This window comes from Microcebus murinus, chromosome 7 (assembly GCF_040939455.1).
Source record: "Microcebus murinus isolate Inina chromosome 7, M.murinus_Inina_mat1.0, whole genome shotgun sequence".
NCBI classification, from domain to species: Eukaryota; Metazoa; Chordata; class Mammalia; order Primates; family Cheirogaleidae; genus Microcebus; species Microcebus murinus.
In genome coordinates, this window is record NC_134110.1 from 66,715,531 (window position 1) to 66,859,709 (window position 144,179).

General features: G+C 38.6%; 2 protein-coding genes across 5 annotated transcripts in view; both read right to left on the minus strand.

Moving 5' to 3' along the window:
* Window positions 1–26,522: 26,522 nt before the first annotated feature.
* DPY19L4 (dpy-19 like 4) lies at window positions 26,523–90,472 on the minus strand. 2 transcript variants are annotated; one of them, XM_012772838.3, is made up of 19 exons: window positions 90,108–90,472; window positions 84,423–84,533; window positions 76,515–76,639; window positions 70,180–70,270; window positions 69,803–69,924; window positions 69,553–69,698; window positions 64,072–64,195; window positions 62,540–62,674; window positions 60,966–61,097; window positions 60,766–60,864; window positions 60,070–60,143; window positions 56,435–56,593; window positions 55,526–55,645; window positions 46,065–46,185; window positions 42,847–42,903; window positions 41,691–41,773; window positions 39,473–39,605; window positions 31,661–31,819; window positions 26,523–30,019 (listed from the first exon to the last, which is right to left on the minus strand). In XM_012772838.3, the coding sequence occupies exons 1-19, from the start codon at window positions 90,121–90,123 to the stop codon at window positions 29,855–29,857; spliced, it is 2,172 nt and encodes a 723-aa protein (XP_012628292.1). In that variant the 5' UTR covers window positions 90,124–90,472; the 3' UTR covers window positions 26,523–29,854. The 2 variants fall into 2 exon arrangements, with proteins under 2 accessions (XP_012628292.1, XP_012628293.1); XM_012772839.3 differs by lacking the exon at window positions 76,515–76,639.
* A 10,690-nt stretch (window positions 90,473–101,162) lies between these two features.
* The window catches only part of ESRP1 (epithelial splicing regulatory protein 1), a 64,063-nt gene continuing 21,046 nt past the window's right edge, over window positions 101,163–144,179 (minus strand). For 2 of the 3 annotated variants that reach the window (XM_012772849.3, XM_076005154.1), the window contains 10 exons: window positions 141,345–141,455; window positions 141,094–141,226; window positions 140,951–140,993; window positions 137,965–138,266; window positions 134,765–134,983; window positions 132,005–132,203; window positions 127,723–127,891; window positions 113,994–114,144; window positions 109,742–109,851; window positions 101,163–102,692 (listed from right to left, as the gene is read on the minus strand). In XM_012772849.3, coding sequence (XP_012628303.1) covers window positions 109,777–109,851; window positions 113,994–114,144; window positions 127,723–127,891; window positions 132,005–132,203; window positions 134,765–134,983; window positions 137,965–138,266; window positions 140,951–140,993; window positions 141,094–141,226; window positions 141,345–141,455 — 1,402 coding nt within the window. In that variant the 3' untranslated portion in view covers window positions 101,163–102,692; window positions 109,742–109,776. The remainder of the gene's footprint in view (window positions 102,693–109,741; window positions 109,852–113,993; window positions 114,145–127,722; window positions 127,892–132,004; window positions 132,204–134,764; window positions 134,984–137,964; window positions 138,267–140,950; window positions 140,994–141,093; window positions 141,227–141,344; window positions 141,456–144,179) is intronic. The other variant, XM_012772847.2, reaches the window with a different exon arrangement.

Here is a 144,179-nt window from a genome sequence, read left to right on the forward strand (position 1 = left end):
GGCTGGTTTTGAACTCCTGACCTTGAGCAATCCGCCCGCCTCGGCCTCCCAAGAGCTAGGATTACAGGCGTGAGCCACAGCGCCCGGCCTGCCCGTTTGTTTTTTTACTTCAAAATAAGATATGTGCAGTGTGCATAGGAATTTGTTCATATTTTTTTAAAACTATAGTCTGGTCCTCTGAGGGACAGTGAACTGGCCCCCTGTTTTAAAAGTTTGAGGACCCCTGGTTTAAGGCAACAGAAATTTATTCTCTCACGGTCCTGAAGGCCAGAAGTCTGAAATCAAGGTATCAGCAGAGACACACTCCCTCCAGAGTCTCTACAGAAGAATCCCATCCTTGTCTCTTATAAATTCTAATGAGATTCCTTGGCTTACAGCCACATAATTCTCAATCTCTGCCTCTATTTTTATATTGCCTTCCCATCTCCTGTCTGTCAAATCTCCCGTGTGTCTCTTATTAGGACCCTTGTCATTAATCTAGGCACCTCCCTACCCCAGATAATCCAGAATGATCTGTTTATCTCAAGACCCTTATCATCTAATAGTCACAGAATATACATTCTTAAGTGCACATGGAACATTCTCCAGGATAGATCATATGTTAGGCCACAAAACAAGTCTTAACAAATTTAAGAAGACTGAAATCATATCAAACATCTCTTCCAACCACACCAGTATGAAACTAGAAATCAATAATAGGAGGAATTTTGGAAAATTCACAAATATGTAGAAATTAAACAACATGCTTCTGTCAAAAATAACATATAGAGACAGATCTCTAAGCAAAAGATTTTATTTAGAAATATATATAAAAACAGGGCCGGGCATGGTGGCTCACGCCTGTAATCCTAGCTCTCTGGGAGGCCGATACGGGCGGATTGCTCAAGGTCAGGAGTTCAAAACCAGCCTGAGCAAGAGCGAGACCTCGTCTCTACTATAAATAGAAATAAATTAATTGGCCAACTAATATATATAGAAAAAAATTAGCCGGGCATGGTGGCACATGCCTGTAGTCCCAGCTACTCGGGAGGCTGAGGCAGGAGGATCGCTTGAGCCCAGGAGTTTGAGGTTGCTGTGAGCTAGGCTGACGCCACGGCACTCACTCTAGCCTGGGCAACAAGTGAGACTCTGTCTCAAAAAAAAAAAAAAAAAAGAAATATATATAAAAACAGAATTTCAGGCCGGGCGCGGTGGCTCACGCCTGTAATCCTAGCTCTCTGGGAGGCCGAGACGGGCGGATTGCTCAAGGTCAGGAGTTCAAAACCAGCCTGAGCAAGAGCGAGACCCCATCTCTACTATAAATAGAAAGAAATTAATTGGCCAACTGATATATATATATATAAAAATTAGCCGGGCATGGTGGCGCATGCCTATAGTCCCAGCTACTCGGGAGGCTGAGGCAGGAGGATCGCCTGAGCCCAGGAGTTTGAGGTTGCTGTGAGCTAGGCTGATGCCACGGCACTCACTCTAGCCTGGACAACAAAGCGAGACTCTGTCTCAAAAAAAAAAACAAAACAAAAAAAAAACAGAATTTCAATTAGGGGAATATGCACAGACTGGGGTGGTCATTGGTGTGTCTGAAGAACAAAGTAAAAGTTTTGGATTTATTACAAAAGAGAAATGTTACATAAAATGTTTTGGTTTTTTTTTTGAGACAGAGTCTCACTTTGTTGCCCAGGCTAGAGTGAGTGCCGTGGCGTCAGCCTAGCTCACAGCAACCTTAATCTCCTGGGCTCAAGCAATCCTCCTGCCTCAGCCTCCCGAGTAGCTAGAACTATAGGCATGTGCCACCATGCCCGGCTAATTTTTTTCTATATATATTAGTTGGCCAATTAATTTATTTCTATTTATAGTAGAGACGAGGTCTCGCTCTTGCTCAGGCTGGTTTCGAACTCCTGAGCTGAAACGATCCACCCGCCTTGGCCTCCCAGACAGCTAGGATTACAGGCATGAGCCACCTCGCCCGGCCACATAAAATGTTTTGAAGCACATTTATTGGTGCTAATGAAGTTTCTCTGAAATTTCTCTGAAGCTGGCAAGCTCTAACTGGTGAGCAAGGCTGGTAGGTAAAACTAATCTTAGAGTCATGGCAGGTCATTTTGGCAGGTACTAGATAAAACTGATCTTAAGTTTATAACAGGTTGTTTCAGCAGCTGAGCTTGCAAGACAGTACCCAGAGCAGGCACTTTGTGGCCTGAGTCCTTTTTCTCTTTCGTCTCTTGACTCTAATTTAGTCAGATATGACAGAAACAATCCCAATTCATAAAATCAATTTTCACACTCCTAAAGAACAAAGAAGTCAAAAAAAAATTAAAAGGGAAATTTGAAAACTATTTTGAGACAAACAAAAATGGGAACTCAAAATATCAAAACTTACAGGGCGCAACAAAAGCAGTTCCTCCCCTAAGTGGGAAGTTCATAGCAATAAACACCTACATCAAAAAGGGAGAAAGATCTCAAATAAACAACCTAACATTACACCTCAAGGAACTAGAGAAGAGCAAACTAAGCTCAAAGTTACTAGAAAGAAGAAAATAATAAAGATCAGAGTAGAAATAAATGAAATAGGCCAGGCACAGTGGCTCATGCCTGTAATCCTAGAACTCTGGGAGGCCGAGGCAGGTGGATCACTCAAGGTCAGGAGTTTGAGACCAGCCTTGGCAAGAGTGAGACCCCATCTCTACTAAAAATAGAAAGAAATTATCTGGGAAACTAAAAATATATAGAGAAAAAATTAGCTGGGCATGGTGGCACATGCCTGTAGTCCCAGCTACTCGGGAGGCTGAGGCAGCAGGATTGCTTGAGCCCAGGAGTTTGAAGTTGCTGTGAGCTAGGCTGATGTCATGGCACTCTAGCCCAGGCAACAGAGCCAGACTCTGTCTCAAAAATAATAAATAAATAAAAATTAATTAATTAATTAGATACTAGAAAAACAATAGAAAAGACCAACAGAAATAAAAATTGGTCTTCTGAAAAAATAACAAAATCTAAAAACCTTTAGCTAGACTAAAAAAAAGAGAAAAGGCTCAAAATCAGAAATGAAAGAGCAGACATTACAACTGATACCACAGAATATACAAAGGATCATAAGAGACCACTGAACAATTTTATGTCAATAAATTGGATAACCTAAAAGAAATAAATAAATTCCTAGACATAACTACCAAGACAGCATCATGAAGAAATAGAAAATCTGTATCCATAACAAGTAACGAGATTAAATCAATAGTAAAAAGTTTTCCATCAAAGAAAAGCCCGAGTACTTGATGACTTCACTGCTGAATTCCAACAAACATTTCAATAACTAATCCCAATCTTTCTCAAACTCGTTTAAAAAAAAATTGAAGAGGAGAGAATACTTCCAAAGTCATTTAATGAGGTCAGCTTTACCCTGACATCAAACCCAGTCAAGGACCCTACAAGAAAAGAAAATTACAGGCCAGTATCCCTGATAAACATAAATGTAAAACTCCTCAACAAAATACTAACAAGCTGAATTCAACAGCACGTTAAATGGATCATTTACCATGATCAACTGGGATTTATTTATCTATGCAATGCAAGGATGATTCAACATAAAAATTGATAAATGTGGCCGGGCGCTGTGGCTCACGCCTGTAATCCTAGCTCTTGGGAGGCCGAGGCGGGCGGATTGCTCAAGGTCAGGAGTTCAAAACCAGCCTGAGCAAGAGTGAGACCCCGTCTCTACTATAAATAGAAAGAAATTAATTGGCCAACTGATATATATATAAAAAATTAGCCGGGCATGGTGGCACATGCCTGTAGTCCCAGCTACTCGGGAGGCTGAGGCAGGAGGATCGCTTGAGCCCAGGAGTTTGAGGTTGCTGTGAGCTAGGCTGACGCCACGGCACTCACTCTAGCCTGGACAACAAAGCGAAACTCTGTCTCAAAAAAAATAAATAAATAAATAAAAATAAAAATTGATAAATGTGATACACCACATTAACAGAGTGAAGGATAAAAACCATATGATCATCTCAATAGATGCAAACAAAATTTGACAAAATTCAACATCCTTTCATGATAAAAACTCTCAACAAATTAGATATAGAAAGAATGTACCTAAACACAATAAAAGCCATATATGACAACCCCACAGTTAACATCATATTCTATGGTGAAAAGTCAAAAGGATGCCCACTCTTGCCACTTCTGTTCAATATAAGACTGGAAGTCCTTACCCAAGCAATTAAGTAAGAGAAAGAATAAAAGACACCCAAATAGTAAAGGAAGAAGTGAAATTGTGTCTGTTATCTGACACTATGCTCTTATATAGGGAAAATCTAAAGAACTGACTGAAAAACTTTTAGAACTAATAAAAACAAATTCAGTAATCTTGTAGGATATAAAATCAACTTACAAAAATCCGTAGCATTTCTATACAGTATCAGTGAACTATTCGGAAAAGAAACCAAACAATCCCATGTATAATAGCTACAAAAAATAAAATACAAATAAATTTAAGCAAGGAAGTGAAAGATCTGTACAATGAAAACTGTACAACAAAACATTGATGAAAGAGGCCGGGCGCTGTGGCTCACGCCTGTAATCCTAGCTCTTGGGAGGCCGAGGCGTGCGGATTGCTCAAGGTCAGGAGTTCAAAACCAGCCTGAGCAAGAGCGAGACCTCGTCTCTACTATAAATAGAAAGAAATTAATTGGCCAACTGATATATATATAAAAAAAAAAAATTAGCCGGGCATGGTGGCGCATGCCTGTAGTCCCAGCTACTCGGGAGGCTGAGGCAGGAAGATCGCTTGAGCCCAGGAGTTTGAGGTTGCTGTGAGCTAGGCTGACGCCACGGCACTCACTCTAGCCTGGACAACAAAGTGAGACTCTGTCTCAAAAAAAAAAAAAAAAAAAAAAAAACATTGATGAAAGAAATTGAAGAAGACACAAAGAAATGGAAGATATTCCATGTTCATGGATTGGAAGAATTAATATTGTGAAAATGTCCATACTACCCAAAGCAATCTACAGATTCAATGCAATCTCTATTAAAATTCCAATCTCATTTTTCACAGAAATAGACAAAACAATCTTAAAATTCATATGGAACCACAAAAGACCCCAAATAGCTACTGCAATCTTAAGCGAAAAGAACAAAGCTGAAGGCATCACATTATCTGACTTCAAAATATATTACAAAGTTAAAGCAATCAAAATAGCATGGCACTGGCATAAAGACAGACACATTGACTAATGGAACAGAATAGAGAGCCCAGAAACAGAAAGAATTGACAAATTTATAGTCAATTGATTTTCAACAAAGCTGTATTGTTTTCTGAGCCCCAACACTTTCTTCTAGAAGTTTTATATTTATTTTTATTTATTTTTTTATTTTTTTGAGACAGAATCTCACTGTGTTGCCTAGACTAGAATGCCATGGCATCAGCCTAGCTCACAGCAACCTCAAACTCCTGGGCTCAAGCAATCCTTCTGTCTCAGCCTCCCCAGTAGCTGGGACTACAGGCATGCACCACTATGCCCGACTAATATTTTTCTATATATATTTTTAGTTGGCCAATTAATTTCTTTCTATTTATAGTAGAAACTGGGTCTCACTCTTGCTCAGGCTGGTTTCAAACTCCTGACTTTAAGCAATCCTCCTGCCTTGGCCTCCCAGAGTGCTAGGATTATAGGCGTGAGCCACCACACTGGCCTAGAAGTTTTATTGTTTTTCCTTTTTATATTTAGATCTATAAACCATTTTCAATTGTTTTTTATATATGGACCAAGATTCATTCATTTTGTTTCCATAGTGCCATCATTGTAAATTCTATCTTTTCTCCCATTGAATTGTAGTAATGACTTGGTCAAAAATCAAATTAATGTTCATGTGTGGATCTGCTTCCAAATCTTCTATTCCATTCCATTCGACTTTGTCAATTCTTGGAACAATATCACATTATTTATTAATGTAGTTTTATAGTAATTCTTTTTTTTTTTTTTTTTTTTTTTGAGACAGGGTTTTGCTCTGTTGCCTGAGCTAGAGTGCAGTGGCGTCAGCCTAGCTCACTGCAACCTCAAACTCCTGGGCTCAAGCGATCCTTCTGCCTCAGCCTCTGGAGTAGATGGGAGAGGTACATGCCACCACCCCCAGCTAATTTTTATATTTTTTTTGTAGAAGTTGAGTCTCTCTCTCAGTCAGGAGGGTCTTGAACTCCTGGCCTTAAGCAATCCTCCTGCCTTGGCTTCCCGAAGTGCTAGGATTACAGGCATGAGCTACCATGCTGCGCCTATAGTAATTCTTGACATACGGGAGTATATGTCTTCTACTTTTGTTCATCTTCATTAAGATTGTCTTGGTAATTCTAGGACTTGTACATTTTCATACAAACTTTAGAATAATCTTGTCAATATCTGAAAATAATCCTCCTGGAATTTTGAGTTAAAGTATATTGAATTTATTGAAATGTCGTGGCCTGATTGCAGGACGGGGGATGAACACAGAAAGACAGACAATAAAACACACAGACACAAAAGATGGTACAAGACTGCAACGCTTAAAGCACCAGTCATTTTATTTTGATACTGTTCAATTCGGCAAGCGTCACACAGCTATTTTCTCATGCCAGCTATTTTTCCAGCTACTTTTTGGTACGTGACTTTTTACGGGCTAACAGCACCTGTTTCTCTAGACATAGCACAAGAGGTGCCCTTCAACGTCTGATACTCTTTGCTAGTAACAAGACGCCTGGCTTGGTTGCATAGCACAAGAGCGGAAGATGTTTGCATTCTATTCTTTACTATCTGGTCCCGAGTGCAGATAACAGACAACCTTGGCTCGCATGCCAAACCACAGGTCCTTGGCCATTTGCCCAGAAGAATAGTTCTCTCTGCTGGTCACCAAGTCACGTCCTGCTAATTGTGGGAACAAGCAATGTGCTCCCCGTTATGCTGACTTTGGGTCTTGGCCAATCTGACCCAGGGACGTCTCCTTCATAGAAACATTTGGGAAGAAATGATATCTTAGAATCTTCTAATCCATAAATATCTTATGCCTTTTCATTTATTTACATCATCTTTAATATCTCTCAGCGATGACTTGTAGTCTTCAATATAGAAATCTTTAACATCTTTCTTTAGATTTAAATTTTATTATAGATAAATTTTTTTATTTTTATTGTCGCTGGTATATAGAATATGGATAGATCTCAAAATCACACTCAGGGCCGAGCGTGGTGGCTCACGCCTGTAATCCTAGCACTCTGGGAGGCCGAGGCGGGCGGATTGCTCGAGCTCAGGAGTTTGAAACCAGCCTGAGCAAGAGCGAGACCCCATCTCTACTATAAATAGAAAGAAATTAATTGGCCAACTAATATATATAGAAAAATTTAGCCGGGCATGGTGGTGCACACCTGTAGTCCCAGCTACTTGGGAGGCTGAGGCAGCAGGATTGCTTGAGCCCAGGAGTCTGAGGTTGCTGTGAGCTAGGCTGACGCCATGGCACTCAGTCTAGCCTGGGCAACAAAGTGAGACTCTGTCTCCAAAAAAAAAAAAAATCACACTTAGGAGGCCGAGGCGGGAGGATGGCTCAAGGTCAGAAGTTCAAAACCAGCCTGAGCAAGAGCAAGACCCCCATCTCTACTAAAAATAGAAAGAAATTAATTGGCCAACTAAAATATATATATAGAAAAAATTAGCTGGGCATGGTGGCACGTGCCTGTAGTCCCAGCTACTCGGGAGGCTGAGGAAGGATTGCTTGAGCCCAGGAGTTTGAGGTTACTGTGAGCTAGGCTGATGCCACAGCACTCTAGCCTGGGCAACAGAGTAAGACCCTGTCTCAAAAAAAAAAAAAAAAAAAATCACACTCAGTAAAAGGAAACAAGTTATAGAAAAATAGGTACAATATAGTACGTGTAAGTTAAAAAAAAATGCCTGAATACTACAGCAAGTCCTCACTTAATGTTGTTGACAGATCCTTCAAATATGAGATTTTAAGCAAAACACATAACTAAACCATTTTTTCCATAGGCTTATTGGTGTTAACAAGAGTTAAGTTCCTAAGGCATATTCTGGTCACAAAAACATCATCAAATTTCCAATAAAGACCCCAAACACTTCTAAAACTAAACATTGAAATAAATGTGAGCTATGCATACATTTAAGAAAGAATAATAAGAACAAATAAGATAATTATTTAATATTTACCTAATTACTATGGTTGAGGGTCCCAGGTGACCAGAGCCTCTCCCTGTAGCTAAGAGCTGAAGGCAGAAACCAACCCCGGACAGGACACCCTTCCATCTCAGGGTGCACTCACACACACCCCCATATTCAGACTGGGGCCATGTAGACGCACCCATTCGCCTAACGTGCATCCCTGGGATGTGGGAGGAAACCAGAGTACCGGAAGAAAAAAACATGCAGACATGAGGAGAACATGCAAACTTCACTCACGTAGCAGCCTCCATCAGGAATTGATTTTTTTTCTCATCAACATTATAATAACGTGACCGGGCGTGTTGGCTCACGCCTGTAATCCTAGCTCTCTGGGAGGCCCAGGCGGGCAGATTGCTTGAGGTCAGGAGTTCAAAACCAGTCTAGCAAGAGCGAGACCCCATCTCTACTATAAATAGAAAGAAATTAATTGGCCAGCCAGGTGTGGTGGCTCACGCCTGTAATCCTAGCTCTCTGGGAGGCTGAGGCGGGCGGATTGCTCGAGGTCAGGAGTTCGAAACCAGCCTGAGCAAGAATGAGACCCTGTCTCTACTATAAATAGAAAGAAATTAATTGGCCAAGTGATATATATATATAAACAATTAGCTGGGCATGGTGGCGCATGCCTGTAGTCCCAGCTACTCGGGAGGCTGAGGCAGCAGGATTGCTTGAGCCCAGGAGATTGAGGTTGCTGTCAGCTAGGCTGACGCCACGGCACTCACTCTAGCCTGGGCAACAAAGTGAGACTCTGTCTCAAAAAAAAAAAAAGAAATTAATTGGCCAACGAATATATGTAGAAAAAACTAGCGGGGGATGGTGCTGCATGCCTGTAGTCCCAGCTACTCGGGAGGCTGAGGCAGCAGGATTGCTTAAACCTAGGAGTTTGAGGTTGCTGTGAGCTAGGCTGATGCCATGGCACTCACTCTAGCCTGGGCAACAGAGTGAGACTCTGTCTCAAAAAAAAAAACAAAAAAAACCAACATTATAATAACGTTGAATGAAACAATATTATTCAAAGACCTGCTGTATACATTGGTCATAGACATAAATGTATACATATGAATATGTATAAAGATAGGCCAAAGCAGCATTCCTAAAGTATACTTGCAGACCTCAGGGGCCCCCAAGGTCCTTTCTGGGAATCTTCAAGGTCAAAACTCTTTTCATAAGACTAAGATATTATTTGCCCTTCTGCTCTGTTGACATTTGCACTGGTGGTGCAAAAGCAATCGCAGCAAAGACTGGCACCTTGGTAGGCATCAAAGCAGCAGCACTGTATTCTTCACTGCCATTCACTGACAATGAAGTTTTAAAAATGGCAGTTCTGTGGGGTTTTTTTTGAGACAGAGTCTCGCTTTGTTGCCTAGGCTAGAGTGAGTGCCGTGGTGTCAGCCTAGCTCACAGCAACCTCAAACTCCTGGGCTCAAGCAATCCTCCTGCCTCAGCCTCCCAAGTAGCTGGGACTACAGGCATGCACCACCATGCCAGGCTAATTTTTTCTATATATATTAGTTGGCCAATTAATTTCTTTCTATTTATAGTAGAGACAGGGTCTCACTCTTGCTCAGGCTGGTTTCGAACTCCTGACCTCGAGCAATCCACCCGCCTCAGCCTCCCAGAGAGCTAGGATTACAGGCGTGAGCCACTGCGCCCGGCCTAAAAATGGCAGTTTTAAAAATGGCAATTTTACTTACGAATGTCCATGATAAAGCAGTAAAAATTGTATTAATTTTATTAACTCTTAAACCTTGAGTACATTCATGTCTTTTTAAAACATTCTATAATGAAATGAGAAGTATGCATTAAAGCACCTCTGCTATATACCAAAGTACAATGGTTGTCTCAACTTGATTGCATGAGTTGTGAGCTTTTTCATGAAACAACATTTTTACATGAAAGAATGAGGACTATCTATGGTTATTCAGATTTGAGTATTTGGCAGACGTTCTCTCAAAAAGGAACAAAGTGAACCTATCACTTGATGGAAAACAACTGACAGTATAGGTGGCCAATGATAACATCTGAGTTTTCAAGTAAAAACTAACATTTTAGAAAATTGTATATTTGACAGCTTCCCAATGCTTAAAGACTTTTCTGATGATATCAGTGGTGATATTAATAAATGTGTTTTTTGATATTGTATAATAAAATGCATCAACTGTGGGCTTATCATTGTAACTCAACAAACCAATCAATATTTTCCCAATGTATGGGTAAGAGATCTATTCCTACTGCAAGACAGATCAATGGATTTTAATGTAATGGAGTTTGAAAAGTTAATTGATATAATTTCAGATTCCATATTGCAACTAACTTTTAAGAAACCACCATTTTCCCAGGTTTTGATGTAATATCAAAGAAGAAAATCTACAATTATCTGAAAAGACTCTTAAAATACTTTTCAATTATATATCCATGTGTGGCTGGCTTTTTTTCAAAAGAACAGTTTGAACACAGAAGCAGACATGAGAATCCATTGTTTTCTATTAGTTGTACATGAAAGAAATTGGCAAAAATATAAAACAATGCTAGTCTTCTTACTAAATTGTTAAATTAAAATATGGTTATTTTGCATTAAAGCTATATTTCATAACATATAATAGGTTTATTTTTATTTTTAAATTATTTTTGTGTTAATTTGAATAATTTAAATATTTTTAAAATTTCTCAGTTTTCATTTTTAATATGATAAATATCATAAACAAAGGCTCTTTAGGGTACTTAATAATTTTTAAGAGTGTAAAGGGGTCCTGAGAGTAAAAAATCTGAGAAACTACTTTATTGAGGTATACACATCAAAATCTTTCCCAAGAGAAGGAAGACTGGAATAGGACAGGGGTGCATTAGACAGGGGGACAGGGGGAGGTAAGTAGATGGAGAGAAGACAGGAGGGGTCACAGGTACTTCACCTTTATCTGTAATATTCCATTTTTTTATACATAAAAAAGGATTTGAGGCAAATGACAATGTTAACATTTGTCAATTTGGGGTAGATGGTGAGAATGGGTGTTTATCATACCATTTTTATATATTTCTCTAAATATTTTTAAATTCTCAAAAAAAATTTAAACAGAAAAACCATTATTATTAAAAAGTGTAAAAATGTACTGATGTTTTTATAGTCCCTGATGTCTCCTTAAAACCCCTGAAAAATTTTATGGGCTAGAGACACAAACTATTATGGAGCACTTGTTATACACCATGACCTTGACCAGGTGCTTTAGACCCTCCTTTTCTCATTTAATGCTTCAACAGCCTACAAAGCAGGTATTATGAGCCCACCTTACATACGGCTGAAGGAAATGAGGATCAGAGAACTTAAGTAACTCCTCAAAGTCTCCCAGCAAACAAATGTTGGAACCGGGATCTGGGCCCTCATTTGAGTTTCATTATATTGCACGACTGCTACGGTTTGAATGTTTGTGTTCCCTCAAAATTCATTTGTTGAAACCTAACCCCCAAGGTTAGGAGGTAGGGCTTTTGGGAAGTGATTAGACCATGAGGTAAGATCATATATGCAGGACCTGTATAGAAAAATGTATAAAAGTTTTATTGAAAAACATTAAGGACCTAAATAAATGGAGAGAAAAATTCTGCTCCTAGATAGGAAGTCTCATAACTGTACTCTTGAATTCACCCACAGATTCAGTGCAATCCTAATAAAGGTTCCACCAGGTTTGTGGCGAGTTTGTGTGCTATTGGTTTTTGTTTGTTTTTTATTTTTATTTTTTTAAGACAGAGTCTCGCTTTGTTGCCCAGGCTAGAGTACCCTGGCGTCAGCCTAGCTCACAGCAACCTCAATCTCTTGGGCTCAAGCAATCCTTCTGCCTCAGCCTCCCGAGTAGCTGGGACTACAGGTATGTGCCACCATGCCTGGCTAATTTTTTCTATATATATATATTTTTTAGTTGGTCAATTAATTTCTCTCTATTTTTGGTAGAGATGGGGTCTCAACTCAGGCTGGTTTCGAACTCCGGACCTTGAGCAATCCCGCCCACCTCCACCTCCCAGAGTGCTAGGATTATAGGCGTGAGCCACCACGCCCAGCCTGTTTGTTTTTTAAATTGTTGTAAACCCACAGAAAAACTCTAAGAATGGTATAAAGAACTCTCACGTCCCCTTCCTCCAGGTGTTAATATTTACCACTCTTCCTCTCTCAACTTCTCTCCACAACCCCTCCCTGCACCACCCTGCTTCCCTGGACACTGAGTAGGGTGACCAACTGTCTTAGTTTGTGTTGTGCTTCAATAACAGAACACCGGCCAGGCACGGTGGCTCACGCATGTAATCCTAGCACTCTGGAAGGCTGAGGCAAGAGGATTGCTCGAGGTCAGAAGATCAAAACCAGCCTGAGCAAGAGCAAGACCCCGTCTCTACTATAAATAGAAAGAAATTAATTTGCCAACTAATATATATAGAAAAAATTATCCAGTCATGGTGGTCATGGTGGCGCATGCCTGTAGTCCCAGCCACTCAGGGGAGGCTGAGGCAGGAGGATTGCTTGAGCTCAGGAGTGTGAGGTTGCTGTGAGCTAGGCTGACGCCAGGGCACTCACTCTAACCTGGGCAACAAAGCGAGACTCTGTCTCAAAAAAACAAAAACAAAAACCCAACAGAATACCTGAGCCTGGGTAATTTATGAAGAACAGAAATTTATTTCTCACAATTCTGGAGCCTGGGAAGTCTAAATATCAAGGCAACGGCTGTTTGGCTGTCTGGTTCCAAGACAGTGCCTTGTAGCTGCGTCCTCTGGAGAGGAGGGACATTGTGTCCTCACGTGGCAGTAAAACAAGAGCAAGAGAGCATGCACCCACGCCTGCGGGCCCTTTATAGCAGCACACTCCTTCGCAGGCGCAGAGCCCTCAGGACCTAAACACCCCCCGAAAGGCCCCAGCTCCCGGCACTGTTGCACTGGGGATTAAGTTCCCAACACACGAATTTAGGAGGGGACAAAAAACATTCAAACCATAGGAGCAACTCATCCTGCCTTGGTCAGGACGGTCTCAATGTCAAAGCTGAAAGTTGTACCTCCCAGTAACGCCCTCTGCTCTGGGCAAATCCCAACACCGGGCAAGCGGCCTGTGCAATGACGCCACCTCACTCCGCCCCTAGCTGCTTGGGTGCCGGGTGCCGACAGCTCCCTGTGGAGAGGAAGGGAAAGGAAGCTCCTTAGTTAGACGGACTGAAAAATGTCACAAGGTACTAGAGTGCTTCACTCAAGATCAAGGAAAAATGTACAAATGAGGTGGTATCAGATTTAGTGATACCATATAAATAAGTGAAATTCTAGCAAACATTTTTTTAACAATGATTGTGTACTTCCAGAGCTCCTGGCAAGGTTCATACACTGCACATGCTTACCAGGTATTCAGGTAGAAGCTTCTGTTTTGTGTTGATAGTAAACCACATTCTCTTCCTCCTGCTTCATGATAGTTTAAGATGTTTTCTCTCACATTCTCCCAGCTTCGTTGTTCTTCTGGGAGGTCACAAGCCCTTCGTCTCAGAAATCTGAGCCTTCCCCAGTGATTCTACATGGTATAGGAAACTAGAAGAGCTACAGTGAAGAGAAAAAAAGCAAAAATATTACTATCTACGTAGCCTAACGATGAAGGTTATTTTCAAAAAGAGCCTCTAAGAATCACATAAATAAAAATAAATTTGAAGTCGGTTTGTTTTTTTGATATTTCTTTTATAAAACAAATGCAATGCAATTTAATTGTGAACAGATGATTTGAAACGTTATTCAATAAATATTTGGGAGGTGGAGGGGAAACTATACTGGTGGATTACACTGCCATCTTGTGGCCATTGCGGTTAGTGTCTGCATCTACCAGTAATTCAGACGAGAGCAGATCGCCTTTTCTTGATGACTTTACCATTATGGAAGAAGGAATATGACACGAGGCTTGTGGTTGAAAGTAATCTGTTCCTTGTACAAGCTATCCTGCAACATCTAACTGAATCACATCTTCTCAGAGACTTCCAAAAACAGATCTTTCCAGAGGTAACAGTGAGTCCTATAGTCCTATCAAACATTTCTTCCTCATGCTTATACATGTTAATGCACTAACTTTGCAGCCTTTCTGCTTCCTCAACCAGGTAGGCAGCCTGTGATACGCAGCCATAGTTCCCCACACCCCTGCCATGGCATTCATCTCACCTCCTTGCAATTACCTATTAGTATTTAACAGTCTAACTTCCCTGGTAGACTCCAAGATTTTTGAGGTGGAGATGGGGAAAGGACAGTGGTTACATGTTTAACTAGTACAGTCCCTGGTACAGAGTAGGCACCCAATAAATATTTGGTAAATAAATATATCCTTTTATTGAACATCTAGCACCCGCATTTCACATGCATGCAAGTGCTGTCCTATAAACCAGATCTACAAACCTTTACTTAGTCTTTCTTTTATCTAAAGCATTATTAAACTGCTCTTAAGATACTTATGATTCACTGCTATGTTCTAGGTTTTACAACCATCAGTGAACTTAAAGCTTGTTGGGTCTCAGAAAACGATACCCCAAAATGAAGGCCTCAGAAGCAGAAGTTTCTCTCTGACTTTCTCCAGCCCTCCTATGTCTGGCTCCTCATTTTCCCCCAAGGCTAGCCATAGCAACTAGAATCCCTCTTCTCCAAGGCAGGTCATGGCAACCAAAACCCGCTTTTCCCCAAAGCCAGCCATAAAACCTAAAAATGTCACTCTAACTTTCCCTTCGCCTTCTCTGTAAAAACTGGCCATAAAGAAATTATCTGACCTGCCTTGTTTGATTGTAGGTCATAAGACCCCCATTCCAGAGAGGGTCCTGCCCCATACCCAGAAGGAAAGAAAGCTGCACAGAGAGGCCAAGAAGAATCTAGACAGACAGGCCTTGCTGGGTTTCCCCACTGTCTGTCACCATGAGAGCACATGCTTTTTGTTCAATCATATTCTACACAGCTGTTCATACTCTGTTGAACCTGAAAATAAAAATGGGCAGTTTCCCCTGTATCTTTGGGTCTTCATTCTGAAGGCTCCCATGGTCAGGTAAAGCTATGATCAAATAAAGTTGTCTGCATTTTCTATTAATCTGCCTTTTGTCGGTTGATTTTTAGCAAACCTTCAGAGAGTAAAGGGGAAGTTTTCCTTCACCCCTACAAACTCTTATAAGCAGCGTCCTATGTCTCAAACATCTGTCTTTTTATTACACATATACAGCACCTAGGTGGACGGATACCTGAATGTAGACCTTATTCGGCTAAGAAAAGGAACAGGCATATGCTTATCGCCACTATGGAGCCAGAGCTGACTCCCCGAGGTCATTCCATCTTTACCTGGCAACCTCCCACCACCTTCCTTTACAACCCTCTGTGGTGATGGAGAAGCATGGCTGGGGATGGGGCCAGGCAGGCGCCTCCATGTCTGCATTTCCAGGGTTCACAGGGAGAAGGGCACAGTCCTGACAGGCTGGTGGCCAGTCACTTCCATTCTGCCAGCTGGTATCTGGAGAGCAAAGAGTCACCGGAGCTTTCATTTTAGTCTCTCTTTTTGTTTTTTTCTTCCAAGTATTATACTTCTACACTAAAGGCCTTAAAGCCTAAAAATCCTTCTGCATACAGGTAAATAGGACTAAAATTCAAAGTGTGCTTTTAGAACTGAACACCAGAACTTTCTTCACATTCTCAGTAGGTAGAAAAACATTGTCATATCAATATATCACCAGGACATCCTGTTTTCTCTATTTCCCCATCCTGTGGAAAGACCAAAATTATCTAAGACAGATACACAGCTCTTAGCAAGCAATTGACTTCATTGAATTGCTTATAAGCCAAGTTTCTAAAGTCTTATCCAGAGAACTTCAAAATTAGAACAGATGAGAATGTCCCTACAAATAACGTGATTTATTTAAATAACCTCTTAGACCAACTACACACAAAATCAGAGAACAGAGATACTTAAAGTATAGTTTGCAGACGGGTGTCAGCCCACAAACTATTACTATTACCGGTCTGCATCAAGATAAGTACTGGAATTGAGAGTATGAGTTTAGAAACTTTTATGGCAATTGGACTTTGTCCTGACACGCAAGGGAATGAGCAGTGGCCTTGTCCAGTGGAGCAGGGATAGAAGAGTTTGGGTGCTGGGGAACTTGTGTGGCAAGTTCAACAAGGGGTGCTAGCTGTGCACTAGTCCTGAACAACAGAACCATTATCAGTGTGCAATGGATTGGAAAATAAAACACAAAACAAACTGGTTCTTCACCATAAATATTTTGAGAAGCACTATTCTAGAATTTATATGAAAGGAATTCTCAGACACATTTAACAAAGTTGAAGTTCATTGTATCCAGCAAACAACAAAATCCACAAAGGACCTCTATGGAAAAAAGTAATCCAATTTGTCGTTTTAGCAAATACCAGAAACTGGAATTTGCTGAAAATGGAAGAATTACTAATGTGTACTGAGCACTTATTACATGTCATATTTTATTCTAAGCACCTTATGGTAATTAATTCATTAAATCTCACAACAACCCTACAGATTGGTATTATTATTGTCTCCCCAACTTTATCACCAAGGACATGAAGTATAGAGCTGAAGGAAGTGCACAGCTAGGGTATGACATGGCCAAAGGCCTTGAATCCTGTGCTTGCTGAAGCCCCACAGACAGTGCCCAATACATCCCATTGCTTCATTGAGCGACCCATTTAAGTGACATCAGCATCTGTAGAACCAGTGTTCTACTCCTGGGAAGAGGCATTCCCAGTGTCTGGGGCATGTTGTGTGGGGGGTCAGGTCTCCAGTGTAGACAGCGAAGGTGTGGGTGGCATTCTGGGGGTGCCTACCCTGTCTGTGATCAAGATGGGCAGATGAAAAGCCTTGTGGGCCTCCCAGTCACGAATCAGTAGCTGAGAAGAGGAAGTGCCAGGGGGAGCTCTCCTCACGGTCAAAGTGATTCCAAGAGGAAATCCGGCCTGTGATGGCGTCGACCATGAGCTCACTCCCAGGCTCTCGTCCAGGAAGGGGGGTAGCGAAGGGCACTGGGTCTGCATCTCAGTCAGAGTCAAGTTGACAGCAAAAACCGGAGTCAGAATCACACATGGTTGAGAAAGATGGCCATTGAGCTTTGAAGTCACACACCTCCCAGGTCACGTACCTGAGGGCCAGGGAAGCTGAGGAAACATTAGCAAATGTCTTCAAATCTCAAAACTTCTTGGGGACGGGGTCACGTCTCATTCATTTCTGGTTGCTAGTGCTTAGCAATGATGCTCAAGAGATGTTTGATAAATTATGAATGAATGAATGAACCCATCACCAGCTCTGGAGATGGACAGACCAGAGTTCCAACCCCAGCTCTGCCACTCACTTGGGTATGTGAACTTGAGCGAGTTACTTAACCTTTCTACACTCAGTTTCCCCCTCGATTACAGAGAAAGAACAATGGGACCAATGTCATAGGGTTGTCATAAAGATTCAATGAGGGATGTAAAGTACTTGGCATAGGACTATGTTAGATCTTTTAACTTCGTTGCCATTATTTTCGGGCTCATGGGCTTAAAGGACTCTGACTTAAAAGTGTGGGGGGTTTGCTGATACGCGATAAGTGGAATTCTGGTAGTGGAAGTAAAAAGATTAAAATGCATAGAAAAGAATGACAAAGAGTTGACTCTTTGACCATAAATGTTTGCATAAAGATGAAAAAAAGGAAAAGAAAACATGTACGTTCTAATATTGAGAGCTAGGAACACAGGACTTTTGCTAAAAGGATCACCTCCTCTGAAGTCTGAAGGAGACATGTCTGTTCAAGTCACCATCCAAACCACCAAGAGGCTGAGGGAGCAGCATGTGGAAGTGAAGGGAGACCCTGGGGTGGGTGGTTCTGCGACTGGGAAGTCAGGAGACCACTCAAGCACATAGGCCCAACCCACCTGATGCACTGCTCAAACCTCAGCCTCTCCAAGCCCTCTTTTCCTAGGGCTCTCAAAGATTACTCTGCTTAAGGAAACAGAGGCATCCGTTCAATTTTGCTTCTGGGTGTATTCACATAATATCACTTTTATCACATAATATCACTGCTTCCTGTAAATCTAGGAGCTCCTGTAAAAGTAGTGTTCAGGCGCAACCATGGCGTCTTAGGGGGAGGAGCTACAATTATCTGCAAAACCCCAACAGGCAGCTCTACCAGCTCCTCAGGCACTACACCTTGATATTCCTTTCGTGCCATCTCAGTCTTTGTCATTCTGATCGAACACGTGATGATGACCAGGGTGTGGTTTGTCCACGTGCCATCAGCTCAAGTTCACACCACTGCTCCTGTTCATAAGTGAGAGCCTGAGCAGTGGGGACTGCCCCATTGTTGGGCTCCACATGGAAGGTTCTTTGAAGGTTGCCAGATGTGATGTGGTACCTCAGCCCGACATTCACTCTTGCAGGGAAACACAAGGACAGCAAGCTCAGTGCCACAGCTCTGTCCCTGTGGCTAGTACAGTCTCGTGGTCAGAGGAAGATGGAGGTTTCCAAGTCCATGCAACAACCCATGTTTTCCCGTTGCTGACAGGTTCCTGGCCCAGACAGTGACCCACAGGATGTCTGACACTCTCTGGTTTTCCTAGGAAAGGGAAGAGATAGAGATTCTCCCCAAGTCAGCAGCACTAGAAGGACTTCGGTGGGAAATAAGTGGCAAAAATGCATCTCCAGGTTGAGTTGGGGGAACATCACGAAACTTTCAAAAAACACAGAGATGTGCTTTGGGGAAGATAGTTCTTAGACCTGTGCATAAGACTTTGTCAGAAAGTTATTTTTGGTTCCACAAAATCTATACTCTGTGCTCTTTGTCTACCTAAACATTTTCTACTCCGGAGGCTGAGGCAGAGGGTCACTTGAACACAGGAGTTTGAGGTTGCTGTGAGCTAGCTAGGCTGATGCCACGGCACTCTAGCCTGGGCAACAGAATGAGACTGTCTCAAAAAAATAAATAAATAAAAATAAACAATTTTTAGACCAGGTGCAATGGTCTATGCCTCTAATCCCAGCACTTTGGGAGGCCAAGGTGGGAGGATCCCTTGAGCCCAGGAGTTCAAGACCAGGTTGTAAAGAAATGTACTAAACAAATCAAAATAGTGGCTATCTCTGTGCAGTAGGATTCAACAGTACAGTAGTGTCTCCGGTGAATTTATTGCTCTCCAGGACTCCAGAAAGCTGAAGGTAGAGACGCTTTTCAGGGACATGTACGACAACTCTGCTTATTCTCCAGGGCAGGTTGTGGCCCTGCTGACTCTGAGGCTGTTCATGAACCCGGAAAGCCCCGGGCTTACAGACGTTCCCATTAATGGTAGCACATTCATGGTTGGGTAGGTTCTCCCTCAGAATGAGGAAAAAGCCCCACAGACAGCTGTGGTCCAGAAAGAAATTTAGCTTCTCTAGTCTTCCCACACTGTGCTCAGGGGATTTTTGCATTCACGACCAGATAAATCAAGATCCCAATTAACCTCATGGTGAGGGCCATGTGTAAGTATGTGTGCACCTAAATGGTTTAATCCCAACAATCCTCGGTCCTCCTGAATGTTGACTCTTTTTTCTTTATAGATTTCTCTCTTTTCCTGATTTCCTACACTGATCATGAATTGCTTTCGGTCCATGCTATTTAATGAGAGAAAGAACTAGCAGACGGAAGTAGCTCAGCTGTTAGGTGACAGGCAATCACTCAGAGCTTCCCAAAGCCCAGGGTGTTGCTAGGCCATAGACTAGATCTCGATTTATTCAGTTATGGTGTATGTTCACGACATTGTGCTGCTGCTGCTGCTGCTATGTAACCTGCCACCTAGCCTAAGAAAGTGCACTTAATTCCTGTAGAGGCCAGTGAAATTTAGAACACCACTTAGAAGAGGAATATTGGCCCCGAAAGTGCCAGAAATCAGCTCGATAATGTTGATTATCTGCCAGATCCTAATTGCCAATGTGGGTTCACTGGAGCCAAGGGGTCCCAGAGGGTGGTCCTGTGGTGGTGGTCACGGGCTGCATTCCTGTGAGCACGGGCAGCTCCGGAGCCAACAAGGGGCCCGAGTGCCTCACCCAGTGGAAAGTTGTATTTGCCTACAGTACCTTATTTTCAGTCTTCTCTTCTATAACCTCCTTCAGATTTCCTGCCCTTGTTAAGCTCTCTCTTCCCTGTTTAGACTTGTGCACATTGTGCAAAATTATATTATCTAGTATTTATTTAATGTTTTATAGTCATCGAGCATTGGTGATTTTCAATTCTTTTTTGCTGCATATGAAGTGCCGAATCAGCAGGTGAGCCCTGACAGCTGGTGTCAATGATTCTCTGGCCAGCCCACGCTGGTCATTGCTGAGTTCTGGTGGGTTGAATTTACCTGAAGTTCTCTTGACCTCAACCCAGGTCACTGAAAATACAGTTGGAATAATTGCTCTTGCAGTGAAGTAGAATGCATATTTTCTATGTTTAAATGGTAGTTTTATTTGCTCTAGTGAATATCTGATCATCTGTAGTTCAACAAATCATACTTGATGAAATACACTATGCCTCCCCCTTATAAATAGTGGAAGAGAAGTCGACTTTTCTGTCGTATGTTCACACAAGGCTCATTTTACGGGAGAAGCTGGAACATGTTTATGAGCAATGGTTGATTATTCCACATTTTCTTGTTAGGCTTGAAGGCCGTAGTGATGACAGCTAAAAGTCTATGAGTCATAGTCACAGTTTGTAGCTATGACTAGTAGGAAACAAAGAAGAGAAGGGTTTTAGATGATTTCTATGGGAATACTTTACAAAAGGCCTCTGCACAAAATGAGTCCCTTCTCAACTCCAAAACATATCATGAATAGCAAGGCTTACTCATCACGGATAGGAGAGATATTCCTTGAAAGAAAAGAAAAGAAAAGAAAAAAGAAAAGAAAAGAAAAGAAAAAGAACAAGGGAAGAAAATGTGGTGTCCATCGAGTGCTACTCAGCCACAAAAAAAGAATGAAATAATGTCTTTTGCAGCAACTTGGGTGGAACTGGAGACCATTATCCTAAGTGAAGCACCTCAGGAATGGAAAAACAAACACCACATGTTCTCACTAATAAGTAGGAGCTAAATGATGGGCACAAAGTGAAATTAATATAAAGGACACAAGGAACCAAGAAAGGGGAGGGTGGGTGGAGAGTGTGGGATAAACACTTACCTCTCGGGTTCAGTGAACACAGTCCTGGTACCCGGCACGCTGAAAACCCTCACTGTGTATCCACCTAACAAAAACATTTGTTAGGTGTTTGTACCCCCTTAATATTTTGAAATAATAATAAAAAGAAAAGGAGCAAGGAATGCAATGGGGACTATATCCCAATGGTATATAAAAAAAATAAACATTAAATTTTTCCTAACAGGCCAAATATTTTCCTTCTCTGAGGCCTGCCTGAAGGGTTTCCAGGAGGCCTTCCCTGGGTCCCTGAAACACATCTCAGCTCATTGCTTCCTATTTTGTGCTAATGCTGAGACTCAAACTACCCCTGTATTTGTCACATGGAACCTCAGCTGTTTTTACATCTCTGTCCCACAAAGACTATAGACCTCTTGAGAGCAGAAACTGGTGCCTAGCACAGTCTTTGGCAGATAATCAGGGTTCTCTAGGTGTTTGCCAGACAAGCAAGTGAGAAACAACATGACCCAGAAAAGGAAGACCTCAATGTATGAATGTATTGCTATATACTGTTATTTTAATATGAAGCACTAAAAATAAGGTATAGTGCTAAGAAAACAGAGTTAAGGTTTCTAATCCCAATGCCAACATCTTAGATATCCTCATGGATCAGATTTTGGTGGGAACCGACTCCAGGAACTCACCACGGCCTACCCACTTGGAGCCGCTTCCCAGGATGTGCCCATCTTTGCTGCAGTAGCCGAGATGCTGGGCAGAAGGATCCTCTGTGCTCAGTGCAGCTGGCTGTCAGATGCAGTTGAGGCTCTAGAGCTGCTAAGATCAACAGCTATTGCATCATCTCTTGGCTTCTGTTCTTCCCTCAAAAGAAGCATACAGGCCGGACGCGGTGCCTCACGCCTGTAATCCTAGCAAGCACTCTGGGAGGCCGAGGCGGGAGGATCACTCAAGGTCAGGAGTTCGAAACCAGCCTGAGCGAGACCCCCGTCTCTACTATAAATAAAAAGAAATTAATTGGCCAACTAATATATAGAGAAAAAATTAGCTGGGCATGGTGGCGCATGTCTGTAGTCCCAGCTACTTGGGAGGCTGAGGCAGAAGGATCGCTTGAGCCAGGAGTTTGAGGTTGCTGTGAGCTAGGCTGAGGCCACGGCATTCACTCTAGCCTGGGCAACAAAGCGAGACTCAAAAAAAAAAAAAAAAAAAGCATACACTGCTGAAAATGATCTGAAGCCTCTTTTGGCTGAGGTTGTTGCACATATTGGTCATGGAGGTGCTCCCTCTCCTAGATGCCTTCATTCCCTGAACTGGGGTAAATTTCAGAAGCCAACCAAGAGAGCAAATCCAGCTGCAACATTTACTTGTGTAACTGTTACCTATAAAAACGGGCATACCACTACTACTTAAAGAGTTATTAAAGAATTAAATGGGCCGAGCGTGGTGGCTCACGCCTGTAATCCTAGCACTCTGAGAGGCCAAGGCAGGAGAATCACTCAAGGTCTGGAGTTCGAAACTAGCCTGAGAAAGAGCAAGACCTCGTCTCTACTAAAAATAGAAACAAATTAATTGGACCACTAAAAATATATAGTTTTTTTTTTTTGAGACATAGTCTCACTCTGTTGCCAGGGCTACAGTGCTGTGGCGTCAGCCTAGCTCATAGCAACCTCAAACTCCTGGACTCAAGCGATTCTTCTGCTTCAGCCTCCCGAGTAGCTGGGACTACAAGCATGCGCCACCATGCCCGGCTAATTTTTTTATATATATAGTTTTTTTGTTGTCCACCTAATTTCTATTTTTTTTAGTAGAGACAGGGTCTCACTCTTGCTCAGTGCTCTGGGGTGCAAAAAAGGGCTCATGCACAGCTGAACTTGAGAGAGGGGATTAAATTATGTAGGAAACTGACAGCCTTGCTGAAAAAGCTCTGCAGCCACGGCGCTGCTTGACCGTTGGCTGCTGTAGGTTCCATCGCTGGTGAGGACCAAGGAAGAAAGCCAGTGCCCAGCAGAGGCTTCTATTTCCCAGCGCTCGTGGCCCTTTACCGGGGCCTGGTTTCAAGGAGCACACACAGAGAAGTGGGTCGGCCACCCCTCCCATGTGACAGGGCTGTCCTGGCCAGTGCAACTGAGGTATTGTCAACTTGGGCTAAGAGAGCATCAAGACAGCACCACACTGGACTTCCTGGCGCTTGGGGCTTCCTGCTGCTGAGTGCATGCGGCTGGGCTGCTTTCGGCAGGAAGCGGTTGCAGAGGCCCCTCTGGTGCTCTGCGACCTGTCCTCCAGCCTGGGAGGGGTCGGGGCCCCAGCTCCAGCTTTAGGTTTCTGGACAAAAGAATTGGTCATAAGGAATTCTCCTAGTTAAAATTTTTGTTTTGCTATGCACAATACTGGGGAAAATAGCTGCTGTTCTGTTAGTACCAAAGTTAAATTGTTTTAAAAAGCATAGAGAAAAAAATAGCAAATGTATTAATAAATCTAACTATATCAATAACATTAAATGTAAATGGATTAAACAATGCAATCAAAATTAAAAAGCATTTGTGCTCCAAAGGACACTGACAAGGAAGTTAAGAGAACCCACTGAATGGACACAAGTATTTTCAAATCATATTAATACATCTTATAAGGATCTTATATCTAGAATACATAAGAAACACAACTCAATAATAAAAACACAACCTAATTTAAAAAACGGCAAAGAATTTGTATGGACATTGCTCCAAAGAAGATATTATACAAGCGGCCAATAAGCACATGAACAGGGGCTCAACATCATTAGCCACAATAGAAATGCAAATTAAAACCACCATAATATACAAGCTCACATGCACTGTGTGTGGCTATAATCAAGAAGATTAGCAAACAATGTGGAGAAACTGGAACCCTCATAACTTGTTGGAGGGATTGTAAAATGGTACAGCCACTTTAGAAACCAGTGTGGCAGTTCCTCACAATTAACCGCAGGGTTACCATATGACCCAGCAATTCTACATATAATACATATATGTGTGTGTGTGTATAGACACCCAAGAGAAATGAAAACATGTCCACACAAAAACTTATACACAGATGTTCAAAGCAGCATTAGTCATAATAGCTAAAAACTGGAAGCAACCTAGATGTCCATCAACTGAGGAATAAATAAAATGTGGTATAGCCAAACAATGAAATATTTTTTGGTACTAAAAAAGGAATGATAACGAAATGACATGGATGAACCTTAAAAACGTTATGCTAAGTAAAAGCAGCCAGTCATAAAAGACCACATATTATATGATTCCATTTATATAAAATGTCTAGAATAGGCAAATGTAGATACAAAGTAGATTAGCAGTGGTTGCCCAAGGCTGGGGAGGAAAGAGTGGTTGGGGTTGACAGCCAAATGGATGAAGTTTTTTTAAGGTGATGATAAAATGTCTCAAAATTGACTGTGGTGATAATTGCACAACTCTGTTAACATACTAAAAACCATTGAATTGTACACTTTAAATGGGTGAATTATGATATATGAATTATAACTCAAAAAGTTGTAACAAAAGTTCACATACAGGCCGGGCGCTGTGGCTCACGCCTGTAATCCTAGCTCTTGGGAGGCCGAGGCGGGCGGATTGCTCAAGGTCAGGAGTTCAAAAACCAGCCTGAGCAAGAGCGAGACCCCGTCTCTACTATAAATAGAAAGAAATTAATTGGCCAACTGATATATATATAAAAAATTAGCCGGGCATGGTGGCACATGCCTGTAGTCCCAGCTACCCGGGAGGCTGAGGCAGAAGGATCACTCGAGCCCAGGAGTTTGAGGTTGCTGTGAGCTAGGCTGACGCCACGGCACTCACTCTAGCCTGGGCAACAAAGCGAGACTCTGTCTCAAAAAAAAAAAAAAAAAAAAAAAAGTTCACATACAAATAAAAGACAACTTAAATTCTGAAGTTTTATTATGGAAACAAGGAAGGTAACTAAGCATGTAATAATTTCATTCTTGATAAAAGTATTTTTTTTTTTTTGAGACAGGGTCTCACTTTGTTGGCCAGGCTAGAGTGAGTGCCGTGGCATCAGCCTAGCTCACAGCAACCTCAAACTCCTGGGCTCAAGCAATCCTCCTGCCTCAGCCTCCTGAGTAGCTGGGACTACAGGCATGCGCCACCATGCCCTGCTAATTTTTTCTATATATATTAGTTGGCAAATTAATTTGTTTCTATTTATAGTAGAGACGGGGTCTCGCTCTTGCTCAGGCTGGTTTCAAACTCCTGACCTCAAGCAATCCACCCGCCTCAGCCTTCCAGGATACTAGGATTACAGGCGTGAGCCACCGCGCACGGCCAATAAAAGTATATTGAATATTACAAAATCTGAAGTAAACTAGTTTATAACCCAACTCTTTTAAAGGATTTATATTTATTGAAATTAACTTTCATCCTTTGTAAAGATGTAACATTAGTTACAGGAGGAAAATGTTTAAATATACATTGTCAGAGATATGATTCAAAGGTCAATATGCATAAAGATTGTATTCATCTGCATTAAATAGCCTTACAAAGCTATTACCTTGAAATATGAAAGGGTTATTTATGAGTTATTTCAAACTATAAGTTTGGAATGCATGTTTTTTGTGATACCATCATTCCACTAAATATGCATAATGATCAGAAATTCAGTGTATCTCTTATAGAACTGCACATAGGATTATATATGCCAAGATTAAAATGTCGCACAATCAATAGACTTATAAACAAAATGATTCAAAGTTGTCCTTATGCTAAATTCACCAATTTGATTCCAAAATGTCATTTTTTTTTTTTTTTTTTTTTGAGACAGAGTCTCGCTTTGTTGTCCAGGCTAGAGTGAGTGCCGTGGCGTCAGCCTAGCTCACAGCAACCTCAAACTCCTGGGCTCGAGCGATCCTTCTGCCTCAGCCTCCCGAGTAGCTGGGACTACAGGCATGCGCCACCATGCCCGGCTAATTTTTTATATATATATCAGTTGGCCAATTAATTTCTTTCTATTTATAGTAGAGACGGGGTCTCGCTCTTGCTCAGGCTGGTTTTGAACTCCTGACCTTGAGCAATCCGCCCGCCTCGGCCTCCCAAGAGCTAGGATTACAGGCGTGAGCCACAGCGCCCGGCCCAAAATGTCATTTTTAATTATGAAAAACAACTAAGTATTGTTTAGAAATCTTAATGGACATAAAATAGTTGAGTCATACATATTCCTTTGCAATTTTCACATCTAATTTTATTTAATAAGGTGTCAATACTACATATTCAAAAACTTAATAAAAAGACATTATTTCAACAACAACTTGTTCCATTTTACTTGCAGCTTTTCAAAGCAGTAATTCTAATACAGATAGGGATGTAAAACTACTATCAAATAGCAACAGTAGGGATTACATATTTTAAAAACTGGACAAATGAAGCAAGAATATATTGAGATGAAAATCAGGAAGTAGTTATTTGCCTTACAAAACGTTCTTAAATATACAGATTAATTAATAATATATGCCCTTTAAACAGTAAAGCATTTAAAATAAATTTACCAAAAAATCAACTTACGTACTTTTTAAACCCCACCAATTACATAAAGAGAGGCACTACTTTTATACACGAAAAGCATCAAAATGTTTTAACATTTCAAAAATAGAAACAGCCCAAAACAAGTGATTTCTCAAAAACAGTACAACTTAATAAGATGGCTATTCACAGTGCCCTTTAAGAAATTAATAATCTATTTTTTTAAAGTTATTTTTCAGCCCTGAATTGTAACAGACTTTGACCTCCATTTCTACTTTTCTTTAAATCAATCTGGACTGTAAGGAAGAGTGCCATGACATGAAGGCTATTGGAGATTTGGGGTAATTACCTGAAAAAAAAAATGCTGTCTATATGTGTAGAAAGTAACAAAGAAAAAAAGTAGTGCTGGAGTATAATGCACATCCCTTCAACGGTAAGACTCTACCACTCTAACAAAAATCACCAAGATACAGATGCCAAAGTTAAAAAATATAAACCAGCACAGAGTCAGTATCATATACCTTATTCAAGTAAGTTTTACTTGTTGGATTGTTTGGCATTTGAGAAGCTAAATAAATTAATTTAGGAGGCTAGAAATCCCATCTCTACTCTTAACAAAGAGTTACTTATTACTGAATTAAAGTTAATAGGGAAAACAGCATAGTGAAGTTTCTTTTTTGTGCTTATTGATGAGGAAAAATTACCAAAATTTTCTTATGGGAAGAAAGAAATGGATAATATTTTTTTGGAAAATAAAAAGTAAACTTAGAAATAAAGTTTAAGGCACTTATTTCAATGGGTTTGCAATATCAAGGGCAAAGTATATTTTGTATTTCTTTGAGAAACTCCTTCTACACAAAACCCATAAACTTTGCTCCTTTCATAGTATATCTTTATTGTCATATCTAACAACTGTAAGTTACCCAAGTGGAATTACTTGCAGAATTCTTAATCATGTGTTACTCTACAAGTGAAGAAACGAATTAAATGCTTCCCACTCAGTTTTGTAGTACTACTGTTAATAACCAGTTAAAATAGAAGCAAATAAGCTTATCTCTCATATCCAATATTATAATTTCTATAATCAAGCTTACTTTTCCTTTTTAACTGATGCTAAATAAAAAATTCATTATTTAAAACTCTCAATTAAAAATTTCTCCAAATCTGTTTTAAGAAATAAATTGACAAAGGCAAAAGCAACTTACTAGTATGTCAAACAAAACAAGCAAAACTAATTCAGCACATGTGATCTTAATATAAATCAATAAAAGTTCAAGGAAATATTTCACAATACATAAAACGTAGGGTGTTTTATTTCCCCTTCAAAATATGCAAGCTGCCTTTTAAATTACATTGTGTTACATGCTCTAATCACAAGTACTACCACATGACTATTCACTGTGTACTGGGGTAACTATGGTAATATCTTCATAAGGCTTGAAGCTTAATACCAGAGACTCACTACTACACGTACAGAGTCAACCTGAGGTACAGTGCCTGCAATTATCTTAATATAGTTAAAAAATTACATAGAAGAATGAAATGAGAACCAATGAAACTAATGTCTCAGATATAAGACACTGCCATCAAACAATTCTTAAGCTCCAAAAGAGCAAAAGCATCCTAGAGTCAGAATGCATGAATTTTTAAAATATATATATTACAGAAAATAAAGACAATGTAAAGATGCTCCCTTACTATAAATGTAGTAATTTATAGTACTGAAAATGCAATTTTGGCAGCACTCTAACAAGTGAAAGTTTTGAAACCTGCCCACTGAACAGGTATGTAAGATAAAACTAAACACACATCCCAACTTACTAAAATGATACATATATAGGCTACATCTATCCTGAATCTCTTTATAAGGCCAAATTAATTATTTTAGAATTTCTTTTAATAAATGATGAAAAATAGGAGAAAACTTAAAGGAACATAGCATTTAGACTGTGAAATTGTGTTGTAAATTTTATTATAATTGTCATTTTGTTCTTAAAATTGAAGACTGAATCACAGTTTCATAAATAATATCACATGTGTTTTATAATAAATATATCTGTATGCAGAGGTATATTTAACAGCATCTGCATATATCTCCAGACATTGTTGCTCATTTTAGTGTATATACTCTTATTCTGATAGATTTAATTTTTTTACTTAATAATTCAGTAGAAAACATGTAAATAGATTGTATACTCCATATCCTTATTTTATTAAGTATGTCAACTCTGAACAACATTGTTTTAAATATCCATTTTAAAATTATAGGTAACAGTTATTGTTTTGTCATGATTAAATTGGTATTAAATTAATGAGCATAGTGAAAAAAGCTAATCACTTAATAGTCATAAAATAATAAAATGCAATATCATGCACTATTTATTACTAAAAAAGTGCTCACTTATATAAGCAGCAGATGATGAGAACAATATCATGGAAAATTATGAATTTATCTTTATGTATATCCTTAACAATCACTTTTCTTTATATAATTTCTATTTTAATTTAAATGCCACATATTTTCAGCTAACATTTAAATTAGTTTTTTATTATAAAATTTCAGTTCTGTTATAAACCATTAAACACCTTCAAAAACTTGCTTGAAGGTAAGAATAATTCTTTCCTTCCATTATAAAATTATATCACATTAAGTATTATTAAATGTTATATTTGAGAAATATAGTCTGACCTTGAACATATTCCAATTCAAGATTAGTATTATGACAGAATGAAGATTTATGGGGGAAATGTTGCAATAGATAAAACCTTTTAAAGACCATATAATAGTAAGGAAGACACTTGTCTGAAATACTGCAGATGATAAATTTGACATTTTACCAAAAGACAGAGTAACGCTTGATCTTCTAATATTTCCCACAAAACTATGGAACCAGTTAACAGCAGGAGGGGAAAAGCAGCAGCAACATTCCAGATGTCCATACGCTGATCTATAAAAGACACCATGTAGGTAGAAGAAAATCGCATTTTACTTCAGGTAGTATAAGCTTTTGAAATGAAGGCTCTGTTATTTTTCAAGACTGGAAGGATATCACAGTGTTGATTTTATATACAAAGTAGGATCTGTTCCAGTATACTCTAGTGAAATAATTCACATATGGAGAATAGTTAATTTTGACCTCATGACAAAATCGCCCATATTTTGAGTAGGTTAACTTGTCACCTTCTTCACAAACCACCTATCGAAAGATATGAAACATAATATTAAAAAGCTGGTTAAACTTATAAAAGAAATGTAATCAACATACAAGTAATTATACTTTTATGAAAAATATATTACTAAATACAGACTGTAAAATATTTCATATTTAGCAAACAAAAGCCTCTTCATAAGTGAGTCACCATGCCCACTAAATTCCTGAACCTCCCTTTGAGATTGAGAAACCAGTATAAAGTGTTCTCAATTTTTTAAAAGATTTCATCCTAAAATTTAGAAGGCAATGTTTTCATAATCATTGCATGTCTCATTTGAGAAATGGACATATTATATTCCTCATGTATATTTAAACTCTTCTCTGTGTGTAGAACTGACTCACAATGATCTCTCGTAAGCAAGTAGGCTTTTGTGACTTGCCCAGTGCAAAACTTTACGTTCTCACCTAATGATGTTCACTAAGATAGCTTAACTAGCCTGAAGGCATTTTTATAATAAAATACTAAGTATTATTTTAATGCCTATGAAAAATGTCAGAGAGCCAACTTTAAGAGTAAAAGGACGGATTAGCTTAAGTCCAGGCCTGGCATTACATGAAAAGGAGAAGTAATCTGATCTGCAGAATAGAGAAGAAGGTGGGCAGCCAAGAGCAGAATAGAAAGGTTCTGGATAGCAGACAGCAATATATTATAGAAGTAATTACTGAATACTATATCCAATGTTTAATAAAATTCCATTTTGTCACCAATAAACCAAAGACTACAGCCTCAAGTGCCAACAGAGAAAATTCAAAATACATGCAGCATAAAACAGAATAAGTTTATCTTATAAGATTAAGGAGTCATGAAGAAAACAAAGGCAAAGAAAACAAACTAATATCCCACCCCCAAACTGGTCTCAGATGATAAGACAAAGAGATATGATTATTTAGGAAGGGATAGAAAAAATCTTGGCTGCAACTTACACAGAATGTGCCCTACAACTTAACATGACCTACTAAACTTTTCCTAAGATCCTCTCAGGAGTCAAGGCATTCATTCCAGCCAATGCTAATTACCAGATATACAAACTCCCCTGTCAGTCTTCTTGGTTACCAGATATACAGTATATCCACTGCATGGTAAAATAGCTTAGTAAAACAGGTTGGTAACATAGCTGAAATCAATGTAGAAATTAAGATATAGCTAAATCCTAACAACTAAAGTGGCTCTGAATACACTTGTTTTTGTGGAGAACAGGGAATCAATGGATAGGCACTGTGTTAATTTAGTAAGTAACTTTTCTGGATCTGAATCAAATTACAAGAAATTTCTCGATATAAGAACATAACAATTTACCCAGCTGTTCTTTAGATTATTATTATAAGTTAAAATAATATCATTCAAATCAAATTATGCCATTCTTTTGTACATAAATGTTGAACCCTGCACAAGTATAGGCAATGAACAAGGAATTTAGGTAATGGTAAAATTACTATTTTTTAATAAAAATGTTCAACTTTTGTATATTTAAAAAATACTTCCAACTACTTTGAATAGCCCTCATCATTATTATATAACTTTTATTATATTCTTAGTTAAGTTCCAAAAATGAAGTTTGAAGATTATCAGTTTGAATAAATAGTCGTTTTTCTAAAAAATAGTTAACTTTCCAAATGGTTACTTACATGGCCATTTGCAATGTCTAATAAATCTTTAACCCTACATCCTCTCATGGTTCCCACCTCATTGCAGATAGCATCCTCCACGATTAGGTAATTAGCTTTGTAAGATGTCAGTATTTTATAAATATCCTCAGCAGATCGTTTTGAATAGATTTGGTAGATCTGAAAGAATATAATTAAAATTATTTTTAAAAGCATTTAAAACTTCTGTTAATCAAAACTGTATGTTGAGAATCTACTATATTCTTAGTACTAAGTATTATACATGGAAAATAAAGATATTCACTAAGACTTGGTTTCTGCCCTTGTGAAGCTTGAGGGAATGTTTCACAGCAGTCAAGACTAACTATAAGCCGGGCGTGGTGGCTCACGCCTGTAATCCTAGCACTTTGGAAGGCTGAGGCCGGCGGATTGCTCAAGGTCAGGAGTTCGAAACCAGCCTGAGCGAGACCCTGTCTCTACCAAAAATAGAAATAAATTAATTGACCAACTAAAAATATATATACAAAAAATTAGCCGGGCATGGTGGCGCATGCCTGTAGTCCCAGCTACTCAGGAGGCTGAGGCAGGAGGATCGCTGAGCCCCGGAGATTGAGGTTGCTGTGAGCCAGGCTGACGGCACTCACTCTAGCCTGGGCAACAAAGTGAGACTCTGTTTCAAAAAAAAAAAAAAAAAAGACTAACTATAAAACAAATAGCAAATATAATGTGGTATGTAATTATATTCTAAATCATATTATGCAATTCTAATGACAAACATATAAAAATATATAATGTACATAGAGACTAGGCAATGTAAAAAATTTTAAAAGTTGTTTGGGGCAAAAAGATGACAGGTGGATTTTTTTCTTTTTAAAACTTTACTGTTAGGCCGGGCGCGGTGGCTCACGCCTGTAATCCTAGCTCTCTGGGAGGCCGAGGCGGGCGGATTGCTAGAGGTCAGGAGTTCAAAACCAGCCTGAGCAAGAGCGAGACCTCGTCTCTACTATAAATAGAAAGAAATTAATTGGCCAACTGATATATATATAAAAAATTAGCCGGGCATGGTGGCGCATGCCTGTAGTCCCAGCTACTCGGGAGGCTGAGGCAGAAGGATCGCTCGAGCCCAGGAGTTTGAGGTTGCTGTGAGCGAGGCTGACGCCACGGCACTCACTCTAGCCTGGACAACAAAGCGAGACTCTGTCTCAAAAAAAAAAAAAAAAAAACTTTACTGTTATGATCTTTGATTTTTGTGTTGTGAATAAAAATTGTGTGATACGCGAAGAGTTTAAAGATAAAGATTACTTCTGGTCAGAAATAAATTTTCCCGGCCGGGCGCGGTGGCTCACGCCTGTAATCCTAGCTCTCTGGGAGGCCGAGGTGGGCGGATTGCTCAAGGTCAGGAGTTCAAAACCAGCCTGAGCAAGAGCGAGACCCCGTCTCTACTATAAATAGAAAGAAATTAATTGGCCAACTGATATGTATATAAAAAATTAGCCGGGCATGGTGGCGCATGCCTGTAGTCCCAGCTACTCGGGAGGCTGAGGCAGAAGGATCGCTGGAGCCCAGGAGTGTGAGGTTGCTGTGAGCTAGGCTGATGCCACGGCACTCACTCTAACCTGGACAACAAAGCGAGACTCTGTCTCAAAAAAAAAGAAATAAATTTTCCAGATTTTTAAAAATGATGTGCACTTAAGCTTCTCAAGACCATCCTTCATATGTTCTATAGAACACAGAAACTTAAGAACTTAGGAGTAATTTTCTGAGGAAAAACTATTAACCTACTTGAGCTGAAATAAATATATAAAAAGCAAAGACTCTCTCTATATGTGTGTGTATACATATATATGTGTGTTGTGTGATTAAGTATATTCTCATAATTAAAATATTCAAAATATTCCACTGTAATATGCAAAGTAAATGGGAAATAATTTAGGCAAATTTAGCAATCACCAATAATCTAATGGAAGAACATCTAAAGAGATGGCTTTCTTAACGTGTGTTCCATAAACATTAGTCTTGCATGATGCTCTAAGAATTGTTTTTACGGTTGTCTGTTGTTTATCTTTCCAACTGTGTTGCAGGAGAGCAAGGACCCTATCCTTAGCACCTGGAATAGTGCCAGGCATACAGCACGTGTTTAATGAAACTTTTTTTTCATAGAACCCATGTGTCCATATTAATACCTATTAACATCTTAATAGTATACCATACTTGGAAAATTCCACCCTAAAATTTTCTCCTCAAAAACAATAAATAAATTCTAAACACACTTCAAATTAAAACATTTTTTTCAATCACTAAATGCAATGTGGTTTCTTAGATTGGCTCTGGCAACCAAAAAAGGACATTAGTGGAAAACTGATGAAATCCAAATAAAGTCTACAATTTAGTTAATGGTATTGTAACAATGTTAATTTTTAATTTGACAAATATACCATGGTTATGTAAGGTGTCAACATTAGAGGAACGCTGGGTGAAATGTACACAGGAACTTTCTGTAGTATATTTGCTATCTTTCTATAAACCTAAAATTATTCCAAAATGAAAAGTTTATTCTTAAAATTGTTTAACTGTTTAGATTACTATTTTATGTTCACAAATGACATGATAATAAATTGTACCAAGTTAGGTCTGGTAGATTTTGAAGAATGAATTAAGAATACTAAAAACTCCATAAAGCACTGAAAAAATGATTTGTTTTACTAGGCCTCAATTTTCTAATTTTCATAATGAAGAGAAATGGGATGGGTGACCTTTCTTATAATTTTCCAGTGCTAAATTTCAATACATAAAATTTGAGTCAAAGAACTTAAATTCACAATAGTTTTTCTCTAATAAGCTCATTATTAATTCATATTCTATAACTATTTTAAAGTATTTTTACATTCTTGCCAATTAGAAGAGACTTGTTCAACAGATAAAACTGAAGGAAATACAAAACAAAAGCAATAATTTGATGTTTAAAAAGACCTGCAGTCCACGTGGAAGTGGTAGTATAAAAGATACAGTTAAAAAATAAAAAAAAAAATCCCTGTGACTTTTAAAGCTATAGTTTTGTAATTTATGTCTTTTAGACTGCTCATAACTCTTCATCTCTGGATATTATACCTTTATCTAAGAAAATGACAAAATTACTATTCCTTGTATTATTATAAACCCAAATTGCCTTTTATATTATGTTGTCCTTTAATCTTTTTTTAAAAACAGCTTTATTAAGACTTAGTTCACTTACTATATAATCAATTCAATGGTTTTTAGTATATTTACAGAGTTGTACTTCCATCAGCACAACAGATTTTAGATCATTTGCACTACCCCAGAAAAGAAACCTTATACCTCTTAGTTGTCATCTCCCAATCCCTCTCTCTATAAATGTAGCTATTCTGGACAGTTCATATATATGGAAGCATACAATATGTGGTCCTTTGTGACTAGCTTCTTTTACTTAGTATAATGCCTTCAAGGTTCATTCATGCTGTAGCATGTATCAGTACTTCATTCCTTTTTAGTGCCAAATAATATTCTATTGCATTGATATACCACATTTATTTATCCATTCATCAGTTGATGGACATTTGTTTCCACTTCAGCTATTACGAATAATGCTACCATGAACATTCACATATAAGTTTTTGTGCGGATATATATTTTCATTTCTCTTGAGTATACACCTAGATGTACAACTGCTGTATCCTACGGTAACTTTTGTGAGGAACTACCAGACTGACTTCCAAAGCAGTTGTACCATTTTATATTACCACTGACAGTGAACAAGGATTCCAATTTCTCTGGATCCTTGTCAAAACTTGTTATTATCTGTCTTTTTCAGTATAGCTACCCTAGTGGATCTTAAGTAGTAGCTAATTATAGATCTGACTTGCATTTCCCTAATGGTTAATGAGCCTGAGCATATTTTCATTTGTATATCTTCTTTGGAGAAATGCCTATTCAAGTCCTTTGTCCATTTTTTAATTGGGTTGTCTTTTTTATTATTGAGCTGTAATAGTTTTCATTAACATGTATCAGAGTATTTTGTACTTATTTTACACATGAGATAGAGTCAGTAAGGTTAAAAATAATTTGATCATTGTCACAAAATACTGAATAAGGAAGGATGCTTAAAGCTCATGTCTTCATTCTGTGTTTTCCATACAACTTTGCTGACCTTCTTAGATAAAGCTCTGGATCTTATTAGATAATAAGATTTTTCAGTTTTTCTGAAGTGCTAACATTGGATTAGCTCTGGTTATCCTTTAGAAAATAATAAAATCATAAATGTTAGGCCAAAAATACCACATATTATTTATCCTGAAAATACTGAGATTTGAAATCTAGATTGGACAAGGTACCAATCTGTTTGCCTCTAAGTGAACACTCAATAGCTGCCTATAACAAGTCACAGTTGCTGGGTATCTATCTAGTACCTTCGGGTCTAATGGCCACTAACATGCTAGGGGTACCTACCTGAATATTCTGTGGCACAAAGAATGCTAATAAATTAAGAAGTTTCTCACTCATTTTACTGTGCTAAATAATTTTCAATCGGAATGGTTCTATTCTACCCAGTCTATAACTAGTGATCGTTGTTTACATATATTCTTATTTATTTTTAAGTTTTAAGAAACTGTAATATACATTGAAAAAAACAACCCTTCCATGCAATGACAATAACATTACTGATAGCCTAGAGAAGAGTTGCTTAGCCTTGACACTATTAACATTTTAGATAATTCTTTGCTGGGACAGGAAGGAGGCTGTTCTGTGCACTACAGGATGTTTACCAGCATCCCTGGTCTCTACCCACTCAATGCCTATAGAACTCCTTCTCCTGCTGTGACAACCAAAAATATCTCCACATATTGCCAAATGTTTCCTGGGGGCATACATGTCCCAGGCTGAGAATCGTTGGCTTAAGAGATTATACAAGATTGGCCACATATTATGAATTAGAGATAGTGTCTAATTTAAATGATATGGTCTCATTTATGTAGCTCAATTTGGATTTTGGTTTTAACAACAAACTTATTCAGTACCTATTATGTACCATATAGAAAGACAAAGGTTTGGAAAAATCATGATTATTATTCTCATAGTCAAATTACATAAAATTTAAAATTTTTAAATGTTTAAATTTAATTAGAATCTAACTAGAACTCTGACCTAATTACAAGTGATTCTGAAATTTCCTATTAGAAAAAGAACAAACTCAGAGTTGGTTGTTTTAAATCTACAAAAAATAAAGTTCAGGAATATGCTGTCTATATTCTGCCTAAAAAAACTCTCTCTTTTCAAAAAAAGTATAGCAAATACAATCAGAGATGGCTGTTGTCTCTCAGGGAAATCACTCTCAGGTAGATCTCCTCATCTCTGATCTCTCCCCTGCCTATTTTAGTCTGTTCTCTCTGCGATGATCATAAAATTCTCTCTCTCTCTCTTTTTTTTTTTTTTGAGACAGGGTCTCACTTTGTTGCCCAGGCTAGAGTGAGTGCCATGGCATCAGCCTAGCTCACAGCAACCTCAATCTCCTGGGCGCAAGCAATCCTACTGCCTCAGCCTCCTGAGTGGCTGGGTCTACAGGCATGCGCCACCATGCCCGGCTAATTTTTTCTATATATATTAGTTGGCCAATTAATTTCTTTCTATTTATAGTAGAGACGGGGTCTCACTCTTGCTCAGGCTGGTTTCGAACTCCTGACCTCGAGCAATCCGCCCGCCTCGGCCTCCCAGAGTGCTAGGATTACAGGCGTGAGCCACAGCGACTGGCCAAAAACTCTTTTTTTAAAAAATTTTTTGTAGAGATAGAGTCTCACTATGTTGCCCAAGCTGGTCTGTAACTCTAAGCCTCAAGCAATCCTCTCACCTCAGCCTCTCAAAGTGCTAGGATTCCACGAGTGAGGTTTCATGTCCAGCCCCATAATTAACTCTCTAAAACAGATTTAATCATTCCACTGCTAGGCTTATTAAAGGTCTTTGATGTTTTCCAATTACCTCAAGGATAAGTCTAAATTCTTTAGCATGACATTCCAGGTCCTTCAGAACTTGGCCTCATTTTATTTTCTAGTTTCATGACCATACAAATTTCTTGGCTCACATTACTTTTTCAGCCTGCAATCAGATATATACCTTTTCCAAACAAGTTTCTAATCTTCCTTCAAAGCCCAGATCAAGGGACTGCTCTTTATGATAACTTCTTGGATTTTTATAGGCAGAATTGATTGCTCCTGCTTTTGAACTCTTCTTTGTACGATGTGTGTGCATATGCAATTATAATTTAATAGTAAATAATAACATAATAGCTAACTTTCAAATTTTACTGTTTCAGGCATAGTATAATACATTCTCTCATTTAATTCTTACAAGCAGGTGAGAACTATTTTTATTTTCAAATTCAGTAACTTGCTCAAGGTCATAAAACTAATATAAAGCAGAGCTAGCATTTCAGTCCAGATACTCTAATTTCAGAGTCCGCATTCTTTTTTTTTTTTTTTTCTTTTCTTTTTTTTTTTTTTTTGAGACAGAGTCTCGCTTTGTTGTCCAGGCTAGAGTGAGTGCCGTGGCATCAGCCTAGCTCACAGCAACCTCAAACTCCTGGGCTCGAGTGATCCTTCTGCCTCAGCCTCCCGAGTAGCTGGGACTACAGGCATGCGCCACCATGCCCAGCTAATTTTTTATATATATATCAGTTGGCCAATTAATTTCTTTCTATTTATAGTAGAGACGGGGTCTCGCTCTTGCTCAGGCTGGTTTTGAACTCCTGACCTTGAGCAATCCGCCCGCCTCGGCCTCCCAAGAGCTAGGATTACAGGCGTGAGCCACAGCGCCCGGCCTTTTTTTTTTTCTTTTTTAAGTCAGAGTCTCACTCTGTTGCCCAGGCTAGAGTGCCATGGGGTCAGCCTAGCTCATAGCAATCTCAAACTCCTGGGCTCAAGCAATCCTACTGCCTTAGCCTCCTGAGTAGCCGGGACTATAGGCATGCACCACCATGCCCAGCTAATTTTTTCTATATATTTTTAGTTGGCCAATTAATTTCTTTCTATTTTAGTAGAGACAGGGTCTCACTCTTGCTCAGAGCTGGTTTTGAACTCCTGACCTTGAGCGATCTGCCCTCCTCAGCCTCCCAGAGTGCTAGGATTACAGGCGTGGTGAGCCACCATGCCTGGCCCAGAGTCTGCATTCTTAACCTCTATTTACTATATTTCTTCTTTAGCTTAGAGTATACTTAAACACTATATAAAATTCTCTAAGTGAAAAATAGAATATTGGGAACTAACGTTCAGTTGATCATTACTTTCAGATACGAAGTTACCATTTAACCACTGAAGTTACCATTCCAAACATTCAAAATAATATATTCTTTAAACTGTAATTAATTAGATATCACTCTAATGTTACACTGAATTAATACCCATTTTTAAAAAATATCAGTGTTTTATAAGCAGTAATAGAATTTTAGCTTAGAAAGACAAAGTGTATCAAGACACTGACAGCCTTCCTTCAATAATTTAATTGGGAACAATAATATTTTCAAAAGAATATTTCCCTTTATGAAATATTACTAATTAAGTCCCTTGATATTTTGTGGAGAAGAATATTTTTTTTTCCTAGAAACACAGCAATACTATTCTTAAAACAAAGAATGTAATACTTTAATTTTGGCTGTGTTCTTGGTTAAATGTATTATATTATGCAGATTTTTAAAAACTAAAGCTAGATAACTCTTCTAAAATTCTTTTGATTTCCCCGACTAACTAGGAACACATGCATCACTATAGACTATACTAAAATACAGAGTGCTGTGAAAAAGATCCAAATGTAAAATTTTAAATGCCTTACATTTTCATTTCTCTTGAGAAGATCATCATCATTATAAAGAGGCAAGCTTGTCACCATCCATCCAGTGCATAATTTAATTGCACCCATTAACTGTGGACTCCCTGCAAACACAGCTGCAACTGGAGCTTGCCTTCTGCAAAGAACCATAAAGATTTACACACTGAAAAGGCAAGTATACTGTTTAGATCACTGATTTATATCAACTTTGAAATACCAGGCAACTTCAGTTGCAATGTCAGTTTTCATTCCATTTCATTTATAGAGTTACTGAAACATAATTGAGCACCTACTATGCGCCAGGCACTGTTTTGAGTGCTGAAGATACATGTGCTAGGGATAGTGCCAACCTCTAGAATAAAGACATGGCACATGGCCATTGTCCCCAGTAGTGAGGAAACAGACACAAAATGGAATAATTACACCATAGCAACATAAGTATCCAACTGTACAATTGTTCAGGCCTTTGCTACGTTTTTTAAAATACTGTGGTAAATCACACACAGAGATGTAACTTCTTCTTTTGTTAATGGACAACACAAGCCTGTATAGCCAGTGCTCCACAATGACAAAATACAATTCACAAAAAGTATTAATGGGCAATAGTTACAGGAGATCTAAAGAAAACAATTTTTATACATATAAGGGGTGTCTTATAGCAACATGACATTATAATAAGACTATTCTCATTTCTATTACCTATTCTATAAACCTATTCCTCATTCTTAGAAACATTTTGTCTTTTTTTTCCCCATATTTTCCTGAGCTTTTTCTTTTAAAATAGTGTTTCATTCCTTTTTCATGTTTTCATTTCTCCTTTTATGTCTTTAATACTTTTCAATGTAGTTATTTCATAATCATCAATGGAGGACATTGGTTATAAAATGGCTGCAATAATTTCTCTCTCCATAGCTATGGTCTTGGAGGGAACATTGATCTTGGTCACGTGACTTGCACTGGCCAACAGAATGATAGCAAGCATAATGTAAGCAGAGACTTAAAACATGCTTGACATTGAGACCCCTCTCTTGCTGCTCTTGGGAACTCTACAACTACTACCTTGTAAACAAGCCTAGAATAACCTGCTAGGTGATAAGAGATAGGAGACCAAGTCAATTTGATCCCCTTAGCTGATACCTAGCCAACCCCAAGCATGTGAGAGAGGCCATTCCAGACTATCCACTCTAAGCTGGGATGGGCCACACCAGAATCCTCCCAAATGCCTCCACCCTCCTGACCTTCAAAATGGTGTGAAATAACAAATGTGTATTGTTTGTAAGCCACTAAGTTTTGTGGTAGTCTTAGGTAGCAAATGCTAAATGATACAAACAAATGTTATTATCAGAAATTGGAACAGGTCTAACTCTGCTGTTTATCACAAATAACAGCTGACACTTGGTTGTGTTGAATTGTTTCTTCACATGCTTTGTAATTTGGGAGCTCAACTTCATGAAACTTTATTTACTGAATTCTGTGTAGCCTGAGTTGAGGATGTATCGGGCAACCCAGACCAGCTCAAAACCATTTTTATGTTAATTTCTCAATCTGGGGTTTTCTGGATTAGACAAGTATAATTTCAAACTACAAAACCACATGAATTCAGATCTATTGCTACAAATTCAGAAAGGAAACTTTTTTGACCAAGGGCTGAAGCCAAGATAAATGTGCTTTCTCATCATCTTTCTCTACCATTTGGTGGATATTTTGTTATTCCATCTTTTCACTGATAGTGTAGCCTTTTGAGGGTCCCTGAGTTATATTTGTGTGTTTTTTTTTGGGGGGGGTCTCAATGCCAACTCCATTCTTCCATAGGCCCAAGACCACATCTCCTGTCTTATGTGAGCATTAAATTCTAAAGCCGTTGGTTATCAAAACTACCAATCCAACACCTATCTATCTCCAGCCCAGGACAAAAGAGGCATCCTCTTGACTATCTAAATAAAAGATTATCTGTTCCTTTTTTATGCTGTATTTCTAGACGTTTAATAGTGGGAGTCTCAAATCTCATATATTTTCAAGTCCAAGGAGATGAGTTTAATTATAAAATTAGAATAATAATGTCCAATCAAAAACTAAATATCCCTAAAAACAGAAGATAAAATACCTGAGTTTTATAAGAAGAATTTGGAAACATATAAATTTATTATTTCCCCTGAATCCATCAGATAGCATACAATAATTAACATAGCTTAAAAATAATCTTGGGCAGTTCATTTCTTACTTTATCCATGTCATAAGTTCCACTGTATCTGGGTCATAGAATTCCTGTAGTTCCGTTAATTCTGTCATTAATCTTGGAAAAAACTAAAATGCAAAACAAAATCCCCAAAAGGGGTGTGTAAGTAATTAGAAAGTTTAAATCTGTACCAGAGTATTTCAAAAGACTAAGAGACTAACTTCAGGCAAACAATATTACAACACTGTTCTCATGGAAAAAAAGGTCATGGATCTCTTTGCTTTCTTTCAACAACCTGTTTATTCTTTGCAATCCAAATAATCTAGCCTATGCTACGGTTAATTCACTGCCTAGACTCCATAAATAATTTTATCATTACCAAACAATGATAAATTAATCATTAGTTGTATCCTTCATGCACACACACTAAATAAATACATAAATAAACAAATTTCAGGTCAAATAATTCACAAGTTTAGTGGGAATAGGTTTCATGTTACATTATAAAAAGCCAAAGAATTTATATCACCTTATGGATATTAAAATTGTGGAGTTGTCAAAATATTTTTTAATATTTATTTATTTATTTTGAGACAGGGTCTTGTTCTGTCACCCAGGCTAGAGTACAGTGGTATCATCATACCTCAGTGCAACCTCAAACTCTTGGGCTCCAGTGATCCTTCTGCCTCAGCCTCCTGAGTAGCTGGGACTACAGACGTATGTCACCACGCCTGGCTAATTTTAAAATATTTTGAAGATATGGGGTCTCACTATGTTACTCAGGCTGGTCTCAAACTCCTGGCCTGAAGCAAACCTCCTACCTTGACCTCCCAAAGTAATGAAATTATGGGTGTGAGCCACCATATCCAATGATTCTTTATTATTAGGATCTATTTATTCAGCAATTTCCTTTGCCAATTATAAACTGAATTAACAATAGCAATTAGACTATAGAAAACTACATTCTAAAAAAAAAAAATAAATAAAAAATAAAAAAAAAGAAAACTACATTCTAAAAATGGCATTCTAAAAATGTTTTATCTTTTCTATTATTTCCTAATGATACGGAAATTAAGCATCACTAAGAATATCATTTTATTTTGTAGAATAGTGTCTCAATGTTTCATACCCACACATATAAATGTATCACTATCATGTAGATAAAGTACATTTTAGTAATATAAAAATCTGATTTTCTTACCTCTTTCCATAAACTGAGACCTATAATAGTGGGTACAGCCATGCTCAGAATAAGTGCCTAAAATATTAAAGCAAAAAGAGTTAAGGATAAATATATTTCAGAATATACTGAGAGGTACTAGACACTGACTTTATGACCAATCACATATCCTTATCATTATAAAAATTTCAAAGAAACTGAAGTCAACATAGAACCTAGTTCACAGGGTAAGATGGGTAAAGATTAATGAGTTTCAGACTTATTAAGCTGGAGGTATAGGGAGACATACATATTTACTAAATAAACGTAAGGCAGAACATTAAAAAGGTAATGCTCATAGTAATATTTCAAATAGCAAATCAATATTTGAAAATTTGACAGAAATTTATGTTATAAAGAGCTCACAAAGGATACTGAACTGCTACATTAAAAGCTAACAAAAGACAATGAGTTAACACAGTAAAATAGCTAATATATATCAATATACCAATATGTTAAAATAAGAATGTAAAAATTCTTCTAAAAATAAGACTAGCAAAATAGACGATGACTACTAGTAAAGATAATTCATCTTCCTATTAAAACTTGTTCCTATCGTCCCATGTCTATTGGTGACCCCAGGATCCACAGTCACACAAACCAGAAACCTAGGAAACATCCATGACTTCTCCCTCTTCCTTATTAACTCATACTTAAGTAAGCACTCAGTGTTATTAATCTTATTTTCTAACTACTTTTTTTGTTCACTTCAATGTACTAATTGAATGGGCTTTGGAGTCAGAAAAACCTGGGTGTGAATCATGGTTTCCATACTTATAAACTCTGTAATCTCAAACAAGTTACTTAACCAATTTAAGCTTTAGTTTCTTTATCTATCAAATAGAGGTAATAAAATCTAACATTGACTAGCATGTGAAATGCTTGAAATAATAACTGACACATAACGAACATTCAATAAACTGGAGCTTCTATTTCTTCTACCCACCATGGCCTCCACCTTTCTGACTTAAGTCTATTAACTTTAAGCCTATCCTTCATAGAATTGTAAGAGTGAGCTAATAGAAAATGTAAGTCTGACTCACTCTCCACAAGGCACACAAATTTCAATGCCATCCCACTGCCCAGAGGACAAGACCAAGCTCTACAGCATGACAGCCAAAGCCACCATGACCCTGACATCTTCCACTTCTCCCACCTCATTTCTTGACCACCCCTACTTTATATGTCAATAAAACTAAATATTTTCCCGAGCACTCTGGAAGGCTGAGGTGGGCAGATTGCTCAAGGTCAGGAGTTCGAAACCAGCCTGAGCAAGAGCGAGACCTCATCGCTACTAAAAATAGAAAGAAACTAATTGGCCAACTAAAAATATATAGAAAGAATTAGCCAGGCGTGCCTGTAGTCCCAGCTACTTGGGAGACTGAGGCAGTAGGATCGCTTGAGCCCAGGAGTTTGAGGTTGCTGTAAGCTAGGTTGATGCCACGGCACTCTAGTCCAGGCAACAGAGTGAGACTCTGAGTCAAAAAAAAAAAGAACAAAACTAAATATGCCATGATTTTACGGCCTCTGTTTTTATCCCCCTTGATTATATCATGTTCTTTGCCTGCCTCTCTACTTCTTCATTCTACCAGGAATACCCTTTCTTTCCCTCTCATTTGCCTAATAACTGAATCTTTCAAATCTCAGTTTAGAAAGTCTTCTTTGAGTCCCTAAAATGAATCAAGTAGCCCTTCTATGTGTTCTAACAGTACCCTGTGAATATATCTTATTATCTGTTTTTATGCCCAAGAGATTATAATCTACTTGATGAAATTAAGCATGATTTTTTTTTTTTTTTTTGAGACAGAGTCTCGCTTTGTTGCCCAGGCTAGAGTGACTGCCGTGGCGTCAGCCTAGCTCACAGCAACCTCAAACTCCTGGGCTCGAGTGATCCTTCTGCCTCAGCCTCCCGGGTAGCTGGGACTACAGGCATGCGCCACCATACCCGGCTAATTTTTTATATATATATCAGTTGGCCAATTAATTTCTTTCTATTTATAGTAGAGACGGGGTCTCGCTCTTGCTCAGGCTGGTTTTTGAACTCCTGACCTTGAGCAATCCGCCCGCCTCGGCCTCCCAAGAGCTAGGATTACAGGCGTGAGCCACAGCGCCTGGCCTAAGCATGATTTTTTTATCTTTGTATTCTAAGCATATAGCACATAGTAGGCACAGTATAAATGTTCCACTCACATAGAAAACATACCATAGTTCTAAATCAAAAAAAAAGAAAGATATTATAAAAATTAATTCTTGGCCGGGCGTGGTGGCTCATGCCTGTAATCCTAGCACTTTGGGAGGCCGAGGCGGGCGGATTGCTCAAGGTCAGGAGTTCGAAACCAGCCTGAGCGAGACCCCGTCTTTACCAAAAATAGAAATAAATTAATTGACCAACTAAAAATATATATACAAAAAATTAGCCGAGCATGGTGGCGCATGCCTGTAGTCCCAGCTACTCGGGAGGCTGAGGCAGTAGGATCGCTGAGCCCCGGAGATTGAGGTTGCTGTGAGCCAGGCTAATGCCACGGCACTCACTCTAGCCTGGGCAACAAAGTGAGACTCTGTCTCAAAAAAAAAAAAAAAAAAAAAAAAAAATTAATTCTTGATAGTCTCTTACACCACTGATTCACTTGTATTTTTACTTTTTATTTTTCAAGTTGTATGCATTAAAATATATTACTTTTAGGCCGGGCACGGTGGCTCATGCCTGTAATCCTAGCACTCTGGGAGGCCGAGGCGGGAGGATTGCTAGAGGTCAGGAGTTCAAAACCAGCCTGAGCAAGAGTGAGACCCTGTCTCTACTATAAATAGAAAGAAATTAATTATCCAACTAATATATATAGAAAAAATTAGCCGGGCATGGTGGTGCATGCCTGTAGTCCCAGCAGTAGGATTGCTTGAGCCCAGGAGTTTGAGGTTGCTGTGAGCTAGGCTGATGCCATGGCACTCAGTCTAGCCTGGGCAACAAAGTGAGACTCTGTCTCAAAAAAAAAAAAAAAAAATTTATGATTTAAAAGTAATATATATATATATCATAAATTATATTTAAAAATGTTTTTCATAGGATCTGTTTTTCTACCTATAAACCATAATGTGATTTATTCATGCTATTTCAATTGTATTCAATGTGGTTACCATTTATTAGCATTTGATTTTATATAATTGGAAGAGAAACAAGTACTTAACACAAAATATCATCTCACCAACAATACTGGGTGTACAGTTCTTAATCGAAGCCATTTGAAAAGTGTCATCCAAAGTTCAGGAGAACATACACCAAATGCTGCTAACATGCACATATAAGGAATCCAGATGTATTTCAAGCTGAAAAAAAAAAATCAAAAGGAATCACATATGAGACATCCTATAGACATCATTATTATCTAATTTCTCTTTCATGAGTTCTTTCCTACTACTCATGAAAATACCAAAATGTTAAAGAAGAATGAAAAAGCTTAGCCTCTAATTTTCAGCAACAGATTGTTATATAGTTCTTAAATAATCAAGACATGTGGGTTACCAAATGAGGATATTTTATTTTAAAGTTTAATACTGATGAGGGTGTAGCAGAATTGTACTCTTCAACAGTGTACAAACTATTATAGCATTTTCAGAAGACAATTTGGCAGAACCTATAAAAATTTAAAATACCCTAAGATAGGCAATGCCATTTCTAGTAATCCAGCCTACAGATACATTAGCATCAATGTATAAAGATACACATGCAAGGGTTTTAACTGTAGCATGTTGTTTTAATAGCAAAGAAAGTGGAAACAACCCGAGTGTCCTTCAATAAGTATTGACTAAATAAATTATTATGAAAAACAAAAAAGCAAAATGCAAAACTTCATGTATAGTGTTACCCTAGCTTTTTGCTTTTTGTTTTTTTAAATGTAGATATATAGTACCAGCAAAAAATAACACCTGGAAAGATATTGTTAAGAGTAGTGATCTCTGCAGAATAGAATGGAGGGATTTCTTACTTCATATATTTCTCTATTATTTAAGTTTGTTATAATCTGCATATATTACTTTTGAGATAAATTTTTTTAAAGAAAGATTAAGGCCGGGAGCCGTAGCTCAAGCCTGTAATCCTAGCACTCTGGGGAGGCCGAGGTGGGCGGATTGCTCGGGGTCAGGAGTTCAAAACCAGCCTATCAAGAGTGAGACCCCTTACAAACGTTAAGGTTACGTAAAAAAAAAAAAAGAGTGAGACCCCCTAAAAGAAAAAAAAAAAAAGAGTGAGACCCCGTTTCTACTATAAATAGAAATAAATTAATTTATAGAAAAAATTAGCCGGGCATGGTGGCGCATGCCTGTAGTCCCAGCTACTCAGGAAGCTGAGGCGGTAGGATTGCTTGAGCCCAGGAGTTTGAGGTTGCTGTGAGCTAGGCTGACGCCACGGCACTCACTCTAGCCTGGGCAACAAAGCAAGATTCTGTCTCAAAAAATAAATAAATAAATAAAAATAAAAGAAATGAATAAAAGAAAGATTAAAAATTGGGGCTCTTAGGCCAAGCATGGTGGCTCATGCCTGTAATCCTAACACTCTGGGAGAGGCCAAGGAGGGAAGATTGTTTCAGCTAAGGAGTTTGACACCAGCCTGAGCAAGAGAGAGACCCCATCTCTACTAAAAAATAGAAAAATTAGCCAGTTGTCATGGCAAGTACCTGTAGTCCCAGCTACTGGGGAGACTGAGGCAGGAAGATCCCTTGAGCCCAGGAGTTTGAGGTTGGAGTGAGCTACGATGATATCACTACACCCTACCCAGAGCGACAGAGTGAGACTCTGTCTCAAAAAAAAAGGAGAAATTGAACCTCACTCCTCCCATTTCATTAAAAAAAAGGGGAGGGGGAGAAAAAGAAAAATATTTGGGGGTCTTAAAAAGATTAAAAATCCAGGTGTACAGAAAAATGAACCTGCGTAAATAAAGAACATTACATTGTAGACTATAAAGAAAACAAAAGGAGCCCATCCCATGGGAGATGGTAAAAGCTGAAAATGGAAGAGGAAGCATTTACAAAAATTTATAGATATCAGTGCTTTATACAGATTATCAAGCAAAAATAACATTCCAGGAGATAACTTTTGTAATTAATACTAAGGGGAACAACTAGAACCTTCCATGATCTATTTCTTGATATCAAACTCAGAAGAGACAAGAAGAATCTGAGGTCAAAATATAAATGTTATCTATTAATGTTTTACAAAACAGCAAGGCTATACAATGGAGAAAATAAAGAAATATTCATTCATTTAATAAACATTTATTGATCAGGCACTGCAAACTGACCACAGTACTAGAAAGGAAAAAAGAAAAACAAGACATAGATACAGCCTTCAAGGAGCTTTTTATCAAGATGAAATAAAACTGAACATAAGGAAAACAATTAGAAAATAAGTATAAAAAATTTATATAAGATCTACGGATATATAAATGTGAAATAACTAATTTGAGAAGAATATAGTTAATGAAGGTTTTTAAAAAGTAAATACTAACTCAGGCCTTGTGAGAAGTAGTAGGCATACACAGAATACCTGTTGCTAAAAGAGAGGAATTATACTGGTTTCCTCCAGTCAATCAATATCTCCTTTTCACTTCCTCATTTCTGGAAATATCAACCTATACTTCCAGCCAGCCAGAAGCAATACTAGGGTCTGGTTTATAGTTCCAGGGGACCCCATTCACATTATATGTATATAACATCCCCTGGAACACAACCTCTCTGCTCTAGAGATTAGTCCATTGATGTTAAATCCACTGACTTCTCTGTATCCATCCCTTTTACAACACTATATTGCTTTAGTAACATCTCTTTCACTTTTCTCCAATTCAACCAAATGCCAATAAATCTTTTTCAAATATAACTATGATAAGACATTTTCTGCTCAAAAAGCATTAGTAGGCCGGGCGCTGTGGCTCACGCCTGTAATCCTAGCTCTTGGGAGGCCGAGGCGGGCGGATTGCTCAAGGTCAGGAGTTCAAAACCAGCCTGAGCAAGAGCGAGACCCCGTCTCTACTATAAATAGAAAGAAATTAATTGGCCAACTGATATATATATAAAAAAATTAGCCGGGCATGGTGGCACATGCCTGTAGTCCCAGCTACCCGGGAGGCTGAGGCAGAAGGATCACTCGAGCCCAGGAGTTTGAGGTTGCTGTGAGCTAGGCTGACGCCACGGCACTCACTCTAGCCTGGGCAACAAAGCGAGACTCTGTCTCAAAAAAAAAAAAAAAAAAAGCATTAGTGGCTCCCCAGTGCCCACTAATGAAATGAAAACTCATCTAAATGGTTTTCAGGGCCCTCTAAAATATGGCCTTGACTCACATTTCCCATCTTTTCTCCTACTATAATACTTCCCTAAATATTATAAATGCCCCAGCCAGGCTGGGTGTGGCGGCTCATGCCTGTAAATCCCAGCACTTTGGGAGGCTGTGGTGGGAGGATCACCTGAGCAACATAACAAGATCCCAAGAACCCTATCTCTACCAAAGATAAAAAGATTAGCCAGGCATGGTGGCGATAGTCCTAGCTACTCTGGAGACTAAAGCAGAGGATTACTTAAGCCCAGGAGTTCAAGGTTATAGTGAGCTATAATCACGCAACTGCATTCCAGCCTGGGTGACAGAGCAAGACCCTATCTTTAAATTAAAATAAAACAAAACAAACAGAAATTTAATTTAAGAAATCTTACATTGGATTCACATTATTCACCCCTCCCTACATCTACTCTCATCCCTATACTTCAGAGTCTTAATTACTCTTCATGGGAATAATTTATCTGATTTGTGAGTGTGTAAGAAGTGAGCACACTTAGCTCAAACCCTTCTAGGCTTCTATACTTTAAATCTGCATCCAACACAGTGAGTATACACAAGTGCAATAAGCTTACCAAGGCTCTGTCCTTTCAAGCAGGAAGGTCTACAGTTTGGGGACTAAGCTCAATTTGGGGTAAAAGATACTAGAAGCTCTTTTGGTCACAAGTAAAGAAGTGTTCTCCAATTTGATTTATCACAGTCAAAAGTTGTTTTCATCTCCAGCTAACTTACTCCTATGTCTTATTTCATATTTAAGTCCAAACTTCAAAGAAAATGGTATAATTTATTGCACCTTTACCCTAAAAGTCTTAGCTTTAACTAATCAAAGAAAATCAAATCTCAGAAATTAATAAGCCTTTAGAAATCTCAGAAATTAACAAGCAGCATAATAGCATTTATATAAATAAAGAGATTTTACCACTAACAGGATGTCACTCTGTTGAGACACCATTCTTTCAATATTCTCAGATAACGTATTTAGATCCTAAATACATTTCAACCATATTTGGTATAGGATTAAATGGTAGATGACTAAATACATTTCAATCACACTTGGTTTGTCTTTACAAACAATAGGCTGGTATTTATTCTGGAGTAATCATTGTGATTTTTTAAACTTTTAAAATTACTGATCTTACTCTGACTATAAAAAATTTAGAAAATATCAGAAAGTAGGCCAAGAGTGGTGGTGCATGCCTGTAATCCCAGCACCATGGAAAGCTTAGGAGGGAGGATTGCTTGAGGCCCAGGGTTCAAGACCAGCCTGGGCAACAGCCAGGCACCTGCCTTTAATGGTGAGGGGGTTGGGGGGAATTAGCTGAGCATTGTGGCGAGTGCCTGTAGTCCCAGTTTCTCAGCAGGCTGAGAAAGGAAGATTGTTTGAGCGTGGGTGTTTGAGATTGCAGTGAGCTATGAAGATACCACTACTCTCTAGTCCAGGCAACAGAGTGAGACCCTGTCTCAAAAAAAAAAAACAAAAAACCCAGAAAGTATAGAGGGACAAATTTTTAAATTGTACATAATCTAATCACTTTATTACCTTCTAATGTGTACATGTAAGTATTTTTAGCAAAATTGTGATCATGCTATAACGTGCTGCAGTGCTATGATACACATGTTTTTATCCAGGGTTTCATGCTTTTTTTTTTTTTTTTTTTTTTTTTGAGACAGAGTCTCACTCTGTCACCTAGGCTAGAGTGCCGTGGCATCAGCCTAGCTCACAGGCTCACAGCAACCTCAATCTCCTGGGTTCAAGCGATCCTTCTGCCTCAGCCTCCCCAGCAACTGGGACTATAAGCATGCACCACCATGTCCGGCTAATTTTTTCTATATATTTTTAGTTGGCCAATTAATTTCTTTCTAGTTTTAATTTATTTTATTTTATTTTATTTTTTTCAGACAAAGTCTCACTACATTGCCCGGCTAGAGTGCCGTGGCGTCAGCCTAGCTCACAGCAACCTCAAACTTCTGGGCTCAAGCAATCCTCCTGCCTCAGCCTCCCGAGTAGCTAGGACTACAGGCACATGCCACCATGCCCAGCTAATTTTTTTCTATTTTTAGTTGTTTGTCTAATTTCTTTCTATTTATAGTAGAGATGGGATCTCACTCTTGGTCAGACTGGTCTCAAACTCCTAAGCTCAAGCAATCCTTCCGCCTCGGCCTCCCAGAGTGCTAGGATTACTGATTTCTTTCTATTTTTAGTAGAGACGGGGTCTTGCTCTTGCTCAGGCTGGTTTTAAACTCCTGACTTTAAGCGATCCTCTTGCCTTGGCCTCCCAGAGTGCTAGGATTACAGGCGTGAGCCACCACGCCCAGCCAGTTTCATGCTCTTAACTCCCAGGGCCTGTGTTATAGTCTTTTGTTGTATGTTGGGTGCTTTATGCCTCAGAAAAGCAGGTTTCAGGAAACAAAATCTCTTGAGGGTGGCATCCAGGGAGGGCATGGAAGCTCTGCACTCCTTCCCTTATATCTCATCCTACCCATCTCATCTGTATCCTTTGTAATATGCTATATAATAAATCAGTAAATGTAATTGTTTCTCTGAGTTCTATAAGCCACTCTAGCAAATTAATTGAACCCAAAGTGGGAGTCATGAGAGCCCCAACTAAAAGCCAGTTGGGTCAGAAGTTTCAGAGGCTGAGACTTGCAACTGGTGCCTGAAGATGAGTGTATGATTTTGAGAACTGAGCACTCAACCTGTGAGACCGGATGCTATCTCCAGGTAGACAGTGTCAAAACTGAATGGGAGGACACCTAGTTGGTGTCTGCTACAGAACTGACTGCTTGCTTGGTAGTCAGGAGAAACTTTCACACACGCATTTGGTCACAGAAGTTGTCTGTGTTGACTGTTGTGGTGTGAGATAACAGGAAAACATGGTTTGACTTTTTCCAGAACACCTGCTTTTTCACTTAATATTATATATTCTTAAATAATTTGGATAACATAATTTTGAATACCTGCATAAAAAGTGAGGGATGAATATACCAAAACTTAAATATAATCCAATCAATAGAGTACAAAGGCAACCTACAGAGAGAAAATACTTGCAAATCATGTATCTAATAAGAGATTAATATCCAAAACATATTTTTAAAATGCCTACAACTTAATAACAAAAAATCAAATAACTATTAAAAGTGGGCAAGACTTGAATATTTCTCCAGAGATGATATGCAAAAAGCCAACAAGTGTATGAAAAGATGTTCAATGGCATTAATCACCAGGGAAATACAAATCAAAACCACAAGATATCATCTTACATCCATTAGAATGACTACTATCAAAAAACCAGAGAATAGTGAGTGTTAGTAAGGATGTGGGGATATTGGAACCATTGTGCACTGTTAGTGGGACTGAAATATGCAGTGACTGCTATGGAAAATATTATAAAGTTTCCTTAAAAAATAAAAAATAGAACTACCACACAATCCAGCAATCTCACTTCTGGTTATATATCCAAAAGAATTGAAAGCTGGGTCCCAGGCCTGGCGTGGTGGCTCATGCCTGTAATCCTAACACTCTGGGAGGCCAAAGTGGGAGAATAGCTTGAGGTCAGGAGTTTAAGACCAGCCTGAGCAAGAGCAAGACCCTGTCTCTACAAAAAAAATTTTTTTTAATTAAAAAAAGGAAAGAAAGCTGGGTCCCAAAGAGATATTTGCAAAACTATTTTCACAGTAGCACTATTTACAATATCCAAGAGGTAGAAGCAACCCAAATGTCTATTGATGGATGAATGGATAAACAAATAGGTACATGGAATATTACTCAGCCTTAAAAAAGAAGGAAACCTTGTCACATGCTACAACATGGATTAACCTTGATGACATTAACTAAATGAAATAAGCTAGTCACAAAAAGGTAAATACTATAATTTCAATTATATGACGTATCTAAAGTTGTCAAATTCATAAAAGCAGAAAATAGAAAGGTGTTACCAGGGCTTAAGGGTAAAGGATGAGTTGTTTAATGGATATAAAGTTTTAGATCTGCAAGATGAAAAAGTTCTAGAGATCTGCTATACAACGATGTGTGAATATACTTAAATTAACACTACTGAACCGCACACTTAAAAATGGTTAACATGTTAAATTGTTATATGCTTTTTTAGCATTATTTTTAATTAATATAAATGTAATGATCTTCATGCTTTTAAACATTTGGTTTGTATACAAGTAACCTGTCTAAAATAGACAGAATTATAAAGCTCCAAATTTCTAAACATGGTAAGATTTTCCTCTTTCATCCAGAAAAAGATGAGATGCTCTGATATGAATTATAAGAATAATTAATGTTGATAAGCAAAGAATTTGATACATTGATTGACTTTTATTATATGTATTTTTATGCAGCTTACATATTGTACACTAAAGGATTAACCTAGACTTAAATTAAGAGATTTGGCCGTTGTCTTCAACTCTTGGGAGGGAGGTAATCTCTTGCCTGATGAAAGTATCTTTGTTTACCTGGGACCCTTGCTTGGGTCTTGCCTAAGAGTCTATGCTAATAATGCAATTTACGTTGGGGACCATAGACCACGTGATGTACTTAAACCTTTGCAGGGGCTGGAGACTGACATCAGCCACACAGGTGGTCAACCGCATATACGTAATTGAGCCCCAACAAAAATGCTGAACACAAGGCTTGCTTGACTGTCCCTGATTGGCAGTATTCCATGTGTACTGTCACACATTGTTCCTGAAAGAAACAAGCACTATCTGCACAATTCCACTGAGAGGGGATAACTGGTTGTTCTGTGCCTTGGTGTCATTTGGACCCTGTCCTATGCATATCTTTCCTCTGCTCAATCTAATCTGTATCCTTTCCCTGTAATAAACTATGAGGGAGTATACTGGCTTTTCTGAGTTCTGTGAGTCCTGTGAGCCCTACTGAACCAGAAGGTGGTCTGGGGGACTCCCAAACTTGCAGTTGGTGTCAGAAGTAATAAGGGTGGTCTTAGGGACTCTTGAAGATTGCAATTACCCAGCAAAACCATGGGCTTCAGGGAAGGGGAACCCTATCTTCATTTTTTTTTGAGACAGAGTCTCACTCAGTTGCCCGGGCTAGAGTGCCATGGCGACAGCCTAGCTCACAGCAACTTCAAACTCCTGAGCTCAAGCGATCCTCCTGCCTCAGCCTCCCGGATAGCTGGGACTAAAAGCATGCATCACCACGGCCAGCTAATTTTTTCTATATATTTTTAGTTGTCCGACTAATTTCTTCATATTTTTAGTAGAGACGGGGTCTCGCTCTTGCTTGGGTTGGTCTTAAACTGACCTCGAGCAATCCTCCTGCCTGGGGCTCCCAGAAGGCTAGGATTTCAGGCATGAGCCACCACACCCAGCCGGGAATCTTATCTTATATTTTTTTATATCTCCTACTATAAAAGCAGGAACAAGGAAAGTCTGAAAGCTGAAAACTTAAAAATATATAGTGCAAGATGTTTGAAGGATTCAAACACCCGAAACAACTATGATATAACTTAACTGAATATTAATATAGGGATACCTCTTTTGGCTTAGCAAATGTAAGAAGGCAAATCGAACATTAAAATGATTAAGCAAATGAAATGTAAAACTTCTACCATATTGAACATAAAATGGGGTCACATGTGTACTTCATTAGGGTTCACTTGCCATTTAAAGGCAATAAAAGAATGAGGTAAAGGAAAGGATAAAAGAAAAAATAACTACCTCCAAACCTCAACAAGGATTACTGCATGTTCACTGGACTTCAGCCATAAAGAGCACCTTTCCCTTCCAACAATGCACAATGATCCTTCCTACCCCAGGCCTTGGCATATACTATTCCCTCTACCTGGAATACACTTTCCTCTTCTGTTCACCTAGCTCACTCCCACTCATCTTTCAGGTCTCCAGCACATTTTCCTTAAACAAACTTTCTGATCTCTTTAAGTCAAATTCTGTTTTAATGTGTTCTCACAACAACAATTACCTCTTTTTTACTCACCAAAGTTGTAATTTTATTTTTGTATGATTAACAGCTGTCCATTTGGCCGTAAGTTACATAACATTAGAGACTGTGTGCTCACTTTTGCCTACCACTGTCTCTAGCACTCAGCATAATGCCTAGACCTTGGAAGACATTCAATAGTTTTTAAACAAATGAATGAATAAGTAAATGTCAGTTCATTGTACTATAAATATCTTTGTAATAGTTAGATTAAGAAAGTTTATAGATTTTTAGTTTTTCTTTTCTTTACCAGTGATCATCACTGGACATGTTTTATGTTTTAAAAAGTTTTATAAACGTATTCTTCAATATATCCATTTATTACTATTATAAAGGACAGTCTTTATAAAAACATATCAAATAAAGTGCACTTACCCTTCTATAACCATTGCAAGAGAACCCAATAAAATAGTGTGAATTACGTGATAAATTATTTCTGGCCTTTCTCCAATTCGTCCATCTTCAAGAGTAACAGTTTCTTTCAGGGACTTACCACTACAGAAAGGAAATGTGTTTTTTAATACTTTGAAAATATATTTTTGAAAAGTCAAAAATACATTGTTTATCATCTTTGAAGGCCACACCTGAAATTCGAAATTTCTTCATAACAAAAAACTTAAAAGTATATCGTTATTCAAATACTTAACTTACATATCTCCAAGTCTTTGTAAATGGCTTTTAGAACTTGAAGACAACTGACTATAAAGACTAAATATGAATTTTCAGGATAATAAAATATATTTTTAGGTTCTTTTTCTAAGATTAATTATGGCTCAAGTAGTGATTGCTAAACCAATACAGTTAAATCATAATTTGAATAAATTCCCAAGATGAAAAAATTACAACCTCTTTTCATACATAATAAAAACATTCAACAGTAGAACTTTATGATTTAAAGTCACTTATACTACTAGTTTAAGTTAAACAGAAGAAATTATTCTTACATTAAGTAAAAATCTGAGTAAAGCTGAATAGATTTATTCTTACATTAAGTAAAAATTTGAGTAAATTAGTGAATGGTCTATAAAAATTTAACTGATTATTTAAATATCAGTTATAAATTAAATCTACAACTATATTAAATCTGTACATTACTTATTTAAATGTATAAAATTAAATTTGAAGTTTTCTGGTCAACTTATAATATTTTTCATATCAATGAAGAGGGAATGGAATTAGGAGCTCTAAAACAAACACAAAAATATTGGAAGGCTATTAAAAATTAGTATTTTACATATTTTCATAATATAGTCAATAATGTAATTGATTCCCATAGGTACTTACTTAATTCTCCTAAAAATAACTTGCATCATAGAAAGAAAACAAATAACTAATACTAGAATATAGAAAGGTAATAAAGAAGACTGAGTCAATCGCAAAAAAAAATCTTGAGATGGTGCTTGCAGGGATTCTTGACAGAGGAGCCAATTCATTGTAAAATTCCTATATAAGACAAAAAGCATATTAAAATCATTAAGTGTTTTAAACTACTGAACATAAAAGTATTATTTTTTTTAACTTCAGTGGAAAGTAGGACAAAACACATTTCCTAAATCCATTCACTTATAACAGCAAAGTCCTATCCTTTATATATGAAGATAACAGTATTAGTAAACCTCCTCAACAAAGCATGCACTCTTATCAAAACTGCTAAAGTAGCCAGGCGTGGTGGCTCACGCCTGTAATCCAGCACTCTGGGAGACTGGAGGATCACTCAAGGTCAGGAGTTTGACACCAGCCCGAGAGTGAGACCCCGTGTCTACTAAAAAAATAGAAAGAAATTAGCCAGACAACTAAAAATATATATAGAAAAAATTAGCCAGGCATGGTGGCACATGCCTATAATCCCAGCTACTTGGGAGGCTGAGACAGAAGGATTGTTTGAGCCCAGGAGTTTGAGGTTGATGTGAGCTAAGCTGACCCCATGGCATTCTAGCCTGGGCAACAGAGCGAGACCCTGTCTTAAGAAACAAAAAAACTGCTATAATACATTAAAAACTTCTGCGTTTTATTACTTAGTAACATGACTATCTCTAAAGCTCAATACACTTTTTAGGGAGTTTCAATTTCTACTTTTATCTGGAAGACAACAAAAAATTCAGCTGGCCAACGTCTACCATCTGCACTGTCCAGTGTAGTACCTACTAGTTACAAGTAGCTATTAAACACTTAAAATGTGGTCAATTCAAATTAAGATATACTTTAAGTATAAAATATACCCAGGATTTCAAAGAAAAAAAATAATTTAAAAAAGGAATGAACGGCTGGTCACGGTGGCTCACACCTGTAATCCTACCACTCTGGGAGGCCGAGGCGGGCGAACTGCTCGAGGTCAGAAGTTCTAAACCAGCCTGAGCAAGAGCAAGACCCCGTCTCTATTATAAATAGAAAGAAATTAATTGGACAACTAAAAATACATAGAAAAAATTAGCAGGGCATGGTGGCACATGCCTATAGTCCCAGCTACTCAGGAGGCTGAGGCAGGAGGATTGCTTGAGCCCAGGAGTTTGAGGTTGCAGTGAGCTAGGCTGACGCCATGGCACTCACTATAGCCTGGGCAACAAAGCGAGACTGTCTCAAAGAAAAAAAAAAAAAAAAGGAATGAAAAAAAGCAAAATATCTCAATAATTTTTACATTGTTTATACATTCAAAAATATTTTTGATATACTGGATTAAAGAAAATATACTATTAAAATTCATGTCACTTATTTTTTAAATATGGCTACTAGAATTATAATTACATAAGTAGCTCACTTACTTTATTATTGGACAGCCCTACTTTATATTGATAATTATAACTCAACTAGGATCCATTTTAAAAAGAGATACCTAGGCCAGGCTTGGTGGCTCACGCCTGTAATCCTAGCACTCTGGGAGGCTGAGGCAGGAGGATTGCTCGAGGTCAGGAGTTCAAAACCAGCCTGAGCAAGAGCGGACCCTGTCTCTACTAAAAACACAAAGAAATTAATTGGTCGACTAAAAATATATAGAAAAAATTAGCTGGGCATGGTGGTGCATGCCTGTAGTCCCAGCTACTTGGGAGGCTGAGGCAGCAGGATTGCTTGAGCTCAGGAGTGTGAGGTTGCTGTGAGCTAGGCTGATGCCACGGCATTCACTCTAGCCTGGGCAACAAAGCGAGACTCTGTCTCAAAAAAAAATAAAAAATAAAAAGGGTGCCATAAAAATATCTTGTACCTGTGATGACTATGCCTTTTTTATAATCTGCCTATTAAAGTTTTTAGTTTTAAATTCAACTCAAATCCTAATCGAATGAGTATTCTTTCCATATTTCCCAGTCTCGATCTTCCCTTCCCCATAGTCCCATGGCAATTTACTTACCCCTTTATTATACTGCTTAATGCAGTCTGCCTTGTATTAGATTATAGTCATTTTTTTATCGCTCAGAGCACCCAGCCTACCATCCTGCATATTCAATAAGTATTATTAACATTTCTTCAGTAGTTCTTGCAAATCTGTCTCAACAGAAATGTTTGCTGAAATTTGGTGAACTCCAAATCCTACTCTCCAACTGGCACATTTAAACATAACACCTTTACTACTTATACCATCTATGTCATTAATTATATAAAAACTATCTAATAAGATGGCAATGTTCTAAGGACAGGAATCATGTTTTATTCTTAAAATACCTAGTGTATTATCTTATGATGCAAATCTAGTATCTGACATACTGAATAAAGGGGGCACTACATCAACTAATAAACACTGGCAAAAAGCAGCCCTTAACCTTGGCAGACTCTAGATGAGGTTAACCTTGGATGGGGACAGTCAATGGAAAGGCCAGTCACTTATAAGGGTTACACCCATTTTTACTGATTTGCCTGCTATGTGTAAGGCCTATGCTTACATCTAAAAAAGGCACAGTCCCTACCTTTTAGAACTTAAAGGATCCTTTTATTTTAGTAGATATAATTTATACATCAGAAGACTTCTCCAGCGTTTAAACCATGCTAAATACTTTGTTAACGGCAATCTATCACCACATGAAATTCTACGCACAGTATCCACAATCCCACATAATCCCAGTAAATGAGAATAAAGTTCTAAGGTATATTAGAATCAGAGAAATACATAGGTAAATATATACCCTGTTATGCAAGTAGACTTTATTAAAATTCATAAAATCATTTATTTCATTTTAGATTAAAAAACAAAACAAAAATTGATTTACCAACAAAAAATAAAGGCACAGCATTATTTTGAATTAAAAAATAGTTGGCTTCTGGTCTAATTATTATGACCCCAAATTGAGATTCTTTGCTATGAAATAAATACCTTACTGCTCTCCTTCTGCCCCCCCCCTTTTAATTTGCAATTTTTTTATTTTGTTGTTGTTGTTGTTTTGAGACAGAGTCTCACTCTTTTGCCCAGGGTAGAGTGCCGTAGCGTCAGCCTAGCTCACAGCAACCTCAAACTCCTGGGCTCAAGCAATCCTTCTGCCTCAGTCTCCCAAGTAGCCAGGACTACAGGCATGTGCCACCACACCCAGCTAATTTTTTCTGTATATATTTTTAGTTGGCCAATTCATTTCTTTCTATTTGTTTAATAGAGACAGGGTCTCGCTCTTGCTCTTGCTCAGGCTGGTCTTGAACTCCTGAGCTAAAGTAATCCTTCTGGTTTGGCCTTCTGGAATGCTAGGATTACAGGCATGTGCTACCGCATCAGGCTACTATAACACTATGAAGGTTTAAGTATACCTAATTTATAGAAGACTTACATGAGATATATAATTAAATGAGAAAAAAAATATGTCATTTTTCCCAGATGTTATGATATCTAAAATTAATTATTTTCTAAATGTTATGTGATTAGGTGTATATTCCCTGCATTGAGTATTTTTGCTCTTTATTGTCTAAGTGGTAGAGATTTAGGTAAACTTACATAATCTAAAACTTACTTAGTCATATTTAGTCCAAATTTTACTTCAAGGAATTTCAGCATGTGCCCATTTTCTCTGTGTGGAACAAACATCTAGAAGAGAAAAACACTAACTAAATAAAATAATATTAATATGCTTACAGCAATATGCTTTTTCCAATACTCGCAAGCATTAAGGGTGCTACTAAACTTAATAAAGGAGAAACCAATAAGCCTGGATTCTCAAATTGCAGATTTGAGATAGAAAACACAGCAAGACTACAAAACAAAAACATGAATTAAATCATACATGGTATGACTATGAAGTAAAGAGATTTACTGACATAAGTCAATCACATTACCTTATGCTTAAACATAATAACTAAGATGGGATAGTAGGAAATTTCAACCATATCCCACCTGGCTCAAGTAACCTACCCACCCTTCTGAATACCTTTCATTTGTCTTAATTTATTCCATATATTGCTTAATGTTAATTGGGTGATGATGATATTTTATATTAAATGGAAAAAAATGTGTATTTCTCTTTTTCTTTTTAAGTATATAAACACTCAGAACCCTATTTTTTCACCCAATATGCTATGATCATTGTTCAACTCAAAATCATATTGTTCAACTCCATTACCTTGCTATCTCATTATTCTCATTAAAATTTAGTCCAATATAATTCATTATTCAATTTGCTATACTACAAGAATCTCAGATAATTGCTTACCTTCATTATAATATTCAATGTCACTGTCAGAGTACACACCAAGTAAAAATTAATTACTTTCATTATTTTAGCTACACAAGTTCCTTTCTTCACATTCAGCTATGGGGGAAAAAATCACATGAACAAAAGAAGTGAGGTGTTAAAAAAATCCGCAATTTAAAAATTTATCACAAGCATGATAAAAAAGCAATTCTAATTACCTGAAGGCACTTAGCAAGCATTAAGGCTGCTACTAAACTTAATAAAGGAGACACCAATAAAGCTGGATTCTCAAATTGCAGTAAATATCCCACAAAGAGAGATAATATATAGATTTTGTAAACTTCATAAACCTGTTGTAACAAAAATAAAATGAATGAGAATAATATAAATTTTATTATACATCTTTTCATTAGTTTTGTTTAGACTTGACTATAATTATACAGTAAATGCTCTATAATAATTTAAGACAATATTATAGAAATGTTGAATTCATATTTTTTATCACTTTTTTCTTAGAACTCTCTGAAACAAAGTAAAGAGCTACTACTGGTGTCTAAATCAGGCTAAAAGGAACATGCAGACATTGACTTAATCTCACTTGATTTGCTCTGATATTAAAGTTCATCTATGTAACCTCAAACAGCATAAATCAAAAATCTTTATCTTTAGCAGCTGTTCCCAAACCTACCCAGTGAAAATATACTGCCATGAAATGTACCCCCAGAGAAAAATATTTTTGCTTTTGATTCAGTTTACAGTGTGCATAATAAAGTTCAATATTCTTTTTTTTTTTTTGAGACAGAGTCTCGCTTTGTTGTCCAGGCTAGAGTGAGTGCCGTGGCGTCAGCCTAGCTCACAGCAACCTCAAACTCCTGGGCTCCAGTGATCCTTCTGCCTCAGCCTCCCGAGTAGCTGGGACTACAGGCATGCGCCACTATGCCCGGCTAATTTTATATATATATCAGTTGGCCAATTAATTTCTTTCTATTTATAGTAGAGATGGGGTCTCGCTCTTGCTCAGGCTGGTTTCGAACTCCTGACCTTGAGCAATCCGCCCGCCTCGGCCTCCCAAGAGCTAGGATTGCAGGCGTGAGCCACAGCGCCCGGCCAAAGTTCAATATTCTAATAGAAGATCTCCCAGGAAGTTATATGTCTTAGATTTTTTCTAAAATTAAATAGTATAATAACTTAATGCATCAAAAATTAATTAATTTACAAATGGAAAGCTAAGATAAAACATTAGTAGAGCCGGGCGCGGTGGCTCACGCCTGTAATCCTAGCTCTCTGGGAGACTGAGGCGGGCGGATCGTTGGAGCTCAGGAGTTCGAAACCAACCTGGGCAAGAGCGAGACCCCGTCTCTACTATAAATAGAAATTAATTGGCCAACTAATATACATTAAAAAAAAAATTAGCCGGGCATGGTGGCGCATGCCTGTAGTCCCAGCTGACTTTCAGCTCCATAAGGTCCCTACCCTATGTCTCTAAGTTTTAATAATTGTATATTTTCCCCTTTGTTTTCTCAGCCCTAGTGGTCATAGTTGCATCCTGCAGTTGCTACCTCTATGAAAACTTCAGGCTCTCATTACCCTTTCAATTAACAAGTTAGTGACTTTATACTTGGTTAGCAATTCTTTGTGTTAAATTCTCTCTGTTCAAATAAATGTTGGTACTTATCAGGGCTCTGAACTATCTGAGTATATGGGATAAAGAAAAGAAAGGGAGGTTTTAAAATATAACATAAAAACATTTATTCTTTGGATTTTAAATTATCATTTCAAAATGCCATAATACCTTGTCATTTTGCTCCAATGAAAAGATATCTAGCAGGAACAGAGAGATTGCTTGAAGAAACAGGAGATAGTGGCTGTACTCCCACATCATCATAAATGTGTATGTTGAAACATTGATCAACACGTAACAAAACCTCTAGAGAAAAAATAGAAAGAAACTAAGCATCAAAAGCTTTATTATTATACTATAAAAATCTATTAAGTTTTTATCTCAAAGCTTAAGTTTATCTCAAAGCTTGGTTCAACTTTAAACTATGTAACTCTTGAAAATTTGTTTTTAAATCACATAATTACTATTAAATCCTTATAAAAACAGTAAGATCTTAAACAAGGAACTAAGAATTTCAGAAAGACAAAGGGAAAAGAAAATGAAATAAAGTTTGCTATACTGAGGACATTTATCACCACTGAAAGGAAGACAGAACAGTATATTTTTCAGAGATTTCAAAAAAGAACCATAAGTGCATCTCGTTTCTCAGACAACAAAGTCTAATAGAAGCCTTTCCTTGGTCCAGATCGTCTGCTGTCTTTTTCTAGTCAGGAATTCTTAACCCAAAACAGGCAAATTGTCAACACATGGCTACACTTCAGTCAATTTCAATATATTTCTTGCCTTTGTAATCCCATTTATTTCATTTTATGCATTTAAAATCATTATTCTGAGACACAGTCTGTAGGCTTCACCCAAGTGCCATAAGGGTTTATAGCAACAACAACAATGTAAGAATTAAATTATCTGGGACAGTCCTCTGAAATTTGTACCAATCTACCTACATCTCAGTCACACAAACCAGGAGAAGAAAACAGAGAACATACAGCACTACCATCAAAGGTAACATTGCTGTCATTTGTGGTTACTCTTTGTATCTTCATTAATATTTCTTTCTTTCTTTCTTTCTTTTTTTTTTTGAGACAGAGTCTCACTTTGTTGCCCAGGCTAGAGTGAGTGCCGTGGCATCAGCCTAGCTCACAGCAACCTCAAACTCCTGGGCTCAAGCAATCCTACTGCCTCAGCCTCCCGAGTAACTGGAACTACAGGCATGTGCCACCATGCCCGGCTAATTTTTTCTCTATATATTAGTTGGCCAATTAATTTCTATCTATTTATAGTAGAAACGGGGTTTCGCTCTCGCTCAGGCTGGTTTCGAACACCTGACCTCAAGCAATCCGCCCGCCTCGGCCTCCCAGAATGCAATATTTCTTTAAATTATGATGACTAATGGCCATCAATATTTTATAAGTGCTAAAAGAATAGGACAGAGTAATCTTCAGAATAGATGTTCATCATATATTTGCCAACTAACCGCATTAAAACAATAAAGCAGTTCCTTTCTCCTAAAAATAATTTACTGTTAATAACAGAATCTGATTATTTAACAGTATTATAAGAAAAGTACCTAGCCATATCTTTTATCATGTAGTAACTAGGTTTCATCAAATATAACTTAATATGACCAAAATTTTTTAAAAATTATATACCACATTTGCAATACAACAGAACTAATTGTAATAGATAAAAGATTTGTATCTTACCTGTACAGAAGTATTTAATTTGCTTTTTAAGTAGCCTGTAAGTGCAGCAACTTGACATGCAAAATATGGTAGTGCCCAGTTTTCTCTTAAAGGGATGGAGTATTCAATCCTTGTTGTATCTACCCTAAAATAAACCACAGATGAACAGCAAAAGCAAAATATTATATTTGTGTTACACTAGACTTTTCAAAGCACCTTCATATAAATCATTGTCCTCTATAACAATTCTGTGAGGTAGGCATAGATAGACCTTTCACTGCCTATACAGCATCTTTCAGCAAATTAATAGCGTCTCACCTCCACCACCTCCCCCCCCCCCGAAGATGCAGTGCTGCTATGCACTACAGGGTGAACACACAGGCCTCTATGAAAATTGGAAAAGGCATATCTTTTCTGGGCAGACTCGGCCCCATACTAAAGCACACAACTTGTTGCACAGAGTATCCTAGATTTCAGGGCCCCCCCCCTTCCCTTAACCAGATGGCTACCCTTCTCTAGAGTACAATCTGTTCTACATAATTAGCAGCCTGGCAGATCCAAAGTTCTTATCCTCCTTTACAAAAGGAATATGAAGCTCATATAAAACATGGTATGACTTAATCAAGGTCATATAGCCAGCAGGTGCATTCCTGGGATTATAATACTTACCTTCTGATATCTAGTTTAATAATCTTTTCAATCAGCAGGTTACCTAGAATTAACATTATAGTAGTCTTTTATGTGATATACCTAGAGACTTTTGAAAATTTCCAGAATGACAATTGTCTTTGTCAATGTCTTTGTAGGTTACTCTTAAATTTCTTTTCAATCAATTTTCATTGAAAGAGTATTGTGGGCCCAGCACGGTGGCTCACGCCTGTAATCCTAGCACTCTGGGAGGCTGAGGCAGGCAGATTGCTCAAGGTCAGGAGTTCAAAACCAGCCTGAGCAAGAGCAAGAGCCTGTCTCTACTATAAATACAAAGAAATTAATTGGCCAACTAATATATAGAGAAAAAAACAGCCGGGCATGGTGGCACATGCCTGTAGTCCCAGCTACTTGTGAGGCTGAGGCATTAAGGATCGCTTGAGCCCAGGAGTTTGAGGTTACTGTGAGCTAAGCTGATGCCATGGCATTTACTCTAGCCTGGGCAACAAAGTGAGACTCTGTCTCAATAAAAAGAGTATTGTGTAAAATATCTTCAGACCACAAGGGACTACCTTTTCAACAATCATTAACTTTGGCTCTCTTACACTCAATGGCTATTTTCCACACAAAAATAAAAGTGATATTGTTTTCCTGAAAATTTATGAAAATTGCTTTTAACTCTCTTGAGTAATAATGATGGACATACTTACATAAAATTTAGTTTTCTTATTAGCTAAGTGGTTACCTATATATACATACTGATATTACAGCTAGTAAATTATCTTTCCAATTACACTGATCATGAACCACTAGATTGCATGCAAATAATCAAAATTACAAATGTCAAATCCTCATAGACCAAGAAGCTACAGTTGTAACAGCAATAATCCAGCCAGGCTCAGCAAGATATTACATTTAGAAGAAACAAAGTCAAGCTTCAAAAAGCCATAAAAACCAATGAATAAAACATTTTTGAAAAAGCAATTAAGGAGAGGCTGGACACAATGGCTCACACCTATAATCCCAGCACTTTGGGAGGCCAACCAAGGCAGGAGGATTGCTTGAAGTCAGGAATTCAAGCCTGAGCAATATAGCAAGACTCCTTTTCTACAAAAAATTTAAAAATTAGCTATGATGATGCCACTGCACTCCAGCCTGGGCAACAGAGTGAGACCTTGTCTCAGAAAAAAAGAAAAAGAAAAAAAGAATGCAATTAAGGAGAAATTACATTACACAGCATATATGATAACTCCTAAAAATCCTCTTTACTCAAATCTCTTTTCCTAGTCTCAGATCTATAAGCACTATAAGCACTAATAACTTTCTCTTTCTATTCCCACCCCTCATTCTATTTCCACCCACCTCTCATTCACTCTTCTTCTCCCCATCAGAGCTTTTATTTTTTTCTCAGAGTAGCATAATTTACTTTATGTTGAGTCATCTACAGCTGCAGTCCCCAAGCCCAGGGCCACAGACAGGTACAGTCAGATCTGAGGCCTGTTAGGAAGTGTGGCTTGTTCGGAACTGAGCCGGAGGTGAGCAGCAGGCTGGCAAGCAAAGCTTCATCTGTTTTTACAGCCCCTCCCCATTGCCGTGCTCACCACATAAACTGCACCTCCTGTCAGGTCAGGGGCAGCGTTAGGTTCTCATAGGAGCACTAACCCTACGTAAACTGTGCGTGCCAACGATCTAGGTTGTGCTCCTTATGAGAATGTAATGCCTAATGATCGGAGGTGGAGCAGAGGCAGTGATCCTAGCACTGGGGAATGGCTGCAAATACAGATTATCATTAGAAGAGAGGTTTGACTGCATAATAAATGTAATGCGTTTGAATCTTCTGGAAATCATTCCCAACCCCCACATCTCCACCCCCATCCCAATCTGTGTAAAAACTGTCTTCCATGAAACTGGTCCCTCGTGCCAAAAAGGTTGGGGACCATTGATCTACAGCCTTTACTGGGTTTTCTCAAATTTACATTTTGACCTATTTTATGTTTTGCAGAACAGTTCAGTAGCTAAAAGACAAAAGATGTTCCTAGGAAGAAAGAGATAAGAACATGGCAAAAAATAATTGCACATTAATATTTTTGTTCCTACTGATACATATAACAGCACTTATCAGTATTATTATAACAAATCAAGCATTTCTGCTGCCCTATAATCCATTCAAGTATTTATCCCATATATAAATAGAATCACAACTCTACAATAAGTTTATATTTTGTTTTTTAAACTTACATTATACATATTTTGTATATTCTCTCTTCTTCATACTTTTTGAGTATTTACTTTATTACAAAAGCAGTATATAATTAAAGCATCAAAAAGATCAGATATTTATAAATAAATCTAAAAAAAGGTAAGGTCTCTATACTGAAAACTACAAACTGTTGATAGAAAGTAAAGAAGCCCTAAATAAATGGGGAGATTATCATGTTTTAAATATCTTGGAATGGAAGATTCATTCTTCCATTCTTGGAATGGAAGATGTCCATTCTCCCCAAATTAATCTACAGACTCCCATAACATTTTTTTTAATATAGTAACACGTGGTACCATAACATTCTTATCAAAATTCAAGCAAGCTTTTTTTAAAAATTTAAAGTCAAGCACAGTGGATGACATCTATAATCCCAGCAGTTGGGGAGGCCGAGACAGGAGGATCACTTCAGGCCAAGAATTCAAGACCAGCTTGAGCAACAAAGCCAGAACTTGTCTCTATAAAAAAGTTTAAAAAAAAAAGGAAAATCAGCACCTGTAGTCCCAGCTACTCAGGAGACTGAGATAGGATTGTTTAAGACCAGGAATTCCTGCCTGGGTGACATACTGAGACTCTGTTTCTTAAAGAAAAAAATAAAAAATCTTATTTAGAAATTGGTAATTAAAATGAAGTTAATGGTCGGGCGCTTGTGGCTCATGCCTATAATCCTAGCACTCTGGGAGGCCGAGGCAGGCAGATGGTTTGAGCTCAGGAGTTCAAGACCAGACTGAGCAAGAGCAAGACTCCGTCTCTACCAAAAATCAAAAAAATTAGCCAGTCATGGTGGCGCATGCTTGTAGTCCCAGCTACTTAGGAGGCTGAGGCAGTAGGATTGCTTGAGGCCAGGAGTTTGAGGTTGCTGTGAACCAGGCTGATGCCACGGCAATCTAGCCCAGGCAATAGAGTGAGACTCTGTCTCAATCAATCAATCAATCAATAAAATGAAATTAAGCATTTTGTCCTTACTTTCTAATAGTTCCTAAATTCGAAGGTAACCAAAGAGCCCTGGTTAGTGAAGAAAAATTCTTTTGAAGAATGTAGCTAACAAAAATAGAAAATTACAATTTTATAAACCCTTATGAAATTACTAGTTAAGGCAAAGATTACAACCCTTACGTAAATGGTGAATGGTAAAAAAAAAAAAAAAAAAATCCCCTAAATAAGGAATTTGGGGGTTAAGTAGGGAAATCATAATATAGACTGGATTAAATAAAAAGTTATTGAAACAGAAAGGTAGAGATTGTGGAATAAAGAAAGCATATAAAACAGTACAGATATAGTACGTATGTGTACTATGTCATTTTGGTAAAAAAAAATATACATACAAGCCGGGCGCGGTGGCTCACGCCTGTAATCCTAGCACTCTGGGAGGCTGAGGCGAGCGGATTGCTCGAGGTCAGGAGTTCGAAACCAGCCTGAGCAAGAGCAAGACCCCGTCTCTACTATAAATAGAAAGAAATTAATTGGCCAACTAATATATATATATATATAAAATTAGCTGGGCATGGTGGCGCATGCCTGTAGTCCCAGCTACTTGGGAGGCTGAGGCAGAAGGATTGCTTGAGCCCAGGAGTTTGAGGTTGCTGTGAGCTAGGCTGACGCCACGGCACTCACTCTAGCCTGGGCAACAAGTGAGACTCAAAAAAAAAAAAAAAAAAAATATACATACAAATACATATATGCACACACACACACTCTCTCTCATATAGAAAATGATCCAAAACAATATGCACCAGGGTATAAACAATGATGAGTGATCTCTAGGTGGTAGGAATATAGTTATTATTTTATTTTTGCTGGTCTCAATTTTCCATATCGCTTTGTACCTGTCACAGATTAATATAGAGCCCTTATCTATAGTGGTTAACTTAATAGTGATGTATCTGATGCCTACTCCTTTTCAAGAAGTTATGTCATCAATTTTAAATAAAAGAGGAAAGAAGAGGTATATCCATGTATGCCAGTGTCACTAGGTCTGAAAAAAGAGATACAAGGCAGGTGTATTATTTTTCTCTTGTTGCATGACAAATGACCACAAATGCAGGGGCTTAAAACAACCCAAATTTATTATCTCACAAAGGCCAGCTGAGTATGGCTGGATTCTCTGCTCTGAGTGTCCCTGAGCTAAAATCAAAGCATTAGCCAGGGTACAGTTCCCACAGGGGGCTTGCAGTCCTCTTACATGCTCACTGGTTGTTGCCAGAATTCATTTCCTCCTCACTTCAAGCCAGGAGTGGTACAGTAAATCCTTCTCATGCTTTATATCTCTCTTACTTCCCCTTCTAAGCTGGAAAAAACTCTCTGCTTTTAAAGGCTCATATAAGTAAATCAGGCCTGCAGGGTAATCTTCCTACCTTAAGGTCAACGTGCTATATAACATAACATAATCACAGTAATGACATCTCACCATATTCGTAGGTTCTAGGGATTAAGGTGGGAAAAACCTTGGGGATGGGGGGCATCTTCAGAAAACTGACTACCATACAGAATGTTTGGGAATGCCTAAAAAAAAAAAAAAAAAAAAAAAAAAAAAAGAAAACTGACTACCATAGCCACAAAAAATTGTAAAAATCAATTAGAAACACCCTTCTTACCTGTTAATAATGAACCACGCAACAGTAAGCATTCCTGCTAGCCATGTTCCACTCATAAGCCAACTTGTAACAAATAAAGCAATAACATATATTCCTTGTAACCCCAAAACAATGCTAACATAAAAATATACTGGCTCCATAATCTCCTAAATGGAAAAAAGAGAGTGAGATAATAGGATGACATTAAATAATTTGAGGATTCATAAATATTTGAGAAAATCGACATGAAGGTCAAAAGAAAAACACATACATTGCTTCCAGTTGCATGATACAAAATACTGGTGATAAGTTCTGGATATAGAGACATTTGCTGCACTGCATTTATAGTCTTCAGAGATACAGTTTTGTTATTGTGTGTCAGTTCGTAAACACCTAAAGGCAGAAAGATTTTTCTCCAGATTATTCTGTTTTTAAAATAATTAAAAATATGTCATTCATTAGCCATTATTTAATATTATCAAGAAATCCCAAAATATAATATCCATGTCTCATTTTTCCAATATTTTTATTAAGTATTATATAGAAAAATACCTGTATTCTGAGACAAATCCCCACAAAGGCTCCAATATAGAATAATGTTTTAGTTTAGAAAAATAGTTATTAAAAATATAACTGTGATTATCATACCTCTTTCAAATGAAGGTGCCTTTAACATATCTTTATAATAGGAGTAATAAATGGCACTATCACCCTGAAATGTGATCTCTCGTTCAAGCTCCTAAAAGAAAATGAAATGATTATTTAAATATCAGTGTTTTACAAAGAAATGTTAAATGCCTGAGGTGATAGATACCCCAATTACCCTGATTTGACTAATTTCACATTGTATGCTTGTATCGAAACATCACATTTACTCTATAAAGATATATAAGAAGTATGCACCCATAATAATTAAAAAGTAAATACCAGTGTTTTAAATTTCAGCTGCAATCTTCCTTCTCCCTCCTCATCTCCTAAATTAACATATTTATTTATCCTTTTATTCAGACATGTTTGAATTTCCATTAATCACCAGGAGCCATATTAATGAGGAGGTTAAATTTTTCATTTGTTTAAGAGACAAGAGTTTTGCTATGTTGTCCAGGCTGCAGTGCAGTGGCTATTCACAGGTGCAGGCATAGCTCACAGCATCCAAGAATTCCTGGGCTCAAGCAATCCTTCCGCCTCAGATATCCAAGTAGCTGTTTTCATTTTAATCAAAACACTTAAAGTTTAAAATTGATTATAACTCAAAGTCATTACCTGTTTTATATATAAGGAAAATCTAAAGGGAAAACCAAAAGAAATGCCCTAAGGATAGTAAAAATAGTAAGACAGATAATAACAAATGATAGTTGAAATGTTACAGGTCCATAATAAAAACATGTTTAGGAAGTAAGTAGTATTTTCTATTACTATTCCACATTCCTATGTATCCAGAACAGTAAGCCATTTTACTTAGTACTTTTCAAAAGCAGTAGATACTTAATCAGTACTCTACAAATGAACTTTCAGAAATATATGCAAGTCTTAAAATTCCTAAAATTAGGCTAAACAGAACCAATAATGTAGTAGTCAAAATTATTAGAAGGCCTTGTGCTTTTTATACTGAATTAAACTTTTATGAACCTATAATCTTTTTTTTTTATTTCAGCATATTATGGGGGTACAGATTTTAAGGTTTCAATAAATGCCCATTTCTCCCCCTCCCCCCACAAGTCTGAATCTCCATCATGACCATCCCCCAGATGGTGCACATCTCACTCATTATATATGTATACACCCGCCCCCCTCCCCCCTCCCACCTGCCCAATACCCTATTACTGTAGTACCTATGTGACCACTTAGGTGCTGTTCAGTTAATACCAATTTGCTGGTGAGTATATGTGGTGCTTGTTTTTCCATTCTTGGGAAACTTCACTTAATAGTATGGGTTCCAGCTCTAACCAGGAAAATATAAGATGTGCTATGTCACCATTGTTTCTTAGAGCTGAATAGTACTCCATGGTATACATATACCACATTTTATTAATCCATTCTTGGATTGATGGGCACTTGGGCTGTTTCCACAGCCTTGCAATTATGAATTGTGCTGCTATAAACATTCAAGTGAAGGTGTCTTTTTTGTAGAGTGTCATTGGATCTTTTGGGTAGATGCCCAGCAATGGGATTGCTGGATCAAATGGTAGATTCACTTGTAACGCTTTAAGGTATCTCCATATTGCTTTCCACAGAGGTTGAACTAGTTTGCAGTCCCACCACCAGTGTAGGAGTGTTCCTCTCTCTCCGCAACCACACCAGCATTTATTGTTTGGAGACTTTTTGATAAAGGCCATTCTCACTGGGGTTAAGTGATATCTCATTGTGGTTTTGATTTGCATTTCCCTGATGATTAGAGATGTTGAGCATTTCTTCATATGTTTGTTGGCCATTCTTCTGTCTTCTTTAGAAAAGTTTCTGTTCAAGTCCTTTGCCCACTTTTTAATGGGGTTATTTGATTTTTTCTTCCTGATTTTCGTGAGTTCTAAGTATATTCTAGTTATCAGTCCCTTATCGGATGCATAGGATGCAAAAATTTTCTCCCATTCTGTAGGTTGTCTGTTTACTTTCATGACTATTTCTTTGGCTGTGCAGAAGCTTTGTAGTTTGATCATGTCCCATTTATTTATTTTTGTTGCTGCTGTGATTGCCTTTGGGGACTTCTTCATAAACTCTTTGCCTAGGCCAATGTCTAGGAGAGTGTTTCCAACTTTTTCCTCTAGAATTCTAATAGTTTCATACCTTAGGTTTAAGTCTGTTATCCAGCGTGAGTTGATTTTTTTGAGAGGTGAAAGGTGTGGGTCCTGTTTTAGCCTTCTACAGGTGGCTATCCAGTTTTCCCAGCACCATTTATTGAAAAGGGATTCTTTTCTCCAGCGTATGTTTTTGTCTGCTTTGTCAAAGATTAGATGGCTATATGAGGATGGTTTTATATCAGGATTCTCACATCTGTTCCACTGGTCCATATTCCTATTTTTGTGCCAATACCATATTGATTTAATTACTACAGCTTTGTAGTATAGTTTGATATCTGGCATATTAATGCCTCCCATTTTGTTTTTGTTGCCTAGAATTGCTTTTGATATTCGGGGTCTTCTTTTGAACCTATAATCTTTTAAAATCAACTTTATTGTGTGCATCTTGAGAGGTCGCTGCCTTGGGTCTGGTATCATGAAGTTGGCTTTAATTTTTCTCTTTGTTGCTATGACGAATATGGAGCACCACAAGACTTGGCGATATCCTGTAGTCTTGACTGGCTTCATATCAAAATTAGAGTGTTGACAATTGGCAGTTGGTATGTACTTTCTGATGAGGTGTTTCTTGGACGTGGATGTCCTGTAACCAATGTGTGGCAGGACTTTTACATATTTTTGTACCCTACAGCTTACTGTGACATCCAATATGAGATTTTAAAAGGGAAGATTGTTTTTAGCTCTGTGCTTACATTTATCTCAAAAACAAAGCCAAAGCGAGCATTCATGTTTGTCAGGTGTGTTGTTGAGCAAGACAAACCATCAGCACCTCCCACTACATACATCGACCCAAGGCAGTCCAAATGGCTGGCTTCTACAGTTTACGAAGAGGACATTGTGGACATTTTAAAGTGCACAGAACCTCTTTCCAAATTTTAAAACACACTTTTCTTCTCTATCCATCAATATTGATGAAGTCAAGGAAGTGCCTAACATTAGATCATTGTACATCCTATGCTTCATTTTCTCTTCAATAGGAAATAGAAGTGGGCTACATAATGTGATATATGGAGCAACTGCCCGAGGACTGAGAAACAATATGCCTAAGCTATAGCTATCTTCTGAGGATTTCAGAGTTCTTCCTGATACCATGTGTTTTTAAATGTTTTTATTAACCTGCAATATTAATAAAGTTAGATACTTCAAAAACAAAAATAAAATAAAATCAAACTTGATGTTCTCACATAATATTTACAAATTAGTACAACAACAAAAGACATTAGTTAGAGCATTTTTCCAAAGTTTGATCAACAGAACTTCCTAAGATGTTGATGGGTGTTACTAAAGAGCTCTGTAGCTAAATAAATTTTGAGAAAGGCTGGATTAAACCCAGCTACACGGCTTTCTTTATTGCAAGACTTTTCAGAGTTCCAGTATTTGTTATACCCTGTGAATCCCCAAGAGGAAGTCTTCCCCAGATCTATTGGACCAATGAACCCTTTTTTCCCCATTTAGAGCTTACTATGGTCTGAATGTTTACATCCTCCCAAAATTCATATGTTGAAATCTAAGCTCCAATATGAAGGCATTTGGAAGTGGGATCTTTGGGAGATGCTTAGGCCATGAAGGCAGAGACTTCCCAAATGGGATTAGTGCTCTTATAAAAGAGGGCACACAGAGATCCCTCACCCCTTCTACCATTTGAGGACACAGCAAGAAGATGGCCAGCTACCAACCAGAAAGTGGGCCTTCACCAGACACCAAATCTGCCTACACAGTGATCTTAGACTTCTCAGCCCCCAGAATTGTGAGAAATAAATTTCTGTTGAAAAAGCCACTTAGTTTATGGTATTTTGTTACAGCAGGCTGAGTGTATTAAGATAGAGCTTACTTACCTAAATAAATTTCCTTACAATGATTTTTTATGAATAAAAACAGATGTTTCTGTTTAAGATTTCAAAGATTAAACTCTGGCTCACGTCTGTAATCCCAGCATTCTAGGAGGCCGAGGTGGGCAGATTGCTCAAGGACAGGAGTTCGAAACCAGCCTGAGCAAGAGCAAGACCCCATCTCTACTATAAATAGAAAGAAATTAATTGGCCAACTAATATATAGAGAAAAAATTAGCTGAGCATGGTGGCATATGCCTATAGTCCCACCTACTTGGGAGGTTGAGGCAGGAGGATTGCTTGAGCCCAGGAGTTTGAGGTTGCTGTGAGCTAGGCTGATGCCACAGCACTCACTCTAGCCTGGGCAACAAAGTGAGACTCTGTCTCAAAAACAAACAAACAAAAAAAAAAAACACAAAGATTAAACTCTCAAGCAGTGTTTCTCAAACTTACTGTGCATATGAAACACCTAGAAACTTCACTAAAATGTAAATTTTTATTCTAAATTGGGGTCTGAGAGTCTGCAATTCTGAAAAGGCTCCCAGGTACTGTAATGCTCCTGGCCAATACACAATGCATTAAAAAAACAAAGTTCTTGATGAAGGCCTTCTATATTTTCAAACCTTTGGTTGTTCTCAGTTCTGCCTATACCACAGAATCACTTGGAAATATTTTTTGAAGTACTGATCCCAGCCCTTCCCCCTACTTCTACCTAAGAATCTGAAATGGAGGTTATCTTTTTAAAGATTTCAGATGATTCAATCATATATCCAGTATTGAGAAATACTATTAATTTGCATAACATTTTCAAGAAAATAACATATGCTATAGTAATAGCTAAATCAATACACGTGTAGTCAGTAATTATTCAGTTAAATGTTTTGGTGGTGTTAAGTAAATCCATGGCTTAGTAAGCTTTGACTACCTGCTCAAAAATAAAAACAACAAAAAACCCAGTCTGGGCCCAGCGCAGTGGCTCACGCCTGTAATCCTAGCACTCTGGGAAGCCGAGGCGGGTAGATTGCTCGAGGTCAGGAGTTTAAAACCAGCCTGAGCAAGAGTGAGACCCCCGTCTCTACTATAAATAGAAAGAAATTAATTGGACAACTAATATATATAGAAAAAATTAGCCGGGCATGGTGGCGCATGCCTGTAGTCCCAGCTACTCGAGAGACTGAGGCAGCAGGATTGCTTGAGCCCAGGAGTTTGAGGTTGCTGTGAGCTAAGCTGACACCATAGCACTCACTGTAGCCTGGGCAACAAAGTGAGACTCTGTCTCAAAAAAAAAACCAGTCTGGGTTAAAAAATTTTAAAACCCTATAAAGTCAAGCGAACTTTGAAAACAAACTATTTCAAAGGTCAAACCATGAAATCATAAATATAACGATAGTGACTAAAGAGTCTGTGGAATTAAAACCAAACAATCATAGTAACATGAGGCAACACCTTGAGAAATACTATGTCATTACCCCTGTAATATTCTGAAATAAAAAATAAATAAATAAATATTTTACATGTAAGCAATGTTTTACATGCAAGCAACATATTTTTTGCATGGTGTTAGTATTCACAAAATTTTTTTAGGGATGCAAATATTATTTAATTGAGAGGAGACCGTAGTTGGCTCTGTTCAGAACTTCACAAAGGATTGTTCACAAGTTCATGGTATTTGAGTACTCAACACAACATTCCTATATCAATTTGCATTTGTAGCTATAGCATTCATGGTGATTCTATATATCAGTAAAAATATATGATTACTTGATTGTTTCTACTACAGTTATGTTTAAGTACTTACATATTAAATAAATTAGTATGTTTTATTATAAAAAAATTATGTCATACCTTTTAATCACTTTCAACCCTCCCAAAACATTCTAATCATATGATCTAAAAATTAAAATATTTTAATGCTGAAACTTCCACAGACTGCTTCTGAAATGTGAGTTATCAAAACTACTAAAAGGAGGCTGAGACAACAGGATTGCATGAGCCCAGGAGTTTGAGGTTGCTGTGAGTTAGGCTGAGGCCACGGCACTCACTCTAGCTTGGGCAACAAAGCGAGACTCTGTCTCAAAAAAAACACTACTAAAAGGCTGAATAAACCCCATAACATTTCACTGCCATCAGAAGTCCCTGATAATTAACTGCACAAAGGAGAGCACCCTACTAGTTTCTATTCTATGAAATATACTATTGAATTTCTTAAGGTTGATACCATGACCATGTTCTCAAAAGAGCTTCTACAGCATTTTGTTTCTAACAACCACAAATAAGACAGCACTTGTCATACGTATTACACATATATATTTTGGCTCCCTAGAAAAACAACTTTCGTATACTCAAAATTCTTTCTTCTTACCTGCCTGTTGGAAAACCAGAATTTCCGTTCATGGTATGCTGATAAGTAGAGAGAATACATCATACCACTAGTAAGTGCTGCAAGACAGCCAATGAAAATCTTTGCAAAGCGTTGAAATAATACATCTGAAAAAGCACATTAAAAGTAATCAAAAGGTAATAGACACCCTTGATATGATGTGATAAAAATGGCATTCTACCTCTATGCCCTTTCTTCTAAAAAACCCAGAACCCCAGTATAATCATGAAAAAAATATCAGATCAATTCCAATAGAGGGATACCCTACAATATACCCCAATACTCCTCACACTGTCAAGGCTTTTAAACAAGGAGAGCCTGATAAACTGTCAAAGCCAAGAGGCATCTAAGGAGACATAATAATGCAATATGGTAACTTGGACAGGATCCTGGAACAGAAAAAAGACATTAGATAAAAACTAAGGTAATGTAAATAACATATGAACTGTAGTTAATAATAATATATTAATATTGGTTCATTAATTGTAAAAAATGTATCACACTAACATAAAACGTTAATAAGGGAAACTACATGTGGGAGGGTGTAATGTGGGAACTCTGTACTATCTGCTCAATTCTTCTATAAATCTAAAATTGTTTTAAAATTAAAGTCTATATTCTGCAAGATGAAAAAGTTCTGAGATCTATTTACAACAACATAAATACACAACACTACACAATCGAACACTTAAAAATGGTTATGGTGATAAAAAATTAGTCTTATTAATTTAAAAAAGTTATCAAAAGGAATGTACAACCTAATATCTAAAATAAAAAATAAAATTACATTCAGAATTACTATTGATTTTTTTTTCCTTTCAAGGAATTCTTTTTTGTAGAATAACTTACATACTATAAACTACAGCTATTTAAAATGCACAATTCAGTAAGTTTTGATAATTATGTTGTAAAAGATCACACACAACTGTTATATGTGTGTGTGTGTGTGTGTGTGTGTGTGTGTGTGTATAACTACTTCTTGATGAAATAACATCAAACACATTTGGATTTTGTACACACAGAATGATTCAGTCAGTCCTGCTACAGTCATTAAGTATAACAAGCACAAGCCTAAGGGCCTAAAGCCAGTGTTCCGTTACTAAATGATGGACAGGTTTGTAAAAACCAACTTCTGTTAGCTTTAGTTTAGCTAAACTAAAAATATAGGCTATTTTTAAAACAAATATTAGTAAATATTAGTTTGCACAGGAACATAGTTGAGAATAATTAGATATCACTAAATTAGTAAGAATTATATTCTAAAATGTTTGAAAAACACTACCAAATAAATCAAATATTAGCATCAGTATGATATGATTGTTTTAAAATTTGTTTCCTAATGGCACATATAAAGCATTTGGGATGGTGTCTGGTACATAGTAAGGGTTTAGAAAATATTAGCTATTATTATTGTGTAACACAAGCATTGTGTAACACAACACAAGCTACCTGCAAAAATATATGAGATAGTTAAAGCAATGTTGACAATATGAACTATAAAAACTAATAAGAAAAACTGATCTATGGTGGCAGCTAGGGGAAAGCACTTCAAAGTTTCTAAATGTGTATCGTTCCTTTTATTTTTTTTTCATTAAAGCTTAGACAATGGGCAAATAAATCTTGTTTATCAGGAGACATTATAAAAAGTATATTCAACCTATTTGTATATATGAATGTCTTACCTTAATAATAAATATTTTGCTTTTGTAAGAAGTCAAAGATGGAATAGACATCAAGCTTTCAGTGTTTGACATAAGTATATATATTTTAAAGAAAATAGGCCGGGCACGGTGGCTCACGCCTGTAATCCTAGCTCTCTGGGAGGCCGAGGTGGGCGGATTGCTCAAGGTCAGGAGTTCAAAACCAGCCTGAGCAAGAGCGAGACCCCGTCTCTACTATAAATAGAAAGAAACTAATTGGCCAACTGATATATATATAAAAAATTAGCCAGGCATGGTGGCACATGCCTGTAGTCCCAGCTACTCGGGAGGCTGAGACAGAAGGATCGCTCGAGCCCAGGAGTTTGAGGTTGCTGTGAGCTAGGCTGACGCCACGGCACTCACTGTAGCCTGGGCAACAAAGTGAGACTCTGTCTCAAAAAAAAAAAAAAAAAAAGAAAGAAAATAAGGAGTTGTTGGCCCTGGAAATTGTCTCAAGAAATAAGGATTTGAGTTTAAAAATTGAAAAGTAAAGGATTTGACTTCTACTTAAGTTGTCAGTCATAAACCAGCCTAATAAGCTAGTCCCTTCATTTGTAAAATGCTAATCAGGCACAGAAAAAGAAAAAAAGATTACATATATGTCACTATCGATAACACAAAACACAGTTAAGTAATATTTAATGCACATAAAAAAGCTAATGACAGGCCGGGCGCGGTGGCTCACGCCTGTAATCCTAGCTCTCTGGGAGGCCGAGACGGGCGGATGCTCGAGGTCAGAAGTTCAAAACCAGCCTGAGCAAGAGCAAGACCCCGTCTCTACTATAAATAGAAAGGCCAACTGATATATATATGTAAAAAATTAGCCGGGCATGGTGGCACATGCCTGTAGTCCCAGCTACTCGGGAGGCTGAGGCAGTAGGATCGCTTGAGCCCAGGAGTTTGAGGTTGCTGTGAGCTAGGCTGACGCCACGGCACTCACTCTAGCCTGGACAACAAAGTGAGACTCTGTCTCAAAAAAAAAAAAAAAAGCTAATGACATATTAAGAAATGTAGGATTCAATTTCACAAAAAGTGAAAAAAAGTATAAATACACAGGAAAAAATATAAGCAATACTTATGCTAAAATTTTAATAGTTATATCTAGTGAAATTATGGATGTTATCTTTATTCTTCTTTTCTCTCTTTTCCACATTTTCTACCTGGAAAATACATTTTTTTAGTGGCGGGGAATATTACATTGTAGGGCTTATGTCTAAATTGTTTAATTTTTATTCTTATATTAATATTTCCCAAATTTTTTTAATGGCCATTCTATTAGTCAGCTTTGCTGTGATAACAAAAGTGACCCCAAAATATCACTGGCTTATAAAACAAAGGTTTATTTCTCATATTATTTATGGATTGTGGGTCAGCAGTGACTCTGTCCCAAACTGTCACCCAATTCTAGACTTTAGATTAGCTCTGGCTCTTGTATCTTCTGAGTTCCAGACTGGAGTCAGTCCCTATTTGGGACATAGTATTCTCATGACAGAGGAAAAGAGCTGGAAACCAGGCAGAGTTTCTGCTCAGAACTTGTACACTATTACTTCCACTTACATTCCATTGGCCCTGGCAAATCACATCATAAGCCTTACGATGAGGTAGGGATGAGTACTCTGCCTCAGAGAGGCAGTCCAAATCACATGGCAATGGAAAGATGTATAATCCACTTTTAGGGAAAGGAACAAATGTTTGTAAACAATAAAACAGTCCACCATGTTATGCTACCTTAGTTATAAACATTCACTTCCTTCCTAAAAATAAAGCACATTCGCTCCTTCTCAAAAGAGAACCTAAAAGTAGCTTACTCAGACTATGGAATAGAGGCTTAAATGCCATTTTTTAAGACCTGAAGAGTTGAGTCCTTTTGAATCTAGGCAGGAACTTCTTTTGACAGAACAGTCTCTCAAAAGTTTAACCAGTAATTCTTCTCCTAGGCATTTACCTAAGAGAAATGAAAACATATCTCCGAAGAGACTCGTATAAGAATGTTCACAGCAGCCTTATTCATAACTAAATACTGAAACAACCCAAATGCCCAACAAGAGAAGAAGGGATAAACAATTATGGTACAGTCCTGTGCCACATAATGTTTCAGTCAATGATTGACCACATATACAATGGTGGTCCCCTAAGATTATAATACTATATTTTTATTATACCTTTGCAATATTTAGTTATGTTTAGATACACAAATATAATTGCCTACAGTATTCAGTAGAGTAATACGCTGCATAAGTTTGTAGCCTAAGAGCAATAGGCTGTACTATATAGCTTAAGTGTGTGGTAGGCTATACCACTTAGGTTTGTGTAAGTTCACTCTATGTTCTCACAATGATGAAATCACCTACTGATGCATTTCTCAGAATGTATTCCTGTCATTAAACAACCCATGACTGTGTACTCAAATGGTGAAATACTACTCAGCAATAAAAAAGAATGAACTATTGATATACACAATATGGATAAATCTCAAAATGATCATATTTTTTTTTTTTTTTTTTTTTTTTTGAGACAGAGTCTCGCTTTGTTGCCCAGGCTAGAATGAGTGCCATGGCATCAGCCTAGCTCACAGCAACCTCAAACTCCTGGGCTCAAGCGATCCTTCTGCCTCAGCCTCCCAAGTGGCTGGGACTACAGGCATGCGCCACCATGCCCGGCTAATTTTTTCTATATATATTATTTGGCCAATTAATTTCTTTCTATTTATAGTAGAGACGGGGTCTCACTCTTGCTCAGGCTGGTTTCGAACTCCTGACCTCGAGCAATCCGCCCGCCTCAGCCTCCCAGAGAGCTAGGATTACAGGCGTGAGCCACCGCGCCCGGCCTAAAAATGATCATATTTTTAAAGGATAATATACCAAGGTGAATGAAAGAATCCAGACACCAAGGCATATATGTTTGTATGATTCCATTTATATTAAAGTTCTAGAACATACAAAATTAATTATTCAGTACTGATAAAATATGGTTGGGTTGCCTTAGGGTGGGGCAGTAGTGAAAATCAACTGGAAAGAAATATAAGGAAACTTTCTGCGATAATAGAAATGTTCTATATTTTGTTTTAGCTACATTCAAGTATCAAAATTTATTTAATTAAACACCTAAAATTCTGTGCATTTAATTTTATGTTAATTATATCTCAACTTAGAAAAATTATATCACTCATTTTTGCAAAGAAAGAAAAATTTTATTGACTTTTTATCTACTTGATTCCAGTCAGCTCCATGTTCCAATACCTATATCCACAGTTTTTTCTAGATATGCCTTCTCAAAGGCTTAATTAAACATAGTTTGAGCTTATCAAACTTTTGTGGGCTAATATTGATACCTTTATTTCTTTTTTTCCTAAGTCCTATATCTAATTAAAAGTATTTAGTAGGAACTACCTTAATTCATTCATGCATTTTAACAAATTCTACAACAACCATGTCCTTGATTTGGTCTTTGCTCTGAGGACTCATCTTAACTTGCCTTTGTTACTCTAAGTGTTTCTTGATTTTAATTTCTATTGATTGAAAAAGACAAACAGTTCTAATTTCAATACTATAAGACTCAGAATTTTTGCATTCTCTATTTTCTTCTTCATTCCCCCTTGCAAATAGGCCAATTCTGTTCTAAACTCAGCTCTTTCCAGTAGTCAAATGCAGCTGATAATAACAAGGTACTCTAGTAATATTCTGTTTTACAATCTGGTTACCTAAAATGATTTTTTTAAAATTAGTATTAAAATTATAGCAGCATGTGCCTGTAGTCCCAGATATTTGGGAGACTGAGGTAGGAGAATCACTTGAGCCCAGGAGGGCAAGGTTACAGTGAACTATGAACATTGCATTCCAGCCTGGATAACAGAGTGAGACCCATTAAAAAAAAAAAAATTAGCCAGGCTGGGTGGTTCATACACTTTGGAAGGCCAAGACAGAAGGACTGGCTGGGTGCAGTGGCTCACACCTGTAATCCTAGCACTCTGTGAGGCCGAGGCGGGTGGATTACTCCAGGTCAGGAGTTCTAAACCAGCCTGAGCAAGAGCCAGACCCCGTCTCTACTATAAATAGAAAGAAATTAATTGGACAACTAATATATATAGAAAAAATTAGCTGGGCATGGTGGCGCATGCCTGTAGCCCCAGCTACTCAGGAGGCTGAGGCAGAAGGATTGCTTGAGCCCAGGAGTTTGAGGTTACTGTGAGCTAGGCTGACGCCACAGCACTCACTCTAGCCTGGGAAACAAAGTGAGACTCTGTCTCAAAAAAAAAAGGACAGAAAGATTGCTTGAGGCCAGAAGTTCAAGACAAGCATGGGCAACACAGGAAGACCCTGTCACTACCAATATATATATATATTATATATATATATATATATATATATATTAATTCACAGGAACTGGTATTACCAAATGTTTTGTTACTTCATAATATGGATCTTCATTTTTTTCACCTTCCAAAAACAGTTTTCTTGCTTCCAGCCCCTAAACTAATCTATAGATGACCCACTGCCTTTGTCTTATTTCAGCAAATTTATATACAGACCCTCAACTTTCTATGGACAGGAAGCAATCTGAGAAAGCTGTTCAGCCCCTAAAAATGACATTCTTTAAGCACATCTTAAGATATGGTTATGAAGGATAAGGGAAAAAGAAAGAGCTCCAAAGGATAGAGCCAAGGACCATGGAGCCAATGGACTGGGAAGCAATTCCCAAGAAACACAATTGGGGCATAATCATGAAAGATTCCCTACCCAAGAGTATGAAGACATATTGTCTAGTAGGATTTCAGAATTACTATGGACTAGTGGCTGCTGTATGTCTCCTACTCTATGTCTCCTACTCTTCCTTTCTGAATAGATGCATTTATTCTGGTTATCCTGCTCTTATCCAACAATGTATGTTAAAAGATGGGGCATGTGCAGAAAAGAATTAATATAGCAGACCTGAGACTGCTTTCCTAAGAAAGGCCTACTTACAATGTAGGCTCTTGGCTGGCATCTGGGAATGTGAATTTTAGGAGAGTTCCCACCATCCTCTAACTGATAAGAGTGGTTTACTGTGCCTACCCTGTTTGTACAAACAATGTAGTTTATGCTTTCCTCCTGGAAGTCAAGAATTTTGGCACATGGTAGGCAGAGGCTACCTACATGACCAGCCAACAATAAAGACCCTGAGCACTGAGTCACTAATGAGCTTCCCTAGTAGACAAAACTTTATAAATGTCACAATTTGATGCTGAAGGAAGCAAGCACATCCTGTGTGACTCCATTGGGAATGGAATTTTAGAAGCTTGTCCCTGGCTTATGGATTTCACCCCATGGGCCTTCTCCCTCTGCTAATTTTGTTTTGTATTGTTCACTATAATAAATCATAGTAAGCACAACTGTATTCTGAGACCTGCAAATCCTTCTAGCTAATTACCAAACATGGGAGTGGTCTTGGGAACCCCTGACACAAAACAGATAACTTGTCTTTTTTTTTTCTCCCCGCCCAATAACTTGTCTTTTAGTTCATAGGTCTCTGGATCAGAATGAGTCATAGGTGACCCTGAAGTAGGTAAGAAGACCTTAGGTTTAAGATTCATGCTGTGACTAGGTAAGATTGTCTTTCTTAGGGTGTAGGAAGAAGTAAGTGTATTTTGTCTGAGGGAAGGAAATAAATATTTACAACCAAAAGGACGGGTGTGATAAACTATATTATTTTCTTAACTATTTTCTACTTCCCTATAAAAAGATTATAGATTCTTGTCCCTACCACATGATCTGCAACACTTCCCTATAGTCAGAGTATATTTCTCTATCAAATTGCCTGAACTGATTATATGACTTGCTAGGGCCAACAGAATGTAAGTCCAAGTGAAAGTGTTCCAGGTCAGCAGAAACTTTAAGCAGCATTGCATGATTCTGTCTGTTCTCCTGCTCTTTTCCTCTGTCACAAGAAAAATATGTCCTAAATAAGGGCTATTCCTTCTTAACACAGGAAACTTCAGCCAACCTACAACCACAACATGTAATATTAATCAGAAATAAATGTTTGTCACATGCCAGTGAGATTTTGAGGTTGTTCTATAGCAAAACCTAATAAAAGTCAACCATGTACTTAATCTCAAAATATGTTTATACATTAAGATATTAACACAATATATTTTTTTCTAGCATAACTTTTTTTTATAGTATCATGAAAACTTCAACTCTATCTCACTTACATTTTGGAGCTCTTTCAGGAATTGGAGTGTCATTGATTTTCTCTTCTTTGGCAGATTCCTTATTTTCTGAAGACTTTGGCTTTTTTCTTTGGCGCAGTTCTACAGTTGGTCCTTAAAACATTTGAGATAACATTGCAATATGTGTATCAAAATTGTTCTAATCTATATCCCAAGCTGATTAACTTTTATTATACTAAAGCAAAAGTCACAGTGAGACCTATTTAGTACGAAAGATAACTTTTTCATAATTATTTTAGCACCCTGCAAACTTGTCTTTTGTACAAAAAAAAAAAGACAATTTAGGATCCACCCCTCCACACCTCTTTTTGAGAGTCCTATTGATAAACCAAGTTAACAAATCTATTGAGATAGTTAACAAATATATTAGCTGGGCCAGGTGGCTCACACCTGTAATCCTAGCACTCTGGGAGACCAAGGCGGGAGGATAACTTGAGCTGGAGTTCGAGACCAGCCTGAGCAAGAGTGAGATCCCATCTGTACTAAAAATAGAAAAAATTAGCCTGGCATAGTGGTGTGTGCCTATAGTCCCAGCTACTAGAGAGGCTGAGGATTGCTTGAGCACAGGAGTCTCAGGTTGCTATGAGCTAGGCTGATGCCACAGCACTTGCCCCAGCAACAGACTGAGACTGTCTCAAAAAAAAAAAAAAAAAAAAAAAAAGCCAATATACTATATGTGATCAAGAGGCCAGGTAAATAGGTCTTTTATGTTATATAGAGTCTAAAAATACACATTTTAAGATAAATTGGGAAGGGAATATTCACATAAAAAGTATTCTTATAAAAAACTATCATTTTCCTTTTAAGAAATTTTCTTTATTAAATACATCACTTTTAGGAACTTAAAAGTGTTCTCTTTGTACATATAAATGAACTTTATGAAAGTATAATTTACACAAAAAATTTAGATTTTCAAATAATTTATGAGGTATACAAATCTTAACAGTCATCTCTCAAGAATCTGTATTAGCAATGATCAATGACCATAGAAATAAATAATCTATAAAAGATCTATAACACTATACTTTCTTGATCTGTGATGCTATATATTTGAAGATACTATTTAATAACAGGTTTTCAAGGGGAAAAGAACCCCACTATCATACTGAATGCATGCACTGATTTTAAAACATATCAATTTTAGTGGCAATTTTAGTGGCATATCAATTGTAGGGGCAAAAAGTACAACTTGAGAAATATAGTATTCATTTTAGCCAACCTCCTTAACTTTGTCCCTAAAACTAACTTTTTGCCTGTCACCAAGAAACAAAACTGATCAGATACAAATTTGACCTCATTTCCTTTCTTTTCTTTCTTTTTTTTTTTTTTTTTTTTTTTTTGAGACAAAGTCTTACTCTGTTGTCCGGGCTAGAGTACCATGGTGTCAGCCAAACTCACAGCAACCTCAAACTCCTGGGCTCAAGCAATCCTCCTGCCTCAGCCTCCCGAGTAGCTGGAACTACAGGCATGTGTCACCATGCCCAGCTAATTTTTCCTATATATTTTTAGTTGTCCAGCTAATTTCCTTTTTTTTTTTTTTTTGAGACAGAGTCTCGCTTTGTTGCCCAGGCTAGAGTGAGTGCCATGGCGTCAGCCTAGCTCACAGCAACCTTAAACTCCTGGGCTCAAGCAATCCTTCTGCCTCAGCCTCCTGAGTAGCTGGGACTACAGGCATGCGCCTCCATGCCCAGCTAATTTTTTCTATATATATTAGTTGGCCAATTAATTTCTTTCTATTTATAGTAGAAACTGGGTCTGGCTCTTGCTCAGGCTGGTTTCGAACTCCAGACCTCAAGCAATCTGCCTGCCTCAGCCTCCCAGAGAGCTAGGATTACAGGCATGAGCCACCGCGCCCAGCCAATTTCCTTTCTATTAATCATATAACTTCATAATTGAAAGACAAAGCCAGATAGCTCTAGGAGGAAAAACATCAAAGGCCAAAACAATGGACAAACTAGATTATTAGTTCTGATAGGAAAGTTCTAGGGTAGAATTCAAGTTTCCTTTTCACTATTTTATATTTATAGCATTGTAAAGAAAAACTCAAATTAAATAAGATGATAACATACCCACAAAAATAGCCTGCTATTTTAGACTTGGGGCCAGTGATCTTCATAATGAAATAGCAGGGCTACAAATAGGCTTATAAATGTCTATCCAGACTATACATAGCAATTTCCAAATGAAATGTTAATATTTCTCTACTCAAGTTTGTCACTTCTTTCTTCGCTCTAGCATTTCTTTCAAGAAGCATAACTATAAACATGCTGATCCTCTACTGTATCAAGGAAAACATGTTTTAGAAGGTCAGATTCCCAAAAAGTATTTACTTAGAAAACAGTTGGGCAATGAAGAGGATCCAGTGAATGTGAATGGTAAGCAAAAAGGGATATAGAGAATACCTGAATATAGGTAAAACACAGAGACTATTTAGTCTTTTTTTTTTTTTTTTGAGACAGAGTCTTGTTCTGTTGCCCCAGGCAGAGTGCAGTGGCATAGCTGGAACTATAGGCAAGCCAGTGCACTGCTAATTTTTCTATGTATAGTAGAGATGGGTCTTGCTTTTACTCTGACTGCTCTTTAACTCCTGAGTTCAAGTGATCCTCCTACCTCAGCCTCCCAGAGTGCTAGGATTACAGGCATGAGCCCCGTGCCCAGCCTATTTAGTCTAATTTTAATATAGCGGAATACAAGATAATTTGTGGTTTTCTGGTGTTTTTTTCTGAGGCAGAGTCTCACTCTGTTGCCCAGGCTAGAGTGCTGTGGCATCAGCCTAGCTCACAGCAACCTCAAACTCCTGGGCTCAAGCAATCCTTCTGCCTCAGCCTCCCCAGTAGCTGGGACTATAAGCATGCACCACCATGCCTGGCTAATTTTTTCTATATATTTTTAGTTGGCCAATCAATTTCTTTCTAATTTTAGTAGAGATGGGGTCTTGCTCTTGCTCAGGCTGGTCTCTAACTCCTTAGCTCAAACGATCCATCCACCTCGACCTCCCGGAGTGCTAGGATTACAGGCATGATAATTTGTGTTTAAAAAAAAAAATACAGAGTGCCAAATAAACATAAAGCACTCAGAATGATGCCTAGCACATAGACATGTTTACTATAAATATTATCACTGCTAGCATTATAATAAATGAATTTAATTATTCATTGTTGACTATTATATTTATGGAATTAAAAATTTGTTGAAACTATATTTTAATAAAGCTGCAACCATTGTTCCATATAAGATGTTCCATATAAGATGTATTTAATTACTTTTGAATTACCTGTAATTCTACAACCAAAAATCATTTATCATTTACATCACATAAGTAAATTTTATAAAATGGTATAGTCTTTTAATTGGTTCCACATCATATCTATTTAATTAGTAGTAAATATAATCTAAAATAATTTTTCATTTTGCATGATATATATTAAAGACTTCCAGTATTGCAGTGTTAATTTTTTTGATACTTAAATTAAGCATGAATGTGCCCATAGGATCATACAAGCTGGCCTATCAACCTATCCCTAGAGATTTGCAGTTAGTCAGAAAAGGAAAATGTTTCAAATTACAATATGTGTAACAACAGATAGGACCAAGGAAACAAATGGAACTACATTCTTCCTTACCAACTACAAATAGCTTGGATTTTGTAGCTGTTTTTAGTTACAGTGTCTTAAATTTAGATCAACTTCAACACTCCGAAAACTCAAGTGGAGGAGACAAATATGAACCAAGCATGAGCATAAGGACAAGGGCAGCAAACACTTATTTATTTATTTGTTTGTTTGTATTTATTTATTTATTTTGAGACACAGTCTCTCACTCTGTCCCCCAGGGTAGAGTGCAGTGGTGTCATCATAGCTCACTTCAACCTCCAAGTCCTGGGCTCAAGTCATTCCCCGCCTCAGCCTCTGGAGTAGCTGGAACTACAGGCGCTTGCCACTGCACCCAGCTAATTTTCTTTTCTATTTTTGTAGAGACAGGGGTCTCGCTCTTGTTCAGGCTAGTCTCCAACTCCTGGCCTCAAGCTTATCCAATCCTCCCACCTCGGCCTCCCAGAGTGCTAGGATTACAGGCGTGAACCACCTCACCTGGCCCTTATGTTTCTAGTAATTTGTTTTTATTGCATTTTATGAAAATGGTGGTGCAGGGCAAAATGGAGTAGTGGTGGTGCTGAAATTTAAAAGGTGGCTATCAGCTATTTAGCAGACCTCTACTGAGTGCTAATGGTTGCTCCAGCAACCATTCCATGTGCTTCCTGAATATTAAATTTTTTAGCCCCCATGACAACTCTAGGAGCTAAGTGCCATTAGAGATCAGAGCCCCCATGACACAGACAGGGACTTTATGGGTAACATGCCTGGGTCACATGGCTTGTAAATACCAGACGCAGGATTAAAACCCCAGGAGTCTGGTTTTGAATTCCAAGGTCTAGCCATACTTATTTTTTTTTTTTTTTGAGACATGGTCTCATTCTGTCTCCCAGGATAGGGTGCCATTCTATCATCATAGCCCACTGCAACCTCAAACTCCTGGGTTCAAGCAATCCTCCTGCCTCAGCCTCCCAAGTAGTTGGGACTACAGGCATGTGCCACCACCCCCAGCTAATTTTTCAGCAAACACTTCTTACACTTAATATTTTTAAAAATTAATTTCTACTGAATTTTATAAACTCCTCCCTTGCACTCTTGGTTCAAAAAAGGATTAAATCTAAATTAGATCAACTTACTATCACATTCACGACCCCACTCGTAAGGTAAAAAGTTGTGTTTTCCACCAGAATACAAAATCTAACTGCTGGGTCAAGTGACAAAACCACATGTAGCTCCTGAAACTAGTAGAGGTATCATGAAGTTATTATGCCATAAATATTCCTTATAGTATCTATCACCAGCTAATAAGTTTCCTCCAACTTCCCATTTTTCTCTCACGCCTATCATTTTCTATAATTATTGATGAAAAAATTGATTTTCCTGGCATTCGCCCTAAGGAGGCGCGGGAACCTTTCTCCAGGCCACCCACTTTCACACTCGAAGCCCTCCTGGCCTCATCATCCCCCAAATCTACTTACATGCCCCTGCCCTTTGCCATTTTCCTCCTGAACCATAAATGAACTTGGCCTTCTTCAGTCTCTGCGTCCTCAACCCCTCCCAATTCACCACACCGTGTTTACCTCAAGTCCCCGCCTCTATTTACGCCTCAGTCGAGCCTGAGCCTCTCAGCCTGTGACTCTGTGCTCGCCAGTATCCACAGACCTTCAGAGAGCTCACGCAGCTCGGGAGGCATCTGTGTAAACAACCCATCGCACTCAAACACGCACTCAGCACCTGCACCTACGTCCTCTAAATCTCGCCGCGTCCCCCACTTCATTAACGACCTGCTCACAACCCTCCTTCACCACCACTCCCCACAAGCTTTCGCTCTTGCTACCGATTCCCAACTTTAAGCTCCACCTTTGCTTCCCAATTCGGCCGGCGAAACTTCGGGCCATCCCCCCCGCTCCTGCGGAATTTCCCCGCAAACCTCTCCCCGCCGCCCCGCTCCCTCGCGCCCTCCCCACGCGACCGCAGCCACCGGCCACCCGCAGCCCAGGCCTCCGGGCCCTCGCGCCCCCGCCTCCTTCCCCAGACCGCGGGCGGCAGTTGGCGCGCTGGACCCCGGGGCCGTCACCTTCTTCCTCCGCCATCGTCTCCGCGGAGGCCGGGGCGACCCTGCGGCGGCTCCCGAGCGGCCCGCAGTCTCCGTCCCTCTGCGTCGCCCAACCCTTCGGCCGCCCCGGGCCTGCTCCCGGCCGCCGCGCCCCCACTTCCTGACCCGCCCCCCTCCGGTGTAGCTGCCAACCGCATCCCCCCAGGCGGCCAGGGAACCAGAGTGCCGGGAGCGGAGAAGGGCCGGAGCGTTTCGCTGGGGCGCCTGGGCCTGCTCCGGCAGGAAGGAGACTCCACGCCGGGGGCGCCTCCTGTGGCAGCCGATGCCGGCCGCTTCCTCAACTGGAAAGCGAGGCTGGAGGGTTCCGCTTCCCGCCACGGCCTCTCCCTTCGCCCATCCCTTCCAAAACAATGGGGATCTGAGCATGCTTTCTGCAACTTTTGTGATTCGACTGAGCGAGTCAGAGACTATCATCAGATACACCCTCCATCCAGATCCAGCCCCTATCCTCGCCCCATTTTCGAAAAGGGGAAACTGAGGTCCAGCGCGGTAGAAGTCGCAAGGCTAGTCAGAGCCAGAACTGAAACCCAGTGCTCCCAACTGCAATCAGTGCCTGCATTCTCACTGGGATTTCAGAGTGCAGCAAAATGTTCTGGGTCGGCGCTTTGGTTTAGTAGGCCACTTGACCATTGCAAGAAAGAGGCTTGTGCTTGGAACTTAATCTTTTTAATCAGCAAAACTAATTAAACAAATACATTGCATTTCATGATATTCTGGGGGAAAATCCAATAATACTATGGTCTTGGGGTAGGGTGCAATTAGAAATTCCACAGCAAACAGCAATAGAACATAGGTTTAATTTGTTAAAACTGTGTATGTCTTCACTTTCATTATTACCTAGCATACTCCAACAAATACCAGAACCTTTTCCCCAACAGTGCTCAGAAGTAATTTTAGGAACTGACAGATTTTAAAGCAGGAGAAACAAGCATAAGAACTTGACGTTATGAGGTAATTATAGATATCCCCTTATTAGCAGGCAGCCAGATTTACCTAATAGTGCCTTCAAATTAGGATATTTGAAGAGAAGCCATCATTCTTCAGTGCTGCGCAAAAACAATTCCAGGAAGTCTTTTCTCTGTCTTGCTTTGCCTTCAAACAACACTGCATAAGGAGTTAGAAAGAATGCACCAGAACAGGCCTGGGGTCAAAGGAGAAAGAGAACAGAATGTATGGGACCTTGAAAACCACAGGATATGTAGGGCCCATGGACACGGACAGCAGATAACCAAGTGTCCTTCTTATCAAATCAGCTGGCTAAAAGAGCCATACCTCATGGGACACCAGTACAGTAGCCATTGAGTTTGGCTGTTTTCCAAGTCGATACCTACATTTCCTTCATGATCAGCTCAAGATGACTAATGGTCTTTTTTTTTTTTTTTTTTTTGAGACAGAGTCTCGCTTTGTTGCCTAGGCTAGAGTGAGTGCCATGGCGTCAGCCTAGCTCACAGCAACCTCAAACTCCTGGGCTCAAGCAATCCTTCTGTCTCAGCCTCCCAAGTAGCTGGGACTACAGGCATGAGCCACCATGCCCGGCTAATTTTTTTATATATATTAGTTGGCCAATTAGTTTCTTTCTATTTATAGTAGAGACGTGGTCTCGCTCTTGCTCAGGCTGGTTTCGAACTCCCGACCTCGAGCAATCCACCCGCCTCAGCCTCCCAGAGAGCTAGGATTACAGGCGTGAGCCACCGCGCCCGGCTGACTAATGGTCTTAATTGTAAAATATGCCTGCCCTATACCATAGTGGGGGAAAGAAAAATGATATAAAAAAAATAGCTTCTTAAAATGAGAAATGTCCCAGCTACTTGGGCAGCATAGGTAGGAGGATTGTTTGAGCCCAAGAGTTCGATACCAGCCTGGACAATATAGCAAAACTCAGCCTCTACAAAATATTAAAAAATTAGCTGGTCATGGCGGTACATGCCAATACCAGCTACATGGGAGGCTGAGACAGGAGGATCACTTGAGCATAGGAGTTTGAGGTTGCAGTGAGCTACCTCAAACAGCTGCACTCTAGCCTGGGTGACAGAACAAGATTCTGACTCAAAAAATAAATAAATAATAAAAAATGAGAAATGGAAATATGACAGAAGATATATATATATATATATATTTGATCATCAAATAGAAATCAGTTGACTAGTGGCTGTGTTCCTTAGTAGAAACATTCTTCCCTTGAACCCTAAAACCTCTGCATAAGGTTGAGAGTGGGGCATCTTATTCTCAAACTGGTATAATATTGCTGTGAAAGAAATAAGCCTTTTTTACTCAAAATACATACTTCAACCAAAAAGAACCTTAATTGTTCAGGATGTTGCCTTGCAACAGGCATTATAGCCAATTTCATTAGGTCATTCCATAAGGCCAGCTGTTTCCAGATGGTAATGCACAAGGCTAGTGAACACATGGTCCTAAGGCAATTTCAGGTGATAACCTGATTCCTGACTATGTTACCACAGCAAAACCATGGGGTGCGGTTTCCCATCCAAAATTTGAAGGATAACTTCATTTCCCTTTGCCTCACATTAATCAGTTCTAAACACTCCACGTTTCCTCAAAGTGGTATTTTATTTATAATCTACTCTCCAAGAGCAATATGATTTTCTACCACCTCTAGAAGCTTGACCCCTTTTGTATGCAATGGATATGTGAAATAGTCTTTAAGAAGTCGTTAGAACATGTAGATTAGGAGGCTTTTATAGTAAACTGAGGAAGAAAATACAGGCCTGGAATAAGGAAATAGAAATAAAATGTTCAAAGAGAATGTATTCAAAAGATAAAAAATAAAATCTACAGTGCTTGATGACATATTGGATGTGATAAATGATGGGTTAGAGATAACTTCTGAGGTCTCTATCTTAAAGTTAATCCTGTGTATTCTGTGTGCCAAGGACAACGTACTGCCAAGATATGAGAAAACTATAACATAACAGCCCTTGAGGACTTACCTAGTTGAAACCAAAGAAATATATGCAAAGTGTATTTCAAAAACATTCTTCTGATAAATGCTTCACCTCAATACTATTATAGTATTAACAAAACATAAGTGTGAAACCCTTGTGTCAGTTCAGCTTTTCTTCTATTAAAGATATGGAATTTTGTCCCATCTTTATTATGTAATAAGATCTTGATTATCCCCCTTGAGATTCCCCTCAAACACTGCCTTCCTTGTGAAGTCTGAACCAAATGTGATCAGTTTGCCTTTACTGCCATTATATTCTGGTTGGTATTTTGGCCATGTTTTATATCTAGCCTCAGGTTTAAACTCTTTGAAAATACATTGTAGACAAATATTTTAAGAATTGACTTACAAGTTGTTGATAGTAATAATTATTAGCTTGAATGTGGTTTAGCAGGACAACATGACTAGTATATTTTGCACTATCCATGAGTACTATTCCTTGAATTAAAACTGTTTTGTTTCAACTTGTCCCTAGTTCTAATGGTGACTTTGGATAATTGGGCTTTTCTTTTACCTTTTCTAAAAAGAAGAGGATCTAGCCCGGCGCGGTGGCTCACGCCTGTAATCCTAGCACTTTGGGAGGCCGAGGCGGGCAGATTGCTCAAGGTCAGGAGTTCGAAACCAGCCTGAGGGAGACCCTGTCTCTACCAAAAATAGAAATAAATTAATTGACCAACTAAAAAATATATATACAAAAAATTAGCCGGGCATGGTGGCGCATGCCTGTAGTCCCAGCTACTTGGGAGGCTGAGGCAGTAGGATCCCTGAGCCCCGGAGATTGAGGTTGCTGTGAGCCAGGCTGACGCCACGGCACTCACTCTAGCCTGGGCAACAAAGTGAGACTCTGTCTCAAAAAAAAAAAAAAAAAGAAGAAGAGGATCTATTGTAAGTTCTTACAGTTATTTCTCAGGCAGGCCTTGCTTGTTCCTTATTGTCTGAGGCTGTACTTCAACACTCCCTGAATAAATTTGTCCTGTTACCATTCATTGTAACAATTTGCCATGTTCCTTTTCCACTGGCTGAGCGCTACAATCATAAAAACCCAAAGAGTCAAACTGGCGACATCCTTCTAAATGGAATACATTAAAAATGTATTCTATTTAAGCATTTTTGAGTTGGATATATTAGACATCTTAGGACATTTTCTAAAACATGATTTTTCCTGGAGTTAAAACTACTCTATTTCAGGGGTTCAAGGCCAGCCTGAGCATCTCTACCAAAAATAGAAAAAATTAGCCAGGCATTGTGGTATGTGCCTGTAGTCCCAGCTACTCAGGATGCTGAGGCAGAAGGATTGCCTGAGCCCAGGAGTTGGAGGTTGCAGTGAGCCATGATGATGCCACTGCACTCGACCAGGGGCGATGGAGCAAGACTCCTGTCTTGAGAAAAAAAAACAAAAAACTACTCTATGAAAAGATTTTTTTTTACCAAACCTGCAAAAATACTCATAAAGCAAAGTGTTATTGAAACCAAGTGGCCTATTATCAAGATTTTCTGAGGCAACGCTTCTGGTTTAGTAAACACAGTTTACTGACTTTGTACCAAGACTCTCTTCTTTCATATAGTAAGCCCTTTAAATATTTGTAAAATGGAATGGAATTGAATTATATTAGAGTTGCTGGATATAATTCAGAATACTTTAGTATAAGCATGTCCCATGCAATATTTGGGACATACTTATATTAAAATTATTTATTTGAGGCCAGGCGCGGTGGCTCACACCTGTAATCCTAGCACTCTGGGAGGCCGAGGCGGGCAGATTGCTCAAGGTCAGGAGTTCAAAACCAGCCTGAGCGAGACTCCGTCTCTACCATAAAAAAAAATAGAAAGAAATTAATTGGCCAACTAATATATATAATATAAAAATCAGCCGGGCATGGTGGCTCTTGCCTGTAGTCCCAGCTACTCGGGAGGCTGGGGCAGGAGGATCACTTGAGCCCAGGAGTTTGAGGTTGCTGTGAGCTAGGCTGACACCACGGCACTCACTCTAGCCTAGGCAAGAAAGTGAGACTCTGTCTCAAAAAAAAAAAAAAAAATTATTTATTTGAAATTCCCATTAAGTATCCTGTTTTGGTTTTGGTTTGGTTTATTTCTTTGTTTTGTTTTTTTTTCCTAACTCAGATGACCCTATTTATAGGGATTGAGACTGCCCATTAGAAGACACTTAGTATTGATTGTTCTCAGGCTTCTTGGCCTTCTTGGCACATGTAAATGACCGATTAAATTCTTTCTTATTTTGATAAAAGGAAGGCAATTAGATGGCAGGTGGACTCTGAGTACTTCTATTCGATAAATTCATAAAAATATCTGCTTTCCTAAAGCCCTGACAGATGAAAGTGTTTCTGCTGTTTTTCCACTCTACAAAGGGCTTAGGCCAGACCTGGATGGACTTAGTGGAGTCCTGGAGCTGCCCTTAAAGTACTATTCAGACAGCCACTGCATGGCATTTACCAGCATGTCCAGACCTGACCTATTAAAAACTAATGAAATTCCTAACTGTAGGTATCTTAAAACCAAAAGAGCACAATGATTTTGGAGAAAAAATGTTTTCTACCAAAATAATGACATCGCAGTTACAATTTATCTGTAACAAGGAAACTGCCATAACATTTTTCTTCTTTAAAATACATAAAATATAAACCTCATCAATTATGATATGACTAAAAACAGAAAAAAATGGCTAGGCACAGTGGCTCACACCTGTAATCCTAGCATTTTGGGAGGCAGAGGCAGGAGGATCCCTTGAGGCCAGGAGTTTGAAAACAGCCTGGGCAACAGTGAAACCCTGTCTCTACAAAAAAAAAAAATTTAAATGACAAATTAGCCCAGCCTGGTGATGCCCACCTGTAGTCCCAGCTACTAGGGGAGCTGAGGCTGGAGGATTGCTTGAGCCCAGGAGTGGGAGGCTGCAATGAGCTATGATGATGCCACTGCACTGCAGCCTGGGTGACAGAGCAAGGCCCTGGGAAAGAAAGAAGGAAGGAAGGAAGGAAGGAAGGAAGGAAGGAAGGAAGGAAGGAAGGAAGGAAGGGAGGGAGGGAGGGAGGGAGGGAGGGAGGGAGGGAGGGAGGAGGGAGGAGAAAGAGAGAAGAGAGAGACAGAGAGAGAGAGAGAGAGAGAGAGAGAGAGAGAGAGAGAGGAAGGGAGGGAGGGAGGGAGAGAGAAATAGAGAAAGAAAGAAAAAAAATTTAAATCCTGTTAGAATGGTGGATAAGCATTCTTAGGCCTAGAATAGGGTCCTGAAAAGCCAGTACCACTATGTATCCAGTAGATGGCAGACGAATACCAAATAATCTTTTGGGATGTATACTTCAGGGTAAAAAGTGACTCCTTGAATTTATACTCTAATGTGAAAAGCATACCGTTAATACCTGGATTAATATTAACATTTTAGCCGGGCGCGGTGGCTCACGCCTGTAATCCTAGCTCTCTGGGAGGCCGAGGCGGGCGGATTGCTCGAGGTCGGGAGTTCAAAACCAGCCTGAGCAAGAGCGAGACCCCGTCTCTACTATAAATAGAAAGAAACTAATTGGCCAACTAATATATATAGAAAAAGTTAGCCGGGCATGGTGGCGCATGCCTGTAGTCCCAGCTACTTGGGAGGCTGAGACAGAAGGATCGCTTGAGCCCAGGAGTCTGAGGTTGCTGTGAGCTAGGCTGACGCCACGGCACTCACTCTAGCCTAGGCAACAAAGTGAGACTCTGTCTCAAAAAAAAAAAAATAAAAGGCCGGGCGCGGTGGCTCACGCCTGTAATCCTAGCTCTCTGGGAGGCCGAGGTGGGCGGATTGTTTGAGCTCAGGAGTTCGAAGCCAGCCTGAGCAAGAGCGAGACCCTGTCGCTACTATAAATAGAAAGAAATTAATTGGCCAACTGATATAATAAAAAAATAAGATAAAAAAAATTAACATTTTAAAAATTGACAAAGCAATGCTAAAGATACAATTTTTACTATTTAGCAAAATTCAAATTCGTAAAAATTCTTAAAACTTTATAGAATCACCTTAGTTTTCACCTGCAGGAATAAACATGAATTTATTTGTTTAACAGATGTTTATTGTATATATCTCAAGCACTGACTAGTCACAAAGGTTACAGTGGGGAACAAGAAACACACTGCCATTAACAATATGGGGCACTGCTTACAAAGAGATCTTACTGCAAGTCCAGGGAGCAGGAAAGATCAGATCTCTGAGTAAGAGTCAGTAGAGAGGGGGAAAGCAAAATAAAATTAAAGAAAAAAAAGCAGAATAAAGATATTTCAGGCAAAGGAAACAAACTAAAGCACATCACTCCTGCAAAGAACTGGAAAAGATACAAGAGTATAGAGGCATGAGGGATCAAATGCTACACAGAAAAGCTACACAGGTACTAGGCAGGAGTCAGCTCATACCATAGCATGCAGATCAAACATGTAGGCATTTTTTTCCTATAGCAGATGAGAAGCTATTAAAAAGTTTTAAGACACCTGTAATCCTAGCACTCTGGGAGGCCAAGGCAGGCAGATTGCTCAAGCTCAGGAGTTCAAAACCAGCCTGAGCAAGAGCAAGACCCTGTCTCTACAATAAATAGAAAGAAATTAATTGGCCAACTAATATATATACAAAAAATTAGCCGGGCATGGTGGTGCATGCCTGTAGTCCCAGCTACTCGGGAGGCTGAGGCAGGAGGATTGCCTGAGCCCAGGAGTTTGAGGTTGCTGTGAGCTAGGCTGATGCCATGGCACTCACTCTAGCCTGGGGCAACAAAGTGAGACTCTGTCTCAAAAAAAAAAAAAAAGTTTTAAGAACACATAATCAGATAGATCTATGTTTTTAATTTAAAAGATTGCTTTTTAAAAAAATCATTCTGGCAATAGAAGGGAGCAAAATTTGATGCTTGGTGTCCAATATTGAGGCAAAAAATAGGCAAGATACTAGTACATAGGACGGTAAGGAAGTTAAGAATGACCTCTTTAACTATGACAGCCAGTGGTACATTGTACTGGTGACTGAAGTAAAAGGAGCACAAGGAGCAGCAGGCTTTTGTACATGAGAAAATATGTTCTATTTTAAGCATATAGAGTTTGAAATGTCTGAGAGACATCCAAATGAAAACGTCCATTAAGATGCTGGGTATGGAATCTCTAGCTCCACACAAAAGTGTGGAAATAAATGAATTTGCCCAGAGAGAATGAATCGATGAAGATGCTGAGGATAGAACCATAAGAAACACCAATCATGAAGGGAAGGACGAGTCATAAAGCAAGGTGAGAACCAGAACAAGGTGAATATTTTACATTTGATTGTTTACACTGTGTTTCTAGTGGTTGACTCTTCTAAGTATCAGGTCTCAATTATAAAACAGTAGCTCAAATTCAACTGTGAAGCTAGATTTGTTACCCACTAATCAACATTCACTTTTAGCATAGCAACAACATACAGCAGCTGCTGAATTAATGGCAAGCTGACAGTAAAGTAAAAGGGCAGACCAAAGAACACTAGGAAGCCCCACTCTGTGACGCCATAAACAATGAGCCCTATTCGTGCAATGCTAGGAAAAGAGCCAGAGCAGATGGAGCAACTCCAAGTACTAACCCCATCAGCCACTCTTTAAGTCTTACTTTGTCTTCCAGACCCCTTCCTCTTTGCAACCTTGAGCAGATTTTATTAAGCTTTAATTCCCTAATCTATAAAACAATACTAGTACCTACCTTAAAAGGTTGTGAAGATTCATTTAAATAATAAAATGCTTACTGTTGTTGAGCTCACATGTTCACAGTTCTTTTGTTGTAGCTTATACTCTTTTGAGGTTATGATTACCAGCTTGGATTTTGGCCCAAAATATCCCTCCACTTTCCACACAAAGGAATACAGTGGAATGATAAAGGACATTTGCCCTGTAATTTAGGTCTGAGATAGAAGCAAGTCAAATAGTTTGCTTTGAACCCTTTTCACCTAGGCCCATACCTTGGGCTCCTGGCCTTCAAGAACTCACTAAATACAAGGTGGGATGCAACAAAAATGTATTAATAGAAAAACTATTTTCTTTCTTGGGGCTCTCTTACTCCCCCTGAGTTTTAACCTTGTGGCCTTCAGGTCCACCAAAGTTGAGATCAGCCCCTATCTAGTCTGTGTGTCCTTAAATTAGCACACGGGCTAGAGAATAGATTACAAAGCACAATTAGAGATTCAACCTTGAATGGAAGAGATTCAGAAACAGAGTATTTGCACCAGATCAGTCCTATATATAATCCTTTTCCTCCTCTCATTAAGAGTACCACCTTCTGGCCCGGCGCGGTGGCTCACGCTTGTAATCCTAGCACTCTGGGAGGCCGAGGCGGGCGGATTGCTCAAGGTCAGGAGTTCAAAACCAGCCTGAGCGAGACCCCGTCTCTACTATAAAAATAGAAAGAAATTAATTGGCCAACTAATATATATATATAAAAAATTAGCCGGGCATGGTGGCTCGTGCCTGTAGTCCCAGCAACTCGGGAGGCTGAGACAGCAGGATTGCTTGAGCCCAGGAGATTGAGGTTGCTGTGAGCTAGGCTGACGCCATGGCACTCACTCTAGCCTAGGCAAGAAAGCGAGACTCTGTCTCAAAAAAAAAAAAAAAAAAGAGTACCACCTTCTACAGTGGCCCCATTTTAAACATGGAGCTTCATTTTAAACTTGACCCAAACAATGTGTTCAAAATACTACAAGAGTAGGGAAAGTGGGAAAGAGTACAAATAAAGATTGGCTTGTAATTCATAATTGTTGAAGCTGAGTAAAGAGTACATGGACATTCAATCATTCTGTGCACATTTGTATATGTCACTCGTTTTTCCCCAGAGAGCTGGAGAAAGCGGGGAAAGACTACATACCTAAGAAATGGAACTTTAAGGTCTTTTACATATTTCAGCCCTCTCTACTCATTCTCCCTTCCTTCCCCATCTCTCTTACTCAATTCCACACTCCCCTGACTGCCTATTCTCTTTTCTGCGCAAAGAGAGTAGCTGTACTAGCTACAATTCCAGGGACATGAGTAACAGGAACATTAGCTTAACCCAGGAAACTTTGATTCTGCTGAGGGCAGGGAATAGTTGGACCAATGTTAAATGCCTACCAGATATAGTAAAGCAGAACCTGGGTGAGAACTTCAGCTTGCCTAGAGAACTTGGCCACCTCCTTGCAATATGTGATAGCAGAAAAACCCAAGTGATTGCTCCATTTTTGTAAGTGATGTTGACAAGGACTAGGACTGAATAACTTTCCCAGGTAAGCTAAACTTCACTCAATGCATACTTATCAAGAACATATTGAGTGAACAGAAATATGCTAGCCACTGAGGGAAGTATAGGTACAGTATACTTCCTGCCCTTGAGGTTATAATCTAATTTTAGAATTGATAACAATTAAGCTTCATAATGAGAATTTGTATGTCAAGTAAGTGATACTGACAATATATGTTGCTATGAAATGTTAGAAGTCAGGCTTAACCCAAGTCCTAAAGAATGGCTACAATTTCAATTACAGAGAGCTCAGCATCAAAGAGAGAAACTGAAACAAACAAGGAGTATGTGGTACTCAGAAACACTAAGGTTCTAGGTATGACTAGTTTTATGTAGCTTAAATAGGTTTATAGATTGTTAAGCAAACAGATTCAGTAGTAAGATGCAAGGGACCAAATAATATGTCACTATCATAATTGTTAAGAATTTAGAAGTTTCTATGATTATGCTCTAAGTATGGATGTTTGACCAGTATCTTGAGAAAATTTATCATTGATAGATTTTATGCATATTTGTGGTAAGTTTAGGGGAAAAATCCTACCATCTTGTTAGTGGTCCAGAACCTTTTTTGTTACCAGGGACCATTTTGACAGAAGAAAATTTTTCTATGGACCGGGTATAGGAGGGATGGTTTCAGGATGATTAAAGTCCATTACATTTATTGTACACTTTATTTCATTACATTATAATATACAATAAAATAATTACACAACTAACCATAGGTTGGGGACCCCTGATCTACACGCTTGCACCATTACCATAATTCTTCTAATAACAAAAGAATGCAAACATTGAGATTAAGCAGGCAAGTTTTATTATCAAATGTTAACAATTCTACAAAAACTCAGTAGTATTGTAGTATTACCGCATATCTTAAAGTCTTTCAGAGCTTTGGGCAGACAGCATCTTAAGGCATCAAGTATAAACAACTTTCTTTCTGATCTTAAGTGCCAGTTATCACCAATTTTCACATAGAATGTTGTTTTTTTTAATTTTCTACTACACTCAAAGGGCCATTGCTGGTCAGCTGAAATGGGACATTTTTGGCTCTCCATTCAAGGTGTTGATCAAAGTAATACAAAGTAAATAAAAATAGCAGCCACATAAATCTGCATGGCATTGCATCCAAGCACAGGACAACAAGAGTAACAAAAGAAATATCAACATTCAATGCATTAAATCAAATCCTGTTTTATTCTTTGGAGTTACATGAGGCAGCAGTACTAGCTAGTGTCCAATATTGCACTTTTGTAGCATAAACACAGCTGAACACACAGTGCTAAACACTGACAGCATCAGTACCTGCTCTACCTGCATCAGTGTTTACCTCTCAGTCTAGCATGCTGACTATAGTCCTATGCTTTTAAAAGTTTTAATTATTTGACAGTTAAGGCATCAGAGAAAAAGGTTTAAGGCTATTTTAATATATACAGGCATTCACTTCAGTTAGTATGTTGTTTTCTAGAATACATTGTTCAAAATAGTCTCATTTCTGTGATATTAAAAACTATGGAATTCTTATTAAAGTCCAAAGCATCAATAATGAAAAAAGTACAATATAAAATAATACATAAGAAGCCACAATATTCAGTTACAGTTCAAACTAGAAATATCTAACTACATGTAGCTGCTTCGTTTTTGGTTTTGCATTTTGGCCCCTAGTTCATTCTTATTTACAACTAGTACCTGCAGAGAAAAAGATCCATGCTTGGTTATTTCTGTGGAGGGTGCACCATTTCTTCTAATTTGTTGTCAAGTGTTTTAAACATAATTTTAATTGATTTTTTAACTGTAAGACATCATGATGGCCAAAAGGCTGCCAAAATACCAATTGTGTCTCATTCCTTAAGTTTGTGATTTAAATATTCCAAGACTTTACACTTGAATTAATTAGCAAGAGGGAATGATTGTGCAGAAGACAGGGAGATGGAGAGAAAATAGGAATACACAAAAGTGAAGCTTCCATGACAGTTCATGGTAGAGATGGTAGACACTGGTGGAGTATTTTCTTATCCAAGACTTAAAAACTTAGGAAACACCTATGATGTCACTTTAGCTAGAAGTAATGGAGACATCTGATTTCAAATTCACATTTTAAATGCCTGGTTTGCAATCAGCAAGGAGCCAGGTGTGCTGCATGCTAATTGCTATAAGGATTTGGCTTCAATGGCTCAAATTTTACACTCCACCAAAAGATAAGGCACAGGCCCACTGTCCAATCACGTTTGCTGAAATACTGCAGCCTGAGTGTAGACGAACTTCCCCTGAAGTTGCTAGAAGTTTTCTTGTATCTGGCATTTTGAAGATCACCATATATCTTTCAAACACTGGGGGAAAAATGAATAAAAAGAAATATTAAAGTATCTAAATTTAATTCTTAGCAGCCACAAAAATGATTTAGAATTCCAAAAAGTACCAAAAAAGCTTTAAGATACTCCAAGTTTTTATTTCACACAGACGTAGTTGGCAAATGTTTGAGAGTACAGCACTGGTGAAGGAAATTTACGTGGTTTACATAACTGGTATTTTGCCCAGCTCCCTACCCTTTGTATTACCATGTGTGTTTGACATGTATGTTCTCAACTCCCCACTCAACTGAGCTTCTTCATGAGAGACTTTCATGCATTCCTTAGTCACAGCACTCTTCTGATATTAGAGGTTCAATAATATTATCAAAATAAAAACATTAAGGCAAAATTTTAAAATTAAATTCTAGAACAAGAAGTTTCAAGCAATTTCTAACAAAAACATTCAGGTCAGTAAGAAGCACTGAGGCATGACATAACAGCAAACGTATGAGTTCGACCTGCCAGTGATGACTGGCTGATTAGCACCTTTGTGTGTATCGACTTATTTCATCCCCACACATAACCTATTAGATGACCTTGGTATCCCCATTTTAGAGATGGAAAAACTGAAGCACAGAGTAATCATGCTAGTAATCGGCAGATCTAGGTTTTGAACTAATGCAGATTGGTTCTACCATGTTATTTTACTTATACACCACACAAAAACCTTAAAATGAAAACTTACAGGCATTATGTATACTTTGGCATGTAAATGAGAAAAAAGAATGAAGACAGAAATATAAATACTGCTTCAGAATTCAGTCTTGTTTCAGATGGCCAGTTTGAAATGTGGTCAAGATTACATTTGTTTTCATAACAGATTCTACAATTGGTACAAATTTAACATTAATAATATCAATACCAACAATAACAGGTATTTTTAAAAACACTAGTTTGTTAGAATGCAATTTCTAAGTGTGGTTTGCAAAGTGACCACAGTTTAGCACACAGCTTAAAACACCAGGTATTGAATACTAAATAAAAATAGGAAAATCTATTAATGACTCAACACTATTGCCCCAAATCTAGTTCACTCTTCTTTTGGCAATAGCACTTGACTTTTTCTCAAACAACTGCCCCCACACCCAATCTCAAGCCCATATACAGTCAATTTTACCACTGAGCTGAACAAGTAACCCAGACATAGCTGACTAGAGCCCTGAATATCTGAGGCCACAATGGTTTCAGAGAAGGACATAAGGCAGGTCAATGAAATGCAATTCTTGGCTTGCTTATGGAGTGGAAAATAAAAGGATATAAGCCAGGTGATGCTAGGAGCGGCCTTATGGAGAGAGCTTGACAGAGAGTGAGACCTTGGATCTAGCTAAGTCAGTAAACTGGGTTTGTCAGTTATTATACCAGAATCAGTGAATCCCACCTTCCTCATTCCTGGCACGTTATATAATGCTAAGAAACATCACCTTTATAAATGACCAAATTTAAACCTATTCATTTCCATATTAAAATGTGAAAAGGCAAAAAAAAAAAAAAAAAAAAGGATAAAAAGTTGTTAAAAGTTTAGGCTTCTCAAACCTGCTTTTTTTTTTTTGAGACAGAGTCTCGCTTGTTGCCCAGGCTAGAGTGAGTGCCGTGGCGTCAGCCTAGCTCACAGCAACCTCAAACTCCTGGGCTCAAGCAATCCTGCTGCCTCAGTCTCCCGAGTAGCTGGGACTACAGGCATGTGCCACCATGCCCGGCTAATTTTATATATATATTAGTTGGCCAATTAATTTCTTTCTATTTATAGTAGAGACGGGGTCTCGCTCTTGCTCAGGCTGGTTTCAAACTCCTGACCTCGAGCAATCCGCCCGCCTCAGCCTCCCAGAGTGCTAGGATTACAGGCGCGAGCCACCGCGCCCGGCTTTCAAACCTGCTTTTTAATCCCAGTGATATCCAATGGAGTTTTACTATTTATTAACGACACTGCAAACTCCTAATTGCTAGCAAAAACCAATCTCAGAAGGCTGAGGAGAAAATGTTTCCTCTTCCCCTTCAGCTACAGTAAAGCAGACATTAAGATAATTTTATTTATTTTTTTCTTAATAAGAGACAGGGATCTTGCTCTGTCACCTAGGCTGGAGTACAGTGGCCCAATTATAGCTCACTATATAACCTCAAATTTCTGAGCTCAAGAGATCTTCCTGCCTCAGCATCCTGAATGGCTAGGATTGCAGGTGTGTGCCACAACATCTAGTTATTTATTTATTTATTTTTCTTTTTGGTAGAGATGGGGTCTTACTTGCCCAGTATAGTCTTGAACTCCTGTCCTCAAGTGATCCCCTAGTCTTCGCCTCCCAAAGCATTGGGATTATAGGTGTGAATCACCACACCCAGCCTACAAAGATAATTTTGAAACTTAAAATTGCAAACATTGGCTGGGCATGGTGGCTCATGCCTGTAATTCTAGCACTCTGGGAAGCTGAGGAGGGAAGATAGCTCACGGTCAGGAGTTTGACACCAGCTGCTGAGCAAGCGTGAGACCCAACTCTACTGAAAATAGAAAGAAATTGACCAACTAAAAATATATATACAAAAAATTAGCCGGGCATGGTGGAGCATGCCTGTAGCCCCAGCTACTTGGGAGGCTGAGGCAGGAGGATCGCTTGAGACCAGGAGTTTCAGGTTGCTGTGAGCTAGGCTGAAGCCATGGCACTCCCTCTAGCCTGGGCAACAAAGCGAGACTCTGTCTCAAAAAAAAAAAAAAAAAAAAATTAAAAAAAGGCAGGTGGATCACTGAGGCCAGGAGTTCCATACTAGACTTGGCAACACAGTGAGACCCCTATCTCTAGAAAGAAATTAATTGGTCAACTGATATATATATAAAAAATTAGCCAGGCATGGTGGCACCATCCGTAGTCCCAGCTACTCAGGAGGCTGAGGCAGAAGGATCGCTTAAGCCCAGGAGTTGGAGGTTGCAGTAAGCTAGCGTTGCGCAACTACAGTCCAACCTGGGACAGAGATGCTGTAAAAACAAAACAACAAAATGAAAAACACAAAGACAACAACCTAGGAAGTTAATAGTGAGTGGGGGAATAAAACCATCCTGGCCATCTGAGGTGACATTTCTTTTAGCCAAATACCCATTCTCTTTCCCAGAAAAGACGCTGGGCATCTTCAATGACTTGTGAAGTGCCCTTGGGGTTTCTATGACAAAAAAGGTGGAATATCTATAGTGGTTCTTAGGAGTAGTTAACAAGTGTAGGCTGGGCTAACAGGACAATGCAAAACAAGACTAAAACAGTGTAACTTCTTTACCAGATCTTGTCATGGGAATTAGCAACCTTTAACTGATCCTATAACCAACAGTGAGATCGTTTTGTTGTTTTGTTTTTTGTTTTTTTGTTTTTTTTAATTTTTTTGAGACAGAGTCTCGCTTGTTGCCCAGGCTATAGTGAGTGCCTTGGCGTCAGCCTAGCTCACAGCAACCTCAAACTCCTGGGCTCAAGCGATCCTTCTGCCTCAGCCTCCCGAGTAGCTGGGACTACAGGCATGTGCCACCATGCCCGGCTAAGTTTTATATATATATATATTAGTTGGCCAATTAATTTCTTTCTATTTATAGTAGAGACGGGGTCTCGCTCTTGCTCAGGCTGGTTTCGAACTCCTGACCTCGAGCAATCCGCCCACCTCGGCCTCCCAGAGTGCTAGGATTACAGGCCTGAGCCACCATTTTTGTTTTTGGTTTTTTTTTTTTTTTTTTGAGACAGTCTCACTCTGTTGCCCATGCCGTGGCGTCAGCCTAGCTCACAGCAAACTCAAACTCCTGGGCTCAAGGCATCTTCCTACCTCAGCCTCCCGAGTAGCTGGGACTACAGGCATGCACCACCATGCCCGGCTAATTTTTTTCTCTATATATTTTTAATTGGCCAATTAATTTCTTTCTATTTTTAGTAGAGACGGTGTCTCGCTCTTGCTCAGGCTGGTTTCGAACTCCTGACCTCGAGCAATCCACCCGCCTCTGCCTCCCAGAGTGCTAGGATTACAGGCGTGAGCCACCGCACCTGATCGAGATCATTCTTTCAACATATTTTTCAGAACACTGTATTGGTTTCCTATGGCCCTTGTAACAATTTACCATAAATTTGGTAGCCTAAAGTATCAGAAATTTATTCTCTCACAATTGTAGAGGCCAGAAGTCAAAAATCAAAGTGTCAGTAGGGCTGCATGTCCTCTAGTGGCCCTAGTAACAATCTGTTCCTTGCCTCTTCCAGCCCCTGGTGGCTGTAGGCATTACTTGGCTGTGCCCACATCACTGCAGTCTCTGCCTCCCTGGTAACATCACTCTACTATGTGTGTTCCTGTCTGATCTCCCTTGCCTCTCTTATAAGAGTACATGTAGGTATTGCATCTAGGGCCCACCCAGATAACCCATGACATGCACTTCCCCTCAAGAACCTTAATTCACAGCTTTTGCCAGAGGTGATAGTCACAGTCTCCAGGGATCAGGATGTGTTTATCAAAGGTGTTGAATGATGAACACTTGGAAGCACAAAGGATGAACCAAAAAGGATACCAACAGGCTGGAATAATGCACTCTCACCACTGGGACCCAGACTAGAGAACACCCCATCCCTCCTGCAAAGTACACATATGGTCCTTGGCAGAACCAAGACATCTTGAAACTTCTTTGAAAATAGCAGATCTGAAAAACTGTCACTTTCAACCCAGAACTGCAGTTTCCGCACTTCACAGTGAGGGACTAAAATGAGAATTCTTTTTTTTTTTTTGAGACAGAGTCTCACTCTGTTGCCCAGGCTAGAGTGAGTGCCATGGCGTCAGCCTAGCTCGCAGCAACCTCAAAAACTCCTGGGCTCAAGCAGTCCTGCTGCCTCAGCCTCCCAAGTAGCTGGGACTACAGGCATGTGCCACCATGCCCGGCTAATTTTTTCTATATGTATTACTTGGCCAATTAATTTCTTCCTATTTATAGTAGAGACGGGGTCTCGCTCTTGCTCAGGCTGGTTTCGAACTCCTGACCTCGAGCAATCCGCCTGCCTCGGCCTCCCAGAGTGCTAGGATTACAGGCGTGAGCCACCGCGCCCGGCCAGAATTCTTAATTCTCAAGGATGACAGAGCATTATAGTAACCCCATTTCCAATTTAGAATCCATACAATTAAAGCCCACAGGGTCCTCAGCCATGAAAACATTAACAAAATTGGAAAACAACATGCCAGCAAACAGTCAACCATGATAAAGTAAGCCACACCAATTCCTAAACATGTTCCTACAACTTCATCTCTTGGGGGAGCCTAGCATAGAATGTATCTTTTAAGAAACGGCTGTAGGCCGGGCGCGGTGGCTCACGCCTGTAATCCTAACACTCTGGGAGACCAAGGTAGGTGGATTGCTCAAGGTCGGGAGTTCGAAACCAGCCTGAGCAAGAGCAAGACCCGTCTCCATCATAAATAGAAATTAATTGGTCAACTGATATATATATATACAGAAAAAAATTAGCCAGGCATGGTGGCACACGACTGTAGTCCCAGCTACTCAGGAGGCTGAGGCAGGAGGATCGCTTAAGCCCAGGAGTCTAAGGTTGCCGTGAGCTAGGCTGATGCCACAGCACTCACTCTAGCCTGGGCAACAAAGTGAGACTCTGTTTCAAAAAGAAAAAAAAAAGAAACGAAACAGCTGTAGATAAATTGGGGGGAACAGGGGACCACAGGACTAAACCAAAACAAAAATCCGAAAAACTATTTCTAAAGAAACTTCCTTCCCTCTAGATTTAGTTTTAGAAAAGGAAGACAACATGCAAAAAAAACCTCGCAAGCATTTTGGAATAAAGCACATTTAAAAGTATACACAGGGCGACTTCTGGGGCTCCCCTCTCTTAGGGCCCCGGAACCTTGTCCAGAAAAAAAATAAAAATAAAAAAATGAAAGTATATACAAATGAACTTAAAAACACCATGCCAAGTGAAATAAGCCAGTCACAGAATCATTCCACTTGTGAGGGACTACCTAGGATCAAATTCACAGGTACAGAAAGTAGAGTGGTGGTTGCCAGGGGCTGGAGGAAAGGGGGAATGGGGAGTTAATTTAATATAGTTTTCATTTGAGAAAATGAAAAAATTCTGGAGCTGGATGGTGGTGATGTTTGCTCAACATTGTGAATGTACACTTAATGTCCCTGAACTGTACATTTAAATTGTTAAGATAGTAAATTGTGTTATATATACTTCGCCACATTTTTGTTTTAAAAAAGAAAACTGGAAAAAGTAAATTCAACCCAAGAGAATGATATAATCCAGCGATTCTACTCATATATATATATATATATATATATATATATATATACCCCTAAGAGAACTGAAAACAGATACTCAAATAATTGTGCATGAATGCTCATACCAGCACTATTCACAGTAACTCAAAAGTAGAACCAACCCAAATCTCCATTGATGGATAAAAGTGATATAACCATACTATGCAATATGATTCAGCCATAAAAAGGAATGAAGTACTGATACATACTACAACAAGAGTGCGCCTTAAAACACATGAAGTGAAAGCAGCCAAACACAAAAAAGTCATATATTATATGATGCTATTTATATGAAATATCCAGAATATGTGAATATATAGATAGCAGATTAGTTGTCAGGAGCCACTGGGAGAGAAAAGAAGGAATGACAAAACTGTTTTAGAACTCGATAGAGGTAGTAGTTGTACAATGTTGTAAACATAGTAAACCACTGAGTTGGACACTTTAAAATAGTAAATTTTATGTTAGGTGACTTTTAATTAAAAGAAAAAGAATACCCAACCTGTACCACACTCATGACTTTCCAGATGGAAAAGTTTTCCCCTGCCCCGAAATCACATACAAAATCCATAAATGTTGCTTAGATACTATCTACTAAGATGACAAACTTCATTCCAGTCTCCATTCCTTCCAGGATTTCTGACATTCTTCCGTCACAATGAAGAAAAAAGAGACTCTCTCACTTGAATTCTAAACACCTTAAGATTCTTGACCTCTATTTGTTGGGCCCTTTATAATTGAACTTGTATCAGTAGAGCCTTACCTTCTTTTCTGAGGATGATCTAACTGCTGGGGCCCTTAAATACAAACCCATTCTTTGGGTAGACTCCTGGCCTGGTCATTTGTGTGTACAAGTCCATCCTCGGTTGCATACTAAAATGCAAGTTAAAACAAACAGGATCAAAAGATGGACAAACTGTCACTATGGATAGTTAATATTTCAACTAAATAGGTCTACCAACAATAATATAGGACATTTAGACTGTAGGAAACAAGTAAACACTGGAACAAACCGCATATGTATGTGCTTGGCCCAACCTTCACTTCCTACTCAGCATGTATAAACATCATAAAATCTCTTTTAGGAAGAAAGTTGGAGTGAACACATGGATTAAAAAAAAGAGAACACCACCATACCACAAGAACCCAAGAGACCAAACATTAAGATCTTGCTAATAGTGCAGTTTCCATCATACCACAGGTATGATTAGATATCAAATATTTGGGCACCATTTGCAAGCCAGTGTACATTAAGTCCAATATCCAGTAATTCTAAACAACCCAGTGAATTTTAAATAGATGTATTTGTAATATCCAACTCTCTCAGTAGGGCAGCAAGTGAAAATCTTAGTAGAGAGAAATCCAAAGAAACCATGATTAAAGTTGATACTTTAAAAAGAAACAAAACCTAGCATTTATTGAAAATGCAAAGCCATTGAAAGTAAAGGGTAACACAAAGAGCAAATGAAACAGTAAAAGGAATTGCATAAGAATACCTGAGGGTCCATTTCAGTGTAGGAGGCCCATCAACTGAAATATAAGTTGATGTTTATTTTATTGATTAGAATGATGTCCTCATTACCAAATATTTTCATGGTAGTTTATCTTCATAAATTCTGTTCTATTAATCTAATTGTCAAAATGGACCTAACTCAGGTACCTTAACTTTACAAGACTATAGATTTGAAAGCAAAACCCATGCCCTGTATCTTGCTTTGGCTATCAGAATTTCTCCCTTTTGGTAAATCCTTGCTCTTTCTGGCTTTACCCCCAAACCCCAAATGAAAAATGGAAAACACAAAGCTGGAGTAGTTTTATGGAATGAATATTGCTAAAGGTTGGGGGGAAATACACCTAAAAACTGTACTTAAAGGAAACATTTATAAAATGTCATGCCATTTTATATCAAGATATATACATATGTATATGTATTTTTTTAAAAAAATATAGAATCAGAGACCAAGAAATATTTCCAGCTTCAAAATGGGGAAAAAAGAAAAATTTCAGGCCGGGCGCGGTGGCTCATGCCTGTAATCCTAGCACTTTGGGAGGCCAAGGCGGGAGGATTGCTCAAGGTCAGGAGTTCGAAACCAGCCTGAGCGAGACCCCGTCTCTACCAAAAATAGAAAGAAATTAATTGACCAACTAAAAATATGTATATACAAAAAATTAGCTGGGCATGGTGGCGCATGCCTGTAGTCCCAGCTACTCGGGAGGCTGAGGCAGTAGGATAGCTGAGCCCAGGAGATTGAGGTTGCTGTGAGCCAGGCTGACGCCACGGTACTCACTCTAGCCTGGGCAACAAAGTGAGACTCTGCCTCAAAAAAAAAAAAAAAAAAAAGAAAAATTTCATTTATTCAGCTAATTATTGCCTGGATATTTGTTTAGTTATATACAGTTGTTATATAATTATATAAAATTAATCATAATTGGAAATAAAATTAAAATCTCCCATTAAATATTTATTGACAGCAATAAATATACTACAGGTAAAGATAAACACAGACTACACTTACGAGAACATAGTTTTTTTGTTGTTAAATTTCACCCACTGATTTTATCTTGTGACAAAGTCAAATCTAAGTAATCTAGGGCTAGGCATGGTGGCTCATGCCTATAATCCTAGCACTCTGGGATATCGAGGTGGGCGGATCATTTGAGCGCAGGAGTTCGAGACCAGCCTGAGTAAGAGCGAGACCTTGTCTCTACCAAAAATAGGAATTTAGCTGGACAACTAAAAATATATAGGAAAAAATTAGCCAGGCATGGTGGCACATGCTTGTAGTCCCAGCTACCTGGGAGGCTGAGGCAGGAGGATCACCTGAGCCCCGGAGCTTGAGGTTGTGGTGAGCTATGCTGATGCCACGGCACTCTACTCAGAGCAACAGAGTGAGACTCTGTCTAAAAAAAAGGGAAAAAAAAAAAAAAGGAATCTGGAACTTCATAACAAATGGCTATTCCCTGAATCACTGAGAACAGAAAGCCACAAATAAGAAGGCATGGATTTTTTTAAAGATGGTAGAAAATATGAGCTTTTGTCAGAATGATAACGAAATTAGGTTAGGTATAAAGATTTTTGAATGCATGCATTGTAACTGTCTCATAGATCGGATTACTAAAGGAAGATAATGGAATAATTTGATATAGTGAATTAGATAATTGAGGTTCCTGTGTAATCCTACTTCATTAATCCAGTTCATAAATTCTAAGCACTTCAGAAATAGACAGGATGCTTTGAGACAAAATAATTTATACTTTGAATGACTCTAGAAGCTACTAAAAAAAAAAACTGCTACAGAATGAAATTGTTTTATCTCAACTGTAAAGCACGTCAATCTTTTTAGTCACCAATCTAAAAATAATCACTACTATGTTTGTGGTAAAATAAACACGCACAAATGCCAACCATGACACTTTCCATGATAAGAGCAATTTTGCTTAATCTCATTACTAATTTATGTGTAAGACCCCTTATTTCTATTAAGTGTACACGTAAAAGCTGATTAGTCAAAAAAGCAGTTGATTCAACTGACCACTAAAGCCTGAACCTTTCCTTAAACTTTCTATAGTTGGAAATCAATGGAGAAAATGAAATACAATAATCAAAATGTTTTCTCCATGAGATTAAGCAACCTTTTTAGTAAACTTTCCGTAAAATTTTCTATTCCTTTATAATCTAGTGAATCAGACACCAAGTTTGGAAAGTAACTTTTACCCATTTCAAGGTCTTCCAAAGACAGCTTAATTGTTTAGGGAAGAGTAAAATATCTACTGACCTCTTTTTTTTAAAAAAAAAATCTCACTTCTGGTAAGAATGTGCTATGCCAGGCAATAATAAAACACATCTTTTGTCTACCTTCATTCAGTTTTTCACTATCAGTCATAGATTTTCTTCATTTGTCAGAAAATACTCTTTGTGTGTTAAAAGTCTTTGAGACAATTATGGGATGTAGTAAGTATGGGGCCCATAGCATCACCCCTGAGATACCTTGAGCTGAGATGACATCCGTGAGATGACACATGGATACCAAACTCATAAACCCATTCTAGTATTAAACAGCATCTGTAGATACAACCCTTACAATGCTGTATGGTAAACACCCCAGGGCTATTTTAGATTAGGCAACTATACCTACAACAACTTTTTATATCTGAAGACTCAAGCAAAGTTCAGCTCCAGGAGGAAAGAGACAACTTTTGCTATTAGCTCAATCAAAAGACTACAAGGTACTTATTTTTAGATATGGCAAGAAAGAGGGAACTCAAATTTAGGTACTTATGTGACTTGAGGAAGGAAAAGTATCTACTCAGATAAGATGGCAAGGAAGAGATTTTATCAACTGTTAAAGGTCTCTTACTAAAAATCATCTCATTCTTTAGTTTGTCTGAAAACAACTGATAGACCAGACAGTGATAAGGAAAAAAACTGTCAAGAGCAAATGTCACCTTCACTAGAATTAATAGCAGATCATTTTATGAAGGGCTCCTCAAATACTCAAATGCTCATTTTAAGCCATTGCCATCTGAAGACTCACTGAGTCTCTCATGCATTGGGCAATGTTTTTGTTCAGGTTAGGCAGAGAGCTCTAACCACTCTTTAAATATTCATCTTTAAACTCCATGTTTAAATACTTTTTTTTAGCCAAGGATTTGACACCTGCCATTGAGAAAAACCCCTTCCATAGCCAATCCTATTCTAGATGAAAACACCTATATTGCTGTGTGCCCTAAAGAACTTTCCCAAAGTTGCTCAGTTTTCAAAAAAAACAAAAAAAAAAAAACAAAAAACACCAACATTAAGACAACATGGAAAAGTCCTAACCTTGTCAAGAGGATGAGTTCTAACCTAGTCAGTCCCCGGGTCATTGACTCTGGATCTATTTGCTTCAATAAGCAAATCCATTAGTACATGTACACACTTGAGTTTCATAGAATCTGTCTCTTTCCTGGCTGCAATCTTTAGGCAAATCAACTTAATAAGGGCACTGAGGATTTTTCTTCTTCAAGCTACTGACCTGGTAACCTTGGAAGAAGTTAAGAATTTCCTTAACTCCAGTATTGTAGGCCAGGCCCTGCATTCTGACCACCGTGCCAGGCTGTGGAGGGACACCGCTAAGATTAGCAGCTGTAGGGAAGTAGCCAAGACTATTAGGCGAACCTGGGGGGCTAGAGGGAGAGAAAGCACAGTGAACCAATAGGAACACACAATGTTGAATACTTACTCTAAAAACATTGGTTACTTTAGGAAACAAACAGACTTTCTCAGGGTGACCTTTCTTAAACTTCTCAGAGCCATCTTTCCTAAGACAGGTAAGAACACCATAGGAATTCTATCTCAGGTTTCCACAAAAGCCTTAGTAAGGTGAAAGATAGTGAAGTTAATACAGACTTACATGCAGGGCTTCACCACATCTCTCTGAGATTCAGAAAGGGACAGAGAAGTAAGCCTCACAGTCACTCCACCATAAAGCACCACTCCCAAGGCCCAGCTAATTGATGACTCATTGGCTAGTTATTGGGAATACTGAGACATGAAAAGCCATGAATACAAAGGACTAATGGGAACCAAAGCCACAGAGACCAAAAGTACCCAAAGTGATTGCTCCAAAGAATAGTCTGTTCTAGGCCGGGCGCTGTGGCTCACGCCTGTAATCCTAGCTCTTGGGAGGCCGAGGCGGGCGGATTGCTCAAGGTCAGGAGTTCAAAACCAGCCTGAGCAAGAGCGAGACCCCGTCTCTACTATAAATAGAAAGAAATTAATTGGCCAACTGATATATATATAAAAAAAAAATTAGCCGGGCATGGTGGCGCATGCCTGTAGTCCCAGCTACTCGGGAGGCTGAGGCAGAAGGATCACTCGAGCCCAGGAGTTTGAGGTTGCTGTGAGCTAGGCTGACGCCACGGCACTCACTCTAGCCTGTGCAACAAAGCGAGACTCTGTCTCAAAAAAAAAAAAAAAAAAAAAAAAAAAAAAAAAAAAAAAAAAAAAAAAGAATAGTCTGTTCTACCCATATATATTACACAAGCAAAAGTACAGCATAACAATGTTATAGCAAAACAAAGTTCTATAGCACCCATGAATTATATTTTCCAACCTGATTTTCAAAAATGGAGGTGGGAGGAGTTGGAAGGGATACATAACAAAATAAAGCTATCACCATTGTCATGAGTAGGGAAGGATACATAAAATCTATCACCATTAACACAAGGGAGAAAATTGATGAACAGGTTGTCTGGTTTATACCCAGAAATTACCTCCAAGGAGCACAAGCCAAGTGAATGCCTAACATTATGTGGCAACTCAAGTAACTATTGATACCCTATTATACAATTAGTTTCATCCTGTCGCCACCCAATCTGTTTTCTATCACAACTGGTAGCCTGATATCCATAACTGAAAATACATATAGGGAAATTTTTAAAAGCTATTAACTCAAGGAGTAGTATAAACTTATAACTTTGGACTATTAACCTTTATTCATCTTTCTAAATACATAATTGTCACACTTCAAAGACAAGTAAACACATAATAGAAGGGACTAAAAATCTTTTAAGATTATCTCCCCTACATAATCCTAACAGAAAGGTTAACAGGAAATGGCATCAGATGTGCCTCTAGTCCCAGACTCCTCCTGTTATTAGCAAAGTAACCTTGAGCAAGTCACTTAATTTCTTAGAAATTCAATTTCTTCATTTGCTAAATGGGAATCATTAGCACCTTCCTAGTTTCACAGGATTGCACTTCAGACTCAATGATTTAACATAAACCACAAAATGTTATAACATATTATCTCACTCTTGCTATTTCCATGGCAATTCTATTTAATATTTCATCATTTTAAAAATAATGGGAACCTGAAAATATTACATGACATTAAACTGCCCTTAACCTTTCATATCACTGAAGTGGTGGTCCTCAACTAGTTTGCAAACTATAAACACTTAGATTTTTTTTTTAATTTTACAACTATGAGATCCTATCCCAACAAATTTAAAATCAGAAACTCAAGAGAGCCAAACCCAAATATTAGTATAACAATGTATTTTAAAGGCCTCCAAATTATCCCAAAGGAAGCACACTGCAAATCCACTGTTTATAGAGACTTCAAGTCAATTTATATGCAATTATGAGACTAAAGAGAAGGAATGCTGAATTTCTGGTCTGATTAGTACATTACCCATCATGCAGCTATACCTTCTCAATTTGACAGAGGTGGAAACAGAAACTTAGAGTTAAATAATTTCCCAACTAGCCACACAACCTATTAGCTCAGAGAACCACCCAGATTTAGCTTCTAGTACAATTATTTTCCCCTATACAACCAGCATTCATTTGAAGACTGTATTTGCTCATGTCAAACACCTGATAGACATTGATCCAATACTCAGTGACCATCAAGAGCTACCCACATACTTTATTATTTGTAACTCAGACTTTTCCATACTTCATATGAAAGTCAGGTCATTTCCACAGTACACAACTTACTTTCACAGCTTTGTCCTGGCATATTCTATTCCCTTTGCCTAAAGATCTTCTATAAATTAAGTCTGGGGTCTCTAGTACCTTCAAAATATAATCAAGATAAAAATAATAGCCAAGATGAAAGTTATACAACTAGAAACGTAAGGTTATAAATAATAATTATATACAGCATCTAAGACAAAACCAATTCTGATGAAGCTTAATGCAACACAACTTGAATTCTTACCCTTCTCCCAACTATGATTACTTCTCTATACAAAGAACCATAAGAAAATTTAAATAAGCCATATTATCTACCTGACAGGGCATAAGAATATTCCATCAACCTAAGTTCTAAATTTCAAAGTCTTTCACGGATTATCAAAAGAAGAATCAACAAAAACATTTCACAGAAAAATGACCAGACAAACATGCACCTGTGTCTAGAAAATCAAAAAGAATGTACTAAAAAACTACTAGAATAAACCAGTTCAGCAAGGTTACATGATACAAGAGCAATATACAAACTAATCAATTGTATTTCTATACACTACAATGAACCAAAAATAAAACATACTTAGGAAAAATTTAACAAAGTCAAGATTTGTACATTGAAAACTACAAAACATTGCTAAAAGAAAAAAAGATTTAAATCAATGGAAAGAACTCATGTTCACAAATAGAAGAATTAACATGGTTAAAAACACACCATAAAAAAAAATTCACCATAAACCTAAAGATTTAATACAATGGCTATGAAAATTCCAACTGGCTATTTTGCAGAAATGGAAAGGAAAAGGATCCAGATTAAGCGAAACTCCTGAAAAAGAACAAAGTAGGAGGACTTATATTTCACCAATTTCAACCTTGCTATAAAGCTATGGTAATCAAGACAATGTAGGCCGGGCGCTGTGGCTCACGCCTGTAATCCTAGCTCTTGGGAGGCCGAGGCGGGCGGATTGCTCAAGGTCAGGAGTTCAAAACCAGCCTGAGCGAGACCCCGTCTCTACTATAAATAGAAACAAATTAATTGGCCAACTGATATATATATATAAAATTAGCCGGGCATGGTGGCGCATGCCTGTAGTCCCAGCTACCCGGGAGGCTGAGGCAGAAGGATCACTCGAGCCCAGGAGTTTGAGGTTGCTGTGAGCTAGGCTGACGCCACGGCACTCACTCTAGCCCGGGCAACAAAGCGAGACTCTGTCTCAAAAAAAAAAAAAAAAAAAAAAGACAATGTATAGATGAGCGGTCTCCAATCTTTTTTGCCCCAAGGACAGGTTTCATGTAAGACAATTTTTCCACAGACAGGGCGGGGGATGGTTTCAGGATTCAAGCACATTACATTTACTGTGCAGTCAAACCTCTCTGCTAATGGTAATCTGCATCTGGAGCCGCTCCCCAGCACTAGCATCACTACCTCAGATCATCGGGCACTGGAGTCTTATAAGGAATACAACCTACATCCCTTGAGAGTACAGTTTACAGTAGGGTTTGAGTTCCTGTGAGAATCTATCTAATGCCACCGCTGATCTGACAGGAGAGGTGAAGCTTGTGCAGTGATGAGGAGCAGCTGTTAATATAGAGAAGCTTCCCTGGCTTGCCTGCCATTCACCTGCTCTGTGGCCTGGTTCCTAACAGGCAACAGACCAGTCTGACCCATCCATGGCCCCAGGGTTAGGGACGTAGGTATAGATCAATGGACTAGAATTGAGAGAACAGAAATAAACTTTTAGGATCGATTTTTTGAGGGGGAAAGGTCCATCAAAGCATTTTATTTGTATGTATTACATTCGTATAAGAATAATCCCACAGCCGGGCATGGTGGCTCACACTTGTAATCCTAACATTCTGGGAAGTCAAGGTGGGCAGATCGTTTGAGCTCAGAAGTTTGAGATCAGCCTGAGCAAGAGCAAGACCCTGTCTCTATCAAAGAAACAAAAAATTAGCTGCACATGGTGGCGCATGCCTGTAGTCCCAGCTACTTGGGAGGCTGAGGCAGTAGGATTGCTTGAGCCCAGGAGTTTGAGGTTGCTGTGAGCTAGGCTGACGCGACAGCACTCTAGCCTGAGCAACAGAGTGAGACTCTGACTCAAAAAAAAAAAAAAAAAAATTAAAACTTTTATACTTTAAAGGACACCATCAAGAAAATGAAAAGACAACCCACACACTTGAAAATATTTGCAAATTATATAACATCTCATATTTAGAACATATGAATAAATTTTGAAACAAACAAACAAAAAAACAATTTTAAACTGTGCAAAGGATTCGAATAGACATTTTTCCAAAGAAGGTATAGGAGGGCTAAAAAGCACGTTCACAGATGTTCAAAATCAACAGTCATTAAGGAAATGCAAATCAAAACCATAATGATAGCAAATCCACACCCATGAAAATGGCTAAAATAAAAGACAATAATGACTGGAAAGGATGCAGAGAAATTAGAACTCTCAGAAAATGGTGGGAATGTACAATGGCGAAGCCTCTCTGGAAAACAACTTGGTAGTTTCTCAAAATTTACACAGAGTTATATGACCCAGAAATTCTACTTGTAGGTACATATTCAAGAAAATTGAAAACCTATGTCCACACAAAATATTGAATGCAAATGCGCACAGTAATATTCATTGTTAACAGCCAAAGTGTAAACAACTCCAAATATCTAACAACTGATAAATGGACAAACCAAATGTGGCATCTCTCTACAATGGATTTTTAGCTATAAAAGGGATGAAGTACTAATACATACTACATAAATGAACCTCAAGCATTATGCCAAATGAAAGAAGTCAGCCACAAAGACCACATAATGGTATGACGCCATTCATAGGAAATATTCAGAATAGGAAAATGTATAGAAGCAGAAAATGGGGCTGGGCACAGTGACTCACACTGGTAAGCCCAGCACTTTGGAAGGTCAAGACAGGAGGATCTCTTGAGTCCAGGAGTTTATGACTAGCCCAGACAACACAGCAAGATGCTGTCACTACAAAACAATTTAAAAATTACCTGAAAGTGATGATATGTGTCTATAGCCCTAGCTATTCAGGAGGCTGATGAGAGGATGACCTGAGTCTGGGAGTAAGAGGTTGCAGGGAGCTATGATCAGGCTACTGGACTCTCCAAGTCTAGGTAATAGGGTAAGACCCTGTCTCAAAAATTAAAAAGAAAATGGATCATAGTTGTTTAGGGATGGGCGAAGGGGAGACAGTGAAAGGAAGGAAGACAAATGAGAATTTCTAACTAGCGGTATGAGGCTTCTTTTTGGGGTAATGCATTATAATAAAATTAGACTGATAAATTATGTAAAACTTAGATTGTAAAATTAGCACAACTCTACGCTAAAAACCATGGAACACTTAAAATGGGTTAATTTTATTACATTATCTCAATAAAACTGTTATAAAAAATTATGCACATTGGCTTTATGGCAGAGGTTTAGAAAAATATAAGGATTTCAAGTACGAAATTCTCTAACCACACTCTAAATAAATAAGAATATAAATTCAGCCGGGAGTGGTGGCTCATGCCTGTAATCCTAGCACTCTGGGAGGCTGAGGCGGGCGGATTGCTCGAGGTCAGGAGTTCGAAACCACCCTGAGCGAGACCCCATCTCTACTAAAAAATAGAAAGAAATTAATTGACCAACTAAAAATATATATACAAAAAAAAAAAAAAAAAGAATATAAGTTCATCAAGAGGACTATACCAGTAATTTATCCTAATCTTTTTTTTTTTTTTTTGAGACAGAGTCTCGCTTTGTTGCCCAGGCTAGAGTGAGTGCCATGGCATCAGCCTAGCTCACAGCAACCTCAATCTCCTGGGCTCAAGCAATCCTGCTGCCTCAGCCTCCCGAGTAGCTGGGACTACAGGCATGCGCCACCATGCCCGGCTAATTTTTTATATATATATATCAGTTGGCCAATTGATTTCTTTCTATTTATAGTAGAGACAGGGTCTCACTCTTGGCTCAGGCTGGTTTCCAACTCCTGACCTCCAGCAATCCACCCGCCTGGGCCTCCCAGAGTGCTAGGATTACGGGCGTGAGCCACCACGCCCGGCCTTATCCTAATCTTTATGTTGAATCACTTCTCTCTGTTTTAGGTCCTTGCCTCCATTATATCTTTAAAATTAAGGATATTATCTCAAGTGCCAATATGTATTAATGTCTTATGTGTACATGGTATCAATGATAATTTAATTTCTACTAAAAAGTTCAAGATTTGACCAAACCATAAAGAAATCAAAGGATTAGGGCCAAATGAGCAAGTCAATATTTTTTTTTCCTTTCCTTTTTTTTAAATTTTTGTGTACACCATGGAATGAGCAAGTCAACATAACACTGAATTCAAAGGTTCTACAGTGTTGGAGAGCACGTACCAAATAAAATAAACTAACAAGGCGACTACACTTGGGCTGAGTAAGAAACCCCTGTTAGAGTTACCTGAACACACAATGTACTGAGGGGGTGAGAGAAGAAATGAAAATAACGAGAGGGGCTTTCCTAAAGGTTTACATTCTGAAAACTGCTAGAATATCACAGCTGGAAAGACACGAATTACTTAGGACCACCACCAAGACTCCTTTGGCAAGTTACACTAAAATCATGTTAAGAAAATGCTGAATGAACCACAAGAGTGAATATGCCATGAAGTTGTTGAAGACTTCCTCCACTACAGTACTTAATGTCTTCTCTTACATATTTAGGTAAAAAATTTTTCTGCAATGTAGAGAAAAATTCTATTTCCCTGACAAGTTATGACCTTTTTTCCTTTGCAATTATGAGTTTTGGTATTCAAGCTTCCATTTGAGCATGCTCACAGCCCATTATTTATTTATTTATTTTTTTTTGAGACAGAGTCTCACTTTGTTGCCCAGGCTAGAGTGAGTGCCATGGCATCAGCCTAGCTCACAGCAACCTCAAACTCCTGGCTCAAGCAATCCTCCTGCCTCAGCCTCCCAAGTAGCTGGGACTACAGGCATTCGCCACCATGCCCGGCTAATTTTTTTTTTTTTTGTATATATTAGTTGGCCAATTAATTTCTTTCTATTAGTAGAGACGGGGTCTCGCTCTTGCTCAGGCTGGTTTGGAACTCCTGACCTTGAGCAATCCACCCGCCTCAGCCTCCTAGAGAGCTAGGATTACAGGCGTGAGCCACCTCGCCCGGCTCACAGCCCATTATTATAGTTCCAATATCAATTTAATTGCCCAAGATTCTGTTGCCAGACTACCCAAATATTTCCTCCTACTCTGTGTTTTCCCCAGATCCTAATTTATACTGTCTAATTTTATAATATACATTCTATCCGAGTAGGTAATACAACAAAATTCTTTGTAGAATAGGACATACTAGGGGGCCAGGAGGGCTACCACATCAGTACATGAATATGCACTTTATTGATAACAAGCCTCATAATACCCTTCCATAATTTATTTAATAATTACAAAACACTGGTAGTGTTGCTATCAGGTCACCTTCCAAAATTTAAGCAATAATAGTATGATGACAATATTCATAGCATTTATAATTTGAGGACTTGCCATTATTTCAGTAGAAAAGAAAGGATCATTAGCTATCCTCTTAGAGAAATGGGTTTAGTGAAAAGATAAGAGAACTATATTCTTCCTTCTGGATGAGTCATAATACATTATTGTATGAAATGGTCTGAGAAGTCCCACAGAAAGAAATCTGGTTCTCATGCTTTGCAAAATTACTGCACAGAACCTTTTCATTAACATTCACTAATATCATTAGTGTTACAAAGAAAATATAATTGGAAGTGACTAGAGACATCATGATTTGAATCCTTGTCAGTGTAAGCTAGGAGTCAATTTTCATGTAGGAAACCTTTCAATAGACTTTCAATAAGTTTTCATTAGAAAACTTTCAATAACCTTTCAATAAATTTTCATCTGAAGTTAATCTCAAAAAGGTTTAACTTCTCAATGTTTATTATGGATTTAATACTGCAGATGTCAGCCAGGCACGGTGGCTCACGCCTGTAATCCTAGCACTCTGAGAGGCTGAAGAAGGTGGATCGCTTAAGGTCAGGAGTTGGAGACCAGCCTAAGCAAGAGCAAGACCCCCATCTCTACTAAAAACAGAAAGAAATTAATTGGCCAACTAAAAATATATGGAAAAAATTAGCCTGGCATGGTGGCACACGCATGTAGTCCCAACTACTCGGGAGGCTGAGGCAGGAGGATCGTTTGAGCCCAGGAGTTTGAGGTTGCTGTGAGCTAGGCTGACGCCACGGCACTCTAGCCCTGGCAACAAAGTAAGACTCCTTCAAAAAAAAAAAAAAAAAAAGACAGAGGTCTGATTAATATCCTAGAGTATGTTGTTTTAGATTTCCTAATTATCAGAGAATAAAACAAAATATACTTGAACATTTACATTAAAAGTTTTTTCAATAACCTCAGCTGGGCGTGGTGACACACGCCTATAGTAATCCTAGCACTCTGAGAGGCCAAGGCAGGTGGATTGCTCAAGGTCAGGAGTCCAAAACCAGCCTGAGCAAGAGCGGGACCCCGCCGTCTCTACTATAAATAGAAAGAAATGAATTGGCAAACTAAAAATATATATATATATATTATATAATATAATTAGCCGGGCATGGCGGCCCATGCCTGTAGTCCCAGCTACTCGGGAGGCTGAGGCAGGAGGATCGCTTGAGCCCAGGAGTTTGAGGTTGCTGTGATCTAGGCTGACGCCACGGCACTCTAGCCTGGGCAACAAAAGTGAGACTCTTTCTCAAAAAAAATAAAATAAGTTTTTCAATAACCTCAAGTACCCTATAGTCACATCAGGTTAAAAATTAATGCTATTCTGGCCGGGCGCGGTGGTTCACGCCTGTAATCCTAGCACTCTGGGAGGCCAAGGCCAGTGGATTGCTCGAGGTCAGGAGTTCCAAACCTGCCTGAGCAAGAGTGAGACCCCGTATCTACTATAAATAGAAATTAATTGGCCAACTAATACATATAGAAAATACATATAGAAAATACATATAGAAAAAATTAGCTGGGCATAGTGGCACATGCCTGTAGTCCCAGCTACTTGGGAGGCTGACGCAGGAGGATCACTTGAGCCCAGGAGTTTGAGGTTGCTGTGAGCTAGGCTGACGTCACAGCACTCACTCTAGCCTGGGCAACAAGGCGAGACTCTGTCTCAAAAAAGATTAAAAAATAAATTAATTAAAAAAAAAAGAAATTGATGCTATTCTGCCAAAATTGTAGAATATTGTATGTTTAGAATTTGCTCTTTAAATTAGTACAGATTTTGCAGTATGAATAAGAACATATAATCCCCATATTTGAATAATTTCATATGTTTGTGTAACTTCACTGGAATTAAGGAAATGTAAATTAATTTTACACACTAGGGTTAATTTTGAAGTATTAGCCTAAGTATAATGCACATGAGCCAGGTCCAGTGGCTCTTGCCTGCAGTCCCAGCTACTCGGGGAGGATGAAGAAACAGTACCACTTGAGCCCATGATTTAAGTCCAAACTGGGCACCATAGCAAGATCCTATTTCTAAATATGTATAAATATATACATACACATATATATATATACACACATTGCATACGGCCTTCAATTGAAAAATTCTACTTCTATAAATGTCAAATGGAAATATAAGCAAGTGTTTAAAGATCAACATATGCTTTGTTTAATATAGAAAAATTTTAAGTGTAGATGTCTAAAAATAAAGGAACTGTTAAATTACAATGTATTTTTGCACTTGGGACATTATGAGGAAGTTATAAGAATGAGGTATTTATATAAATATATCCTAGGGAAGAACTCAATGACACATTGTCAACGTGGGTGGGGGGTGAGGAACAAGTGGACGGTACATGTTAAGTATGCTATGTTATTTAGAAACACACAGGTGTATATTACCAAAATGATAACAGTTACTTCTGGACTTGGAGGTGTGTAAAATGGGAGTCTTTATGTTTACTCACTATATTCCTAAAACTATATTCCTAAAACTAATTTTTCTATATTCTAAAACTATATTCCTAAAACTAATAATGACCACATTACAAAATTTAATTTACAGGCAGGTATCCTAAATAACAGGACCTATTAAGTCACATATATCAGTTCCTACTGTCTTTGGGGCTTCAAGATTTATGGTCACATTTCTAAGAGATTCTTCCTGTAACAGTGCTCATATGGCAAGTCAATGATGGAGCTGAATGCTCAGCAAATATGTGTTGCCGGCACAAAAGCTGCACCAGGCATTCAGAGGTACAATGCATTCCACTCCTAACATTCTGATGATGTAAGAAAGGTAGGCAAAGAAATTCCTATAACCAGAGCCCACCAGCGACAAGTGACTGCCACAGGGTCCCAGAGAAGGGGACACATTGGGGTTGGCCTAGGTGCCTGCCCTTCAACCAAGAACAGTTACTCATGCTTCTGAGCCTTTTTTTTTTCTTGAGACAGAGTCTCACTCTGTTGCCCCAGCTAGAGTGCCGTGGAATCAGCCTAGCTCACGGCAATCCCAAACTCCTGGGCTCAAGCAATCCTTCTGCGTCAGCCTCCTGAGTAGCTGGGACAACAGGCATGCGCCGCCATGGCCAGTGAATTTTTTCTGTATGTTTTTAGCTGTCCAAGTAATTTCTTTTTATTCTTAGTAGAGACAAGGGTCTCACTCTTGGCTCAGGCTGGTCTTCAACTGCTGAGCTCAAACCAGCCTCAGCCTCCCACAGTGCTAGGATTACAGGCGTGAGTCACCGCGCCCACCCCTGAGCCTTTTCAAGGCTTCAAAAGATAGCTAGCTGACAACTCTCACCACTTTCTCCCTATTTTTCTTCCCCAGTAGAATAAAGAATATTTTCAATAGTATTAATGTTTTAAAAGCTCCTAACAAAATAAACAAATGCAACTAAAAGTGGCTATAAACTTCACGGCTACAAGGAAATACCAAAAGTCTTGCTCTCTACTAGAAAACTCAATGTTAGAGGGGTGAAGAAAAATATAATGCAACAGAGCAACTACAAGACTATGTTCCAGGCCACTTGTCAAAAACCTCACGTATTCATGTGCATACTCAAAACATTTAGTCTTAATAGCTTGGGAAGAAAAATCAAAGTCTGGCTGGGCATGGTGGCTCACGCCTGTAATCTTAGCACTCTGGGAGGCCAAGGTAGGGAGGACTGACTGAGGTCAAGAGTTCAAGAACAGCCTGAAAATAAAAAAAAAATAAAAATAAAAAAAAGTAAAAAAAGCTGGTCCGATGGTAGTGGGTTATCAGAACTTATTCACATTAGTGTCACTAAAGTTGGTATTCAACCCCCCACTGCTAAATTTGACTGGCTTAAAAAAAATAAAAAAAATAAAAAAATAAAAAAAAGAACAGCCTGAACAAGAGCAAGACTTCATCTCTACTAAAAATAGGAAAAATTAGCTGGGCCTATTGGCATGTGCCTGTAGTCCCAGCTACTGGGGAGGCTGAGTCAGGAGGATCGCTTGAGCTCAGGAGTTTAAGGTTGCTGTGAGCTAGGCTGATGCCACAGCACTCTAGTCCAGGCAACAGAGTGAGCCTCTGTCTCAAAAAAAAAAAAAAAAAAAAAAAATCAAAGTCTAGTAAAAATGACTTTGTTTTATCTTTTAAATTGAGCAATATTGTTTATGCCAAAGTCAATTTTATTTTAATAAAGTAAACTAGTTACTGGCTAAACAAAAAGATATTTCAAAAATTTTTCTGGAAAACAAAAAATGAAAGGTTATTCATTTGCCCAGCTTTTCTAATGTGGGGTAAAAAAAAAAAAAAAAAAAAAAAAAGAATCATTATTCATTATATCCAAGTGAGAATCACAGGCAATCAGACCTGATAGGGACTATAAAAACTTGGTCAATCCCATTTTATAAGATCCAAAATTGTTAAGCTACCAACTCACCCCAGTTAGAAGAGGTAAGACCAAAACTTAGGTAACCCAAATCCCAGACTGACATTCTCTCCATCATACCCTATACTACTTTCCAGAAATTGAACTCAACTAAAAGGAACAAAAGATTTAAAATATATTGACTCTAAGAAAATACTGAATAATTTAGTTTTGGATTTGTTTTCGTTTACAATAAAGATTTAGGGGAAAAAGAATACAAACCCTGCAAAATTTAAAGCAAAATATGGCCCGGCGTGGTGGCTCACGCCTGAAATCCTAGCACTCTGGGAGGCCGAGGCGGGCAGATTGCTCCAGGTCAGGTGTTCGAAACCAGCCTGAACTAGAGCGAGACCCCATCTCTACTATAAATAGAAAGAAATTAATTGGCCAACTAATATATATAGAAAAAATTAATTGGGCATGGTGGCGCATGGTTGTAGTCTCAGCTACTCGGGAGGCTAAGGCAGAAGGATTGCTTGATCCCAGGAGTTTGAGGTTGCTGTGAGCTAGGCTGACGCCATGGCACTCACTCTAGCCTGGGCAACAAAGCGAGACTATGTCTCCAAAATAAAAAAATAAAAAAAAGCAAAATACGAATTCATGCTACTTAAAAATACAATTGTTCTGGCCAGGCGTGGTGGCTCATGCCTGTAATCCTAGCACTCTGGGAGGCTGAGGCAGGCGGAATGCCAGGAGTTCGAAACCAGCCTGAGCAAGACCCTGTCTCTACTAAAAATAGAAAGAAATTAGTTGACCAACTAAAAATATATATATACAAAAAATTAGCCGGGCATGGTGGCGCATGCCTGTAGTCCCAGCTACTTGGGAGGCTGAGGCAGGAGGATCACTTGAGCCAGGAGTTTGAGGTTGCTGTGAGCTAAGCTGATGCCACGGCACTCACTCTAGCCTGGGCAACAAAGTGAGACTCTGTCTCAAAAAAAAAAAAAAAAAATACAATTGTTCTCTTCAGGCCGATCAAACTTTATTACATACAAAGACAACACTCTCCCTCCCCCAAATATATAATTTTTCCCATTTTGGATTTTCCTTATTTGTGACTCATTTGCATGATGTCACCACCCCTATTGCAGTGATTACACAGTTACTCAGTTATGGCCCTATGATAGGAGGAGTAAAAAAGTAAAGTCGTACACATAAGGTGACCTAAAAAGATCGTGCTGTGAATATATAGTTAAAAAATAAACTTCTTTGGTTTGTCTTGGAACGACCTTCTTGGTCGGAGATATGACCAGAAGCTGTTGCTTGCCGTGCTAATCTTCAATGTGGCAGACAATATTCTTTTGTGAGCCTGGGCACTGGCTATCAAAGGAGTCCTTTGTTTCTGCCCCTCATTTCCACTTCCCTCAGAGCCTTACCTGGGATAGTAGGCTGTGTAGTTCATGAAGAGCTGGGTGCCCGCTGGGTAGTATGCTGCAGAGGGCTGCAGTGCTCGCGGATTCAAAAGCACAGAGGGCTGATAAATGGCAGCTTCGGTAGGAATAACTGCTGCAGGAGCTGGAAACGTGTAGGAGGGAGGAGACAGACCTAAATAAGCAAAGAAGAGAGAGTCTCTTGAGATGTGTTTGTAATAGCTGACACGTGTGCTGGTGCTAAAGCCATAAAGTCACTGTGCCATCTATACATTTTAAAGAAAGAGACCATCACGGTTCTTCATACATCCCAAACTTCCTTTCCATTGTATAGATCCCAAATGCCACACTGTTAAGCTAAAGAACCATTTTTAGTCTCAAATTGGGGGGGTGGGGGGCACGGTGCAAGGAGGAACATCAAGTGGATTTTCAAGTCTTCTCAATCATTTCACAAAGTGATTTTTTTTCACACTCCCAGGTGCCAGTTCCCACAAACCAACCCTTAGAGGAAAGAAACATGGAACTGACATTTAGTGTAACTTCATACTAAAGCCTAGATTTTTAAATTGGACAGTTATGCTGCTGCTCCATCTTGCTATTCACCTTTCAGTATAGCATAAAATGGAACATATTGCAAGAAAACACTTTTCGCCAGTACTGTGCATTATGCCAAAGTGCAGGCTGTGCCAGAGTGAACTGACCTAAAAGGAGTAATCTGCTCTGCATTATTCCTACCTAAAGGAGACAATGGGCTTTGAAGCTAATCTATATCATCAGACCTATTTAAAAAAAAAAAAAATCCAGCCTGAGAAATAACCTTGAAGAAATTGATGCTCAAGTCTTCCTGAGAGCTGATAAAATGCTGGCTCAGATTAAATAGAAAATGAGCCCAAATTCCTCTGTCTTCTGGTAAACCAACATATTCTAGGCTTGGAAATTCAGACCAGTTGCTGTTCATTAGCTTTCACATGTGAGATGAACACAACTATCCAACAGGCGATCTGCACTCAGTAGAAGCAACTGACTGAAATTGGGGTTCCTACTTTATACACTTCATACCCAGAACCGCCATATTTTGCAAATAGCAAAGGTCCAGAGGATAACTTGTTCACATGAAAATTTCCAAGATAACGTCAAATTGTCTTTTGTTCTTAAGAATTTCTACATTTCTGCAGAGATGTATAAGACGGCCAGCTGAATATGGGCACATAAACCAAAGACCAACATACAGATCTCACATTCCACTTTGGGTGCCTCTTTCATATCACCAAAAACTGTGCTAGATGTTAGATACCTAAATACTTTTAAATTATGATCCCTGGTCTTAAAGAGTCCACAGATGTGAAACAGGTAACATAGTATTTTTAAAAAGAGCCCACAGAAAAGCCAACAATAAAAATTGAGGCACTTAAGTCTTATAGTAAGTTAGATGGCCTGAGCTCATAATCTGCTTTCAAAACTATGAGGCAATTCATTATATAACAGTGCCTCATACCAATAAGACAAACATATATAGTAAGTATAGATCTGTTCTGCTTCAAAACAAAGAAAGGGGCCGGGCGCTGTGGCTCACGCCTGTAATCCTAGCTCTTGGGAGGCCGAGGCGGGCGGATTGCTCAAGGTCAGGAGTTCAAAACCAGCCTGAGCAAGAGCGAGACCCCGTCTCTACTATAAATAGAAAGAAATTAATTGGCCAACTGATATATATATAAAAAATTAGCCGGGCATGGTGGCGCATGCCTGTAGTCCCAGCTACTCGGGAGGCTGAGGCAGAAGGATCACTCGAGCCCAGGAGTTTGAGGTTGCTGTGAGCTAGGCTGACGCCACGGCACTCACTCTAGCCTGGACAACAAAGTGAGACTCTGTCTCAAAAAAAAAAAAAAAAAAAAAAAAAAAAAAAAACAAAGAAAGGTAGAAATTTTTGATAACCAAACAAATTAGGCTGCTAAGCTTTGGGCATCCCTCGACTGAAAGAATAGCTATTCTTATATTTCTAAAAGAGAATTAGACATATAATATGCACAGATTACAAAAATGAAGTTGATCTTAACACGTTCCTTCATAATAAATTGACAAACATTAAAATGTCAATGAGACTTTAGCAACATTTCTTTGTCAAATTCAACAGGACATTGTTCAGTACGGGATGATAACCAATTACTATTTTGATTGCTTCAGTCCTTGAGATTACATCAAAAACATATGCAATTTCTCTACATTTTGTGGCTTCCGTATAATTAGTCAATCATCTAAACTCTATTGGCAGGGAAAAAAGTCCAGCACAACAGGCATGATATTAGTATGTATAAATTGTAATTCTCCCATCCAAATACTAACCAGGCCTGACCCTGCTTAGCTTCTGAGATCACATGAGATCAGGCACGTTCAGGGTGGCATGGCCACAGACTAAACTGGAATTCTGATTTTTAAAAAAGAAAACTCTTTCACTAAAAAGGCAAACAGCCAAATTTTTGTTAAAACTTTTGTCCTCATTTTTGGTAAGTATTAAAAGTAACCAAAAGTACAGAAATATATATTTTTAAATAAAAGTAAGAGGTACAAATGCAGTTTTGTTACATGGATATACTGTGTGGCGGTGAAATCTAGGCTTTTAGTGAAACTATCACCAAAAAATATACATTCTACCCATGAAGTAATTTCTCATCCCTCACCCTCTTCCACCCTGAAGAAATATTTTCTTATGTGAAACATGTATTTTAAGTTTTTTTTTTATTTTAGGGCTATGGGGATGGGAGAGGAGGAAAGAAATTAAAGTCTGATGAAGAAAGTCTATAATGAGCAGTTTTCCACCAGGAGGAGAACAGTATCATAAAAGAATTTGGATCACACATGATAGAGAAATTCCTTTACCTGACAATGCATGATGGATTATCACTAAAGGATATCACAAAAGCTATTAACGTTATCAGTGGTTTATGGACAGAAGACATACAACTAGGATTGCTTTAGGATACCTTCTCAACTCAATTATAAATTTTTAAAATTTGATACTCATTAATAATCAACTCTAAGATAATTGCCAACAGCAAGCAGCAGGTAAATGGAATATTAGTGTTTAGAAATTCCAAAGGAAAAAAAGGATTAAGCCCCACCAAATATTCTGCAAATAATCTTTATCAATCAGGATTATTGTTATAAGACTCCCCTTTTTTGGTTGTTGTTTTTCTGATACAGAGTCTCAATCCATCACCAGGTAGAGTAGCTGGGATTCTAGGCACACATCACCGCACCCAGCTAATTATTCTTATTTCTTTTTTTTTTTTTTTTTTTAGTAGAGACAGGGTCTTGCTCTTGCTCAAGGCTGGTCTCGAACTCCTGAGCTCAAGCAATGCTACTGCCTTGGCCTCCCAGTAGACCCCCTATTTACTAGAAAGTGATGTCCACAAACTCCCCACTTTCTTGGAATCAAGAAAATAAATCCAATTTACTGTCTTAGCTATCTTTGAACTGCATTCCAAGTATGACATTCTTTAAGCATACCCAACAGGCCTAACAAGGTATGTCTTATTAAAAAGTAAAAACTGTGTAAAAAAAAAAAAAAAAAGATTCAAGTGTTAACATTAGATTCCCAAATATTTCTTTGTCACTAACTAGAACTTGGTCTTTAGACTACAGGGCTTATTCCTCTCAAACAGGATTCCAGATGGCTTATACCCAGGTGCCAATGAGCAAGAGCACGGCTTGAAATTAAGCACTGAACCTGTGATCAAATGAAAACTTTGGCTAATTCATTCACGAATTTTTTATATTTTTTTCTAACTTGCTCATTCCACATATCCTGGCAAGCAATAGAAATGCTCTCCAGGTTATCATTTTCAAAAAATACTTGATGCTCAAAAAGTTGAACACAAAATTTGCATCAAATTACTCTTCTTAAAACTTAATGTGTCAAAAAAAAAAAAAAAAATCCAGCCATACTTTTATTTTGCCTTTAAATGCGTATAAAGATCATCCACATAGCCAGGTTGCCTCCCAGAGTCAGTGCTTATCTGGAGCACACTAAGCTTCAGAAATCAAGTGCTTATCACTGTAAAAGCAAGAATATAATTTGAAAGGAGGTATTCGTAGCATCGCTAATTATAGGGGTCCACAACCAAGGTCTTAAATGATTACCAGATACTACCGATTTCAGCTGGGAAAAAAGCCTTATGTAAGTAACCACCTCACCTGCCTCAGAAAGAACCAAGGGCACAGAAAGTTATGGAAGCAGCTCAAGCACCTACCAGCATATAGCGTAGAATAGCGCCAAGACCCAAGAAAAACTTACATGGTAACTTACATGGCGGTGGGGATAAGCCATTTCGATTTAAAGTTCCCCCCATTAACACAAAGTTCATCTCCTCAGCTGAACACTGAAAGACTTCAACATATCTGTCCTTCATGGTTTTTTTATGACACTTCTGTGCAGCCATAAATGCTCTGTCCGCAGACTTCATCTGGATAAAGGCATCTCCTGAAGGGCGGCCCTGAGTGTGTGGGGGAAGAATAAAAACAAAAGGAGACTGTCTCCTTCAACAAGGAAATAGTTGCTTACAAAACATGCAAAGTGACAATCACCCATAGTACACTTTAGCCACAAAATCTGGGTGACAGTGTGCTCTCCTAAAACCTGATTTGTATTTCATCACCTAACCACCAGAATGGCCCACAAAACCTAGAAGAAACAGTTTTGAGAGCTCACAGCTGAAGGTGAACCTTTTTTGGTTTCTGTTAAATTAGTATCAGATTTCCAATGTTTTCAAAGAGTCTCCTTGTGACTGCAATTGCAAAATATAGGATTGTATATTGGGTTTTTCTCCCCTTCTGAAAGATCTGATTAAATCTCATTCGATTGAGAAAGGCTAGTAACAAAACCAGTATTGGAGCATTACATATCCTCCTACAGAAATCAGAACAAACCAGTATTCTCTTGCACTCTCTGTTCCAGTATGTCACTGATGTGCCAGAGATCCTTTCACATTTCCCTCTTCCCTGAAGCCTAGGGTGGAATGTGGCTCGGGGGTAAGGACTTGGGAGCTGCAAGGCACAATGAGGGCTGGTGAGAGCTGTGTCATCAGCCTTGCTTGGGAGCCCTTCTCTCATCCACTCTCTTGTAGCACCACCTTGCTCAAACAGGTGTTCATAGACATTTTTATTAGCAACAGCTTACTAAGATACCCTGTAAAAAACCAAGCCCATAGATTTCTGTTCTGAAGAACTAGAACATCTTAGTTTTATAGAGCGTGAACATTTTTATGGGGGAGAAAAAGACAACCAGTGAATAGGACTGCTTTCTTATTTTATGGTTTTCTCTAAAAGTCTCTTAGGGACTATTTAGTCCAAATTATTACCATGCAAGTTACCATAAGAGTTACCATACCAGGGAAATTAGCAACGAACCCAGTCCAAGACGGAAACCTAACATCTTCAAGGCAGCTAAGAGCTCATCTATCATCAAAGCAGCATTTTTTCCCCCAAGTATAATCACAACAGGTCACATGGGTCACCAAGAGGCAAATCTGTCTACTGCTATTAATCAAAGAGTAATGGGCCCTGGGTTATTAGAAAGGTCTACTAAAAAAGAAACTGAACAATTCCCTGGTGATACTGTTTCGTGGAGAATTTTATTTAAAGGATTCTTACCAGGGAAGCACATGGAGTGTGTCAGATAACAAGTTGTATTATAATATTGACTTATGAGTTATGAGCATATGCTGGTACAGAAAACTGGTATAGGGAACAAGGGCTCAGAATGTTTTCTGATTCCATGTATCTAATGTCATGTGCTTTCTAGTAAGACAAGATTACAGTTATGAAAGTGACCAAATCTCCAAGTGAAAAGGTGGGAAGTTAAAAGTTTAGGAAAATAATTAGTATTTCCAATATAAGCCTATATGCAACCACTAATGCTAAAAAAAGTCTTATTTTCAAAAATTATTACAACTTTGCTTTTAAGGAATTCCAAAGTTTTAAATATAACTACTTGGCTTATGGGTTTTTAGACTTTTATCCTGCTTATGATAGCTCAAAATACTGATAAATTTCCTAGCAAATATGACTAATTTTATATAAACAAAAATCAAATAACACCAAACTAGGGAATACTTTACATTTGCATACTGAAAAAATTCAGTTAGCTTTTGATAGAGGCTTCTCAGCAATTCATTCATAAATACATCTGAGTGCCTATTATGACCCACATCCTATTCTAGGTATAATGGACACAGGTCCTAACTGAATTTTTTGCATTACTCTGAATGTAATTTGATGTCTAACATATATATGAAATGAGCCATTTCTGAACAGTCTATGTATACAAAATGCTCTGGAACACAGGTATGCTTCTTTATTTACATATAATCCACATTTGCTGTCACACTACAAACTGCAGAGTTGCAGAGTTCAGTAGCTGCAACAGAAAAAATGGTATAGAGACTGATAATATATTTGGCTACTACCTGATGTATTGGTAATTTGATATATGATGGAATCAAGCTGAAATTGAATTATCATACTAATGACAGCATTTGTTCTAGGTTTATCCTAAAGACCTCTTGTATTTTTTTTTTTTTTTAGACAGAGTCTCACGTTGTTGCCCAGGCTAGAGTGAGTGCCGTGGCATGAGCCTAGCTCATAGCAACCTCAATCTCCCGGGCTCAAGAGATCATACTGCCTCAGCCTCATGAGTAGCTGGGACTACAGGCATGTGCCACCATGCCTGGCTAATTTTTTTTTTTGTGTGTGTGTGTGTGTGTATATATATATATATATATTTTTTTTTTTTTAGTTGGTCAATTAATTTCTATTTTTAGTAGAGATGAGATCTTGCTCAGGCTGGGTTTGAACTCCTGACCTGGAGCAATCCGCCCGCCTCGGCCTCCCAGAGTGTTAGAATTACAGGCGTGAGCCACTGTGCCCGGCCAGATCTCTTATATTTACGGTTAAATCTTTCCTTAAAAACTTGCTGTATGACTGAGGACTATTTGTACATTTTTATTGAGAGAGCGCTTTAGATAATAAGTAAGTTTTCCATAAGTGACTTTCTTACCTGGTGATTCAATACCATGTGAACCCCATGAGTACGAATATCGGTGGAGAACTCCCCCAGGAAGTCCAAGATGTCTTCGATTGTGGCAGCATAAGGAAGACCTCGAAGGCGTATACAGTCTCTAACATTTGTAGGGGGCACGAATTGCTGAGGTAGTACTGGAATAATGGGAGGGGTTGGAAGTGGAATGAGAGGGGCCGAGGAGAATCGATTCAGCACCTGTACTCAAAGCAAAATAGAAGTGATTTAGAGCCTTGCTTCTTCTCCTATGCCGTCTGCAGACCAGCAATGGCATCCCTGGCAAGTCTATAAGAAATGCAGAATTTCAGCTATACCCCATACATAGTAAATATAGCCTATATTTGTTGTTTTTGTTTTTTATAGTCTGTATTTGAATAAAATCCCCAAGTGGTAAGTACATCCAAGTTTGAGAAGCAGTGATAGAGAATGAGATTCATGCATTTCAGCTATGAAAGCATGATACTCAACTCTTGTCAAATACACACTCAACACAATGCACTTATGTTAAGGATGTGTCTACCTAGAAATAAAAAATGTGTCACTATGTACACCTTGAGACAAGTATCGTAAAAGGCTGCCACTTCCATAAAAACCAGGACGTATCACTAAATGTAGACTTTTGTACTAATTTATTAGATTCCATTAAGTACACAGTGTTCCCCTTGATATTATTTTCATTCTCTATCTCCAAATCCAAGAAATAGAATGACCCCATGGAGGAACCACAGCCCAAACGCAGTGACTTTCGATTATGTTAAAATATAATACTGCAGGCCGGGCGTGGTGGCTCACGCCTGTAATCCTAGCACTTTGGGAGGCTGAGGCGGGCAGAATACTCAAGGTCAGGAGTTCGAAACCAGCCTGAGCAAGACCCCGTCTCTACCAAAAATAGAAATAAATTAATTGACCGACTAAAAAATATATATACAAAAAATTAGCCGGGCATGGTGGCGCATGCCTGTAGTCCCAGCTACTCGGGAGGCTGAGGCAGTAGGATCGCTGAGCCCCGGAGATTGAGGTTGCTGTGAGCTAGGCTGACGCCAGGGCACTCACTCTAGCCTGGGCAACAAAGTGAGACTCTGTCTCAAAAAAAAAAAAAAAAAATATATATATATATATATAATACTGCATAATAGCACAAGACTTGCTAGATAATGTAAAAATAAAAAAAAAAATCATTTGATGACCATAAAGGTAAAGAGCAATATAGCAATTTAGTCTCCATGAGAATATGAGACAGTGGCAAGACAGGATCTTCAGGATCTTAAATTCATGGATTCAGCTGTCTTGAGAATGGATGGTGACAGGTCAGGTAATTTTAGGGCAAAGGATTGCTCCTAGGTAAAACTCGTATTACAAAGCTCTTGTCCACTTTTGCCTTAATTTAGAGCATGCCAACTAGCTTATGATACTAGGAAAAGGTAGGTCCTTGTGCAAATGCCATTTGCACAAAGACCTAACAACTTAACCAATGTCTTCATTAACATCCCATAAACTGAAAACGTAGAAGAAGTGATGAGCCCTTCCCCAAAGTGTACACTAATTTTCCGAATCACACCCTGTTCAGCTGTTATCTGAGTAAGAGGTAATAAAAATCAAACAGCACAGCCAAAGAAATGCCACGACAATGCAACAGGAAGACTTAAATTATGCAAACAATCTAGATGCAGCACAAACAATAGGAGAACAAGAACAGAAAAAAAAAATTAAGGTAGTTATAGAAAAACTCAGGACAGGAAATGGGTCAAGCACCTTATACCTGCCAAATAGGAAATGCTCAAATACTGATCGAATGACATGATTCTTAGTAATGCAGAGAAGACAGTGGAGGAGTCTATGATGACTACAACACTTGTTAAATCAATAGAAATGGAGAAGTGGAGAGAGAACACACCCAAAACCACCGTACAGTAGAGACACAGAGACACCCTACTCTATTCCCAAACCACCGCACAGTAGGGTCAGGCCCTGGGGTAGTCAATCTAGACCATGATTTTTATGACACTTTTCTTCCAGTTAAAGAACTAAAACAAAGTCTCATTATGTTTTTTCTTCTTGATTGAGATAAATGGATATAACATTTGAAACCTTTAGCACATGTAGCATATTTTAGATTGAGAATTTATGACATACATTTTCAACAAAGTACAGATTTAAACCTCACTGACTCCTGAAGACATGTTCAGCAGGTAAGTAAAAAATTGTTGAAAGGCTTGAGATTCTATAGGTGGTTTCAAGCCTGGATCTTAGAACATGTTGGGGAAGTGATTGCCCCATTTTATGCCTTAAAAAAATAAAAAATAGGCTGGGCGCGGTGGTTCATGCCTATAATCCTAGCACTCTGGGAGGCCGAGGCGGGTGGATTGCTCAAGGTCAGGAGTTCGCAGCCAGCCTGAGCAAGAGCAAGACCCCGGCTCTACTATAGATACAAAGCAATTAATTGGCCAACTAATATATATATAGAAGAAATTAGCCGGGCATGGTGGCACATGCCTGTGGTCCCAGCTACTCGGGAGGCTGAGGCAGCAGGATTGCTTGGGCCCAGGAGTTTCAGGTTGCTGTGAGCTAGGCTGATGCCACAGAACACACTCTAGCCAGGGCAACAAAGCGAGACTCTGTCTCAAAAAAAAAATAAAAATAAAAAATGAAAAAACCTCTGAATTCTGAAAGCTAGTAAAACAGTGGAGAGGTCAACAACAAGATATGAAACTAATCAAGCCTTTTGGGAAATAATAATTTGGCAAGACATTAAAAGCCTTAAAATATCACACTCTAAATCTATAGAAATTAATCAGAAATAGACGACTATTTTATAAGCATGTTTATATAGGAATTTCTTATGTTAGGAAAAAAGCAACCTAAATGTACAATAACACAGGAATTGAGATATTGACTTGAACATGAAATTTTTTAGACATGGGTAAGCTTTCAAGATATGTAGTTTTAAAACAGAATACAAAAGGACAGCTACAGCAGTATTCCAGCTTTATAAAAATGTAGTATGTTTTCTGTGTGTGTATGGGATAACAGTGACTATTTTTTTGTTATAGAATGAAGCCTATTTTCATGTACTTTCTGTATTCTCCAGGTTTTATTTTAACATAATGAATAAGGTAGGGTTATTTTCAGACATAAACAGGAATGAAAGCAAAGATACCAACATACTCTTAAAAACCAACCTGCTGAACTTCAGCTGCTGTGCTCCTGAAGAGTTCAATGTACCTTTTCCCCAACAAGTCCTTATGCTTCCTCAACGCGTTCTGTGCGTATTCCTCACAAGCGAAGAGTACAAAAGCATCCCCTGTCGGCCTTCCATCTGGGTAGGTGACAAAGAGGATGCCTTCCTTCCCCCCAGTGATGGGGCAATGCTGTCCAAAGAAGGCCACCACTTCTTCAGCTGTGGCCGTGAAAGGGAGCCCCCGCATGCGGACAATGACTTGATTTTCCTTGGAGAGAAACTGGGCTACCTCATTCGAGGTACCTAGGGGAAACAAATATTAAGGCAGGCATGGAGACAAACAGTGAAGACATCAACTTTACCAAATTTAAAATAAAGTTTCTGGCAATGCTTTGAATTCGTAATTAAGACCCTAATTCCTACACAATTCATAACATCCTAGGCATTAGAATTCTCTTTTCCCAAATTTCGAACTCTGCCCTTATTCTCGTAAAACCACCTCTTAATCCAGGAAGCTGGCTAGACGATAAAATCATGGACCAATCACCTATATTTCCTATGAAGAGGTAGTAAGTCGTCATGGTAGTTAAAGGCACAGGTCTTGGACACGGAATGCCTGGGCTCAATTTGGGCTTTACTGTTTACTACAGTATGACCTTCCTCAAGCTCAACTGTGTGCCTTAGTGTCTTTGTACATAAAACTGCCTGACCTTTATAAATTATGAGAAGTAAGTAGATACAAAGCACTTCGGGTTTGTCATTTTTCTGATTACTTTTTATTATGAAAGATTCAAACACACTCAAGCAGAGATAATACTATGAATATACTGGGCACCCAGTTTTGCTGTTTATCAGCATTTTCTGCCCAACATAAAGAATTTTGAGCCAGACATGGCAACTCATCTCTGTAATCCCAGCTGTTTGGGAGGCTGAGGTGGGAGGATTGCATTGGCCCAGAAGTTCCAGACCAGCCTAGGCAATGTAGCATGACCTAATCTCTAAAAAGACATTTTTTTTAATAAAAAGGAAGCATTTTAGACATGTTGCCATGTAGCAAATAGCCATAGGCATATCCTTCAAATTCATACACTAGCAACATTTTCCCTTAGTAGCAAATTCTTATCATACTACCCATATAGAATTAAATTCCAGGAAACAATGTAAAAATCAATTAACTTTGCCATCTACAATTTGCAGTGCATCTCTCATGGAAGCCAAGGATCCAGGTAAGAGCAAAGCAACCCCAAATACATTTATCCCCAACCAACAGCAAACACTGCCTTGGAACTCTGGAAACCCATTAAACTTGAAGCCCTGAATTTTTAAGCCTTAGGGTTTAGGTAAAGACGAGCCAGAACAAAATTGTACTAGCAAATTGTGTTAGCAAGATCCTGTTACTAAAAGTTGTACAGTTGTAAAAATTTTCACCAGGGCTATATAACGCAGGTATACAAATGTTCTTCACATTACCCTTGTATAATTTAGCAATTTATGTCAAAAACCTGTTTAAAAGGTCTGCAATTCTTTGATTCAGCTACTCTACTTTTATTTTTTTTTTTATTTACTTTTAGAGATTTATCTTTATGAGGATAAATGAGTCTCATACTAAGACTGAAAAATATTCACTACAATATAAAGTGAAAAGTTAGAAACAAGCTCTAAATGCACAACATGGATGTTTAAAAACATTATGGCACATATAATACTGTGTAACAATTAACTTTTTTTTTTTTTTTTTGGAGACAGAGTCTCCCTTTCTTGCCCAGGCTAGAGTTAGTGACATGGCATCAGCCTAGCTCACAGCAACCTCAAACTCCTGGGGCTCAAGCAATCCTCCTGCCTCAGCCTCCTGAGTAGCTGGGACTACAGGCATGCCCGGCTAATTTTTTGTATATATATTAGTTGGCCAATTAATTTCTTTCTATTTATAGTAGAGATAGGGTCTCACTCTTGCTCAGGCTGGTTTTGAACTCCTGACCTCAAGCAATCCACCTACCTCGCCCTCCCAGAGTGTTAGGATTACAAGCGTGAGCCACTGCCTCTGGCCAACAATTAACATTTAAGAAAATTCAGTAACAAGGGAAAATGTTCATAATATATTAAAAGGAAGTTATAAAAAAATATGAGGAAAGCAATAGAAACTTACAGATACATATAAAGAAAAAAATCAGACCAACACAGTAAAACTGTTTATGCATCTATTACTTTTAGGTTTTAAAGCTATAAATCACTCAAGAATGAGATAAAGACAATATTTGTCTCTCATACCTTTCTAACCATATTATTGCAAATACTGTGAACCCAAAAATATAAGCCCCCAAACTACCATGTTCTTGTCCACTGAGGACTTAAGTTTAGAAATACTAGAAACGGGTATGCAACAACCCCAGGTATTTAAGTGTGGCTGTTTTAAAGCAATTTTAAAACTGATTTCTTTCAAGAACTACCCTTTTCCTTTTACATATAACTTTCTATGACCCTTTGATATTCATATTTTTAATGACTATTTAACTATAGTAGGTTGGCTCAAGCCTTATGGCAAGTGTTATACAACATTAAGCTCACTGATATTAGAAATATTTTCTATTAAAAAATATATGTATATATTTTTACAGCTGGGCATGGTGGCTCACACCTGTAATCATCCTAGGACTTTGGGAGGCTAAGGTGGGAGGACTGCTTGAGGCCCAGAATTCAAGACCAACCTGGGCAACATGACAAGACCCTGTCTCTACAAAAAAACTAAAAATTAAAAAATTAGCCAGGCATGTGGTGCTCCCTATTTGAGAGGCTGAAGCAGGATGATCATTTAAACCCTGGAGTTTGAGGTTGCAATAAGCAATGACGACACCACTGCATGGTAGCCCAGGCAACAGAATGAGACCCTATCTCCAAAAAACTCTATTCCCATATTCCATTGCTAAATCTAAACATGCTAAATTTTAGATTCTTATGAACTAAAACCACATTATATAAAAAGTACTCACCACCGGCAATTTTAAGAAAATCTTCACCTGTTGCCTTGTAAACCTAAGAAAAGAAAGGAAAGTTAATCACATAGTTTCTGGGCCTTCCATCATTTGTTAACACTCACTCAAGACATCCAGGGTGTCAGGTTGTGAGGACATACCTCAATATACCGAGTCCCCATGTGATGTTTGTGCCTCTGTAGTGCTAGGTCTCTGTGCTCCTCACTTACAAACCTAACCAGAGCTTCTCCATTCCTTCGACCCTGAGCATTCAGACAAAGTGCTGCACCTCCCCTTTGAGAATAATAAAACAGATGGCAGGTAGGAAAAAAAAAAATACAGTGAGAAAAAATAGGAAGCCCATTATCCCATTAGGAATCTTAAATTTAAATAGAGATTAAAGAAAACCAACTTGGCAATATTGAGTCCTTTGAAGAATCTTGCAATATCTTGATCTGAAGACTGCCATGGTAAACCTCGTGCCCTGACTACAGTGTTATCATCAATAAGTTCCATCTTGCTGCTGTGAACGAAGCAAAACCTCAGGTTGCATGATTAATGCTAGCAAGACTGACATGTATTACCCTCTGCAAGACAATGTACCTAGTTGTATATGGGGTCTTATTTGAGTTCAGACCAACTTGCAATACTACTTGATTTTCTTTTCCTTTTTTTTAAAGGGGGGAGTGAGGAAAAGGGTCCACCTTCCCTTTTCTTTTGAGACACAGTCTCACTCTGTCACCCTGGGAATAGTGCACTGGCATCATCGTAGCTCACTGGTGCCTGAAACTCCTGGGCTCAAACGATCCTCCTGCCTCAGCCTTCTCAGTAGCTAGACTATAGGCGTGCACCACAACACCTGGCTGATTTTTCTATTTAGTAGAGATGGGGTCTCACTCTAGCTCAGGCTGGTCTTGAACTCCTGAGCTCAAGCGATCCTTCTGCCTTAGCCTCCCAGAGTGCTAAGATTACAGGCATGAGCTACTTCCCCGGCCTTGATTTTTTTTTATAACCTCAAAAACGTATCTAGGTATAGTTCAGAGTATTGTTTTAGGTGGTTCACTAGAGAAAGATGGCTGTCTGTGCAGGTCTGACACAGCTAGCTCACTCAGCAAACGATCAGCTTGCTTGCCATAAAGTCAAAAACACCCAAGGATAATTCAAAGGAAGCAAAGTTCTCCCAATATCCTTGTGGCCCGAAAGTTCCTAAACCAAGGACAGGTTTAAATTCACTCTCAGGCCAGAAGTGGTGGCTCACGCCTGTAATCCTAGCACTCTGGGAGGCCGAGGCGGGTGGATTGCTCAAGGTCAGGAGTTCGAAACCAGCCTGAGCAAGAGTGAGACCCCCATCTCTACTATAAATAGAAAGAAATTAATTGGCCAACTAATATATATATATATGTATATATATTAAAAAAAAAGTAGCCGGGCATGGTGGCGTATGCCTGTGGTCCTAGCTACTCAGGAGGCTGAGGCAAGAGGATCACTTGAGCCCAGGAGTTTGAGGTTGCTGTGAGCTAGGTTGACGCCACAGCACTCACTCTAGCCTGGGCAACAAAGTGAGACTCTGTCTCAAAAAAAAAAAAAAAAAAAAGATAAATTCACTCTCAGATCTAGCCAGTACACAAAAGTGTGGTTTAAATCTAGTTTGTCAGCAGAATTTAGGATCAGAATAAAGCTGGCAATTAACCAACATCAGGAATCTGTGCACATGGTCAGAAGTCTGCCACCAAACTATCTCCAGTGTAAAATCAGAGAGCGAACAGGGGAGCCAGCACCAAGAGTATTTATGGAAATGCTTGGGAGTCCCCACACCTTAATGAGTCATGTGCAAATCACTTCTTTTTTTTTTTTTTTTTGAGACAGAGTCTTGCTTTGTTGTCCAGGTTAGAGTGAGTGCCGTAGCATCAGCCTAGCTCACAGCAACCTCAGACTCCTGGGCTCAAGCAATCCTGCTGCCTCAGTCTCCCGAGTAGCTGGGACTGCAGGGCATGCGCCACCATGCCCAGCTAATTTTTTCTATATATATATATTAGTTGGCCAATTAATTTCTTTCTATTTATGGTAGAGACGGGGTCTTGCTCTTGCTCAGGCTGGTTTCAAACTCCTGACCTTGAGCAATCCACCGACCTCAGCCTCCCAGAGTGCCAGGATTATAGGCGTGAGCCACCACGCCCAGCCTCAAATCACTTCTTATATATTTTGACACCTTTGGATATTCTATCCCTCCCATGCTCATAGTTCCAGTACTCCTAGAACATTTTCCTAATGAGTCACTTTTTCCACAACTAAACAGGCCTCAAAAGTCACTCTAACTTCCAAAGCTGTCAGAAGTTTCTATTCACTTCAGGCATGTCACAAAATGTACTACAGTGATTTACAAACTCAACAAGTCTACCTGTGGTCACAGATAGCACCACTTCATACTCTTCCCCAGTTATTTGCTTTGCTTCAAAGTAAAAACTCATAGAACATACTTAAAATTATCTCAGTAAAAATCGTGAACTCTATTAAAGCCCATGATTTTTCCTTTGGAAGTTTTCCAAATGAGAGGATGGATGGGTTCTTTTGTTGTTGCTGTTGTTGTTTAACAGGGTCTTGCTCTGTCACCCAGGCTGGAGTACAGTGGCACAATCACAGCTCACTGTAACCTCAAAGTTCTCAGCTCAAGTCATCCTCCTGTCTCAGCCTTTTAAGTAGCTAGGACTATAGAGATGGGGTCTCACTATGTTGCCCAGGCAGGTCTCAAACTACTGGCCTCAAGCAACCCTCCTGCCTCAGCCTCCCAAAGCACTGGAATTACAGGCATGAGCTACTGTGGCCAGCCAGATGGACAGTTTTGAAGAGACTAAAATAACAGTAATAGATCCCAACATATGATGTACCTAAGATCATATCACAAAATGACTGAAAATACCCATACTTAATTCAATTTTAATCCCCATATCCAAGCTTACTCTCAATAATAAAACATTCCTTTATACATAACCTAACAGTAAGAAATGATAGCCGAAGGCCGGGAGCGGTGGCTCACGCCTGTAATCCTAGCACTCTGGGAGGCCAAGGCAGAAAAAATTAGCCGGGCATGGTGGCAAATGCCTGTAGTTCCAGCTACTCTGGAAACTGAGGCAGGAGGATTGCTTGAGCCCAGAAGTTTGAGGTTGCTGTGAGCTAGGCAGACGCCACGGCATTCACTCTAGCCTGGGCAACAAAGCGAGATTCTGTCTCAAAAAAAAAAAAAAGAAAT

Excerpts from the sequence above, each read along its gene's own strand:
- DPY19L4 (XM_012772838.3), bottom strand. Across the intron at positions 76,640-84,422 it reads TCCTGAAAGAGCTCCAAAAT|ATGTATTATTTCAACGCTTT; the intron begins GTAAGTGAGATA and ends GTGCTTTTTCAG. Across the intron at positions 60,865-60,965 it reads TGCTTGCTAAGTGCCTTCAG|CTGAATGTGAAGAAAGGAAC; the intron begins GTAATTAGAATT and ends TTTCCCCCATAG.